The 124,101-nt window shown below is 41.3% G+C and overlaps 7 protein-coding genes and 1 long non-coding RNA gene across 14 annotated transcripts in view; 6 read left to right on the forward strand and 2 right to left on the reverse strand.

The window, feature by feature from the left end:
- Window positions 1-13,347, forward strand: part of efna3a (ephrin-A3a) — a 67,632-nt gene extending 54,285 nt beyond the window's left edge. Inside the window, exons 2-5 of the mRNA XM_079367567.1 lie at window positions 2,793-3,094; window positions 3,343-3,408; window positions 4,918-4,995; window positions 10,939-13,347. Coding sequence (XP_079223693.1) covers window positions 2,793-3,094; window positions 3,343-3,408; window positions 4,918-4,995; window positions 10,939-11,057 — 565 coding nt within the window. The 3' untranslated portion in view covers window positions 11,058-13,347. The remainder of the gene's footprint in view (window positions 1-2,792; window positions 3,095-3,342; window positions 3,409-4,917; window positions 4,996-10,938) is intronic.
- A 36,557-nt stretch (window positions 13,348-49,904) lies between these two features.
- efna1a (ephrin-A1a) lies at window positions 49,905-64,537 on the forward strand. Of its 2 annotated transcripts, none has more exons than XM_079367565.1 (5): window positions 49,905-50,288; window positions 61,288-61,583; window positions 62,534-62,599; window positions 62,703-62,798; window positions 62,929-64,537. In XM_079367565.1, the coding sequence occupies exons 1-5, from the start codon at window positions 50,191-50,193 to the stop codon at window positions 63,051-63,053; spliced, it is 681 nt and encodes a 226-aa protein (XP_079223691.1). In that variant the 5' UTR covers window positions 49,905-50,190; the 3' UTR covers window positions 63,054-64,537. The 2 variants fall into 2 exon arrangements, with proteins under 2 accessions (XP_079223691.1, XP_079223690.1); XM_079367564.1 differs by having other exon boundaries at window positions 49,909-50,288; window positions 62,926-64,537.
- A 4,009-nt stretch (window positions 64,538-68,546) lies between these two features.
- On the reverse strand, window positions 68,547-69,937 carry dpm3 (dolichyl-phosphate mannosyltransferase subunit 3, regulatory). Of its 2 annotated transcripts, none has more exons than XM_079367570.1 (2): window positions 69,831-69,937; window positions 68,547-69,613 (listed from the first exon to the last, which is right to left on the reverse strand). In XM_079367570.1, the coding sequence occupies exon 2, from the start codon at window positions 69,588-69,590 to the stop codon at window positions 69,309-69,311; it is 282 nt and encodes a 93-aa protein (XP_079223696.1). In that variant the 5' UTR covers window positions 69,591-69,613; window positions 69,831-69,937; the 3' UTR covers window positions 68,547-69,308. The 2 variants fall into 2 exon arrangements, with proteins under 2 accessions (XP_079223696.1, XP_079223697.1); XM_079367571.1 differs by lacking the exon at window positions 69,831-69,937 and adding an exon at window positions 69,705-69,822.
- Window positions 69,938-81,448: 11,511 nt separating this feature from the next.
- Window positions 81,449-94,114, reverse strand: trim46b (tripartite motif containing 46b). 4 transcript variants are annotated; one of them, XM_079367553.1, is made up of 12 exons: window positions 93,718-94,114; window positions 90,383-90,644; window positions 89,978-90,167; window positions 89,345-89,543; window positions 88,727-88,873; window positions 88,289-88,384; window positions 87,402-87,655; window positions 86,561-86,682; window positions 85,777-86,115; window positions 83,530-83,759; window positions 83,135-83,202; window positions 81,449-82,878 (listed from the first exon to the last, which is right to left on the reverse strand). In XM_079367553.1, exons 1-12 carry the CDS (start codon window positions 93,796-93,798, stop codon window positions 82,437-82,439), a joined length of 2,430 nt encoding a protein of 809 aa, XP_079223679.1. In that variant the 5' UTR covers window positions 93,799-94,114; the 3' UTR covers window positions 81,449-82,436. The 4 variants fall into 4 exon arrangements, with proteins under 4 accessions (XP_079223679.1, XP_079223678.1, XP_079223681.1 ...); XM_079367552.1 differs by having other exon boundaries at window positions 93,706-94,114; XM_079367555.1 differs by lacking the exon at window positions 93,718-94,114 and adding an exon at window positions 92,843-93,183.
- Window positions 93,311-95,647, forward strand: LOC306839086. The gene is made up of 3 exons (XR_013781152.1): window positions 93,311-93,423; window positions 94,103-94,225; window positions 95,406-95,647. It is a non-coding gene; the product is annotated as an uncharacterized lncRNA (long non-coding RNA).
- Window positions 95,648-97,947: 2,300 nt separating this feature from the next.
- Window positions 97,948-99,875, forward strand: s100a10a (S100 calcium binding protein A10a). The gene is made up of 3 exons (XM_079367568.1): window positions 97,948-98,063; window positions 99,327-99,488; window positions 99,575-99,875. The coding sequence occupies exons 2-3, from the start codon at window positions 99,348-99,350 to the stop codon at window positions 99,731-99,733; spliced, it is 300 nt and encodes a 99-aa protein (XP_079223694.1). The 5' UTR covers window positions 97,948-98,063; window positions 99,327-99,347; the 3' UTR covers window positions 99,734-99,875.
- A 3,910-nt stretch (window positions 99,876-103,785) lies between these two features.
- On the forward strand, window positions 103,786-105,598 carry LOC306839082 (ictacalcin-like). The gene is made up of 3 exons (XM_079367569.1): window positions 103,786-103,890; window positions 105,061-105,206; window positions 105,292-105,598. The coding sequence occupies exons 2-3, from the start codon at window positions 105,069-105,071 to the stop codon at window positions 105,433-105,435; spliced, it is 282 nt and encodes a 93-aa protein (XP_079223695.1). The 5' UTR covers window positions 103,786-103,890; window positions 105,061-105,068; the 3' UTR covers window positions 105,436-105,598.
- A 1,666-nt stretch (window positions 105,599-107,264) lies between these two features.
- On the forward strand, window positions 107,265-121,464 carry snx27a (sorting nexin 27a). Of its 2 annotated transcripts, none has more exons than XM_079367556.1 (13): window positions 107,265-107,737; window positions 110,230-110,455; window positions 110,599-110,791; window positions 111,168-111,232; window positions 111,798-111,902; window positions 112,024-112,102; window positions 112,344-112,507; window positions 113,777-113,866; window positions 115,369-115,518; window positions 115,703-115,831; window positions 116,105-116,164; window positions 116,318-116,366; window positions 116,782-117,285. In XM_079367556.1, the coding sequence occupies exons 1-13, from the start codon at window positions 107,448-107,450 to the stop codon at window positions 116,904-116,906; spliced, it is 1,725 nt and encodes a 574-aa protein (XP_079223682.1). In that variant the 5' UTR covers window positions 107,265-107,447; the 3' UTR covers window positions 116,907-117,285. The 2 variants fall into 2 exon arrangements, with proteins under 2 accessions (XP_079223682.1, XP_079223683.1); XM_079367557.1 differs by lacking the exon at window positions 116,782-117,285 and adding an exon at window positions 117,310-121,464 and having other exon boundaries at window positions 107,270-107,737.
- The last annotated feature ends 2,637 nt before the right edge of the window (window positions 121,465-124,101 follow it).

Below are 124,101 nucleotides of genomic sequence, written 5' to 3' on the forward strand. Positions count from 1 at the left end.
CTGCGCTCAGGCTAACGCAACAAATATAGTCGAAATACGTTTCTTTTCCAACTATTCTGATGATCTATTTATAATTGTCTATTGTTCAACCAAGAATGTCACATTTTAGCTGGTTCCAGCTCCTTTGCTTTTCTTCTTTATAGGCTTATAAATGACTGTTGATGAAGGGCCATTTGGGTTTTGGCTGATTGGTTGGTTGGATAAGAAAAGCAATATGAAGATGTGTTGAAGGGCCCTACATCTGTAGATGGTCAAAGGACTCTGAAGAATCCAGAGTAATTGATACTTATGATGATCATCTCATTGACCAGCAGTAAATATTGAAGTTATTTACCAAATAAAAATTCCAAATAACCCTTTAGAATATTTTTCTGTTGTGTAGCACTTGTAAAAATCAGTCTTTGGAGCTGTGGATTTAAAGAAGTTCCTCTCAGCTCTGTGAGATGTGAATGGTCAGTTTCCTCTCTTCTGACGTTGTGCGCACATGCTGATCATTATTAGTCTCAAAGTGTCAAACTGTCGATGTCTACTTAAGCAGCCTTGGGTTTTTTTTTTTTCTGTGTCTCCATCTGAGACACCAAGAACAGACACATCACTCATTTTTTAGCTGCACTGTGTCAGTAGAACACACGGCATCTTTCATCCAAAAATACTTACTCCAACGCACACTCTCTCTCTCCTCCCTCCTCTCGCTTCCTTACATCCAGCTCCCCTCACAAGCCCACATCCTCTCACCTATTTCTCAATGACTGCATCACTCTGCCACTTTTTGCACGCCGCTCGCGTCTGGGATTCTCCTCATCGCGTGTTTTCATATTCAGCACAGCCTCTTTCCTCCTTCTTTCATCTTAGGTCTATCTACTTACCATTCTCTCCATCCCACACCCATTGTACCCCCCCCCCCCCCCCTCCTCCTCCACCCCAAACTTCTCTCTCCTCTACCTCCTACGCCTACCTCCCCCTCCTCTCTAAATATAGTCCCTTTGAAGCAGAGCTTGTCTCTTTCTGCAACACTGCGAGACAAAAGTCTGTCATCTGGCATCTGAGTGGAGAAAGCACGGATAAGATTGATGGCCCCGAAAAGAAACACTGGTTAAGAGAACTGATATTCATCTGCCTGGGTGTGGGTGTGTAAACGAGGAGAAGGGGGTGAGAGATGAAAAGGGAGGAGGAAGGAGAGGATTCAAAAAAAGGGGGGGGGGGAGCAGGAAATGAAGATGGTGAGACCGAGAGAAAGAAAGAAAGAGAACGAGAGTAAAAGCAGAGGGAGAGAGGTGCAGTGACATGTCTCATCCACATTTTGTAATTGAATAATAATCTCTCTGGAGGCCTGACCGAGTAACGTATGCTGGCGTGTGCGTGTTTGCGTAACTGTATCTAAGGCTGTGTGTGTTTGCTTACGTGTGTGTTTGCAGAATGTATACACGGAGCGGGATGTTTAAGAGTGTGTGTAGCAGGAAGATGTTTAAGAGGAAAAAAAGAAGAAGAAGAGACGCAGAGGAAAGAGACACAGAGGTTTTCCTCTAAAACAAGAAGTGAAATAGCTCCCCCTAGTGGTGCAAAGGATACATTACACTCCCAGTGTGTTTACACGTCACTGCAGCCAAGAACAATTCCCATCTCATCAGCTCACCTGCAGGAGCCCCGCTAATCACTTCTACTTTGTCTAATTACAGATTGTGTCATTAACATAATAAGTATACTCAGTGTTACAAACAGTAAAGATCACAGCGTGGCAGCGAAATGAGAAATCACATCATTGCCCCCGTAAAGTTCTGTACGTCAACTGAAGGGTCACTGCGTCACACACACACACACACACACACACACACACACACACACAGTTTCAACCTTAAAGTGGCCTTCCTCACTCGGCCCATCATATGTACCACGTGTAGGCCGGATCCCCCCCCCCCCCCACCACCACCACCACCCCTCCTCGGCTGCAGCAATACATCGCCTCTGACAGGAACTCCTTCCGCCTCGGTGACTCGGCCCACAGCTGGCTCAGGGGGAGAGACAGGAGTGTAGATTATCATTCTCAGCAGTGTCCTCGGCTCTCGCCACGGGGCGTTTAAAGAGAAAATGTGTATTTTTTATTTTTTTTTCGATGCAGAGGAGCGAGGAAGGTGGAGTAGGTTCTCTCTTGAAGAACAGATGGTGTTAATACTTGCTTAGGGAATAGTTCATCACTGCCCGGCTGCTTTGTGGTGCATTCTTCTTTAACTATGGGGCTGAACAGGCAGGAAAGTGTTTGACAAAGCATTTGATTTGTTCATGCAGTTAAAATAATAATAACCATGTATTACTTGCTGCTCTTCTCGGTTTTATGTAAACTGAATATATTTTGGTGTCTCAATATATGTTTTTGGAGATTTCACTTCACTTTCACAATATTTAAAAACAAACGAAGCTTCATATGCAAAGACAATCTTCAAAGTGAAGTAATTAGTTTGATGCAGGCATTGAAAAAAAATCGAGTTAAGTCGAGACCAGCTGGGTAGCTCATTAAGACTGCAAACAGCTCTCTCTGAAGGTACATCATGTAGCTCCTCTAAAGCACCATGTTTATAAGTTCATCTTGTTTGTGTGTATGACAACTTTGAGGTTATGTGCAGGACTTCTTGTCGGCTGGGGGAAGTAATTTCCTGAAGCGTGGTTGCCTGGAAACGTCACGCTCCAATTGTCAGAATATTACTTTTCGACAGAAAATGAAAATCAGGGTTATTTGCAGTCCAGATAACTTATCCATCTCTGTCGGTCCTTCTCTCTCCTCATGTCCTCTCTTTCAGGTTACGGAGGGAGGGCTTCACGGTGCAGGTCAGCGTGAACGACTACCTGGACATCTACTGCCCGCATTACAACATCAGCCAGAGGGGGACGCTGGAGCGCACCATGGCCGAGCAGTACATCCTCTACATGGTCAACTACCGTGGCTACCGCACCTGCGACCCCCAACTTGGCTTCAAGCGCTGGGAGTGCAACCGGCCCCACGCGCCGCACGCTCCCATCAAGTTCTCGGAGAAGTTCCAGCGTTACAGCGCCTTCTCGCTGGGCTACGAGTTCAACGTGGGCCATGAGTACTACTATATCTGTGAGTGAGACCAGTAAACAGCCCGAGGAAGCTTCACATCCAATATTTGAATATCTTCTCCTCGGCTGCTGTCACCCACTCGTATCGACGGAGTGTGGGTGCTGCTAATAGATTCTGGAAGTTCAGTCGAGGACAGGCAGTTGCTGGGATTGCTCATTGCTGAGGGTGTTGTTGCCTGCAGAGGGCACATGGTTGACATATTGTGTGTGTGTGTGTGTGTGTGTGTGTGTGTTTGTTCTCCGTTTCAGCCACGCCAACCCACCACCACGGCCACAGCTGCCTGAGACTGCGAGTCTACGTCTGCTGCTCCACCGGTGAGACCCGACGACTATCTCCCACTCCTTTCTGCATCTTTCTGTGTCACTTCATCGCCACTTTTCCTCCTCACTCGAAATCTCTTTGTGCCGCCTCACAAACAAAGAAGCCAGAGAGACACAGACAAGAGAGGCAGAAACACGAAGGTCTGACAGTCTCCTCTCAGCAAAGAGGCGTTGTTCTTCCTGCGCGCCATCTAAGCGTGATTTTGATGATGGCGTCTTTTCCTTGGAAGCAGCTCTCTGAGAGTGATCGCTTAATGCTCTCCTCTGTCTCATCGCTGTTACAGTAATGCTCAATCTCTCTCCATGAATGACATGCTGCAAAAAAAGATACAAAAAAAGAGAGATGCTGGCGCTATCTAGCTCTCTCTCTCCCCCCCCGTCTCCTTTCTCATCCCTCTCTTCCTGGCTCTCGTGATGCCTGCTGCTCCGTGTAGTGTGTGTGTGTGTGTGTGTGTTATTTTTACCCTGCTCTCTCCCCTGCAGGCCTTTGATCAGGCAGCCCAGCACTGAAAGCCTCCCCCCCCCCATTCTCTCTCCTCTAACCTTGTCAGCACTAATACATCCCACACTCAGGCCAGTGTCAGCCCCTGTGTACACATCACCTTAACACCCCCCCCCCATCCCCCCTCCCCCCACACCCGTCCTGGTGTCACGCCTAATCTATTGATGTGTCTGCTACGCCTGCGTTTGCTTCCAGATGCAGCAGTTGGACCATGTGTGTTTGTGCACATGGTTGTCTGTCAGCTACAAATCTTTTTTCTCGCGCTTGTGTGTAAGTGGATGAATGGGCATGTGTGCATCGGTGCGTTTTGTCCGTTTACAATCCCCGACCTTTACTCAGCAAGGTCATTTTAACAGCTTGCTATCAGAGAGCCGTTGACTCCAGCCGCCTCCACGTCTTCATCTTCTCCGTGTTTGTCGCCCACCTCCACTAACAAGACCTGAAGACGAGAGAGACAGAGAGAGATGTGAATACATCGATGCAATGTGCTTAACATCTGCAAATTGATTGCTGCCAGCTTTTCTGTAAATGCTGTTGTGTACACCAGCATCAAGTAAATACACAGAAAACCACAGTGTTTTTTGCTTTGTTTTGTTTTTTTACAAAAACACTCAAAGTAACATACACACAAAGAGGTCCTCACATTTTTAAAGCTACACAACGTTTATTTGTCGATCGTTGGCAGACTGGATGTAATTCTGTGTCTAGACAAGGAAAAGGTAAAAACCTGCCTCCAAATAACTTTAATCATCAGACGAAAAATCTGAGTTTTCAATCGAGCGCCTTTTGTCCTAGACTATGTTTAGTACAAAAAAAGTGTAATAAGTGTTACTTTTAATTTGTCCAGGTCGGAAATGAAGAGTACTTCTGCTTTAACGGTTCACTGCTTTGTCATTTATCAAACTGCTGTTTCTTTATACACGTTAACGTTGGACTGCCTCGTCTTTTTTTCTGCTTTCCTTCCCCTCTGTCTCTGTGTGTTGACGTGTTGCGTCTCTCAGTTTCCCAGGCAGACGATGACTCCAGTCAGACTCCTCCCGACTACACAGTCAGACCAAACCTGAAAATACACAACATCGGTGAGTGACTCCGAGCTGCTGCTCAAAGAGAACAGAAGCCAGATGCTGGTCAATATTTGGCTGCGGCTGCAAAGTTTGATTTGTGTACCAATCATTGTGGAGAGGAATCAACCGTTTGTTAGGTTTTTTTTTCTTTAATTCTGCGGTGGCAAAGGAAAGGAAATCCCCCGGCTGAAGCTGGTTGATGAGTAAAACCTTTTTATTCTTCTTCTGAGAGTTTGGGGGAAGACCGTGAAGGCTGCAACTTTATTCAGCAACAGTGACGTACAATATTCTGACTATTTATTATAGGTTATCTAAAAACAAAGAAAGTATGGATGTAAATGGAGCCATTTAACCCAAGACCCACATATATTATGTAACAATTAAGAGAAAAATACAGTTTCATATCAAACCTGGCCTCATGTTGCCTCACATGAAAGTAACAGTGAAGTAGGCTGACAGCTCAGTCGGTCGTCTCCCCACCTGCACCCACATGTCTGATGTGTCCTTGGGCAAGACACTTAACTCTGAACTGCTCGCGCTTCTTCATCAACATATGAATGTGTCTGAATGGGATGAGTTTCTTCTGATTGTCACTTTACAGAGAGAGGAGTTACTAAGAAGGCAGATTATTTCTGTGCTCACTAACTGACAAACCCAAACCAGTGCGCCTCTATAACTGTTACATATATAAAGTGTAACTCCTGTTCGGCTTCTAATTTTACAATCTGCCTTCATTGTAAACTGTATGTAACTCCCTTCTGAAACATAATAACTGTTCTTTATCTGTGTGGCCCCTTTAACCTTAACCATGCATTATGAAGGAGAATAAATGTGTAATAAAGTGAAGAGATCATAAAGTTTTTAGAGCAGAAAATTCAGCTCTTTTTTTTAAAAAATACAATAAAAACATATCCCCCTGAAATGACACACACACACACACACACACACACACACACACACACACACACACACACACACACACACACACAGGTAAAACCTTTTTTTTCCCTGCATGCACAAACTCCCAAGGTCAGCACAGGTCTTGTGAGGAATGAAAGGTCTGTGTTTACCTAAGGAGAAAGCATGTCAGCGAGCGGCTCAATTGTGCAGCTGAGTGGTTACATAAACCCTCTATTTTCTCTCTCTTTTTCCTCTCCATCCTCATCTCAAACAAAAAGCTTCTTGCCGGGGAATCATTTAGCGTGCTTGTGTGTCTGGGAGCTGTGGGAAGCCTGTGATGAGAGGCTAAGGGAGTGTGACCTGCCTGAGATGGAAACTGAGACCAGAAGAGACCGAGCGAAAAAGAGCTCTTCAGCCATCAGCATCGAGTACCTTCAGAGATCTAGAGAGAGAGAGAGAAGGTAGAATAGAGAGAAAGAGAGGGAGGCAAGGGGAGGCTGGAAAAAGAGAGAAAGTCAGAGAAATAAAATGTGAGATAAAAGACATTAGAAGGCAGTGAAAGAGAGAAACAGCAATGGAAAGAGGGACAGATAAGGCAGAAAGAGCGAGAGAGAGTCAGAAAGTAGATAAAACCAGAGTGGGGGCAGAAAAAAAGGGGGGGGAGGCTGAGGAAGAAAGAAAAGCTCAGTGGTGGGCGAATTGCTCAGCAGTAACTCCGGCTCGAGCTTACGTACAATTTAATATAAAAAACACAAACTGGCAGGGAATCATAAAAAATCACAGCCTCAGGCGTTGTGATGCAGTTTGCTGAATACATTTGGAGAGATAACAAAATCAGGACACATCAGGATTTATGCACACACACACACACAAACCAAGCCATAGCCCTGATGGCACATCTGACCGCTGGACACCCACTCCCTGACTCACCCTCTGGACCAGACCGGCCCACAGACTGGCTCGGCATCAACACATCACTGCCTCTCGCTCCACATATGTTTGGACTTGCTGTCAACCTTGTTACATAATTATTAATTCTGCTCCTACGTCACCTTTTCCTTATTGAAGCGGCGTCTCAAGGATGGCTCTAGTGTGATAAAGAATGTAGTTTAAACCAGCTTCTGGTGAAAACAATCAGTGTACATTACACAAGTTGTAACTGCTGGTGTACTTAAGACCACCTGAACAAAGACCAATACTCTGAAGTACTGAGATCAGCTCAAGACCTGCTCAAGTCCCTCCCTGTCTGACACACTTTCAGTAAAATGTGGACCATGCAAACTACAAGACCTTCTTTCATTTATCCACGAGATGCACGTTCTGAATAGATTAGACACATGGCACCTCTGCTTATTCAACTCTTTTCAATGCATTATGAATCAATCAATTAATTGTAATGTTATAGTTCCAAATTAAGTTTAATCAGGACACTTAACAAATAGAGGAGGTCTACACCAAACTGTATACCAACACTGTTTCACCAACAGGCAAGACCACATAGAGAGTGAACTTCCTTTTAACAGACTCGAGGAGAACCAGACTCAGCGGTCCACAGCCAAGACGGGGATTGGCTGTGAAAGCAGATTAGAGAGAGAGACAGAAAGAGCAGGATGGAGACACACACACACACACACACACACACACACACACACACACACACAGGCAGGTGTACACAAAGCAACACTTTAGTGGACTATATAAAATGCGCACATGCAGAAATGTACCAGATAAATGATCAATAGCCATAATGAATTTTACATGATAAGCAAAACTGTAACTGGAAAATCAATTTGACTCTACATGACCTCTCACCTCAATGTACCTTTAAGCTAAGAATGCATTACACCCCTCAGTGTACTGTATGTTAATTCAGATATGAAGCTTACCAACAGAAACAGAGGGGGGGGGCGTTCTAAGTGAGTCTTTGGAGTCAGGTGACTTGATGGATTTGAAGCAGAATGTTTTGTTTTCTTGATAATCATATAGTTGTTGTCTTGAGTGTTTTTTCAAAATAAAATCACAAAGTATTCTTTGTACAAGATGGAGACAGGACGTAAGAGTCACAGACAAGATACCTCAAAAACAGCATGAGTACGACACCACTGACTGTAGCAAACTGGAGTTATATTCTGAGTGTGAAAACAAAAACACACGTTTCTCCTTGTGGGGAAATAAAGAATCTGAATCTGAATTGGCCCTTTTTGGTGTAAAGGATTTTCACATTTAAACCAATCCCAACTCTCCTGTGCTTGTAGCTGCTATCAATATGTAGAATAATAGCAGAGATCTGTCATGGTAGGGGATTTTATAGCAAATGGTCTCTTGCCACTGACATGCTTCAAAGATTCAGCATCAGTCTTGCAGATTATTGCTTGAATTAATCATAACTTTATAGCTTCCTGCAGCAAAACTCCTGTGCATTCCTCAATCTGTGACATACTCGCTTTAACTCTTTCCTCCTGTATGGAGTGTTTGTAGTGCAGAGATATGGGGCCAGAGGCAGAGACATAAATAAGGGGCTGGATCAGAGAAAACACAATTGAAAGGACACATCATTGGACACTGGCATCCTTGAAGTGACTCTTCTGAGTGGCTCTGTATGTGCAGAATATGGTTGTATGGCACCAAATCACCAAACCTAGCATGCTGCATTTTGATTTATCTGCAATGTAAGAGTTATTCATTCTGTTATAAGTCTTCCAATAACACACAGCGGTACAAATCTCATCCATTGTTCATCCAATGAGCAATTTGGGTCCAACCTCAGAAAGAGTGGAAACGACCTTAAATGAGCATGCACATTAATCGATCTAAAATCAGTGACCGTGGTGATGAGTTCTAAAACGAAGCCAGTAGCCTCCCAGTGCTTCAACTAACTCCAACAGGGGTTAGCTTTAGACTTAATGAAACAAGAGTTCTTGAGTGTTGCTCCCACTCAAGGTCAATGACTTCGTCAATTCACCCCCAAATATTTCTCTAATTGATTCAAGACATGACTTTACGGCATATCGCATCGACTCTCTTGGCATGCTTTGGCATTTAAGCCTCGATCCTCACGTATTAATAGGCAGAGTGTAAGCGAGTTGACTACTCCACTGACCTGCACAGATATAACCATACATGATTGGTCCGTCGCCTCATGTTCTTAACGCATCACCGCGAGCCTACCGTGGTTGCAGTATAGTTAGCTAAAGGATTTATCAGAGCCGACAAGCCTTTCCCACTCGCAGACACTCGAGCGCCGATGTTTCTTATCTCGCTGTAAATGCCCTTGGCAGTAAAGCGCGGACAGGAGAGCTGCCCTGCATGATCGTCTGTTGTTATACCCCAAACAGAGAAGACTGTACCAGATTGTGTGCTGGGAAATTGATTGCTATATCCGACAATTGCACTGTGATGTTGGCGTCCTACTGTGGACCTTTGATAACTTGTTGTGGCCCGAGGCATCAGACGTCCCCCACATTTATCTTGCAAGGGCGGCCTCCCTAAATAGCATTGGTTTTGAAGAGGTGCATATTGTGCAGCTTAGTGATTGTCAAAGCTGCCGGCACCCACAAACAGGACTGAGAAATCGTCTTCAATGAATCAGTTCATGTGTAAAAATGCATCTTCTAGCTCTTGTGAAAGTAAAGAACAGTTTACTTTTCTTCCGGTCACTGAGTTTTACTTTTGGAAACTCTGATAGACGAGCCTTGTGGTGTGAAGACCCGGCTATGACCTTTGGGTCCTACCTCAGGCTATGCTAGTTAATATGCTGCTTTTCCTGCCAGTTTTTCTCTTTGAGTTCACTCGGAGCATAAAGGTGTGAATGTCAGTGTCGTGTGACAGACAGTTCTTTAAGAACAACTCTGACGTGAACCAGCAACAAACTACAACCAGGACAAACCAGAACGGTCAGATGTTTCAGACAGCGAAAAACTCAATTCTGATAGCAGTTGTCTAGTTGTTTCTCTCTATTATCTTTTGTTACCTCCATGTTTTTGCTTGTAGCCAATTACTGCCTCTCTTGTATTGAGCAAATAACAAAGTTGTAACATCATGGTGAAACATCATTTTAAAGATATCTCCTCAGTTTGATGCATTTTACTCTGAAAACAAGTTTGAAGATTTTCTCACTTATTATCGTGTATCCTGATGACAGCACAATTAGGTCTAATGAACGGGGTCTTAGCAGGAAACAACTCTTCTGGTACTCGGGTGCCATTTATGCATCCTTTCTTCCCCTAAAATCCGTATTTTCGTTCCTTCCAGCGCCATTTTCAGCTGTTAAGCCAAATTATTTCCTAATGATACAACAAGAGTCACAACTCGAGGCTTTACACTTCTCCATCTTCCCTTCTTTTTCTTTGAAGTCTGAAATTGCAGCACTGAGTGAGATTACCTGATAGACATAATGGGTTTTCTAACATCGCAATGTCGCCAGCCCAGGATGTTCTCAAAGTTGCGATGATTGTGAAAGAAAGATGACTCTGTTTTTGTTCTTTTTTTTCCGCCTGTATTTTGGCACATAACAACCATCTTTATTGAATGGGAAACATTAAGTTGAGACGGGGCATAATGACTCCATGTAATCCACTTTTTACTGAATAATACAAAATGTGTTCTCCCAGCTTTTTTCTCTGTCTGTCCCCTCCAGCTAATGTTCTGTTGTGTCTAATCAATGGTGAGACTGTAGTAATTTGGTTTGATTGAAATCCCTCTCGGATAAAAACATCATTAGTGTGAAAAGAGGACTACATGTTGGGGGGGGGGGGGGACAGATCAGAAATAACAGTGCTTTTAATTTTCCATCCCACGGGGGGAAACGGCCATATGTAGCCGTACTGATGATAATTGCTGGTTTGTTGATAATTGCATCATGTGTATTTCTCTCTGCATATGTTAAAGCATGATTTGCATGCATCACACATTACTTTCAGATTGATGAATTAATAATGCAGTAATGGTTCATTTCCTTCTGTCTGGCACGCACGCTATCTCGCTCGCTCTTTCACGCTTACATTCCTCTTATTTCTCACTTTCCTATTTTCCCTTTTCTGCGTCTCTCTCTCCCTCCAGATGAATTTAACCCAGAAGTCCCCAAACTGGAGAAAAGTGTCAGCGGCAGCAGCCCATCACGTGACCGCCTTCTTCTCACCGTGGCGATGCTGCTTGTGTCGGCTGTGCTTTTGTCCTAGCGAACTGTCACCAGGAGTGACACTACACGCATAGCTGGGACCGCCTTGTCCAAAGGGCTTCGTATCCACCAAGTTGTTGATGTGAAAGTCTGCGGAAAACACAGATGAGGATCAAGTGAAGGTGAAATAGAACCCAAATCCAGACAACACAGAAAAAGAAAAAAAAACATACCTTAACTTTAACTTAACTTTAAAAAAAGGGAGGCCTTTTCTCTGTCATGTTCACACCTGTGTATTTTTGACACTCCATGTGTTGTTGGACCATTATCATAGGATAGTACCACAGCTCGTCATGCAGGTGTGTTTACCACAACAGCCACAACTGGCAGAACCCCAATTCAGAGTCAGACTTCTGTGCTGCTATCAAGCCTGTGGAGTTTTAGTGAGTTGGATGTAGACTACACTTCTTCATATTGTAGCATGGATATCAAATCATCTGAGGATTGAAGAAAGCTCTTTTTAGCTAACAATAACAGAAGTGGATTTTAAGGCCTTGGACCAGAAGTTTGCTGATGGATCAAACTCAACTTAGATGTAGTAAAGAGAAAGTCAGACTCTGGAACTGATCTCACCTGGAATATACAGGATATTTATGTAATCAGTGAGTGATGAGAACTGCTGCTGTCTCCCCGGACATTGAGGAATGTTTTCACGCTGGTGTGAGCGAGCTGCTCATAATAAAAGCCTGAGGTGTTTCTGAAGAAAAAGAGAGAGACTTTTTGAGGATATCCACGGGCCTTTCAAGAATCCATTTTCTCCAGACATCAAAAATACCCCCGGCTTTGTGATCGGTACAGCTGCAGAGCCTGCATTTCTTGGAGGATAGTGAGTGCCCTCTTAGAACTAGCCCTTTGTCTGCATTTCCTGCCTTCACACTTTAACAACCCAAGAAAAATACAGACCCCGGACTAGTAATTTGACGGCACTTAGACATGGTGGATGTGTGTGTTTTTTTGTTCCGATGCATTTACCTTCAGCACCAAACCTTCCTCCTTGCAGCAGTCATTCAGAACAGTACTAATTTGTAATTTTAAAAAAACAGCAGCAGCAGCAAGTTTCCTTTTAATCCCAGACAACCCTGTCAAGTCCTTTTCCACTTCAGAGGTGCCCGGCCAATCAGAGCTGATACCCATTACAGCACAGTCACCATAACCATGGAAACCACCCCATACAGTCGCCAGAGTGCGGCAGGTGCCTGAGAAGAACTTGTGCTTCAAGTCTCAAAGAAACGCTGCCGCCATTTTGTAAAAAAAAGAATAAAAAAAGAAGTAGAAGAATAAAAAAAAAGAACTAACACGTGTGAATGTGCGAATAAAGACAAGTTCACTTTTTTATATTGTTATAAAGGACAACATAGGTTGGCATTAATCAAAATTACAATGTTGTGCTTTTTTAATTTATTTACTTTTCAAATGTATTTATTTTAAAATTAAAGTTTATTATTTATCTACCTAATTTATTAGCGTGCATTTGTAGGCCTTTGCTCTATAAGCTATGTGCCATTTCTTTTTCTTTTTTAAACAGTGGAATTTATACCGCAGCTTTTTGCTCATGTAGATAAACAGGCCGATGTGAATCAGCCTGACAAAAAAATGAGAGGGGTTATTGGTTATGACTCATCCGAAGGGATGTACACTCAGTAACCCGACTCTGATGTAACAGATACTGCTAACCAGATTATGTTGCCGAGGAGCATGTAATAAACCAACGATGATGCACACAGACAGATGTGTAAACTGAGGACAGCATTCTTCTAGTGCTGCACTTACAAAAACAAAGGAGAGTGCATCGTAATGTATATTTATGATACATGCCGGTTATGGAATGTGCGTGCGTGTGCACAAATGGTACGAGTGTGAGGCTTTATCTGCCTGATTTTTGAGGTTGTGTGTGTGTGTGCGTGTGTGTGTGTGTGTGTGTGTGTGTGTGTGTGTGTGAATGAATGAGAATCGAGACGGGGGGGAAAAAAACGTGTGCAAATTTGCGTACGTAGGTATGTAGAATGTGTTTGTCCGCGCTTTTTCCGAGTATGTGGCATTTAGGAATTTCGTACCTATTAAGGAGTCGTTTGTAGGATCTGAATATGCAAATGTTGGCTGAGAGAATGTGCTCTTCTCTAATGTTAGTTTACGTTACGGGGTTTTGGGACGCGGGCGAAAAAGCATTTACCGATGTTAAAGACAACCACAAGAAAAATGTGTTTACCTTTGACGGGAATAAGAAGAAAACGATGTAAACGTATTCAAGAATGGTTAAAACAATGCCGATTAAAAATCTTTTTGCAAATTTACTTTGGTGTATTTGTTTATTATGGGTGGGAATCACGCTACCTCATGATGCTTTACGCAATACGTGGCAAACGATATCACGACTCAGCAAAAATTTATACGATGCAGGACAATCTTAATACATCATAGGGCATTAGCAGAAGAATGTTAATGATCCCTGTAAAGGTAGAGTGCAGGATTAGTGTATCTTCTGCAATTTGAGGTTGGTAGTTATCGTGCTTCATCCTTAGACGACTTTTCTCTTCTCACTTCTTGTTACTTAACGTCGAATGAGAAATGAGACCATATAGTTTTGGAGAAGATTGGAATTTTAAACCACTCGCACTACAAGATCATCTGTTCCGAGCCGCCTTGAGTGTGGAGCGGCCCTGCGATTGTCGGGAAGGAGAAATCGGACCCATTATCCAACACAGTATAAACCGGGCTTAAATGAGGGGCGTGGCTTTTAAGGAGCACTGAGTTAATGCTACTTTCACATTCATGCTAGTTTTAGAAAATTACCAAGCTTGCCTTTTAACTTCTATTCACGTGTAGCTGATCAATGACCTTAACCCCACAATGAGGAGTCAGGAGTTAGTGATGCTGGGAGTCAAATCTGTTAAGAGTGCTGTAAATTCAAACATTGATGTTTGGCACCGTTGGTTCAATAATTGTATCAAGAATCAGGACAATGATGTATTGCTGTAATGAGAAAAGACAGATTTTCTTTGGGCACAGACATGACGTGGAGCCACTGTGTGCCCTCTCTTTATCCGACTCCTTCACCTCGACTCATCCTGCACTCACTCCTGTTTGTTTTCCTTGAGCACTACTTGAACGCTCTCCCTCTTCCTCTCACACTCCACTTTTAGACGTGTTGGTTGTGAGTGGACATGTGTTGAGACAGCTCTCCCGCTGCACGTTCTCACCGCGCAAAAAACCCTTTCTCACATGGCCCATCCTCACAGCGCCTCGCTTCGATTTCGCAAACACTTCTTCTGCCATAAAACATAATGACAGCGTGGGGGAAAGTCACGTCTCCACATCTCCCACTCAATCTATCTCTCATCTTTAAAAGAAAAAAGAAGAAAAACACCTGCAAGCCATTCATGTCTCCACAAATCTGTCTCTCGCCGTCACTCCACGTCTCTTTGCTTCTGCGTTGCCCCTGTCAGATTTTTTCTGATCTTTGTTCACAGAACTGAAAGAAGCTGACAATGCAAAGGGACACGTGTTTTGAAAGCACTAATGAATTTGTCAAAGGGCACGTAGGCTTGAGCTAAGTTTTTTAAGCCTTTCAATGCAATCTAGTAATAGAAAAAAGAAGTGGCGCAAATGTTTCACTTCCAGACGTGGGTCAAAAAAAGTGTTTGTTCGTATATTCAGAGAGCTTCTACCAGGAACTTCTCAAACTTAATTAAATCAGTTTATTTGATGGACGACGTACTTGACAAAGTGTGATTCATACTTAACTGATCGTGTCTATTAATGTCACTTTCACAGCTGTTCGACCATGCAGCTCCTGATTCACTCTGACATTTCTGCATTTAGCTGACAGACTGATAATTGTTGAACATTACAGTAGTTTTGGCTCACGGTCCTGTAGCCCCTTATGGGTTTGAACTTGCACATCTCTCATTTCTTAGTGTGTTGACATCGGGAAACAGGAGAAGGTTGTAGCTTCTTCTCCAGGGCCTGAGTTGACAACTTAAACCGTCATTTTGCAGGAAATCAGCGTGCTTGGCTTCTGGCAGTGAGGCAGTCTGTGGTTCGTTATGTAAGGGAATTAAAATTCATATTTGCTCCCTAAATTCGTGTCTGGAGAAGCTTATGTTTTGCTTACGCCTAAATGAAACCTCTAATTGATCTGCTTACTTTTCAAATGAGAGGATCAGGACTGTTGCAATGGATTAAAAAGAGAAAAAAAACGTTTACCTTTCCCCTGAGCCGCTGACACAGAGCTTCGTCTCACCACCGTGAAAAAGACATCTAACATGCACTCTGTCCAGACTCTAACTGAGGAAGACATCCCATTAGCAAAAGGAGATGACCTCGTCGCCGTTTGAAGGCATATTATCGTTTTCTGAATCATTTACTGTGAGATCAGCCATCTGCAGCATGGGCAGGCCCGCGCCGTCGAGGAGAATTCCCCTGACGAGCTGCACCGTCTGGCCCAAACAATGAACCAGATGCCTCCTCCTCAGAGAACTTGTTATTGCCCGGGCCATCAATAAGACAATCACTGACACTGCAGTGCTGCCTTCAAGTGCTCTTCTGGAACTCTCGTTTCAAGGTTGGGAGTCGTAAAAATGAGTTGTGGCTCACTCAAAACCCATAGACTGAAAATGATATAAATGACTATATCCAGGTTTTTTTTTTTAAGTTTCATTTTGGAAAAAGGAAAGAAATGTAGAAGATACTTATCTCCAATTTCCCCTCATACAGTACGCACATGTTGGAGGGTGCCTTCATTGTGAATAGAAGGAGATGGGTTGAATTCTATGATTGATGACCAACAAGAGGTCCTGCTGCTCCAGGTAATGTATCATGCAATACTTTGACATAATGAATTACCACATGTGTGACATACAGACTGAACAAGGTGAGCATGAAAACAGAACCAGCTGTATTAAAAAAAGAAAAGAAAAGAAAGAAACGTTGATAACTCAAAGATCACATTTCTTTGGTCCTAAGGTTGCATCTCGATTTATTTCATGCTTTCAATTCAGAAAACTTGAAGAGCCTCTTTCTTATGTATGTCATTTAGTTCCTTCATGTTTGTGCTTCTAAAAACTGTATTCTCACTGATTGGTTGGAATCCTTTTTTTTTTTTTTGTCTGGATAATTTCCATCTTTTAACAGTAATTGAATATCATTAATAAAAGACAGAATGGTTTAAAATGCTCTTTACAGGTCTTAGGTTTGACCTTCAAGGGAAAATGACATGGAAACCTTTTCTCCCAGTTGCTAAGAAGCAGCAGGTATTATGAGAAGATTACACTTAAGTCTGTGCAACCACCTTTTTCCCCCCATAGGTGTCGCCAAAGCGTGCTCTCGCTCTGTCTGTATTTCTGGGGACTGCTGGGAGCTGCCAGTGTGTGATGCATACAGGTCATCTAAAAACCATTATGTAACAGATTTACTCAAAGCGCTGCATGTTTTCCTAAAAATCTGACGCAGGAAAACAGCGATGAGCCCTGACATGGTTTGAGTATTATGCAGTCTGTTTACTCTGAATAGATTCTTCCTATTTTTATTTCTTTATGAGGGTCTGAAATCTTTAAGCTGCTGAAATTCAATTCAAATAATCACATCTGAACTGGTGACATTTAAGTAAAAATGAATCGGTTTTAAAACTTCATCAAAATCACCATATTGGAAGATAACATATTATGCAACTTTTTGTCTGTTAAGTCGACCTACTACACTGACCGTTTCGCGCCCCCCCCCTCTGTTTTTTTTTCTGGATTAGTAAGAGCGTCATGGCAGATTAATACAAAATAAACTTAAATTCCATGAAAGTCTGTGTTTTTATGTTAACTATTGTAGTTTTATTTGGAAATTTGAATTATTGCAGTCCTAATCTGTTAATGGGGGCAGGTTTATTCATTTCTTTTATAATATTTGGGACAGACAGAATAAAATCTACCATGGCAACTGCTACTGAGCACAGGGATCATATTTAGAATACCTGTTAACCCATAGTTTAGAGGGACTTTCGTCAACACGTTTAGGGAATGAAGCGTTCTAATCCAATTCTTTTTCACCATCTCACCTCATTGATCTGGTTAAAAGTATTCTGAGCACAAACACCTGTTTTTCCAGAGCAAAGCCCTGCTTAAGGTTGATATTTATGTGGAGAGAGTACGTGAGTAGCTTTTTATAGGGATAAAACACAACTCTTTAAATATCCTCACACATCTCCAGGGGAGGATTTGTGGCTTTATCTTGAGTTAAAGTAGCAAAACTTAAAGTGTCAAATATAGCTGTTGGAATAAAAAGTACAAATATTTCATGCTTTGAAGGACAAGTCACTATTTTAATAGTCACATAAGTAAGATTAGTCTTTCTGTAAATGGAAAGAAAATTAATTTTTTCTTGTAAAGCCTATGATGTGACAATCATTAGCTTATAAAGACAAGCCTAGCTAAGCTAACGTGACAAACGCGAGGTTAGCTAGGCTTAGTTGGACGCGTCTCTCTGTGTTGGACTCTTCTGCTCGTCTTAAATTCACAACGCAACACACGTTATCTGGTTTGTTTAAACCTGTAAGGAAAACGTTGCTGAGGTCTACAAAGCACTATTCTGTTAAACAGTCATACACACAATGCTTTGATAACACTGCAACACAACCTTTTTTGTATAGATTAAACAACATTATAACTAATTATATTACTTAGTGTCATCTAAATGTGCTGTTGACAGATTATTTTACCTTGGACCAAATTATCCCTTTTAGTATTCCCTTGTCTTCAGTATTAAAATGCGTTAAATTATCTGCTGGACATACGAGTGGCAGAAGTCCACTCTGATAGTTTGAGTAAAAGAGCGTAAGGATTTCTCACATCCAGCCTGTCCTTTTGTCTGAAAGTTGCCATGTTCTCCTGGGACCTCTTCGTATCCTCCCTGGATTTTGGATTTGACTTGACACTCCTGCACTGTGAGTCAACTCTTCTCCTCTGCAGATGGAAAATGACCTAAGTGGGGCTTTGAGCAAAGATGAGGTGAGGAGACGTTTTGGGATCCAAAACGACATCATTTATTCCCTGAGGACATAAAATGCTTGCCACTGAAACGAAGATACTTGGCAGGATGGGAGAGGAGGACACGGCATATTCACGGTAACGTAAGCAAGCTCTCAAGGCAGGTAACAAGTGTAATGTGTCAGTGTTAATCACTTTATCTGTTGGTGGGGGGGGATGCAGGCATGCAGTCTCATGAATTGTCTCTTTTTGATCTGATGATTTGCGCTCTGGGTGATAACTTCAGAGCTAAAATGTTAAATCTACAAAAATGTGACAATTGAAAACTAATTTAAATCAAAATTTCAGCTGAGACAGCCCACTAATTTAAGATTGTTATAAGAAGGCATTCTGGGACATGTTGTTTCGAAAGGCAGGAAATGTGAATGTGCATCTTAATTAGAAAAGCGCTAAGCTTCCTAGAGGGCTTTACTTTGCGCACATTAATTTGGGCTCTTGCCAATCCTCTCCAAATCAGCATCTAGTGTGTTGGCAAGTGGAGGAAAGTTATCGCTGAATATCAAACGGAGCACATTTGCTGTCTGCAGCAGCCTCTAGTACCAGGAGCATGTGGCCACAATGCGTATGTGTGGAAAGTGTTTTGAATAATTAAGAGGGCAGAATTTGAACGTAACCCAAGGTCACAAGACGAGGAAGTAGATAACAGCCTGCAGAACCACCAGGATTATTTTGTTTTCAATACAAATTTGCATTTATGAGCATATCAGAGGAATCAGACGTGTAGACTTTTTTTCCTAATGTTATCTGTTTTTCTGTTTAAGCTTCTTATGAATTATAGAAAACACATTTGAACTCTGCTGAAAGCTGAACTGTTTCTCAGCAAAAACATCCCAGCTGTCTCCCATGTGAGAATGTGAGTGGATGTGAGATTTCAGATGCTTCTCGCCTGCATTCAGACATTTCGCGGCTGATTGTGGAGAAAGTTCAAGAAATCAATGAATTCGTAATGAAATGTGAAGAAGAAAAAAAATGACTCTCCAAAAGCCTCACAAATACCCACCTCGGGGTGTTGTCTTTTTAATAGCAGGTTTTTTTCTTGTTAAAAATCTGCCTCTCATCTCTTCTTCCTTCCTGTAATCTTTTGCTTTTTTACGTTTACCTGAAGTTTGCTCTGTCATTTTGTGTCTAGTCTTTCTATCATCAGGTAACATTTTCATTGACCTCCCTTAACCCTCGTCTTCACTGTCCCTTAATCACCTCAACCGTCGTCCTCTTCTCCCTCCAGATTTAACGGTAATCCTTCATTTGTGGTCGTTACATCTGTACAGCACTCAACAGCTGGGGACCTACTCAAACACATAAACACAGACTGTGCAGGGTGTGTGTGTGTGTGTGTGTGTGTGTGCGTGCCCACACTTTGGGCATCCGGTCAAAATTTAAGGCCCGGAATAGCTAATGCTTGTCTCCAAATGAGATGCTGTGACAGTGTATTTATGGCGATTGGGGATGTTTCAGACGGAGAAGTAGGATAGAGATAAAACAGTTAAAGATTTACAGAAAACTGCGACGACAGTTAATCTTTTCGGTTTGTAAACAAGTCTTATAAAGAGATCCGGTTGAAAGATGATATGTTTTATTTCCAGGAACTAGGATCTTTAGGCTTTGATCCATTTAAGTGCAAAACAGAAAGCTGATGTTACTTGAAAATACTGCAGAAGGACAAATACTGAAGCTTCTTCCTGTTAGTCATGTTATAGGATTATTTCAATGAATCTAACTTTTTTTGTCAGCATTGAAGAAATCATTCTCATAAATCATTTGAATTCACTGAACAGTCATTAGAGGAACTGAACGAGCCATTGTCCACAAAATAAATGTTCATAAACTTTCCCTACACATGTCCAAATCACAGGGCTGTACTGTTTCTCTCAAAATGTTACTGGGCTACTCTTTTTTTCGTTCTCTTGACAGTTTCTGTAAAAGCTAGCAAGCTAGCAGATTAGCAATGCCAGTTACCTCTCAGGTTGTCGATAGCAATTTTTTTTTTACCAGGAAAATGTTCTTGTTAAGATATATGATCTTTTTCAAGAGAGTCTTATCTATCCAAGGTCAAATTCAACTGAAAATCTAGCTTGCGCGTATTGATTGTGTGAGAACTGCAGAGTCATAAAGGTTATATATCAGAAATTATCAAATGTCAGAACTTTGGCTCAACAAAAGAAGTGTAAATGTCTATGTACTCCTCATTGAAAGTCCAACCTCATCCTTCTCTTTGTATGCAACTAAATATGTTTGGAAGACTTTAGCTTAAAGAACCTTCAGCAATGAATGAACTAATCAATATCCTACTGAAAGATTTATAAATGTAATGGAGTTGCTCTGTGGGATAATGTGCTTAAAAAGGTAAATGTAGCCAACTTGTTGGCCAACGGTTTATACATTTTTGGAGTGAAAAAAAAATCGAAATTTGATGTGGCACAGAAAAAAAAAACTTAAGACTTAATAGCATATGAGTCAACAATCGGTTAAATCATGTGTTAGGACCTGTAGTCTAAAAACACATTTGCATCCAGGCCCTGAAGCCATAAAGCCCAGCCGCAGGAAAAGTGAAAATTTCTGAATCCTGATTAACAGCATAATGTTTTACAAATGAAGAGATATGAATAAAAGTGAATAAGATCATGTGGCTTGAATATGTCCTTGGGGGATCTTTGGTTGAATAAAAAAACATGTCAGCAACAATTTTGCACAGTCAACGCGCTAAACTCCTCAGACTGATAACAAATCACTGCTTTGTATTTTTACATTTAAAATGTCAATTTTAGGGGTCGCCGGTGGCGCAGCGGCAGTGCGTGCGACCCCATGTATTGAGGCTCAGTCCTCACGCGCGGGCGGCCCGGGTTCGCGTCCGGCCTGTGGCCCATTTCCCGCATGTCTCTCCCCACTCTCTCTCCCTGATTTCCGACTCTATCCACTGTCCTCCCTCTATCATTAAAGGCAAAAAGGCCAAAAACAAATCTTAAAAAAAAAAAAAAGTCAATTTTATTATACAAGAAAAGTCACATTAGAAAAGTTACAGTTAAACGGGCCTGACTAAGTTCCAACTTGTTTACAGCAAATTTATGTTCTGCAACACTTAAAAACAAAGATCCCATCAGACAGAAGACACAACCCACATCAGACGTAACAGCAACACAGACAATCCAGGGGTTGAAATCAACATCATATTAGTCAAACCAGTGATATAAGTGTGTCCATTCATCAGGTGGTGTTAATCTGCCTGCTTGAAATGCCTAGCTGAGGTTGTTGTCCTCATAAAGCGTTGGACGTCATTCCAGATTTATTGTACGTATGAAAGAACGAACTCTGACCTGAGCTCTTTTGTAAGCTGGAGATTAATGCTTGCGAGAGTGATCTAGTGATGCGTTCCTGACTTGTGTTGAATCTTGGAACTAGAGCACTATGTCAGCTCTTGATTATGGTGTTACCATCTATAGACACGCCTCTGCTGCACTCTTAAAACACTCGACACTCTGCTCTTAGATTCATAACCAGAAACCCCTGTAACACTCAAATCATTTTTGTACAATAATTTTTTTACGCACGACTCTCAAGACTGACACTTTTGTTTCTCTTGAACAAATTAAAACAACAATCTCAAACCACAGTGTGCTATTATTTTTACTGCGAACCTTCTTGTCTTTGAATGTTTATTTATGCTCTGTTTTGTTTTGAATCGTATCTTGACATCATCATAAATGAGGGAAACTTCAATGATTTCCAAGGCTTATATAAAGTTTTGAAGTGCTGGAGACGACATGTTGGTATCTGAAAGTAAAGTACGGGGCCAAAATAAAAGATGAAACATTTTGCACTTCATAGCTATATTCTGTACTGGCAGGAGCATGTGTCCAATCCTCTTACTTCAAATGACTGCCTCAGATGTCAAAAGGTATCTTCACTCAGGTCCCACAGGGAATGTTTTCCTAAATGTCATATTGACAAACCCATTTTCCAAATGTCTTTCAGTTCCAGCTTTTTGGGGGGTTTTCATCCTTTGACTTAAAGTAGAACTGACATTTTGTGAGCTTAGATACACATTCAAAGAGAAGCATAAATATGGAAAGCTGTTTTATGAAAACATGAATAATATTACCAACAAAACATGTTAATGAGATGTGATTGTTTTCATTGTGTTTCCTTTGCAGGAAAAGATTTCTTATTCTGGATCATGATTTATCTTTTACGCTGTAGCTGAGTGGCCGCTCACAGCACATTAGACTCATGTGAGAGCAACATTACACCGGCGGGCTGCTGAGTGTTAACAGCCACAGTGATGGATGAGATGTTAACTCAGACTGCTGAAGCATTCAAATGAAGTGAAAGAACACGGGGACATCTCAGAGTTTGGGGAGTTTACATATTCAGTGTTATTTTCGACAAACTGCAAAGAAGAATCAACCTTTCTTTACTTGTTTAGCATTAGATCTAAATGTTGATCTCAAGGCTTGGAGTTCGCTGAGATGGCAGTGTAAATAAATGCTATTGCACATGCAGTTTGATAATGAACAATTTTATTGAACGCAGCATGGCTGGTTGGTTGGATGCCAGCAGAGGTCCAGTTTTAACAAGCAGCACCTGTGCCCAATCAAACTGCCTGTATATATATGTGACTTACAGTAAACACTGAGGGAAGCTGGGCCTGAAATAAAGAACCACGTTTACTCTAAACACTACATGTAAAACTGTGGCACATGTGGTGAACTACACATGGTACAACCCGTTCAAACTCAGTCACAGTGTAATACTGTGCCAAGAGGTTTGATATATTAATTGTACCAATAAAATCCACACGTACATTTAACAACCACTTGCTTTAAATCAGCGCCTCAATGTTAATACTGCTTCACTGTAGTTTCTTTCATTTGAAAATGTTGTTGTTTTTTAAAAAAAAAAAAAAAAGAAGAAGGAATGTGTGTTCTCACAAATGTATGGAAATGTAGATACTCAGAGAATGTGTTAATGGGAGCAATGTAAACAGAACTATGTATGGCATCAATTCATCTCAGATAATGTAAATGTCCCCTTTCTGTTCAATACTTTTGCTATCAAAATATTGTGTAAACAGCTTATAGATTAAATCTTAACCTACTGAAAATAAATGTAGTATTGTGCTGCTAACGCAAACCTGGAATCTGTAGGCCTGTTGAAGAAGCAGGGGATTTTCTGGCACAACTTTACCTACTACCAAGATGCATGGAGAGTGAAAAAGCCAAAATGCTCCAGAACAAAGATCAACAGATTTTCCAAAGACCACAGCGTGGCCTGATCGCCTGTTAACTTCAGGATGTAACTTTGTAAGCAGACCGTGCTCATCTTGCAAGAAGTGTTTATGGCTTTACAGCACAAGTTCACACTCGAGGCTTCAGCTTTAAAAAGAAGCCAGTTCGCCCGTCTCTGTACAGTTTGAAACAATTGCTGAGGCTAAGAGGAAGAGTATGAGCTCAAAAACAATAACCACACATTTATCATGGCGTTACTTCTATATATTGTTGTATAAATGACAATCTTCAGGTTATTCATTGAACTCTGGTCATCTTTGGCACATTAAGCACTTCACACACACTGAACAAGCAGCTTATCAGTAGAAATAGCAGGTCAGCCTGATGATAATCACAGCGGTAGCGATTCCAGCCTGGCTCACTGCTTTGCAGGATCACAGATCAAAGCATGGCTCTTGGTCATATGCATATCAATAAGCCCTAAAACAGGCTGTAATCTCAATGCCTCCCATTGAGATGTGTTTTCTGTTGGATATTACCTTTGTTTCTTGTTTTGTTCAAATGAGCTGATGTGAACAGCCTCTAAAGTATGATCAGGTGTTCATAAAATGAAAAATGTCTCCCATTCAACTGTGAAGTGTTACTGGGAATTAGCTTTTTTAAAAGCTGTTTCTCTTTTTTCTCTTACTTGCTTTGAAAATGACTTTACTCTTGGTCGATAACATTAACATGTTTTAACATCAAGTAACAAGTACACGATCATGATAAACATAAAAGCAGCATGTTTAAACCAAATGAACCCGATGGATGTCTTTGCTTCTATGGGAGTGTTTTCTTTCACTTTCACTCCACTGGAGATAAATTAGATTTTAGAGCAACATTTCTTTCCGATTTTTCTCTGGTTCCATCATTAACAGCTTTTAGGCTGGGAGCTCAAAAGTAATTTAAAAGATGAATTGATTTTACAACGCTAATTCACAGTTCTGGCAGTCTCTTTTTGGCATTCTCTCTAATGGATGTAACTTTTTTTTTAATCAGAACACATCTTTAGTTCACTTTGAAGGATGATAATGATTTTCAACTATTTCCTATCCCTAATATTTCTGTACGATTTAAATAAAAGAGATTGTTGACAGGGAGTTGGAGACTTCCTGGTTCATTTCCTCTTAAATGACCCACAGCAAACCTCACTTACACTCAAGGGCCCGAGTATGAGTACTGACAGACACTGATGATCTGCAGTCACGGCCACAGTTTATCCCCATACCGCTAATGCTGCTATCCTCATCTACTCCCTATTAGCAAGACTTTAAAGCAGTTTGTCTTTTAGATGAAAAAAACAACAACTTAATGTGGACAGAATGATTAAAAGGCTGTCATGTGTAATCACCTAGCCTATGTGACCTCTGCCCAGACAGGCATAATGCTAAGTCCTCTTATAGGCCATCAGGACATGTTATAAAATACTGTTGATTTCAGACTGGGGTCAAACACAAACCCATCAGAAGCACTGTACTATAAATCTGCATATAAGTTTTGAAGGGGCAAATGCACTAGATGAAAGGTTAGTGAAAGAGAATGGTGTGTATATGGGGGATCTTTAGAGTGTGTCTGCGTGTGGATACATGCTCAAGTCAGATCTAATTCAACAGGATGAAAACAAGTCAGAGCAAAGTCTCATGGTTCACCTGTCCTGGCAGCGCTGTTACACAATCCCTGCTCAGTTAAACACACATCACATTCAAGCTAAATCAATGTGACACATTTTTTCTGTAGAGCTCAGTAACCAGTTATTAACATATGAGGTTTGTTTGTGTTATATCATTCTGCACTTGGTTAGGTCCCCCAATCACAATTGATAAATTAGCTTTAGGTAATGAATCACTTTTTAAACCTCTGTTATGTTGTCATTTTCAGGTGAAATGTGATAGTTTCTCCCCACCCTTAGAGGGAGCAGATGATGCATTCAGGTACTTTTGGGTTCATTGCGTTAATGCAAACTCATACTTTGACATCTTACTGACACATAATGACTCACTCAAGTTGTTTTGACAGTTTTTTATGTGGAAATTTTCTGATGCCTCCACATTAAATTCCTTGCAACATGCATGAGAGCCAATGGTAGTTTATATTTATGATACCTATTCTTCTTTTTATTGTTATTTATTTGTTTTTTACTCCATAAACTTGATGATTAAAACAAATAATGGAAATTAAAAAACTTCTAAAAAACAGATTTGAATGACAAAATGTGAGCTTGACTTTCCACAAAGTCACTAGAACCACAAGCATCTGAAGACTACAGTTTAGCTACAAAACAACACAACAGCCAAGTTCAAGTTGCGAAAAAAAGATTTAGCAACAAAACGATATGTTGCTACTGTTGCCTGTTTCTAGTCGTTGGTCTTTAGAGTTTGGTCATGCCAAAAGTTTCTGGTATTTAAGTTAACCAGCTCGTGGTAGCTTCTGATTTAAATCAAATATCATATTAAAATGGACAAAGCCATTTTATCTATGGGTTTGTAGAGTCTAATTTTCCAAATCATTGGCATTCTGGCCTTCATGACTTTGGAAGCTGGACTATTTGTAAGAGATGTGTACTTAAAAATCGTAGTTTAGTAACAGGTACTGCAAGTTGTATTAAAAAAAACCTGTAGCATTTAAAAAGTAAAAAGAAGACAATCGTTTTGTCCCAGTTTGAGAGCAAGTTAACTTTTTCTGTAAAGTTTGGCACTTTAATATGAGGTACTATGAGGACTGACTTACTTTTGGAAGCTGCACGTCTTTTTCCCTAAATGCTCATTTAAAAATGCTAACCAGCTACAATAGAATTGATGTCTTCTGACTTGCAGGTCAACACGTCTCAGTCCTTTCAGATGGGACTTGCACTGACTCCTCTCTCCACATGCCTTTACTCTGCTGCTCTGGACAAGGCTGTGCTGCAGTGAGATCACCAATCCATTAATAACAGATCATCAGCAGTGGAGGTCTATAAAAGCTTCACAGTGCCCACTACCCCACTGGCCACCATGCACACTGCTACTAATCCATCATTAATACGACTTTTTCTCTGGAACTGTGAAATTTGCCAATAGCAACAGAGTGATTTAGAGCACCAGACTGGGCTGAGCTCCTCATATCTCCTGAGATGAACATAGCTTACTATAAATGTGCACTAATTCCCTCCTTGATACCCATTGGTTGAAATACTAAAGAGGCCACAACATCCTGCATAGCATACATATGTATCAGTAAACCATGAGGTTCAGGAGAGGCTGCAAACAGACCATCCAGCTGTTGTTCCAGTTGTATGGTGCAGGATTAATCCCTGCTCTTAAGCACAAGATCATGATTCGAAATGGCCCTGGGTCAGAGGTCAATTGTATGTGTTGTGTTTTGTGGGCTGCATAATATGCTCCCTGTATCCTGTATGCATTAGAAATAGAAAGACCTCCAGTCCAGGTTGAGGCCTGAGTATCTGCCGTCACACCGCAACTGCTGGGTTAAAAACAACTTCCAAGCAACAGAGGAATTATAAAGTTATATCACATACAAACGCACAATACACCAGATTAAGCGAATGTATGCCTTTCTCTCTTTTACAACGACAAAGAGGATTCGAGAGTGACCTAGCAGGCACTCAACAACTCAGGATAACTTGCGTAACTCACATCAGGTTGTCGGAGGACTTTACTCGCCTCATGTTCATCAATGTGTCTTCTTATGTATCAAAACATCTCAATCCATGAGGGTCAACTAATGACTCTGACCTTCACTCCACTCAAATACTCAATAATGTTGCACAATATCAACAGAACTGTAGGAAAAACATTTCCTACTTGTAGCTTTAGCAGCTGTAGGTGTAGGAAAAAATCTTATTTTTTCAAGTTTTGTTGTGCTTTTCCCTCGAGTGATAGGACAGCTGAAGAGTGACAGGAAATATAGGAGAGAGAGAGAGTTACATAAGTCAAAGTCCAGACATCGGGACTCAAACCAGCATCTGATTTCTCTGTTTACGATCTTCATGCTTTACCATGCAGGGCTGTGCTGAATTCGACCAACTGAGCTTAATCTGCACCCCATTTAATTTGACCAGCCCAGACTTCACAGTCCATTCATGGCTGCAATACAGAAAATCTCTGGAGATCAAAGGTTTGGAGTTTAGGAGTTCAGAAGCTCCAGTAATTTCTAATGTAAAAGGCTGAATTTAGTCCCAGAATATTACTTGCACTGATTTAATGACCCATTTTCTAATATAATATCCTTTGTGAACAGAGAGAAATCATGTTTTCTTTCAAAAGGATTTGAATAAAAAACTGTTGATAACTTTGTTTGCTGACCCTCTTGATATTATGATGATATGGTATCTGAAGTTATCATAATTTAGCCCTAAACAAAGCTGTCAAATCAGTGTCACACTATCCCTATCACATGAATACATTAGACTGTTTTACTATCTCTTTTGGTCGTCTATCAAGAGCTAATTTAATCTTTTACGACTACATTCAGCTTAAATTGGTATTGAACTGTCATCTAATTTTCTGTTCCTGATTTAATTCTTACGGAAGATTGTTTTGGCTTGGAGGTCAAAGTTAATTTATGACATTGGGAATATTAATTGGACGAAGCAACTTGTCTGAGGGAGTGAAGCCTTAAATTATATTCTGCTTAGTCAATGTATTAACAAAAACATACAAACTAGTGAATCAGACCAGAAACATATTACAGAAAGATGGTAATCAATGAACTGAGACGTTGTGTTCAGTAAGACATTTATCCAATGTTTTTTTTTCTTTCCAGTACAGTTTCCCTCAACTGGCCATAAAAACGACTGCAGGTTTAAACGGATTCCAATCTGGCATCAGCTTCATTTTCAGACCTGAAGGCTACATTGGCTTCTTTGAAACCACCTGTAGCCTGAGTATACTGTAGGTAAGTGGTCAAAAGACAATATGGTACTTATATGTTTGTTTGTGAGCATTCCTCAATTTGTGATAATCAAGCGGCAAGTTCCTCGAATGTCCACTTGAGGGAAGCTGCACAAGCCCCATAAGTCACATACACGCTAATGTTAAAACAGCCTTTTTGAAAAATAAATAAATATATATATAACATGTTGAAAAGAAAAAAGAAAAAAAAAGGTTTGAATAGTACACGTCTTTTATCAACACACACCATACTGGGGGTTAATGTGGCTTGATGAAAGATGTACCATATGCATATTTAAAGGGGTGACTGATACGAATGCAAGCAGGTGGATATTAGCTGTTCACATGAAGGCTTAAGGCCTGCCTCAGCTCCAAAAGGTTGAGACAGCATATGGCATCCGACATCATTAAGCTTCAAAACTCTCAACCAATAACATTACTGAGACATCCATGTTTTATACAGCCTATGATGCTAATATGCAAATGTTAAAAAGTTAACACCCTGAACTAACATCAGGATATTAGCATCGTAATTGTCACCACATTTGCATGCTGGGATTATAATCGAGCTCAACGCTTTATTGGACAGGCTCACACAGCAGCTACCACAGCTATAGGTCTTCTTCAAATCACTGTTGGTTAATGTCGCACTGTTTCTCAAAATGTAACGTTGCTCTTTTTTCAGATTTACATGCTCCTTAGGGGGATTACCATAAATTAGTGTGAATCCTTTAGCTATATGTACTGTTTATTGAATTCAACAGAATCATCATATGGGAGTACACATGATAAACAACAAACCACATATGAGCACTGATGGGCTTTTTGTCAACTCTGTCATGTCGGTCACTTTAAAGAGAAAATTGTGCAACAGACAGGGCTTGTCTCCCTCTTCACTCACACAAACAGATTTCCCTTCACAAACATGTTTCTTTTCAAAGTCTCCTACTCCCCGAGGAGGCAGCAAGTGAGCATGCATATTCATGATAGCTACATGTATTGTCATGTTACAACCAAACAGCAAATCTGTTTTCAACCCTTCATCTTCATGCCGAGATTAACTTTTTCATGGTAGCTAGGAGGCCATGCAGAAAGATAGATTTGGACTATAATTTATGCCAGCAGGAGTAAGAAACCTTTTTTAGAAGGATGACTGAGAGCCAAGCTGTTTTAGGGGGGCTAATGCAGAATTCCGAAGGGGTAGCACCTGCCTGCTCATACAGGCAAGAACACACACGTTTCTTCCCCTTGCACTCACACACAGCATGCAGGGCCAGTGGAGGTTGTTGCTGCGGTGGTGTGAGGTGCAGAGTGGGGCCCCTCTCGAGCCAAGGGTCTTTGTTCCTCTTTCATGGGCTCTGCTTCCCTCTGACGATGGGCCCATTGTCCGTGCTTCCAGTGGACCTGCAGCATTCAGGCCCGCTGATAAAGCCTCCTTTCACCAAAGCGACGGAGGGGGACAAGGAGGGAAAAGAGGGAGAAAGGCAGTGATGGAAGTGTGGAAAGGCAAAGGAGATGGGAAAGGAAAACCAGAGGGTTAAAGGCAGGAAATAAAAGGTTGTCAAGGGAAGAGAGTGTTCTGGAAGGGTGAACAAGACTGCTGAGAATATCATAAACTTGAAAAAGGTGAGGAGTAAGGAAAAGAAGAGAACAAAGGCAAAACTGGACTGCTATTTGAGTATTTCAAGGTGGATGAAATGAAATGAAAGGTTCTACTTTCTTTCTTTTTTCACTGTCTCCACATCTGCTGATCTGAGATTAGCCATCAGGCGAACAAAAGCTCTTTCCTCCGCTGTAGTTTGCAGCCTGTTAGATCACACACTGTGCAGTCAGAAACCAGCGTGTATCCAGTGTGCGTTGCATTTTTCACTGAACTTTCAGGAGGGCTTTGTGCCACCTTTAATGAGAGCCAACATCAGCGTTTGACTACAAATACTCTTGACTGCAGTTCAGGAATAAAAAAGCGCTTATGTAACGATGCAGATTTATTTATTTTGTGCTTGTAACCATGCAACGAAACCAAACATGCCTAGTTTTTTTGGGGGGGTTGTTTCAGAAAAGAAGGGAAAAGAGGAGGAAGAGAATAAAAAAAAATGACTGCTGTTGCTGTCATGCAGAGCCGGAGGGGATGCTGCGGAGAATGTCACACAGCGTTCGGTCAAAGCAGCAGGGCTTGGCCTTGAGGCAGCCTCTCCTCTTTACTCCTCTGTAGGATTAGAGGGGCGAGCAGTGAGCACTCATCATGGTCATGTGTTTTGCAAAAGCTTGCTACATTAGGAAAAAAAACCACACAAGCAGGAAGCAGGAAGAAGTGGTAAACAGTAGCAAAATGTACCTAGAAGACATGGATTTGAGCCACAGGCCAATTGAAGGACACATACTGAATGAAGCAGCTGGCCACCTCAGATGGTTAATGATCAAGTTGCCGCTCACTCTGACCCAAAAGCAGAAATAACAAACTTGATCTGAGGGGAGCAGATTTGCCTTCAGATTTAATGAGATCTTTCACTCGTCAAGATCTTTCAACAGGAAGTACATTAATCTGCCCGGAAAAGTAATCATCTAAAAATAGTTGCTCTATAAGGATGAGAATATGTTAAACCGATTCTGTGCACTATTTTTGGATAAAGCCTCATGATGTTGCGCGTTGCAGTGTAAGGTGGTCATCATAACATAATCTGTACTGAGCCTGTCCAAACTGCTTCATGTCAGAGTGCAGTAGCTTGAACTGAAGCATCACGCATCACTGCTTGTGTTGGCTGCATGAAAACTCTCCGTACGTGAAATGGAAGAGAGGAAACGTAGAAGGGATCTAATAAAGAAGCTGTTCCGTGTCAACATAAGATGAAGATGCCCTGCCAGATACTTTAAAAACATAAATCAAAGCTGGTGACTCAGTCTGACAACCCAAGCACTCTCATTTGGACTTTTTAAAAAAAAGCTTAAATGTTAACCACATCTGTGAGAGAAAACAAACAAATAGCTCTGCATATCCTCATCACAGGGTGCTCACAGCATGACTGGTGCGTGACGCCATTTAAGGTCAAATAAAAAGTAAACTTTCTGGGACGTTAAAAATATTCAGTGATGATTACAAAGCACTGGCAAAAACCTCGGAGGGCACATTTGTGTGCCAAAGCAATGAGCCATTTCAGAGGTGCAGCGTCCGTGGAGTTTGAATTGTCATCCTGTCGTTTTAATCCAGTGACTGCACCCGGAACATGTCAGTGATATCTCACAGGTGTGTGTGTGTGTGTGTGTGTTTGCGTAGAGGGTCATTCAGGAAGCCGGAATAGATTTAACAGGTGTCCGTAATAGAGCTGAGTAATTATGTAAGCAAAGAGTGCCACTAAATGTGCATTTGTATAAATCCTTACACAAATAGATATCTTCAGATTTTTTTGTTTTTGTTAAAGCACTCTGTCGCTCAGACTTGGGTAAAAATAGCTGTTTTGTGAATGGAGAGGGGTTTGCAGAGATCCATAGGTTAGGATGATAATTATAGGCGGGCTGGAGTGGGAGACAGGAAGCGCTGAAACGGAGCGGCGAGTAAAGCCACAGGGAGGATATGTTTTTAGAGGAGACGTGGATTTGTTCAGGACTTCCATCCGCACAGCAACAGGCACAGAGACAAAACAACAAGAGGAGAAAACAAGAAATGTTGAGGCAGGAGAGGAAGAAGATGGGATCGAGCGTGAGAAGGAAAAGAGAAAAGACGGAGAGAAGAATAAAGGTCCCTTCCTCCTTGGTTTTCTTAGGGCCCTGTCGGTATTACATATTCAAACGAATTTTACATTTGTGAAAGTGAAATTTTGAAAAGGATTAGCCAGAATTGCAAAGAAAAATGTTGTTCAAGCAAGGGAGGTGTAGAGAGACAGAGGAAGTTAAGGAAGGCGGAGGCTGAGGGATGGAGCAGGAGGGGTAGGTTAAGTACAAATTTGGAACCACACAAGCCGACCACACTCTGAAACACTGTAATTTGGACTCTCCCAGAATAGCCGGTAAACGAGGGAGAGAGGAGGGACAGAATAACATAAACTCTTTAACAGCACGCAACACGCACAACAACAACACACTCCCCATGACAGTAATCATATCTCTGCACACATGTATGTCATACATAGGACATTCATGCACTGTAACTTTATGTTTACATACAGCCATATGAGTAAGGGTTACATCTGTAGAAGAATAAACTGTTTGTGTGAAAAGTGAAATGTCCTTCCACTACTGCTGAAAGCAAAAGTTCGAATGGAACAACTTGATATAGACCTAATTAATTTCTTAAATTAAAATATTAATATAAGTAAACGTCTTTACAGTTCATTTAATGGCGCAGACAGAAGCCAATTAGCTTAGCTTAGCACAAGCGATCAAAAATGACAAATAAATAAAGCTTTGTGTTAGTTCATGTAGCACACAGAAGTCACACAAACCTGGCTGTAATCAGCGGACAGCCTGCTGCCTGCTACCCACAACCAATCACAACAAGGCGGGCCATTTGAAAATGACTTCATTTTAACTGATCCCTGCTTTACCTCTGATGCTCACACTTTGCTTCAATCACCCCAGCCTCCTTCTTTCCTGCCTAAACGTTTAGGATCACGCTTGAGTGGGGTTTTAGTATTCAATAACTGAAAAGTTCTTTTTTTGTGTGAAAAAATACATTTTTCAATAAATGGTTAAATCTATAATGAGACTGCTCTGAAGGACGTTTTTAAAGAGACAACTTGGTTGGAGTAGGTTTAGTCATCTTTTAATTTAGCTAGGCTAACTCTTTGTTTTTGTCCCTGCCTACCTTAGCCTTGTCTCTAAATGAAGGTAGCTTCGGCTGGTTGCAGCTGTCTATTACTGGCACATACTGTATATGTGAGTGGCATTACATTTCTCTTATAGCAGTCACTGCAGGTATGCAACAAAAGCATATTTTCCAAAATGTTGACCTAATTCTTTAATCTCTTGCTTGCATATGACAGAATCCTGCTGCCCCAGTATTTATTTGTTTAGTAATAATACCTGTGCTTTGTGCTTTGCAAAAGAAAATGATGTCACGGTTTTGATTAATTGTCATGAAGCATGAGCTCAATGCAAAACAATGTGCACAGTTACAAAACTTACTTGGTCCTTGTACTAATGAGACTTGGGAGGCGCTGTGTAAATAAACAAACTTTAGTTATTGAAGCGAGCATATCAAGCTCTTTTATCCCGGCGCCCAGCCTTTATACTTTGCTAGGATAACTTAATTGGCTGTAACTTTGTACTCAATGAGCAAACATTAGAGCGGTATTAAACATCTCGTCTAAAAAAAAAAGGCCTTTAATACTCTGTTTGTCTCGTTTTAAGAACTATCATCAAGCTAATACTTTGTTCAGATCTTACTTGTCAGCTCCACAGCAAGCCTCTGCATTGCAGCAAAAAAGCAGCTGCACAATTGATTAATGCTTCTATTATTTATTTTTTTTACTTCTTTGTCTCTGCTGTGGTCTTTGTTGTTCTTTTCTGTCACAAATATGTCTGCAACTTATCACGCCACTTCTGCACATAACTAATACTCCTTGTGCTTCTTGAAACAGCTGAAACCAATAATCTCATCAGCAGCAGAAGTGTCACGGTGATTTATGACTTTGCATTTAACTCTTCTTCACAGAGCACCGCACACAGCGAGCTCTAGATAGCCCTCTCTGCAGAGGTTATGTCCTCGTCCAGACACTTTGAGCTGCACGTCAGTTATGCAGACAATGCACAGATGTGCGGTTTCCAGCAGCAGCTGTCTATCAAACTTATAGCTTTGGATTTACATGAATTCAGCATAACTAGATACAGATGTTGGTTAAAAAAGCAGCGGGAACTGACATGCTGACTAAAACACTAACAGCCTGGATTGCAGAAAAGTATAAAGAAAGTGTCATTCATCATATAGAAATTGAAAAAAAGTTTGAAATCCGCTCTAATATGTCAAGTCTTTCCATATCTTTGTTTCATGCAGCTTTACTTCATTATCATGCAGGGAGTGAAGGTTATAATAACACGATCTGACTGGAAGATAGCTGGTTTTAATTCTAACCCTGCTGGGAACCTCTTAGTGGGGAAGAATGAAAGCTGATATAAACTGCTAACTTGAATTTCAGTTAATGCTGCTAAAGTGCCCTTGAGCAAAGTATGAAGACCAAATTGTGGTATGCAACAGGTTAATGAGGCAGCTGCTTGACGCAAAGGTTGTAAAACAGCTGCAAACTCGGCTCCCACTGATAAAGGAGTAAATCAAAAGTATAATGTTTTATGACTGCTGTGATGTTTCATACTCTGCAGTGAGGAGATTTCTATCCCACGAAGACCCTGTGAGGAGGCACATGGACACGGTTACACACAGAACACAAAAATAAGTGAATGATATGAATACAAATGAGGAGAGGGAATCACACATAGCTGCTTCAATGTAGCCATTGTTTTCTTTGAACGGCATGGTTAGCTGAAATGTTTTTGTTTTTTAAATCAACATTCCCACTTTTCTTTGAATGTTACACTCATCATAACCACAATTTTTTTTTGTGTATTCTTCAGTTTTTGCAAAAAAGTAGGACATTTCCCTGGAGCATAATAATAATGCAATTATCTACTTTTTCTAATGTCAGTTTAAGAATACAAACTGAAATTTAAACCAATTATTTATATACGTATATATGGAACAAAATCTCATGGTCCCAAGAATTATTACTTTTTTTTTCCTTCTATCTTGTGCTGAATTTCACTCATACTTCCATATCTGCCCCCCCCCCCCCCCCCCCCCCGTTTTTTAAGCGTGTGTGTTTGCTTCTCAAACCTGCAGGGTTATTTACTATCACTGCTTTGTTCTCTCCAGAGCAAACCTTTTATTTACTCTCACCTTGTCACTCTTATTGTGCTTCAACATTCAGTCACTGGTTTGGACAGAAAATAAAACACTGAACAAAGCTTGATGGGACTGCAGCCATGCCTTCAGCCCTCCTCACCATGTTCTGTTACAGCAGGTCAAGCAGAAGAAGTAGGTCAGGCGTTGATTAAATCTGGGTCACATTGGCCTATTGCTGCTGGGCTGAAGGCCAGCCACAGTGGGTATTAAGTGTACACTGCCCTCATTAACAAACAATCATTTTCACTCGAGGATTAGCACCCTACCATCCTATACTCCATGATTTAACCTTTTGACTGTCCAAACTAAGGACTCTCAGGGGTGGATAAAGATTAAGGTTCATTTCCATTCTTAAATCTAAGGTATTTGGCAGAAACTTTGAATGGGACACTAACATGCTTTTTAAGCTTCGTTTTGCAAAATGTATCCAATCCAACTTTATTTGTTAAGCACTTTAAAACAACCACAATTGACCAAAGTGCTTTATATAAGAATAAATAAAATAGGTAACCGTTCACAGGAGGTTAATAAATAAAGACAAAAAACATGAACGACATTAAAAGACACGCAAGAAAAGACATCAGATAAATAAAGTTGACATCCCACAATGTGGCCAAAGAAAAGAGATGAGTCTTGAGAAGAGATTTAAAAACAGAGAGAGAACAGGCGTGTGCGCGGAGGCAGATCATTCCAGAATTTTCCGTTGTTAGCTTAATGTTTACTGTATAGTCATGGCAGTTGCTGTAACTAAGAGAGAGCACGTATTTTCCTGGATGTCAAACTATTTATTATTTCGAAAAATTGCTGAAGGAATATATGGAATAAGTATCTGGACAGTGTGTGCCTCTGGCTCTAACCAGTTTAGCTAGCTGTTTAGTATTTCCTCTCTTTTCTCTTGTGTTGTTGTCGAGTCGCCCCACTTCATCAATCAGTTAATTCAACCACATTGTAAGCCTCCTTTCCTTCCTGTGGCTGAATATCCACTTGCTTAAACACATTTGTGATTTCTATTGGCTGGGAGTATGTGTTATTATCGCAGTGGTCTTCTTCTCTATGATTTCTAAAACAGCAGCCTGGAGAGCGAGCCACTGCTGAGATGAGTCAGCCCATCGGAGGAAACCAGTATCACCACCCGTCATGTGTCATGTATTCCCTGAACGTTCCTGTCATGACTCCCGTTTTTGAAAGACACTAAAGATAATTTGCTCAATGCAATTTCCATCCTTCATTGGATGAAAACATAACCTAAAGGTAGATCAGCAGGGCTAAACCACAAAGACAAGCCAGATATGGCTTCACTTGTTTGATTTTCATGAGAGATTTAATTTCTTACCCACAGTAAACAAGCTGCAGGGCTCACTTGACATCGCAGGGGGAAGGGGGGGGGGGACCTAGGTTGTCATGGCAAGTCATGTTGATGAGTTTGATGGTATTGTTTTGCAGTGAGCATGGGGCATCATCAGCCAAAATGTTGGCAGGAAAAAACAGCATGTTCGAGCACTTCAAAGCAGATTCTTGTGCTATGATGCTACAATTTTCAGTGGAGGGCTGTGGGCTTGGTGGTCTAGGCTTGGTCATATTAGATTATGTTATTTAGGAAACATTGTACATTAAATATGGAGTATTTATATTCTTACTTAGATAAACATCATTTCAGTTTGTCCGTGTAAATTTGACTTCCATATTTGCTGTATCTGGATGCAGCAACATTTAGACTGAATAAACAATTAACGACTACTTCCAAAGGTCATTTCATCGTTCAAGTCAGAAATAAAAAAATAGGAAAAAAAACGTTTTTGGCAAGCTATATTACATAAGAATAAATCACTCCAAAAAGCATACTGACATACAGGATATTTGAGTGGCCCTTATGCAGTTTTATGCCAAACCTCCAGGCTAAATGAGTTTGATCCAGGTTCTCCTCGACACACATTTCTCTGCTCTTTAAAAAAGAAAATAGAGCTCAGGGTTTGATGAGAGATTGTTATCTCCAAGCTTAATGTGCTCAGGTGTGTTTGTTCTGCCTTAAAAGACGCTGCAGGCCACTAACATGCCCATGCACACATGCAGAAACAGCAGATGAAATTACATGAGATGTGCACACTCGTCACACATGCCTGATCACATACACACACTTTGTCCTCATCACATGATTTATAGAGAGCCACTCTTGATTATATTAATGAATATACATCAGTTTCAAATATCACGTCAGCTGCAAACTGTTAAGCTAGATGAATTTCATAATAGTCACAAACACCAGAGCATTGTATTGGCAAATACTAGGAATGAGTTTTTCCACTGCAGATGTAGCAATGCATCACATCCTCAGGGGTTGTGTCATTTGGTCACATCCCGCTGCGTTTAAATGACAGTTACAGTCATATCCACCGCTTTTACAAAATCAAAATCGACAAATGAATTGAACGAGGTTTTGGAACATTCATTTCAATGGATTTTTACTTTTGCTTTCTCCCTGCCACCGGCATTGCAGCACTTCTGATCTGATTAGTATTTCCTCTGTAATGTCAATAAGGTTTGTTGAAGGTTTTAAATATAAATCACATCCAAAAAGGCCAGGGGGAATGTCAGCGCTAAACCAACAAGAGATTCCAGGAAATGGGGCTTTTAATTGATGCCTTATCCAAACAGAGGTAACAGAATTTTCTTCGGGCCATTGTTTAACTGAAAGCGTCCTGACCTGTTTTTTTTTTTAAAAACTGAATAATGACTCTTCGTTGGTGATCGAGAAAGTTCGGTTTGTGTTTTGTCTCCTAGCGACACCCCCATTTCTTTTTGTGGGGGATAAATCAACCCACTTTGCTCTGATCCATGACAGCATTTAAATAAGTTGGTATTTTAGTATTTTGTGGTCTCTTCTGTTGGGTAAAACACAGTGAGTGTTTTGTTTGAGTATTTCTAATGTGGTCAGTGTTCACACAAGAGACATGTAGACAAAAGAGGATGATTGGGGAAGTTTTCTTAGCGCGCAAACTACCATTGTACAACTGACAAATACAGATGGAATAGAAGATTTTTGCATTTTTTGTTTGTCATGATGAAGTACATGTCTCTGAATTTCAAGGAAGTCTTCTCTCACGTTCTCCGTCTCTTTTTTCAGTCTCCTAAAGCTCTATCTGCTTGTGTTTGTATATTTGCGTTGGGAGAAACCTGGGAAGGGCCTGTGTCTGGACAAACCAGGCAGACAGACAGGCGAACATGCCAAAATGTGACCAAGAGAGGGGAAGGCAATGTTAAAAACAAGGGAGGAAGAAAAAGACAGAGAGAAGTTGGACGATGGAGAGAGCCGAGAGAGATGGGGCCCCTGACCTGACCACATCGACACACTCGGGTCTCTCTCTCTTTGCCAGCTGTGCATTGTGGTCGTTTTTCGGAGAGGACGCACTCGCACACACGTATACTTATCTACGCATGCTGGCGATGAGGACATAGTTGGCATAGAACTATGTGTTTGAGTGTGTGTTTGGATGTGACAGCCTATCCATGCGTGCTAAAGAGAGTGTGGACGCTACCAAAAAATCCGACCGTCTGTGTTTGTTTTCCTTCCAGCCTTTGTGCCTTTGTGCTCACGTCCCTGAACCTGTAAGCACATCTGTGTGTATATGCATGTATTTACACGTCTGCTGAAGTGCGCCGGTGCTCATTTCAATCTGTTTTTCTTGCTGAGCCGCTTGAGCTGGCAGGATATCGGTGTGCAGCATGTCCCCATGTACCACTCCATCATCTGTGCCTCGTCGCTATGCCTCCACATGTCACGTCTGCGAACCATTAGTAAAATCGAGCACAAACGGAGTAATTAGGAATAAGTGCTCAAAGGTGCAACCATTGGACCCCACGACCCCCCCAGAAAAAGATCGTGTCCCACAATCCTTTGCCACATTTCAAGGTCCGCTGTTCCCACCACTGTGGAGCCTGACTGTTACCCAATGCTCACGTCTCCACAAATAGAAACGATGCTGCTAACAGGCGGTGTGGGCACCCTATGTTTTCAGAGCAGGCCCCTGCGAGTGCTGACGGGGCCTCGAAAGGGTTATTTTTACTGTGTTTGGAGTTGTGTTGGACAGGCAGGAGACAGAGGTGCAGGAAATGCAGCATGGTCGGGGAAAGTTCCCTCTTAACACAGCAGTTTGTCATTTCTGTGAATCATTCCGCGTGTGTGTCCTTGTGTTCCTGTGTATCTGTGGGTGCATATGTGTACATTTCACTGTAACCAAATGCGGGTGGCCTTTAACGGTGTGTGTATTCTGTTTAGGCAAAAAGAACTTCCCGTGTGTTTGTTTGTAACAGTGTTTAGCTGGTTTGTCTCCATTTCTAGGAAACAGGCTTTCCTTGGCAAAGCAGCCTGCCAGCAAATCTGCTGTAACCTCTGTAACCCACACCCACCACCACCACCACCATCAACCACCTCCACCTCCACCCTTCCTCACCCTCCAGGAGAGAAGTTGGGAATCAATATTCTGCGATTTGATGAGCGTGCCAGCATCCATAAACTGAGGTTTTGGGGCATGGAACATCAGTCCGATATCTGTGCACGTGAGCATCATAACAATAAAACACATGCATGCTTGCACGCACACACTGTGCACACATGTGAATGTGGATGTGGGGACTTCCCACATGAGCCCCTGACATCTTAATTCAGTGGCAAAGTGGTACATGGTGGTGGGAAAAACGGAATGGAAAAACAGTATCGCTTCAGCTGAGGTTGGTTTTTGGAGACAAACCCCTTGTTGAGTGAGCAAAGTAAAACCTGAAATATGTACTTTAATCGCTGTCCTCACTGTGCCCTCCAGCGATACGTGCTCCTGCCCGAGTCAAACAAAGGACAAAGAGGGAGGGCAGTACAAACATATTTGCATGCACTCACAGTTTACCCTTCAGCGAATGCAAATGTGTGGGAAATGGATCCAAATAATTATTGTAGGTTCAGGCTAATTCAGACAACATGCTTTGTCCCATTGATTCTAATCATTACTCATATGAATAAATCTGCTTGATATGCATTGACTGTGGATAAGCACAAATACTCATGCGTCCTCCCTTGTGTACACACAAAAGTAAACACACTGAGGCCACCATAAATTACAGTCATCCCATCTGGGAGCATTAAGAAGCTGTTAATGAATAGGGTGCAGGAGCAGCAGCCACAAGTGGTGCGAGGCAGCTGGAGGAGGGAGGCGCGGTGGTGGAGGCAAGGGGAGGAGAATTGTGGAGAGGGGAATGGGTAGCATCTGGGCAGCAGATATGTGTGTAGTCATGTAAAAGAGGTTGCGGTAACAGTGCACGTCTTGGGGGTGGGGGGGGGTGGGGGGGGGGGGGGGGTGGGGGGTGGGGGGGGGGGTGGGGGGGGGAAATCAAAAGATCTGTTTTGAAGCCTGTGCTCTCTTTGACCTGCCTGGTAGAAATTGAAAAAATACCCAATGTGGTACAAATAAAACCCATGATTCTTATTGATTATACACAAACAGAAGCCATTTTTCCCAATGTCCACTAAACTTTGAAAGTGTTATATGAATGGAATGGTGTCAACCACCTTTATTAAGTGAATAACAACATATTTGACATTATTACCGTGTATTCCCAATTACGAGCTAACACTACTCAACTACTGTATTACACAGCGTAATCATAATGTAATCAATACTAATGTAAACAATAAGATGCAGAATTTTCGTACTGTCTTTGAAGGTGTTTAATAGTCGGAACAGTGAAAGAAAGACTTAAATATATAGGTATACAGTATATATAGTGTACTTGATAGCCCATAAAAATAATACAAATAAAAATATGATCCCAAATACAAACAGCTGACAATCAAAAGACACAAATTTGGAACATAACAGACAAGCTTCTCACCCTGAGTGTTATTTCAGAGGAGAAACACTGCTGTGTTAAAACTGTGAATACTGGTTCTTTTTTCCTGTGGAAGGTCAACATGAAAGCTTACTTTTAAGCTCATTTAACATTATGTGAACAAGATCAAAAAGGCAGATAAACTCAGTAACCCTGTGTACTCATTTTCCTGCTGAATAGGCAAATAGAGAAATGGGGCTACAGGGAAAGGGGCAGCCAAATTTCAGACTAATGACTTCACCTTATCTATGGGAGGTGTCAGAGAAGGTGGGGCAACAGAAGGGCCAGTTATCTTAAGTGACCTTTTAATACCCGGCCTTAGCCCTGTTACAATAGCAACACTGGCGGGGTGTTCAAAGCAGACACATGGGGCCGTATACAGAGCAGAAGTGTGCCTCAGAAGGAGACAAAAGGTACCACCTGTATGCTAATGCTTTGAGGAGCAGAGGGATGAAGTGTGCCGCTTCTTTTAGAGAAAGCCTCAGGGCAGTAAAACACAAACAGAGGTTAAAAAATTGATTTTGGCCCCCTCCTTTTTCAGAAGTCAAAAGAGAAGAAACAAGAAAAGTCTGAAGGGTGCCTTTTATGGGGATATGGTGCTGTAAAATTGATTTTCTACTTCTTTAAGGCTGGAAAGGAGAAAGACAATGAAGAGCAATGTGGATGAGTAAGCGTAGGACGGTGCTTAGGAGAGAAGAAAAGGGCATGGACAGTAAAATTCAGTTTCAATCTTTGTGTTAAGTAATGAGAAGGAGGGAGAGTGTGCCACTTCACTTGGGAGGCAGAAGGAGAAGGGGGGTCTGAGAGGACGGATACGACCAAAGGCTGTAAATTTCAGATTCCCTTCTCTCTCTTTAAGTAATAGGAGAGCAGAAGTCGTGGAGGGTGAGTGTGCCGCCTTTTGTCAATAAGCAGAGGGATGGCAAATGGGGTAATAAAATTCATTTCCGCCCTACTTTTTGGGGGGTATTTCCTTTTAGAAATGACTGGAGTGTGCTGCGGCAGAGGGATGGCTCTTCATATGGAAAAACGGAAGCGAGGTCAGAGGCTGTAAAAGTCTTTGACTCGTCGTCGTGCCAGTTTGAATGGAGGGTGGAGTAATTGCTATTAAGTGGATTTTTTTTCTCCTTTTATAGCCTTGGACCACATATGTGTACAAGTATCTCATTCATAAACAGGATAATGTAAACACATCCCCAGCATGCACATTCGTGTCAGCTGGATTTAACGCTATCTCAGTCTCTGGAGCAGAAGCTTTTTTTTCACACTATCTTGTTTCAGCTGAGGAGCCCCAAGCCATCTATTTACCACACTGTCTCTGAGAGTATGTACATCCAGACCTCTGTAGAACATATTTTTCACACTATCGACTGCTATGTTTCAGCTGCATAGCCCCAAACTATCTTCGATTGTGTAACGCTTAATCTGTGCATGTTTTTTCCTCAGCAGTATCGGCAAAACAAGTTGCAACGAGCAGTTTACAGATTTGGGAAAGTTGAATGTATACAATTTTATATGTATCAGCCACAGCAGCTATTGAGATTAACATGCATGTGACATATTACATCTTGTTAGTGATGGTGTCACTTCCTGTAGCTGTCAAACTGACAGTAAGGATGGCACTATTCTGGGCGTGCCAGCTGCCAGTGTGTCCTGTCTCTCCCTGGAGCCTCCCTAGGGCTTCTCACAGCATAGAAGTGAAGGTCTGGGCACTTTGGACAGATCACTGCTCTTCAGGGGGGAAAACAGAGCGTGTCACTTTCATTTCAGTATATTTCAAGGGGGTAATGAGCAAGAAATGTGAACTGCTTCAGCAACCTCGGGATTGACAGCGTGAGCACATTCTGTTCTCTGGCAAATCTGGTTACGTTGGGGTCAGCTCACTGGGATCAGGTGCATCTCGCTACCCCTTGAAAAAAATGAGCTTTTCAAACTTTTTCATCACTATTACGCTTCAAAATGTCCTGTTGCCTCAGGAGATGGTTCTTATCTGGTAGACAGTGGAACAATCCGAGTAACCTTAACGTTGTTTAGTGTCAATAACAGTGTTTTAGGTTCTGCCAATTCAAGAGGTAGGTAGCCTATTAGGTATTGATGTCCACCCTTCCGTGTGAAATTGTGCAAAATCAATGACAATTGAAATTACTACACAGAAGCTAGCTTCAGTTATCCGCAGTATAAATTGAAGCGTAGGAGGTAAAGTGTATGTTACCTCACTCGCAAAATCAGACTTTCTAATAAACAAAAAATGTATAAACAACCATTCACTGTCCAAATCATGGTTTCTACTACACAAGTAAGTAAGCAAGTAAACAGCACATGACGCAAGTAGTTCATGTTCAGCTCAGGATGCAGTTGCACTTCATATGCAACAGTTCTCTTTTCATCTTCAGCATTATACTACATCTGAGGCAACACAGTCTTCCCAAAGTTAGCATACTCTTTACTGTAATTGCAGTCTGTGTTTGTTGCCACTGACATCATTCCTAACCCTAACTACTTTTCCTTGTCTTACCAATAACAGAGGTAGCACGCCCATAAACAGCTGATGAGCACAAACTTATTGTATGTCACTGAATTATTTTGACTCTTAGTAAACAGAACAGTAGACCAGAAACTGTTAATACAGTATTTGTTTGTTATGTCAAACTGACAATGAGTCCAAACCTAACAACTGAAAGAGAAGAAAAACACAAACTTGTGGGGTTTTTTTGTTTGTTTTTTTACATGAGCAGCACTGTACAGCACTGTGGTGGGATAGTTTGGAGTCAATATAAGAGCCAATGAAATCTCAGGGATTGATACTTTGTTTTAAACAGTGAAAAATGTACTTTCACATTAAAAAACAACATTCATCATCTGTACATTAAAGTAGAACAGAGTGTTTTACCTGACCCAGGCCAGGCACAATGATAGCAATCTTATCACATACAAGTTGTAAAATGTATTGATAATAACTTGTATCTAACTCACTGACAGGACTTGGGTCTATTCTTGATATCAGCTCTCTCTCTGTTTAAAATCATACTCTGGAGGTTTACTGCAGGTGTGTTTACCAAAGCAGCTTTAATGTTAGTTTCTCTTTCACTCTCATCTTGTGCTTGTTGTAATGCAGTAATTGTGCATTAGTCTTATTAAGTGTGCAGGTTTTGCCCACTCCCAGGCTGTTGTGGTGTTGTGTCAGGGAATAGCAGGGGATGGTAAACAGAGCCTCTGGGTGGTCTCCTCTTTTCTCTGGACTCTGTGGACACACTGTAAAGTCTGCTGACAGGAGAGCAGCTCTTTCTTTTCACCACAACCTGCATCTTTGCTCTCCTCTACTCCTCCTTTCTGTCCTGACGCTTGTTTGTGGCTTTCCGGAGTCTATGGAGCTGCCCTCATACATATTGAAGGGGCTTTTGAGGAATCCACCAGTGTGCAGCTTTTTCATCCAGACTCCCTATTTACATTTGAGTGTCAATCTCTCTCTGTCTCTCTTTCTCTTTCTCTCCCCTGCGTCCGTCTGTATATCTCTAAAAAAAAAAAAAGAGGCACTTTTGCATTCCTCTATTCAATTTCTGCTTTTCTCACCCACTTCGATTCTGCCCCCCTCTTCTTTCTCACACCACTTAGGTCCAATTTTTTCTCTGCCTACATTTTTTGGCTTTTATTTAGTAGATTAAAACGCTTGTGTTCATCTCTTGAAGCCTACTTTAACGTCTTTTTCCCTCTTAATCCCTCCCCTCACTCGTAATGTTTATGTCAGTATTGCTGTCTTTTAAACTCTACCTGTTATGCATCTTTAAATCATTTTCTTTCTTGAACTCTTTCTCCTCTGCTTCAAATGTCCGCCAGTTGAAAAACGGCAATAACATCTTTCCGTTTCTCCAAATCATTGCTCCTATTGCTCATCAGCTCTTCTCTAATATTTTACTCCAGCCTCTCCTCCTTCTCTTCTCTCCTCTCTCTCTCTCTCTCTCTCTCCTCTCGCTCTCTCTCTGTGTATGTGATGCCTCATCTGAACATCTTATTACATCTTGTGCCTCGCTGCTCTCCCCCTGTCCTTCTTGTTTGTTTCCTGTCTATTTCTATCTTTCTCACTCTCGGCCCCCTCATATTCATTTGGCATCCTTCTGTCCCTCCTTCCGCTTCTCCTCAAGTGCACAGCTTCGCCTCACTTTTTATTTACTCATCACCTTTTTTCAAACCTCTCTCCCTCATATCGCCTCCTTATTATTAGGCGTAGGTTTGTGTCTCACATGGAAAGGACTCTATGTTTTTGCACTTCGTAAAACTTTAAGTAGATGCTCAAAAACACCCTAACATGTTAATTAGTGCATCTATGTGTCACCTGCAATATCTCAGACTTCCCTTTCCTAGATTTTGACACTCCAAATGATGCATTACATCTCTAAAATTTCAATTAGCCCAAGGGAGGCATCCATAATTACGGGTCAGTGAATCTAACTTGTTTGCTAATTAGCCGCACAGAGGTTTCCCTGCATCATTTGTCTATGAAAATGTGTTTATTGTCGCCTTATGCCACATCCCTCCTTTGCTCTTTTTCCTCCTGCATCCTTTTTCTCTTTGCATATTGTCTTCCTTAACTGCATCCTTTTTAAGCCCTTCACTCTCATCTCACACGCCTCCTCACTTTTGCTTTCATTCTTGCTCTTATATTCTTCGTTATCTAACAATGTGTTTGCATTTTCTCCTCAATCCTCCTCCTCCTCATCCGCCTCTTCCTCAGCTGCTCTTTGTCTCTCAGTTTTGGCTTGTGTGCCGAGTTTGCAGGCGTACAGATTTGTGTGTCTCAGTGTGTTTGTGTGGGAGCTTCCCTAAACGTCTCAGCGTAGAGAGACTACCTGGCCACTCGCTGAGATGTCATCTTGATAGTGTAACGTGAACCCTGATCTGTCTGTGATCATTGGATACGGCTATGCATAATCTACCACCTCTTTGTTTACCTGGGATAATTAACCACAGCTAATTAAGAACCAGCACCTACCACTCCATCTCTCTTCTGTAACGCTACAGTTACTCCTTGATTACCTTTGCTTTGCTTTAAAATTGCTCCTCCTAATCATTAACTTTGAGTCTATTGCCTCAAGGAAGTCAAAAGAAAATCAACATTAGAGCCGGAGCAGCAAAAACAAGACCGTGAACAAACTTGCCCTTCACAGGATAACTATTAAGCAATGGATGGTTTGGCTTTTCATTAACTGAAGGATCAAACCAAGCAGCACTTTCTTTTTAAAATCACACGCCCTGAACACGTGCATAGATCTGGTAGAATTTAGCAAAGCACAAATACTGTATTAAACAAGAAATGAATAACTTCAGACCTTAAAGAAGAAAAAAATATAAGAGAGAAAGGAGGAGATCTTAACTTTAAAAAAACTGAAACAACAAAAGTCTCAATATGTGAGCTGGATTTGGGGATCCGTTTGAACCTTGAACTCAAAGAAAACAACTTTACCACATTATAGATGTTGTGAGGAAATCTCATGATTGTTGGTTCTATTTTTCATAGTGGCAATGAGGATATAAAACGACTACAATAGTTTTAAACCTAAATGTGCAGTCAGAAGAGTTGTCCAGAAGTACACATGGGGCAGGAAAGACAAGACTTAGACACTCTGCATGCTGTTCAAACATGTGCTGTTTACTTTGTGTTGAATTTAGCATTTAAAATTGTTGTATACATTTCACACTGTGTTTGTGCTCTTGTTGTGTTATTAATCTATTTGAATTTAATTTGCATGTCTGAAATACTGATATCAATCTTTACAGCGTGTGAATTTAGAAGTAGACCTGTGCATTGCTAATCACAGGAAACACTTCACTGCCATTGTTTACGGAGAAAGAGCTCCGAGGTGCAGGAACAACTCCAGCAGAGGAGCTGCATTGACTAACAATGGACGAAACAAACCAAGAAACGAGAGACTGGACAGAGCACAGCACAGTTCACACTGGCACAGTTCACTTATGTAAATAGATAGAGGGCTATTCCATGGGGATGGGTGCTTGATGACAGTCTGTCATTAAACCTCTCATTTGTATTCACGCAGAGGGGGGCAAACACTTCTACTTTAATGGGCATGCTGGATGGGATGAATTGAGAAAGTGGCAACAAGAATGATTCTCACTGCACATCTGTTAAAGGCCGCTCAGGTCACGGAAAAGCACAAACAGCAGATCCAGCAAACTTAAAATGCTCTACCTTGAGGAGGCTGTGGCTAAGTGGTAATGTTGGTCACCTCTCAACCAGAAGGTTGCTGGTTCAAATCAGAGCCACATGTCCGATGTGTGGCAAGACACTTAACCCGCTCTTGCTGCTTCATCTGTGTATGACGTAGAGTTAGTTCTTACTTTACACGTTACATTGCAGTTTGTGAAATGCAGTGTAAAAGCTCTTTGAGTAGTCACAAAAGTGTTAAGCAAGCTCAAGTCCATTTACTATCTAAAATCAAGTACTGTACTTCAACAAGCATTGCATGTCAGCTGTTCTAATGCAGGTGGAGAAATCTTTGTCAGAATATGTTTGGGATTCTGATACATGCAAAGTCAAAAGTCAGAGGTAAAAACATCCTCTGTTTTTCTGTGTTTTCTTTCAGGATCACAGAAAGTGCAACTCAATGACATCATCTAATTACTCTGGTCAGATTGGTTTGGGGGAAAAAAAATCAAATTATGGCTAGTAAAGTTCCCATGCCTACATGAAACTGTTTCCCTATCATTTTCCTATATCTTATTTTCATGCCACGGACCAGCCTCAGTACAAATTCTGTGAGGATTTGAGGGGAAAAGGGTTGTGTTTATGTGTGTACTTGCGTATAGTTTGTGTCTGTGGTGGTGCAGGCCTGCAGAGATCCATGCGTGTGAGTTTGTGTGTCCCTCTGTGTATAAATCTAGTCTGAGCTGCACTTTTGTTCCACTTCATCTCCCTATTTACTCATTCAGAGTTTCAGGACGGTATGAAATTAAAGGTCCACTCTCCTGATAGAGTTTTGACATGAATGTCTGCGGCGCTGAAAGCTTTTCGCACAACAGTTTTCGATTGCGATGCAAATGACAATTACGCCCGCAGTCCCTCTCACCCTCTTATCTTCCCACAGAGCCAGAGAAAACAATTGGACTCTAAAAAATTGATCCAGAGGGATGAGCGCTCTTCATGAATACCAAACACATCATTTCGGACGACCTGCTTGACACTGAATGGAGCACAATTACTTTCTATATGTGTCTTTCTGCATTTGCACTTTGAGATCTGAGAGTGTTAGTCAGTTTGGGCAGAATTTTAAATGCAGATTGCATCAAATGTGAACACTCACAACCACTGAGCATAGAATATTTCACCGATGATATACAGAGGAGTCCTCTTGAGTCTTTTGCTGCATAAAGTCAATAATGAAAATGAAGCTTTATACAAATGGAATAGTGTGGGTGATTATTCAAAGACGAGGACAACACAGCACAGAAGTGGAACTGGGTTAAGAGGAGAGGAAAAAATATATTATTGGCTGCTTTAATCTGCTTTGAGCACCAGATAAGTGGAGTTCATAAGAACAATTAAACATCAGGGATACAATATCTACCTGACAGTAATATTATCTCATGAAACTGTCCGGCCAACTTTGACAGCCGTAACCTTCTCAGATTTCATGAACTGCCTCACAAGACCCACAAAATCTAGATAAGACAGTTTTAAGCAAAAACATAACGTCTCAAAAGCCTCCTCTCAGGGCTGCATGGAGACTCGCATGCTGTGAAATAGGATACCTTTCAGATTAAGAGTTACATTCTGGTTACATCAGGAGTTTATCTCACTGCTACTCTTTGCATTCCTTCCCTACTTTATTAAATAAGGAACAAATCCCTGCAGATCAATCCTCCAAACTCTGTACAATTATCTGTTCAGATGTATTATCCAGAGTAGGCTTGCTTCTTTTACTAATACTTTTCATTATTCTTGTTTGCTTTGCAGTGATACCTTTGAAAGCGGTTATGCTCCTAAGCAAGCAGAGCAAATAAGGTGCCATGTCAAGCAGAAGCAGGCTCGAAAAAACCCCTCTGGCAGTATGGCTCACTAGGCTGAACAAGCCGCTCGCAGTCCAGATTATCCATGTCAATGAAACAGAAAATGAGACACAGGATTTGCAATGTATCTGACAGCATGGAGGTTACGTGCCTCTACAGTTGAAGGCACAATCTGACTGCATGCTATAATGTCTTCATACAAATTATTTACAAAGCTCTGAGACTCATCCTCACCTTTTTTCTTAAATAAATGGTAAACCTTTGGCATAGCTATTATGGCCATTAATGTCTTTGCTCATACAAGACAGTCTATGACATCTAAGACATCAGTTTAAGGAATCGTTGTGTAAAATGTTGCAAATCCAGTACTCAAAGCAAATGAGTTGCACTTCACAAAGATAAAAGGCGAGATCTGAACACATAAGTAAATGGACAACTGTACAACACTGCTACAGCCATATTCATATACAATATTCAAAAGTTTTGGCAATTTGAAATGTTTGCATGTCATTTAAACACTAAACACCAATGAGCTGTTGAATCATATCTTCTTATGCTTACATATTAATTTGTATTTCATGATAGATTTTATGAAGATATCAGACGCACATATTGGTAGTCGGCTACTCGCGGTCTGAATCAATTTTCATTGTTTTTAATTTGCAAGCAAACATTCGACAAGTTTCTGTCTATTTTCAAATACATAATTTAAATAAAAAAGAAACTAGGAAGGTATAAATAAATATTGTCGTTTCATCCAGACGTACTGTACAAACGGCCTGGAGTCGTTTGTATGTGTACAAAAACTCGTAAACACATCCAGAGGAACCTGCGGAGCTCGCGGCTCTCGGACAGCCCTCTGATTGGTCTGCTCGGGGATAGTGGGCGGTTCTTGACGCTGTGGGCGTTTCACAAAATCGGTCACCACGCTGCTCAAGCTTTCATTCACTACGGATTTGCCGAGTTAACCCGACCTAGGTTCTGTTTCAATTCCAGCTAAATCTTTTTGTTTTTGCCTGAAAGCGTTTGAAAAGATAGCGAGTTTGTTTTTGGTAAACGTCCAGTTTTACAATTCTTGGACGAGTTTTTCTCGGTGAACTGTAAGGTTTTTTTGCACAACCAGCCTACCTGAGTTGTGTGCCTCTTCTCTACGCCTCCTTTCCTCTCCACCATGGATTTGGTTTGGATTGTGGGCTTCGTTGTGAGCGTCTGCGCCTGGTTTGCTTCAGCGGAGCGGCACAGCGTCTACTGGAACAGCACCAACCCAAAGTAAATATCTCTTCAATTCCGTTTTCCTTCTCTAAATCACTGCTCTTGAACTCACAGCTTCACGCAATCTCTTTCACCTCTTTTTATTATCAAACTCAAACACCAAATCGCCTCGTATCTTAAGAAAAAGATAACTTTTAACCTAATTATCAGCGCAGAATGGGGTCATTAGATCTGTCTTCAAATGCTTTAATGCAGTTGCATCTCATGCATATTCAGCAAGCTTGATGTGATGAATTTGTGATGGAGACCCGCTGCTGTTGTCATGATAATACAAGACAGTTGGGAGTCTTTTTCTCTCCCTCCCCCTCCCTCTTTTTCTGGACTCAAACCTGTTATTATGATTCTGTTTACCTGTGCCACTTAGTTCAACCAGTTCACATTCAATCTGTTTTGCAATCTGGAGAGGCTAAGGGATTACCTACATCAGGTTGTGTCATTTATTTACATTGTGAGAATGGATAGCTCTCCATTTAAACAGTATTTTTTATTTTTTTTGGCAAGTGAGCTCCTATTTGTATGCAGAAGTTTGACGGGGAGATAGATATAAAGGTTGCTTTTATGAGTGGATCTCAGCAAATACTTATTTGGAGTCTTTCTGCACTTTCATGTATTCTCTGCATTTTCCAAGTTTGCAGGAATGCTTTAAAAACAAAGCAGTAATTCAGTTTAATTACTCTGATAAAAGTCAATGTTTCTTTGTGTCTTCACGTTGCTTTTGCATTTTTATTCATGAGCTGAAACAATATTTTTCTTGGCAAAGGTTACATCTTTTGGGGTTGGTTTGTACAGGTCTGACTCACAGTGCAAAGTGTTGAAATATCTGTTGCAATATCCTCCCATCTGACACAGAGTCCTAACCTCTGCATGGATAGGGAGGTTTGCTGTGTCTCCTAAATCAAGAGATATCGCAGTGGGGTTTAGGTGGATGTCAGGGAGACATTGGGGTGTTCATATTTCACGTTGTAAGACGAGTAATAATGGTGTATGACAGAGACAGAGGAGGTAACTTGAGGCCTGCCCAGTAGGTCACGCTGTGGGAGAGAGATGGATTGCTCAGGGAGGAGAAATTGGAGCTCAAATTGTTGGGGTTATGGGGCCAGTCGGAATAAGTGGGGGTCAATTAGAATTACGGTTGATGATGGCTGGGGTGAAATGGCTCTGGATACAAAGAGCAGTTAGGTTTACACTCAACAAACAGACTTCTACATGCATATAAACACACCTACTCTCGCATCCAGACGGGCAAGCACAAACAGAGACTCCTGGCTGACATTCAATCAATCTCAAAGCTGGGACAATCAATCACCAACAGGCGGTGTCAAAATCAATCAGTGCAGGACTCGCACTCTCTGTGTCTGTGGCTTGCAAATACACAGATAAACACAATATTCTCCCTCAAGTTTACTAAAGTTGTTACGACATCCATAATGGTATCAGTACCACTAATGGGATGATCCTCTCAAGCACCTATAAGATACCATTACCAATTTGTTTAATATTAATTGATCGGGGCTTTTTAGTCAAAACTAGTAAAAAAGTAAGAAATGTTTATATTCCTTCTGAAACCAGAGGTGTGTTTGGCTGCAAACCAACAGAATTTAAATCAAGTTTTTGCAACGTCTAACCTTAATAACATTATGATATTGACAACTATGTCAACTAGTATAAAACATATCCATGCAACAATATGATAACATAACCCAAATCCCCATAAATAAACAAGGATTAGGATTAACTGTTTGGTTCAAAATAAGGAATCTCCTGCTCAAAAAGGTATTTAGGCTGAGACATTATCCCATAATAATGTGGGACATATTATCCCATTATCAGACCAGTATCTGCATCAGCCTCGGTTTGTGCATGACAAGATGCCATAATAAATTGGCCCCTCAAGATAAAACAAAAAATGTTGGTCAAAGTGTCGTAAATCAACGCTTTATCACAAATAACACCTTTATGTTTTAATCACAGTAGAGTCAAATAGATATTTAGTCATTTCTAACTATTGAAGTCTGTGATGCAAAAAGAAATCTGGTTTTGGAGCATTTTTAAAGCTTCAAGCCACACTGGAGCTTTGGTATTGTTAGATAGGCAGTAATTATAGCACCAAAGCTTTTCCCTGAAGACCGCGGCACATAAGCATGTAGCTGTTTCCCTGCTGTAGAACCACACTGATCTGTCCTGTGTATATATACTGGTAATCCATGCTTTTGCACTTGCTATTTTTTCCCGGATGACGGGGCTAAATCTCTCCCTTTGGCTATTCTTAATCCTGTATTCGCAGAAAAAAGCCCTGACTTTCTGCTTTCATTTTGGTACTTTTCATCATTCCACAGCAATCCGTTCTCCCCTTTGACCCATTACTCGCTACAGTGAGTGTTGACGTCTGTCCTCTCTCTCGTGAGACGTGTTTTTTCCTTCTTCTTCTTTTTTTTTTTTTTCTTTTACAGCCTGGGTTTATTCTTCCATCCCTGTTGGTTAGAAAGCTGTGCTTAATAAAATTGATTTCAGATTGATCACTTATGTCCATGGGATACAGACTCATTTCCTTGTTCCCTTCGCATGTTTGTCGAGGGATTTAACAACACACTCGTACACACATGTGCTCATACATATACATGCACAGTGGCCTTGCTTTCCACTAATTTGTGCATGCGTGTGTGAGCTCGCCTTGGGGCCTGGCTGCTGACTTCCAAGGTCGTTTCTGCCTCGACTTTAACGACTACTTTCCTTCAGCAGGAGAAAAATATCCCCCTGACACAGTGTTTTTTCAGCACTTTCTGACCTTTTACTTGTCAGGGTGTTTGTTACCTTTTGTGTCTGATTAGCAACAGCTTAATCACCAGGACGGTGTGATTCCCAGAAAGGGGCTCACCAGTGTTTCCCGGTCAGCTCAGGTTCCGTCGTGCCAGCATGTTTATGTGTCTTTTGTACAACATCACCAGATTTGAGTGACTCACACTCTTGTACACAGTAACCCAGTCATCCACACACACACACACACACACACACACACACACACGCGTGCCACACACTTGTGATTGATGTTAACATCGTCTCAGGAGCCCCCTGGATTCTACCACACCCAACCAGAGGCAACAATCTGCTCATTCACTTCTTCTTCCTTACTTTCTCTTTTTTCCCTGCTGACAGAGCATAGACCACCACCTCAACCACCCACTCCTCCTCCTCCTCCTCCTCCTCCTCTTCTCTTTGTACCTGTCTCCACCACCTCCCTCCCCCTCTTTTTGGCCAGGTTCCCTTTTCACTCGGGTTCTGTGGTCTCCGGTTCTGTGAGCAACTTAACTGTTTCATGGCCTGCCTGCTTAAAATCTGGTTCAATCTGTGCCGTTTATTTGAACGTAATCATCACCACCACCTTGTTTGTTATGGTTACACATTCTTAACTAATCTGCACAAACTCTTTCAAAGTCTTTGTTCTTCCACGTGTTTCGTATGTGCGCCTTCGTTCGTAAAATGAGGAAACTGTACCTCCTCCTCTTTAACCATACAGATTCATTGACCCACACTTGAGTATTGACCACACAGGGAGTACTCATCTGATGGTTGAAAATATGTTCACCATGTAATTGAAGAAAATGACTGACAAGAAGGGTTAAAATATGAATGCACTGTACCTGAAAAGGTTGTTACTTGTGCACTGGCTGACATAGACTGATATCACATTTTAGACGACCTTGAAGGTCTTTACAGAAACTGCTTAACAGCTTCAATGCGCCAATAAAGTAGGTCTTTAAGTCTCACCCGCATAAAGGATCAATTGTGTTATTAATCCATACAATATGCTCAATGCAGATGACTGTAATGCTATCAGTACGGATCAACCCTACAGTAGCTGGCACTGTGGGTTTCATTCACTTAAAGGAATCTGCTGTAAGTGTTGTGTTAGTGGAAATGAGGGAGTTATGTGAGGTATGTTTCGCCCATATGAAAGATTTCTGTGCTCTTTAACTCAATGTGGGTGTTTTGTTTTGCATCCCATACAAATTGGGGGAATGGTCTTCACGGTGAGCCACAGAAAGAGGAAAGTAACTGGTGTGACTGATTGGGGGGGTCAGAGTTCAGGATGTGATGAAGTGGCACAACCTCTATCAATCTGTCAGTCATCCTGTCATGGCGGTGGTCCCTGAATACTGCCCGCCACTCAGTCCAGCCCCTCTTCTTCACACAGCCGCTGTTCAGCCTCTGGGAAACTCTCATTTTTCCCCCCCCACTTTCTGTCTTTTCTTAGTTCTTCGCTTCTTCTCCAGCTTTTATCTCAACTTTACAAGCTGTCCCTTTTCAGTCTTTTATTTCCTAAACTCCAATTCTGGCTCTTTGGGAGATTGGTGTGGGGGGGGGGGGCATGGTAAGAGGTGTGGAATTTTTTTTTATCGTTCTTGGCACCCATAGCAATCCGTCACAAGGCACTTTGCCCTTTCCTTCACGCTTTTTCTTCCCTGTCAGCTCTCGCCCTTTAAGCTTCCTTCTTCTACCTCGCCTATGAAAAGCCACTCATGTCTTCCCAGCAAACCGGTTTCTTTATTTCCCCTTCCTCCTTGTTTTTTTCCCTGTCTCTCCATATACGCTTAAACTTTCTTGAAGTGGAAGAGCCAGTCTAACAATTCAAACCATGAAAGGACAGCTTTTTTTAAAGGAAGAAAAACAGAGCTTTAAGTGTAGGAGGTGGGTTTGTTTGCCTTCTGTGCGTGTACGCGTGTACGCGTTCAGGAGATAGAAGATAAGATTGAATGACCACATCAGCCCGGATGATCAGGTGACCACAATAGATGATAAGGATTCCTTATATTTCCACGTAATCTTAACTCAAGCTACTTTCCTGGAAAAAACATCCAGGTTTCCCACTTCACTTCCTAATCCAGTCTGCTCTCTAAACCCTCAAACCTTTGTCGTCATTCTCTTCAGTAAACTCTAACTCCATCTTTCCCCCTCACATTCTGTCCCCTCCTGTTAATCTGGCTTTGTAATCTGTCTGCTGAATTTAATCAAGAGAAAAACAGTCTGTGGGACTGTTAAGGGTAGTCGGCTCAATAATCATCTCAGTGTGTTGATGCTTCTGATCCCTTCATAATCATCTGTAAGACGACTTTACCCCTGGGACCATATTAGGAGTGTTTCACTCCAACAGCTGATTTTCTTCTTGGTCGATATTCCCACTTGTTGTTTTCAGCATCAGATACAAGATGCCTTGTTTTATTGACTACAACCGACAGACACAGAATGAGGCCAAAGGTTTTCGCTTCCTCACGGGCACGTTGTTAGTGTTACTGAAGTCTGCATGCTGTCTGCTGTGTGTTTCCCTGTGAAGTGTAGCACTTCCTGGCTACGTCTTTTCCCGGGAAAACAGCGTATCCTGTCTGCACAATAAACAATACGGTTCTCACACAGCAGCACACGCAAGACTGTAAAGGAGTTGATTGTGTTTCCCTGGCTTGTGTGTGTTTAAACTGTGAGAATAAGTAGATTAGAAGTGATTAATAGCGCTTAATTGTTTTTCTGACTGTTGAACCTTGAGGATGATTTGGGGTCCACCCCCCCCCCCCCCCCCCCCCCGCCTGTCAAAAATCTCTAGCCTCTGTCTCTATCTGTGATTCTCCTCTGATCAGTGTTACCTCGGTCAACCTTGCAAATGTCGCCCCTCCCCGTGCCCATCCTTTCGCCTCTTCCTTATCTTTGCGGCAGACTTCCTCTGCTTCTGCCCAGTCTTATCCCTTTTCTCTCTGCGGCTCTTTACAATTGTTTAATCCTACACAAAAATCTGAGGAGGGGGGGAAAAACTCTTAGCACAGATTTATTGCTATATTATGATTAGGATTGCAATTTTCTCTCATGTAATGACAGATTCTGATTGTATGGCTTGTTTGTCAAGCCTTGGCAACATGGTGTATGTCTGAATGAGGAAGATAAACGAGAAAAAAATTCAGACATTATCTCTGAAAATGGAAAGTTGTGTCTTGGTTAAAAAAACAAACAAAAAAAAACAAAGGTTATTGTGTAACTTTGGATTTTTTTTTTTTTTTTTTGTCAAGCATGTTGCCTGACTGAAAACCCCCTAGAGGGGTGATGTATCAATTAAAACTGAAAACCTGTAAACAGATAAAACTACTTCTACCACAAATTAATAATTTGGCCCTATACTCACCGATTGTAAATTCCCCATGAAATTCATTAGGCTGTGTTTGCAGATACAAAACCCCTGTGAATAAAGTCACAGTTTTACCTTCCAGAAATCAATCCACCAAAATCGATGTCTTAGTACGTGTATTTGCCTTCTGAGAAATGTGATGTCTGTGTTGACCTTTCTGTTCTGGCCCTTATAAGATACAAATGGCTCTGGGGACAGCATGAGACAGTGCCAAAGAGCATATGTATTCATCTAAGCCTTCTCAGAGCCAATTATTTCTCGGCTGGACTTAAAGCTTTGTCGATTTGTTCGGTTTGCAAAGAAGTCAGACCAGTTCAGACAGGAACGTCGGCAGAATGACCAATGATCTGCACAGACAAAAGCTGAGTGACAGACGAAAGAAAACTGATGGAGAAGGATGACAAAAAGTCACACGGTGCCAAAGAATGAAGGGCTGAGAGATGATGTTAAAAAAAGGGGAAGGGCTAAAAGAGTTGGACCATATTTGTTTCTATGACAACCCATGCTGCATTGTGCTTGGCTCTGAAAATGGTGGGTCTAAAAAAGTTGCATTCCTAGAATACCACCAGGACAGGTTATGATTGGTCCGACTTGCCTGCGGTGGGTTGGAGGAGGGGCAGAATTGACATGAGGATCTGGTTTGCTTATTGAGCGCTGAAAGACGGACAGGGAGTGGGTGGGGACGGCCGACATTGATGGATGAAAAGATAGATGAATGAAACAACAAGACTTGAGCAATAATGTTAAACAGCCTTCTTCCAGGAACATGGCTTGACTTCTCAGGTAACTCTAATCGACATATCATCAAAGATATAGCTCTATTGTGTACAGTTTTCTATCATGATTCTGTGTACACCTCCCACTCCTGAGTCTACAACCACCATACATCCACTTCTGCACACACGTCACTTAGTGTGTCTCTTTTTGAACTCCAAAACACCATCGGACCTTCTCTGCTGTGAACAATAGAGATAGCTCCACCCTGCCTTTCTCACCCCTTACTCTGTCCCCAGCCTTCATCCCCTCACTCGGGGCCTCGCTGTCCACTCTAAGCCCCTGTATTAAGCAGGGTCTGGTGCTGGTGAATGGACCACAGCTCAGTCTCTGCTCCACCCAATAATCCGGGGCTTGGACGAGCCGATTAGGTGGTCCCCGCATTCCCGCTTGCTCATCTATGACCTCTGCCTGTCACCTTTTTGGGTGACATTAATTGAGTGTGTAAAACCTGGTAAGAAAATGATTGTGTTTGTGTGGTAAGGGGGCTTCAGGTTAAGTAGAAAAGATGTGCTGCTCATAAATGTGTCCTCTGATGCCTTTTAAGAACCTTAAATAACATTTGAATCGATCTTTAAAGAGGCCAATTCCGGTCATTGCACTTAAGATGCCTGACTTTTAAAGTATAAAACTCTCCAGTGCTGACTTGGCGATTGTCCGACCTTTGATCCACATAGCGGCCCCCCTTTACCCTCAGAGGTCCAGCATTCCAAAGGGCGATAGAGAGCAGAGATGAGAGGCTGATGGATGGATGAAAGGAGGGGGTAGAGGTGGAGAAGAAAGCAAAATGCTGGCCGGAGAGATTAAAGAAGAGAGATTAGACTCCCTGCTCCTGAAGAGGCTCCAATAAATTAGGAATTCCTTCCCAGGATAGGAGGAGGAAGAGTTGCCAGGAACAGTATGCAGTCTATATTTCAGCAGATTGTGTGCTTGCATATACACTTTTGTTTCCCCACGTGATGTTTTTTTCACTGCTATCATCGGTATGGCATTTTTTTATCCACCTTATCATGACAGAAAGGCACTCCCGGATTCCTCCGACTTCTACAGACGCAACACACGTTACCAATCCCAGAGACAGACGCACATGCACACGAGTCCTTACTGCATATCTGCCATAGCTCCACAAATCATCCTTAAGTAGCGAATACAACCACTCCCCAATGCTGTGTCTTCTGCCGACTCTCGGAGCGTCACTGTCATTGAAAGAGAGAATACCAGGATAAACAATGGGAATAAATCACGACAGAGAGAGGCAAACAGTCTGGAGGAGGAAAATAACAAGGGACACACACTGTGGGGGACAGAAAGAGAGAGAGTTTATTCTGCTAAAGTGAAGGTGGCATGATTTGACTTTGTTAGCTAAACCTTTTCACACAAAAGCCCCGGCTCGCTTTGAAGTGTGTTACAATCAGTCAGTTAAGCAGATGATGTGGAACGTTTCAATGGCCGAGGCGTTAGAGGGGAACAAAAGGCAGCGGGATAATTAAAACTATTTGACATTAATAAAAGGGAGCTAGTCGGCCTCCCTCGGTGCGTATTCAGTCGCTGCTGTCTCTGCTAAGTGAGCGATTTTATCACAGTTTGAATGGAGACACTGTATGGAACTGTGTGGTTGATATAGCAACTGTAGCACTCGCATACTCTTACTGAGGAAAAAAAAAAACTTCAAAAGCCATTTTCAACTCGAGCCCTTTAACCTCCCCCGGCCCAATCCTATTCATGCCCTAAAAGTCCCCTAAACTATCCACCTAAAGGGGCTGGGAAGTGGGGACCAGGAGGGCATAATTACCCCCCTCCAGGGCAACTTTAATGCCCTTTTTTGTGTTTTAATTGCACCCCCCTTCGACCCTCTTTTGATGAACACATTGGGAACATACCACAACCGGTTGTGGGTGTGTGGAGAGTTTGTTTGTGTGCGTTTGCTCTGTTTGCAGGAGGGGGTGATAACTCTGTCAGGGCAAAAAGCAGACAACAGTGTTTGTTCAATAGTGCTATCGATTCGCCTGGAATTGAAAGTGGCAGGGGGAAAAACACTTTAGCGGCCAATCTGGTAAACAGAGCGTGGCAGGCAAACTGCAGATAAGCACTAAGCTGTCTGGACCGTGGCAAAATGATGATTGTTGCTCCCCCCCCTCTTAAAGTTAACTAGTGGGAGCACACAATTATTAGCACATTTTAGCTGGAGGTTTCATCAGTACCCTAAAATGGAACTTTTTTTTTTTGTAGCAGCCCCTGTGTTGCTGTTGTAATGTTGACTAATCTGCTCATCAGTATTGAGGAAATGCATTCAGGCAGAACGGGGGGGGGAAAAAGGGAAGGGGGGAGGGAACTAAAGGGGGGGAGGCAAGAGTCAGGGCTCTGCGTTTGGAGCCAAAGCGTCTGTCCTTTTTTAACCAGGGGGAACCAGGGAGACCCCTGCCAACAAACAACAACAGCACCTAACGAGTGACAGGGGCCAGCGCACTTTGATCGCCAGTCACACATATGGACCTTGTCACACTAAAACAAACACCCCAAATGCTGCTTGTAACTTTTAAGGGGGTTTTATGAGAAAACGACAGAGTTCCTAAAGGAAAATCTGCTTCAAAAAGGGTTAAGAGGGGAGTTTCTGTCCCCGCCAAAGGTGTCCGGTTAGCACCCTGCAGGCTTTTGAGAACTCATAACTCTTAGATCAGTAGATCTGATTAAATAGCGGTCGGTAATTCAACTCACACTGGCCGCCTGCCTCTTTGTGGCTTGGTGAACCATCCGTGTATTCATTGCAAAAGCAACAAAACCCTATATTGGACACACATTCTCCATGTGTGTTGTGAAAACATTTAAGTCTGTCAAATTTCACCCATTCTCGGAGAACCCATAGTGATCCAAAACAGTAGGAGACTGTAAACTGATAGGCATCGCTTCAGGAGGTGTGTGTGCGAGCGTTCTGTGGGCGCAAACAGAAGGTAGCTACTGCTCTAAGTTGTTGATAGATGGGAATTACTGGGACGTGTGTGTGAGTTTGTGTGTGTTGCTTTGCGGCTGGCTAGCGCTCCAGGCCGGTGATAGATGGCTGTGGCTGAGAAGAGAGCATTAGCTGTGGCCACCCCTGGAGCAGCGGCTCAGTCAGGGGGAAGGGGACAAAGCTGAAATACCTTTAGTGACAGTTCACCGGAGATAAACTCATAATATCTGAGGAAAAAAAGTCCTGGAGGTTGGAGGAATCACGGACAGTCTGGATCGGACCAATTTAAGCAGCATCAGAATGAACTAAACAGTTTTTTTTTAACGCTCTTTGACCCAGGTTCAAGAGAAGCCGGAGGAAGTTTAGTTTACTTAAAGAGCATCGTAAAAAGGGTGGAGAGGGCGGAGGAGTGAAGGGAGGGATGGAGGGGAGGCAGACAGCCTGACTGTCTCTCTGTCTGTTTGTAATGAGAGGGAGTGTGGTGGGAGACGGTTACAGACCATCACCAGACTCCTGTTGGATGTGTCGGCCCGTCTCTTGCACCGTAATGAAAGGGTTAAAACATATTTTTACACATGTCCTCGTCCTAAAGTGTTTCCCTGCTTATGTCAAGGTTATTTTGTCATCATGCTCCTCCGTATCTGTGCAAGTTTGTGTAGCCCCGCAGATGTCAATACTCATCTCCCATCTTGCCGGCTAACTGACTGCTAATGTTTCTCCGTAAACATCATTCAGCTTCATCGAGACGGGATCAATGTGCGCTCATGCTAACCTGCAACACTGCAGCAGCTAAACTCGCTTCACATTCATCCATATTTATGCACATATTCTCTGCAGATCATTCTTTCCTTATTGCGTTTTTTCCTCTTCATTCCACCTCAACACACACAAATGGATCCTCACTCGCATGCTTTCTCCCCCTAGTGCTCGCTATCACTCATCCCTATGCCTCTCAGTTTTTCCTTTGATTTCCCTCTTGTATACCAGCATGAAGCCGATCAATACATAATCAAGGGGTTTGAAGCTTATATTTATTACCGCTCCCGTGCTATAAGCACGGTTATCAGTCTCCTGCCACTGGGGTAACCTCCTCCGTCTTCTCCCTGCAGGTTTCTATGGGACGACTACACCGTGGAGGTAAAGCTCAATGATTACCTGGACATCGTCTGCCCCCATTACCCTCAGGGTGAGGTGCCGCAGGTGGACGCCGAGCGCTACGTGCTCTACATGGTGGAGCGAGAGGACTTTGAAACTTGCAAGCCCCAGTCGTACGACCAAATGCGCTGGGAGTGCGGCCATCCGTTCGCTCCTCACGCACCGGAGAAGTTCTCGGAAAAGTTTCAGCGGTTTACTCCATTTACTCTGGGGAAGGAGTTTCGCCAAGGAGAAAGCTATTATTATATCTGTAAGTTCTCTTCAATATCAGTCACATATCTTCTAGTAGTCCCATCCTTTTTCACCCATGTTAAGTCCTCATCGCTAACATCAGCATGCTTGGGAACCACATTGGTTGATCAACCATTTATTTTCTCTTCCTTACTCATTAGATAGGGAGCTAAGTAAACACTCTTTGACATTAACTGGGTTATTGTCAAACATTTGGACAGCACTGCACTCATTTATGAGAGTTTAGTCGGTCATCTCAGGCATGATCACTGTCAACAGGCTATCGTTTTTTCAGAATCCTTTACGAATGTTGGAATGCTAACATTTCCTAATTAAACTAAACACAAGCAGACAGTTTATTTACCTAAAGGATGACACAAGACTAAGTGATCACTAAATTAGTTTCAGATGATCTGGAATGGGTCCCTATCAAATGAATGTGAATCAATTTAATGGCGGTAAAAAATGTCCTTGAATATTCTTATCACAACACATGGCAAGCATGAATAGCCATTTAACCTTTTTTTTTATTTCTATGCTGGGCTCAAGAATAGCAAAACATCTCCATCTATTAAAAAGTAACAATCCTGCTGTCTTGCTGTATAACTGTAATATGTAATATGCTGGAGCTTTGTGGGCGACTCTGAATCTTAACAAGGACATTTAGTAGGGTGTTGGCTCATTATGGCAAGATTATGTAGTATTAACCCTGCTAAGATGTAGCTGCAAAGAGCAGGCAGAGATGTCACACTGACCATGGCTGTAATTAGATAAACGGCAGGACAAGACACACTTTGCCTGCTCACAGATGGCCTCCTAAAGCTTTGTCCCTGCATCAGACTCTATGCCAAGTTTGTGTGTGTATGTGCATGGGCGCATGCGTGGAGGTGAATTAAGGGGACGGAGGGGGATAAGTGCATTAGTTGGGATGTTAACGACTGTGTTGTTTCTTTCTTTTCCCCCTGTCAGCTAAACCTTTGCACCACCATGGCCAGGAATGCCTCAGGCTCAGGGTGGATGTCGTAGCTGCTGATGGTGAGTTTAAATGGCTGTAAGAAGAACAGAAAAATCACCTCAGGTAGTTGTTTTTTTGCAGATAAAGAGTAATTGATGGAGGGTTTTTTTTCTTGTCTTTCAGGCTCTCAGGAGGCCAGAGTGGCTAAAGGAGGCACAGGTGTGACTGGAGTTGGAGCTGGGGGTGGGGTTCACAACCCATCCAACAGACTGCCTGCAGGTATGTTGACCAACCCTGTGTCCCTTCTAATTATCCCTGACCTTTAAAACAACCCAAGTACATCAAGGATTATGTGGGGGTGTAAATATATGGTACTAATGTGACTTCTTTCTCTCGTCTCTTTAAGCAGATGACCCAGTTGTGATCCTGCCGGACGTTGCGAAGAGCGTACGGACGAACTCTGCAGTGGTGGCTACGTCTCTCTCAATCCTTTCACTGCTGGTCCCTTTTTCATTACTACTATTGTTGCACTGAGAGGACAAGAAAGGACTGCAGTTGGCAGACGTTCTTACATTTTCAGGGACTACAATGAAGACAGTCCGTGGGGATGAAACCACTGACTCAAAAAAGACAGCTTTCAGTGCCCAGTGCAGGCCACAGGGAGAGACTTTTGAAGCTTGTAAAGTACAGCTGGACTCTATTGCACTAAACGTGCGAAGCAACTCCTGAGCATTTGAGACAAAGTGTGCGTGCTTTGTCATATTTTTCTAAAGGTGATGGTAGTTTTTGCCTGAAAAAGACCCATTTCTTAGGGCTTTCTCCAAAAGAAATGAACCTGTTCGGATGATGAGGCTTGAAGAAACCATGAAGATGTCGAGGAAGAACCTCAAATGGCTGAAGAACAATCAAAAGGAACTCTGTTTGACTTGTATAGATATTGAGAAAATGTTCACGTACCCTTCGAGCCAAAGATCAGTCATCTCTCCAACTTGTACACTATTCCACCCTTGAGTATTGTGTACTATTTGTTGTATTATTCTTGTAATGGTATTGAGTGGCATTGACGTCCCAAGTGATTACTTTCTCTAAATGTAGCATTGACAGACGCACGGGGCTGTTCTCATCACAACCATTCCTTTGCAAACTCGACCATGTGCATACTGTAGCACTAAACCTGCACAGTACAGACACCATCAGACACACACTGACGTCAGATGACATAAAAAAAAAACACACCACATTGAACTGTGTTATGTGTACATTCTGTGAAGATAATTTATGACATTTGCAGCTGAGAACTTTTACTGTATATTCCATAAAAGAAAGGTTTACTGTTGGTAACAGGGAGAGCTTTTTTTTTCTCTCTCTCCTGGTAGAGTTAGTACTTGTGTGAAAGGAGAGAATGTGTGAAAGCAAGGAAGTGATTGATTGAAAGAGTGATGAGACGAAATGTTTTTCTGCCAAAAGCAAACACTGAGATGTTGTGTGTTCCTGCAGAGAGGCTGGCCTCCTCTGTTTGTTGCATCTTGCCCCTGTACTGGTTTGACTGTCTGATATGAAGAGCTGATTTCAAATCTTTACTTCTACAGGACCCTACCCTGTGTTTCATGGTGCTCCCCACTATGTGTTTCAAACTCAATTCAAGACTATTCTCTTAAAAACCATCACCTTTAGTAATCGCCTATGTAGACTTTCACAATCGTTTTCACTCTTTTTGAAAAAGTGTTTCAGCCTTTTCTCCGTCAGACAGGACACAGCATCAAACTGAGTTGCCAAGCACATCTTCACCGGACAGGCTGGCTTGATCAACGGATCACAACATTGTATTGACTACCGTTGAAGTCAGACTTTTTTTAATCTGAATTCTTGTTACCTGATTTTGTACATGTGTAAGTAAGAGAAGTGTATAATATGTATATGTATATATATACATAAGATTATATAAAATACTTTGTTTGATAAATATGCTTAATGTGAACATTTCATGTGAAATAAAAAATATTTTTTGGAAACCAGAACCGTTTTCTTTTCTAATTATTGAGAAAAAAAAAAGACACATAAGAAAAGAAGGGCCACTTCAATTTTTAGCTCTGAGGTTACCTTTAAAACTAAACTAAAAACTAAATGCACAGGTGTGATCCCTCTTCTGTCCTTATCTTCTGCTGAGCCTCCACCTTTAGCTACAACCCCCATTCCAAACACACACACACACACTCAGGTCCATTTCTCTTCAACCAAAACACTGTACTCGTCTGCAGGTTGCATGACAAGCAATTGTTCTCATCTCTCCTTCCCAGGGGAGCTTTATGGCCGTGACAGTTAAAACAGCTGTAGCACCAAGAACTGGTGCCACTGCCTCACAACTCCCCAATGTTTTCAAAGGGCTGTAAATTAAGACTGTCGGTCAGGCCCCTTAACCGCTCGACCCCTGGAAGAGGCTCCACTGTGTAGTGGGTCGTCAAGACGAGACAATTCTTTTATTTACACGTCGTTCAGTATTCCAGCTTTAAGTAAATTTACCTTCAACAGGTGTGAAAACTTTAACGCTGTAGTAAATGTAAAGGGTGTTCACGAGTTAACCAGAACAAACATGAAGTACAAACAACAATAACATCCTGAGGACAATGTTTTTCAAGGCACTTTATTATACACTTTTAGAGCAAAAATTCACAGATCAGGAACAAGCGGTATAGACGTAATGGTTGAACATGTTTGGATATATGGAATTTGAAATAAAGAAATGGACCAGGTTTTGACAGGGGGGAAATGCGTTTTACTAGTTTTGAATTTTAACACAAAACACAAAGCTGACAAATGATCTACATATAAAAATACTTGCCAATAAACCTTTTTCTTCTGTCTTCCAACAAATAAATAACTGTGGAAATCCCCAGACATTTTATCTAGTGTAATCAGTCTTTTTTTTTTTTTTAATGGTGCAGAATTATGTTTATTAAGGTGTTTTAAATGGCAATCAAACCTGCTTAAAAACATGTTTTATTCCTTGGTCTTGAGGGGATCTTAGAATACCAATGTAAGCATACAAGCCAATTAATTAAAGAAGGATTCACAGAGCTGAAAGCAAGGCAATAGCCCCTTAGAAATGTCACCGATTCCTGAAGGGAAAATTGCAACACAGCAGGCATAAATGGGGCTTCAATTCTCAAATGTTAAATTTAAGGTATCAATCAATTTATCTGTCCTAAGTGTGCATGTTATTTACATTCCTGCAGATGTGAATGGATCCTACAAGAAAAAAAAAATCCCTATTCAGTGTAGATTTGGCATGGCCAGCTGGTCTATCTCTGAGTCAGGCCTCACTATCAGCAGGACTCGGTCCCTGTCTGCCTGCTAGCGTATGTTACTACTCAGAGGAGCCAGGGCTATCTGGCTTACAGGTTCTCTGGGAGGTTACCTAATGTTATTGTTGCTTTTTTTAGCATTTATAAGCTTCAGAGCTAAAAGACTATTGGGTCCCTGGGTCCTGTTAATATCAAAGCAGATGTTCGTAAGTCAAAGAACAATAGGCTCAACCATGAGGGATTTTTAAGCCTCATTCAAACTATTTTTTATGCACTGTTGCTGCACTAAATGTTTGGATTACATGTTTTAATACATGTTTCGAAGCGAGTCCCATTTTAGTGTCTGTAAAAGCTTTAGGTGACAGCAAGGTCAGACTTGGCAGATGGGAAGGAAACTCCTTGGTTATGCTGAATGAGTCTGAGATTGTTGGCCAATTGGCACATTTTGGTCCTCTGCCATTGCAGGACGGTCGGGGTGTGGTCTCCTCTTTCCCGGCCGTCTCTACTGCCAGGGTCATCGGTCTTGTTCCAGCTCATGCTTTGGTTTTCTGTCTGTGTCACTTAGTCACTTTCCTTTTTTTAATTCATTCTCACTGACACTCTTCTCCTGTTCCACCCTTTATATCACTCTTTGTATCTATCTCCTGTTGTGATTCATCCTCATGTCACCCTCTCATCCTGTGATTACCCTAGTTCACTCTTTTTTTCTGTTTCTGTATCAAATATGTTAAATCTGCATCGCCTTCAGCTCTCCGCCTCGACTGCCAACTCCAACTTTTACTCTTTGTCCGTCTCTGGATGGTTTTGAGGTTTTGCTGTGAAATGTGTGGGTGGGGGAAAAAACTCTTTTCAGTGCAGCAAAATGATAACCTTTCATTTCTCAGTCTGACGAGACGGATCCGCTCCGAGCAGTGTCAGTGAATGTCTCAAGAAAGTTTTTATGGTGTCTCAAGGTCTCAGTGGGGCCACATTGAGGAAAAAATCCCACGTCCTGCTCATCTTATTGCATCTATCCTCATTACAGTTTCATCCTGTTAGTGGACACAAACGCTCCACATTTAGCTGCCACCTATCATTTTGCCACTTTGACACAAAAGTTGTGGTCAACTTTCTTTAGTTATTGAAGACAGAAATTAAGAGAAAGTTATAAATCAGTCACATTTAAAGTCATGAATGAGGAAAACTTGCACGATGATGAAAGCAATACCTTTTTTTAAATTACTGCTGGGAGATTATATACAGTAGTTGGCATCTTAACAAATGTACATAATTTGTAATTTTTTGAATGGAGAATGAATGAATATTTCACATAGCCTACTGTTTCATAAAAGCAGCATAATATCTATTGGCATAATGTGAAAATGACTGACCCTTAATTGTGGTTTTACATTATGTCAGGTAATTTTAGGTCCAGTTTAGACCAAAGTGACAAGCTACTTTTAATGATAAAATGTAAGATTAATAATGACATCAGAGAGTGTGTGCAGGTTGGATTCCCACAGCTCATAATAGCCAGGAAAAGAAAATTAAAGTTTCTCATATCCAAAGGTTGTGTTCAGAGTAATAGTAGGGGACATAGGATTACCATGCAATTTAAAAGTAACTGTACTTTCTCAAGTGTCTCCTCCTTTGTGAATAAGGCCACACACTCACCAAGATCCAGCAGTGGTGCTGCCAGTGGTAACACTTGCCACATATAGAGGAATTTAAAAGGGAGAAGAAGCTCAAGTCATTCAGGTCATTTGTGAAGGGATTATTTTTTTTTTTTACGTCTGTCTGTGCATCAGATTAGACTTGCATGCAGTCATGTAAATAAAGAATAGGGCTAAGTCTGGGAAGAAGCTTATGCACTACATGTTAGAAAAGAGGAATTAAAATGGAAAAGTCGCAACGATGCTTACACTGTGCATACGTATAGACAGTAAATGGCAGAGAAAATGTCTATTGAATCTTACTGATGTGTTTTGTCTGGTAGCCTGCAGAAAATAAATTCTGCACAGATGGACGCCTTCAAAGTAAGATTTGAAAAGAACAAAGACAAGGAAAAGTGATTAACTAGTTCACATGTGGCTACGAGTAAGAGCACAACTGCCTATCAAGCAAAGGCTTTGGTCTAATTGCCAAAGTAAGAGAGTTTCTGGTAAATAGCAGGTTGCCTTTTATCCAGTCTGCTCTTGCAACAGCTTGCAGACATTCGTGGAGGGAGGGAGGGGGTGTTGCGAGGCAAGATGGGGCAGCAGCCAAACAGCACAACAGGCAAAGAGCTTGCACACAGGGAAGTGTTGACTCTTTTGCATTTGTTCAAAAGTTATGGGAGCTTTTGAAACCCCGTAATGATGCCTTCAGCCTGGCTATGCTTTGTTTATGCACAGCAGGGATTCACGGAAAATGAGCGCAGGCAGCCTTTTAAGAGTTGCAGAGAGAAGAAAAATTGCCAACATCAGATTACTTTAGAACTGCATCCTTAGCTTACACTGTCTGATTGGAACAAACATCTGTGGGCGAAGGAAAGAAAATGCTTCACAGCACTTTGCATTTCATTAACTGCAAAATGGGACAAAATAGAATTGCCCCTTGCACAGAGGGGGGCATTGAGAAGTTCATAATAAGCCCTTGGGCAAGGAATGTGTCATACATGCAAGAATTCCCCACAATACTTGCACAGTGTCAGGTCCTGTGTGAGCCCCTGACCCACAGAAACACACAGATTTGTAGACAGAAAACCTGAAGAAAATATACTCAAATTTAATAGTCCTAGCAATAGCCACAGGGCACAAATTAAATTGGCCAATGGAATGTACAATTCTTTACAGATTTAATCTAGTCCATCTATTCTGACAAGCAACAATCTCCAGACACACAATACAAAGTCTACAGTGTGTAGTTTTACTTTTAAGCTGACACATACTGAAAGCATTTGCGTATTCATGAAGCTGAAACAGTCTTAAGATTCGTCCAGTTTGATCTTTTGGCAACCAGATAAAGATGGTAATTTAACATGTAAGTGTTTCAACGTGTTTAAAGGATCCATGTGTTTGTCTGTTATCATCTTTTACTTAGTTGAATGTGTACATCATGCGAGTAAAACCACCTGCAACTGTTTTGATGTCATTCAGTAACTACAGTATATAAGAGGTGTTTAAATGGTGAGAATGCCCTCAATCGTGATTACATTTTGAATGAAAAATGATGCGTTGTCATTTGTGTAACTAATAAAATCCTCCCATGAGGCTATTACTTTCTGAATCCCTGAAGCATAGCCGATCGATATCTAATCTGAAAGACCAGAAATTAAATGACTTTTGTGAAGATGACAGATGTTCATATCATGTCTGATCAGAGTTCAGTCTCACCCAAACACATTTTACAAAAAGAGAGACCATTTTGAGTAACTCAAACATTGCAACTTCAGACCACTGGTTGTGATTAAATGGTGTGTGTATTCATTTTCAGTTTCTTATAGTTCCTAAATCGTCCTTTTGAAGTTCTACATCTTCAAGCCTTTTTTTCTCAAGTCCTCTTTGGCTTCCTTTATTTGCCCCTGCAGCTCTTTCGCTGCCTCGTCACAGTCATTGAAGGTGGCCACCCTGTATCCCACCGTGGCCAAGGAGTAGCAGCCAAACGAAACCAGCAGATACAGAGGCATCGGCCAGGCAGCCTCCCTGTAAGTCTGCGGCAGACTCAGGTCCAACAGGTCGAAAGAGACCAGAGCCCACACTGCGACCACCAGCGACACACCGAAGAGCCACTCCACGAGTTTAGTCATCATGAGACGAGCAGCCGGGACACAACCTGGAAGAGACACGACCTGTTAAAAGCCATTCATTGCCTTAGCATTAGCATTCAAGAGTAGCATGTTGCTAACTTCCAGGCTACCACGAACGAAGAAAACAAACAGCAGGTAGAAAGGCACGAGTATTACAACGTCTTCAATCAAACATAAAGAAAGATGGACTGAAAAGCGTTTCGTTTGAATAATAAGTTAAAGAAGATGAACCTGTTTGTTTACCTCTTCTCTAACGCCACCTCAGCGCAGCGCAGATCTATGACGTAGAAAGCCATAAAGCCTTATGGGAAACGTAGTTGCTGTTGCTACAAGCGCTATCAATGGGGAATCTTTTTTGGGGGGGTCGAAAGAATAAACACTTTAACCAAATGTTTTGTTTTAAATACATCTGTTTTTTATTTATTCATAAACATTTTATGATATTTCTCATTGATGTGCATGCATTGCTTTTAAAACTTGATTTTATTCAATCCTTACTGTTTGTGAGTTTTAAGTTAGTTTTGGTTTGTTTGTGTAATTGATTTCATGGTCGGATAAAAGTTAAGCCTACACATAGCTCATCCTTTTACAATACACATGCACCATAAAATCATGTGATTACTTTCATATACACATCTGAAGGTGGGTAGGTTAGTTCATAAACCTCATACTAGTGCATAAAGGGGTTTATGTTTACACATAGCCAAGATTGGAATGCACTACCTAATTGCTATTTTTCTATATGTCAGTGAGTGGGACACAGCGAGTAAAAGAGGAGTGACAGAGGGATAGCTAGACAATAAATTAGCACATTCCTCCAGTTTATAACTCTAAGTAAATCTCAATGCTGTCACTGTCGGTGATTTCCATTTAAACACTGCCCTAGACTGTGTCTGACATATTATCAACGCCAGTACCCTGTCAGCTCTGAGAGAGAAAACAATTTGTTTCAGTGAGTCTTTAATGAGGCCTCCAGTCAGGCTTTTAGCACACATTAGACCTCTAACGCTTTCTCTGTGTCATCCTCTTAATTTAGAAAAGCCATTTTGAAAAGTAGATAACCATTAGCAAGAGCTGAAAGCTATCTATAAATACTAATGTCATTCCAAAGCAAAGAATTCAACAACAATTTCATTAGGGGCCGCCGGGAGTATACTGGTGTTTGATCTCAGTGTGTCTTTAGGTGCTAAGGGGAATGTCTGCTCATTCTTGGCGGTGAACTGTCCAGGTGCAGAGGGCACAGATGTCTCCAGGGTGAAATCGGGAGGGGTGAGAGACATAAACATCATTCACTTAGCTGGGGAGAGGGACACACCAAAGAGCCACCAAGAAGTAAACATCATTCTTTGGGGGAAAATGGAGGGTTATTCTTAGGACATTGATGTTTATGTTTGTCTCCACCAGTGTTAATACTATAAGTGATGATTTCAATGCTTGGGGCACAGACTGTTTCTTTTGTTTAGAGAGACTATTATACCAAAAATTGGAAGACAGTCAAATTCTATGTGTTTATGTTTTTATATTCTCTTCTTTCTTTAAAGTGTTAGATATTTAATATATGCAATAATATAATGTCTGTCCACATTTATAATATCCGTTTATCCTTAAGGACAGGCAGCACAAGGAGTCATACTAATGGCTACTTTCACTGTTGATTAATATGCAATCTAGGCAATGCTTTATTAAACTTTTAATAATTAAATCTGCACAATCTCAGAAAATAATGAAACTGTCCCCAGCAGAGGGAATATCTTTTTATTCACAAAAGCAATTAAACCCAAAGAGATTAAATGTTCAACAATATAGACTAGAGAAAGAAGTCTTTAAGAAACACGAAGAAAAGAAAACTGGGATTCATTCATTTTGTTAGGCTAGTGCTGGCATATCCGTGGGCCTATTTATCAACACATCGACAAAATATGTAAGTATTGACGCAGAAGGGACGCAAGTGATGATGACCTGTATCCTCTCTTCCTGTGCAGGTGATTGGTTGTTTCTATGCAGTTAGGTTGAACCACACTCTAGTTTGTAGTCCAGTTGTAGGTTAGTCAGGCTCAAATCTAACTAGTGAAATACAATCAATCAATGACTATCAGTTTTTTATAAACCAAGTTACTTTGTAAGCATTAATAACATAGGGAGCATGAATAACGTTGGCCAACTCTTAATTCATAATTAAATAACGAGGCTAACGCAGTGGACACAGACGTTTTCCACGGATGGTGAAAAAAGGACCTCCTGAACAAACCGCATTAATACTGTAAGGTACCTGGTAGTTTGATCCTTCTGTCTTGTGTTGTTTTCTGAGAGCTAACATTAGCTAAATTGGAAGGAGGCTACTTCTAGCTGCAGTTGTGAGTCGCTGTTTCCATAGTAACGTCAGATGAACTTTTGCAGACTACTGTCGGTTACAGTCACTGCTCCTGTTTGCTCTTGTGTTGACCTTTTGGATTTTAATTGGTAGTGTGCTTAATGTATTGCCAACTTTTCTAATGTATTTGATTTTCCCTTTCAGAACATGCATAATTAATTGTGTACTGCATTGTTTATTTAGAAGCAGGAGTGTCAATGTTATACCTGGGATAAGTGTACTGTATCTCATTTGTCTTTAGAAGAAGTCCAATTTGCGATTGCTTGTGAAGTCTCAGCACCTAAGCCCTCATAGCTCTTCCTGGAATAAATAATTCCCTTGTGTCATTACTGTTCAACTATCACTGGGACTTTGTCGATTCCCACCCTGACAAATAACTGTAGCCTTTGTGCTCTAAACAAAAGTAAACTGATACTGTAAAAGGTGAAGACACAAACATGATAAATATGACACAAATAAACATATCTTGCTGTTTAAAAAGCTGCATTATGATAGGTATCAAACTGTGTCAGGTTACTCCTTTGCATTGATACAGTAAACTAGGATTACCCATGAACATGCAGCATCATTGCATACATCATAGTGTGAGCTGTCTCCTGTCTGTGTTGCATCGGTATGAGCAGCAGTGTGAGCGTGTGTGACACTCAGTGGGAACAGTCGTGCTGGCTTTTCTCAGTGTATCGCCCTGCCAGCTCCTGTTCCGTTCCAGTACTCAGGAAACCTGTGCTCTAGCCGAGAAGGCCTGGCAGACACAACACAACAGCCTGTAAGCGGGAGGGGTAGTGAAACAAGAGAGGACAGAGAGAGATGCTAGAGATTGAGAGAGATGTAGGAGACTTGCAAAGTGGGATTCTAAAACAGAGACGAGGTCATAACGAACTAGAATATAAGAAAGGGATTGATGCAGTTTCAGCAGTTACTTTCGATAAAGGACTAAAAAGAGAGGGAGGGAGGTAAGGTATAGGGGGTGGAAAGCTGAGAGGGACACGAAAGGGTGATGAAGAATGTGGACAAAAGAAGAGAGGGTACAGAGAAAGGGAGGAGGGGAAACAACAGACAAGGGGAGAGGAGAGATTTAGACGGGGGGTGAAATCAGGGGATATGCAGGTGCAGCCTGAACAACCAATGACCTTAACGGTGCATTAAATCCAGCTGTTTCTTATCCAGACTTTTCTACAATCCCCCTAACACCTTGGACTGTGCAGCAGACTGCATGCAGCACCTTGGTTCCCACAAGGAAAAGTGAGTCTTGCTGTGTAGGCAGAAGGAATAATAATAAAAGTGCATGCAGAGGCAGAGAGATGGAAGACGAGATAGTTGATCCCAAAGAGCAGGAATAAGAGTGACTCTGTACAGAGAGCAAAGATAAGAGGCAGAGATACAACAGGAAAGTGGTAATGGAGAGCTGTGTTGACTCTATCTCTCCAGCTTTGTTAATATTAGCAGAATGAAAGGTCCAGATAAGGATGTGTGCCAGTAAAAAGCTATATGGGGATCAAGATTTGGCAAGATAATAATTGTGTAATATCTCAAGTGTGTTAGGCAAGAGCTGGAGCGAAAACCAAACAGCAGGAGAGAGAGAGAGAGAGAGCGAGCATGCACTGTCGAAAGGCTGTTTAAAATAACAATAGACTTGGACTCGAAAACAGGAACCCTCTGTTTCCTGAGCTGGAGACCGTAGTCGTGTGTAATGTTGCCATTAGATGTGTGTGTAGATGTTTTCTCAGTAAAGGAACAAGTGACTAAAACTCCAAGTGTCCAGGTCATACATGCTTTACTGTTGGTGAAAGAGTGGGAAGGAACTGATACGTATCCTGAGCTGGGAGAGGTTAACCAAGTAAATCCAGCGGAAATTTTTCAAACTGAAGTCCTGGAAAGAATCAAATTGAATCAATTGAACCTGGCAGCTAAATACCAGACCAATCAAAAAAAGAAAAACTATGACGAGTGGTTCAGGGATGAGACAAACGCTGAAATTCCTTGTTCTTGTCAAAATCTGTTAAATCTCAACATTCAGGACCAAAATTAGGCATTATTTTTTAAACAGAATAGTTAATTTCTTACCCAAACTTTTTTTAATTTGTAGTCAACAGCTTCGGCAATAACTTCGAAAAGATATTCAAAAAAATTTGATAAACGTTATCATAGTTCTAATAGAAGCTGTATATTAGCGATGATTAAATGCGTCCATTCGGCATGACTACAAATGCGAGATGTCTGGCATATCTGCTTTTGTCACATCACAACACGAATATTGAATTATCTTTCTGTTCTCAAGTCATGAAGTACTGATCTATCAAGACCAACACAAGTGTTTTCCCACTAAATGACAGTCTCGAGAACAAGTGCTTCTCAATAGTCTACTTATTGTCATTGTTTAAATGGCAGCTGCTTCTTAATAACATACTTTTTTTTTGGGGGGGGGGGGGGGGGGGGACTATATTTACTGAAGCAGAAAGTTTAGATTTTTTTTCTCTCCCTTTTTTGAGGGGTTTGCCCTTTGTTGATTTTTTGCCTTTATTGGACAGGAAAGCTAAAGAGAGATGGAAAACATTGGGAAGAGATAGACATGCAGCAAAAAGGAGAGGTTGGATTTGAACCCACAGTCCTGGCGAAAAGGACTATAGCCTGTATACATGGTGCGTGCAACATAACTGATTGGCTATCCGGCACCCCATATGGGTTCACTTTTAAAGTGTGAGAGATTCCTCATACAGGTTGTGGCTAAATCTGTTGGAGTGGAGAACCAATTGAGAGACAAGTCATCAACATCCTGAATTTAAAGAGGAGGCTGCTGAAAGTTTAGAAGTTGATAAACAGAGCGCTCACAACGACCTTTAGACAAGACCCTACATGGACACGGAGAGAGTGGATAAAATTGCCAGTATAATCGTTGTGAGACCCCTGTGCTACTTAGGACCTACTTAATGAAGTTTGTGCAGCTCCAAGGTCAGCGTGTGGTCAAGTGTGACGGGTCTGAACCGTGTGTGAGAAGCACTTGTGTTGCCCTGCGTAAAGACACACCTGTTTCAGCTGCTGCTGTGAAGGCCTCCGAGGAGAAGAAAGACCCCTACCCTCTTCATCCCCTCCTTCTCTTCCTCTCCACGCTCTTACTGCTGTCCTAATGAATCTCATCACACAGCCTGTGTTTGTCCCACTAGTGCTTTGTTTGTTGACCTTTAGAAGACGTCATCACTTATTATCTTCATGGGTTTTGTAATTCTGCCCTATAACGCAACCCCCCTCTACCACATCCACGGCCCACGCCAAGTGTGTGTGTGTGTGTGTGTGTCTGATGCAATGCTTCTTGTCAGTGTAACAGCCATTAACAATGAGCAACGGGCATAAGCTTGATGATGTCTCCCTCCTCCCCATCTCCTCGAGAACACAATGTCCTTTAGCATTAGCATTATTGACAGTGGAACTAATTGGCACATGGTTATGAAAGTTCCCCCCTGGGCAATTTTAAATTGGACTGCACCATTTCCTCCAACATCTGATTGGCGAGAGAGTCTGCACACAGGACCTGGGGAGGTATTGATTATAAATGTATTAATGTGGGTCAGTGCTGTGTACTCGGCTAGGGGCGGATGATGTAGGGCTGCATGTCTAGACTGGAACATACTGACCACTTCTTAAGTTCACTTAATGGATTGTAATTGGGGGAAGATGGGGGACATTGTCCAGTTGTTTTCACCACTCACTACATAGTTTTCCTTTTATAGATCTGTTGTTGAAACAGCAACAGAAACAGGCTGAGTTCAGACTGATTGCTAGGGAAGCATTCCATCTGCAGGAAACATATCTGTTGCCAATACCAAATTGATTTCGGGGTAGACTCTGTGAACCCTATTGTCTCATTTCACTGATCTAATAAAGGGGCATTAGGGCAACAGGACATGGCCTACTTGCCAATCCGATACATAAACTTATTGTAGTTCAGATTTAACCTCATTAACTTTGGTTTGCTTGCATTCAAAATCTTGCCAAAGGTCTCCCATTTTGTTGACGATGTTCTTTTTTACTTCAACAAAAATGATGTCCAACATTCAGGGCTCGAGCATTCACGTGTTCAGTCAAACATATGCACATCAATATGCTGGTGATTGACGCTGCATACTAATTAAAGTGCATGTTTGCATCAGAAAAGGACTCACAGATATCAATCATTGCTCTTTATGTTTCAAAACAATCAATACTCGGTAGTGAAGGTACTTAATATTTAAAAATTAGATTCAGAACTGAGATCTCACATGCCATTTGTTGACACCAGTGTGACTTTATTTTGAAAATGCAATGGGTCAAGGATTCGAGGATTATGGATTTGTGATGGGCAGTGGGTAATACCCTGAAAGCTGATTGTGGCTGTCTCAGACCGCCGTAGCTGTCTGTCATTGCCCTTAAATGAAGTTGATTAGGGGAAACTGCTGCTCTGCGGGCCCGTCTCTCTGGACACTAGCCATATTGTCTTCCCCCAACACATGCACACAAACACACCACGCTCGATCAACCTGAAGACTGAGACTGCTCGACCTCTCAGAAATCTGACCCCTGAGGCTCCTTGCTGTTCCCCCAGGCACCTGCCAACCTTTAGCCCTTCACTGGGTGAGCATCTGGAAGGTGAAGAGGGACAGACAGGGAGGCCAGGGTGGGCTGTTGTCGAGTATTGACGTGGTAACAGATCGCTCCACAGAGTTGTCAGACTTCAGAGAGATGGATAGACTGTTTTTCTTTTTTCGCAGATCAAATAGCAACTCCCCCCTCCCCCGCTTCACGTTCTGTGTATGTCTGTGGATATCTGTTGTTACATGTCTGTCTGTTTCTTTCCTGATTTCTGTCTTTCACTCGACTTGTCTTTTATTTCCCTCTTGAACACACGGATCGTGCAGGCTATGATGTATGCACAGCTGGTCTCAACAGAGCCGTCCAGGAAACCTGTGGTTTACAGATCCCCTGTTGACACACTGATTTGACTCGCCTTTCACTTTTCTAACCTGGAATTTTAACTGTGCGTGGGGCTATTGAGGTCCAGCTCAGCATGTTTGACCACGGTGGGAAACCACTCAAAATATGCTGCGTCCTGACTGACACACAGACTGAATGAATATGTCACATCATGTGAAAGGCTAAATCAAAAAGCATGGTTTCTAATCCCATGTGCAATGGTCCCACACCTGCTCACACCATTTGTTACAGGGAATTTAGTATCATTAGTCTCACTAAAATGCTATACCACGCCTCGGTTTTATGGAAACAATAATATCTTTGCTGTTAGGTTATAGACAGACTGTAAAGACATATCTGAAGTAATGCCAGACTTAAAGTTACACTTCAGGGCCAAAAGCTATGTTATATCGTTTGGTCCACTTCACACTTGCGATTTTAAAGACAGGGTTTTATTGATTCCAAGCAGTGAACTGTTACTTTGGCTGAATGACATTGTTTCTATAGAAAAGGATCTGAACATTATTGGTTTCAGAATGTAGTTACACCTGCAATAAGACATGTTTAAGCCACTTTGGGGCAGCAGACATAAGTTGTATATAGACATATCGTTTATCTTAACAGTTGGTTAAAAGGGCAAACTGATGCTTGTTTACACATTCTGCTGCAATAACAGCACATTATCATTCATTTGGAGTTATGTTTTTGGCTTCAGGATGAATTTGGGTCCACTCTTCACACTCTTTCTTCGGCTCTGCTTTGCTACGCTAGCTTCTCCACAGGGATATATCAACCAACTGCTAATGCTTCATTACCCAGCTGGCCAATGACATTGTTGACATGGAAATGTTGCTGCATGAATGTTGTGACATAAGAAGACCTAAATTAAATGTCACAATAACTGCTATGCCAAGGTCAATTTAAGATAGAATACGTACTAAAGCTGACTCTTATAATTAGTTGGTTCCAAAGTCCTCAAATGTTGTATAGCCAACAGTAATTTAACATAGATAGAAGAGTGAGTCCAGGGACATTTTGACCAAAACACAACATCTGCTGAATAGGTTATAGGTTATTATTTTAATGTCGAAAGAACAAAACATTCTTTCTCTTTGGAAGTACATATTTTTAAGATTTAAAGTCGAGGTATTTTGTGTATGGATTCCAGCACCGCCGCCCAACGTATTCATGTCAGTTAAAGTCATAGTTAATTTCATTTAATTTTCGCCTGCTAAAAATTTCTGGTTATTGTCAAGCTTTCATTAGGCACCTTTGAAGTCAACTGGATGTTAATATCAAACCGTGCACATTCAAATCAATCAAATCAAATAAACTTTATTTATCCGTTAGGAACTTCGTTGCAGAGAAAGCGCCAACATTGTGAGAGTTCCACATGTTTCCAACATAGACATCCAGTATCAGCTGGGTTATGTTTAGCTAGTCTCTGCCAGTCAGCTGGTTGGTGCTGAGCAGAATGATGTATTGCAGTTTTTCCTCGAAAAACCTCTGTGGTGGTTACACAATCAATGAAGACACCAAGACATTGTGTCAAAACTGTTCAGTTGTCTCACGTTGCTTGAAGTCAAAACTCCTTAACTGTGAATAAAGTAGCAGAATCAGAGAATCATAAAAATTAAAAAAATTAAAAAAACAATTGATGAACCGCTTGTACATTGTCCTTTCATACAGTTACAACATTGGGCACTTGGCTGCAGGCGGTAGAAGAACATTTGCTACAGTGGCCTCAATCTACTCAATGTACTGTTCTCTGTGAATTGGAGTAAGTAAACCTTTTTCAAAGAACTGCTCATGTAATTTTAGATTTGGTGTCAAGGGACACCAAACATTGGTGCTCTGTATTTATTTTGATTATGACATAATGCTCTTGCATCATAAAACCGAAAAAACAAAAGTACAGTACACAAATCCATGAGAGTAGGACATGCCACTGGGGTGTAAATATAACACGAATTAGCCCTGTGTCGTCTTTCACAAAAGCAGTGCACTGAGTTACAGTATGTGGCCATATGGACTCAGTCTAGCATTACTGTCACCCCTCATTTATTATAGTGAGGCAAGATGGCTCTACTATGCCCCTCAAATCCTCTTAGCTAACATTTAGCTGATTGATTTTTCCCCCCCTTCTTCCTCTTTTGAGATTATCAATGGGATAAAAGCAGGAAGTTTTATATTATTAATGCCATTCAGTCTCATGGGTGGATGGATGGATGCCAACGAGAAACATAACATAACATAACAGCAGCAGTGGCCATGTTGTGTAATATGAAGGCGACATTAAAAGCAGAGCAAACAGAATACTGGAAACAAATGATGTGAATGTGTGAAATAACCTATTACACATGGAGACGGGCAGCGTCATCATTAAAACCAGAGTCTTCACCTGTTGTGATTGTAATATGAAAGTTATGAAGATTAATAATTCATGTACTTATACAATCAAATTAGATCCCATAGCAATAAAGTGAAGGTGACTGGGATCTCAGCACAAACACATTACTTTCTTTCTTTCAACTTCTTTCCATTTAATTTCCACCGCAGGCCTCCATCCCAGAGATCCAACATAATGGTTTTGACTCAGCACAATAGTATTCAGCAGGTTCCCTATAAACAACGTATTCAACTCCAGGCTATAGAAACCACAAATCAGGTTCCACCAAACAAATCAGGTCTTTTGAACATGTGGTTTAGCTTTATGTTGTTGGAGACGATCGGGTTAGTGGATTCCTGCAGACTTCGTGCTATAGCGGTCTCCAGATGGTACCACACGCTGTCTCTCACAGATTGCATTTAGCTCTGAGATCCTTCATAAATTGTGATGATACCCTCCCCCCATCCCTTCTGAACTATACTAAATGATGATCATGGAGATTATGTATTGGTTAATTCCTGCCAGGTCTTTAGAAGAATGCCCATGCTGTGTGCTTAATACTCAGCGGAGGGATTATGCAGACCCCTGCATGTGGTGTTGTGGCTGCATACCTCCAGTCAGACTAAACCCAATCTGTTACAGATTTGGACTAAAGAAGAGAGGTGCAGCGAACACAAGGGGGTTGGGTAGGGCTGTGCGGTATGGCGCTGTGTTCATGCTTTACAGTAAATTCCACTTCTTCTATGTCATGAGGGATTAGAGTTAAACCTCCCTTTCGAGGCCGTATTTTATCTATATGTATAAGGACATATAAAAAGAATCTTGGCTGGTTTCAAGGCTGTGTGCTTTAATTTTTTTTTTTCCTCAATACTCCTTTTTTTATTTTTCCTTTGTGGTCGAAACAAACCCAATCCCCCAACAGTTTCTCCTTGAATGTGGGTCCAATTAAACACACGTGTGGACTTTCATATTAGAGCTCATAAAAGGTAGAACTCCAGCTATTTACATTACATTTACATAGGGAATGCTGAGTACCTTCACATGTGAGGTGTTAATATCTCTATCAGAAGCAGATGGTCATCACTATTCATTATTCTCACTCCAGGCGTTTCAGTGATAAAGTATCACTTAGTCGGGCTGGATTTCTGATACGTGTAAAATTGTATTAATCTATTATTTCCTGCAGAAAAGGGCAAGAATATGTAGTTGTCTGTCTGTTTTCGATTTAATATAGTGATTAGCCAATAGATGGCGCTCTTTGCCCTCTTACTTTGTTAAGTTAATGAAATCAGAGACCTCAGGAGTATAGGGGACATACATGGTGTCTTTTTCTGTGTGAAGCTTTCACTTCTGGATACATAATAAAGTTGGATTTGCCAGTTCCAATACACTTCACATGTGAAACATATAAGAAACCATTTGGCAGTAAACACTTTTCTGTGGAGATCAAACCTTGATGTGAATTGTCTAGTTTCACTTTATAATGGATGTCTAGATCAGGCAACACATGTTAAAGTGTGTCTGCTGTCAGTAGTTATTGATGGCTATCAGTGACCTCAGAGCAGCAATATGTTTAAAGAAAAAGATCTCTGTGAGAATACAGAAGACTGAAACTGTACGGTAAACTGGGAACCTATTCACAGACAAGCTATACTTTAAAGATCCATAAAAGAAGACTATTGTCACAGCTATCAGCAACAAACATTCAGTGATGCGTACATGGTTAAAGGAAAAAGATCCCCATCAGAGATTAATGGTTTTGTTAACTTGGAACCTAATAACAAAACACAGGCAGGTAATATATACTTTATAGATCAAATAAAGTCAAATATCCATCAAAGCCAATCTGTAGTTGTAAAACCAGACTTGGAAATGAAGCAAATTTTTCCGTTTTCCAATTTTTAACAGCTCACTTCAAAATCTGTGCCTGCCAACATCCCATAATGGAGGACTATTTGTGTGGAAAATGGGTCCAACTATTCATCACATAAAAATTCTGACCATTATAATAACTGCAGCGTGTATAAGAGCCGGGAGGTGCTCTGCAACTACTGTGTACTGCTGCCCCCTATTGATGAAACAGCAGTATTGACTCGTCCTCTCAGTGAGGAGAGTTGAAACAAACAGGCAGAAGCACAATTCAAACAGAAACAAGGACAAAATGAAACAGAAGGTGTTTATTGTAATTTAAACAATTTGCATTTATTCAGCTCATTTCCTAAATCCACTTTTCTTTTGCAAACATTCTGCCAGCAGGTGAAGTTTACATGAATCTAATCTGCTAATCGTTTCATTACAAGCATTGCTCATTAACTTACAATCAAGCGAGGTTAAAAAAAAGAAAAACTACTGTTTGCGAGAGGAAACAACCTTTTACTGACAGCCAACGAGTCAATGCTGTTATCAGTCAAACCACACACGTACTCATGCACGGAGGAAAGTAAACACACACACTCAAACCCACACGCAGCCAGCAGACTCATGTATTTGAAATACAAAGTAGCACAAACAGAACCGCCGAAACTAGTGATTAGCTGTGCAGCAGAGGTATAATTGGAGCCTGTAATTACAGTATTGCCTCATTGTTCCTCTCTACCTCTAATTTACCGCATTTACATCCCAGAAAAACAATAACTTTGGTCGGAATGGTAATGCATTAATCACAGAAATGTGTTCACCAACAGCAAAGGAATCTGTGTTCACTTATAGAGAGATTTAAATAGTCGAGGCCTCTTTTTTTTTTTTTCTCACATAATTTTCACATTTTTTAAACTTAAAGCTTTAACATTAAGGACATGAAAGGATGGAAAGCTTCTACATGAAAGACAACATTGTCTGGTGCTGAATCTACATTAGCTTTATAAATGTAAGCAATTTAGCCTGGCTATAAGTGCAAGCGTCAAAGGTACAATAACATATAAAGTGCTGGATATACCAGGCACAAAGCAATAGTTCTGGCCAAACTGCATATAACAAAAATATAAAAAAACTTAATTACATTGCATATTTGTTGCTATAGAAACATTTTCTTATACAAAGAAAATGAAATAGAAAACAAAATCGCTGAGATATCTAACTTTTCGCTCTAGCTGAGTAAATACATCACAATTACCAATTACATTCCAAATTACCGTATGAACTCCAATCAGTTGTTATTTGAATTAGAGACGCGTGGTTGGATGGTTACCCTCCTTACCGGGGTTTGATCTGCGTTGCGATTGGCTACCAGCTCTTGTAGCTGTAGCGCCCCTCCACCAATGAAACAGAAAGCCGGACACACAGGGCCAGAGCAATCCACGTGACCTTCCCACAAAGGTCGCAAAGAGTGGGCGTCGTAAAAAGTGACCCGACCCTTCTCAAAGTCAAGGCACACGCCCAGCCGGGGCGGCAGTGGGTAGGTGACGCCCGTAGGCGAGGAGGGACCATTACTGATGGGGTCTCTGGCACCGTTGCCGTGGTTATTGTTGTGGTGGTAGCTGTGCTGGGGCAGGTAGATCTTCCCCATCCCCATAGTGAGGAAGCAGAATGGTGGAGCAGAGTCCAGAGCGTCTTCTGCTCCACTGTCGTGTCCGCTGTCTGGATCATAGCTAGCGAGGGAGGACAGAAAAAAAGAACATGAATACAATCATCTCCTATCTTAGCTTATATAAATATTCTGAACCTTCAGTCAAGTAAAGCCACGTTGTGAAATGAAAGCGTGAGACAACTTATAGACACCTGATTTGTGACCAGCTCCAACGCAACACTGCTTTTTTATAAAATATAAGCAGCCACACGCTAGTAACATACAGTACTGCTGTTTCTTTTATTTTTCCACCAGTTGTTCATTCTTCAGTTACTCACCGTGGACTTGCCATGTCTTGTGGTAGGTGAAACCACTCCTGCAGTTTAGATTCCAAACCAACTCCAACCTTTAAAACACAAAAAGAGCACATCATTTGAAATAAAGAAAATCGTTGAATGCATCTAGCCTGCTTGTTTACGTTTTCCTGTTTTACTTATTTGGAGTGAAGCAAAGACATGAGCATTAGTCTATGGGATGGTCCAGTCTGTTTTTTGTTTACAAGTCAAGTGATAATAAATAATGATGACAGAAGTCTTACATCTGTAATAACTAATTAAGTCCAACAATATAGATCAATAGATATCGACAGTAATTTAAAAATGTTATAGCTGGAAATCATACTGCAGGCACCAACAGAATGTATCAGTCAAAAATATACTAAAAATGTTCTGACCTTCACTAGGTAAGAGCCTGGCTCCACCGAGCATGCCCAGTAGTGCCTTCCTTGTGTTATAGCCACATCACCTACAAGGAGGTCTGAGGTTAGGTGGCATGAAGTGAGGGCGTGGTCAGCGGCCTGCAGCAAAGACAGACCAGGCACGCTTCGAGCACAGCGCTGCTCTTTACTGACCACCAGCCGGTCTGCATGGAGACCCCAGCGAGAGTCCAGGTAGAAGTTTAACACTGTGAGGAGAGGAGAAGAAAAGAACACAGCAGAGGAAGGGGGAAGGAGAAGAAGCAGATGTAAAGGGGGACAAAGACACAGGCGCATTCAAAGAAGATATATAAGGGTTTTCAGAACCGAGAGGAGAAGTTTGGGAGGCAGCAGTTTTACAGTCAGAAAGCTTCAGGGACAAGAGAATGAGGAGAATACAAATAGAGAGGAGAGACTAGGGAGAACAGAGAGCTGGCATGCACTTCCTCCCACCAGCACTGGCATAAAATAAGGGACACCGATCTATAAACTGATGACTCAGGGATAAAAATACAGAAGGTATCTGTGTCTGTAGGGAATGGAGATTTTTTTTCTCCAAAGGAAGCATTTTACAAGGAGAACATACGTAAGAGCAGGGGGGGGAAAAAAGCCTACATGGACACAAGGAATCCACCAATCACTGAACTGGAACATTTAAAGCCCTGGATCTGAGTCCGATCCATGTTGTTAAGCCTCACGTCTTAACAAATGCAAACCTCATCAGCAGATCTCGTTAAAGAGTGGGAGGCAGAGGGGTCATGGGTGTCTAGATGTGAGGTGGAAAGAACAGAGGATGCATGGGATGACCACAAAGAAAAAGAGAAGAGATTATTATGTACTATGGAGGCACAGAGAGGTGGTTAAGAGTTATGAATGCACTTCTTACGTTCTGTAGGAGGCATGGAGGTTGGCAGCGTTGAAGTAGCGCAGAAGAGGATGACAAGTACAAAGCTGTGAAATGGGAATAAAAGATGAGAAAAAGATGCAGAATTAAAGGGGAAGGATGTGAGTGTGAGTTAAAAGTGGAAGAAAAGATGAAATAATTTAGAAAAAAAGAAGATGGGTATGGGAAGAAAGGAACAAAGAGTGAATTATTAAGTGCTTACAATGGCAACCGTCCTAATGCTTGAATGGTGTCTCATTAAAAAAAGGTGTGAGGAGATGAATGGTCAGCAGTGTGCTGTGTGGCTGTTGAGAGATTTTGATTCAGTTGCTGTCACCTGATAACACTGATATTAGTGGCTATTAATCATTAAGAAAGGTTGAACAATTTTAAGAGGACAATACCAGAAGACTTTTCTTGCAGCTCGAGGACAAACCTGTAAGATTTTCTATTGCAGCACAGAAAATGTTTGTACCACTTTCCCGCATGTAAAGTCTGATTTGGTCACCCGTTCTTGCAGTTACACAAGACAGAAACCAAAGTTCGACTGACAGCTTGGAATAAACAAAGTAACATGTCAGGGTACAGTTTACACAATGACAAACTCCTTCAATTACCATTGTTTGAGATTCACCACTTAAGTATTAGCATTTCATTGTAGGAATCGAAACCAAAAGTGTGTTTTTATTCAAATAAAGTAAATCATGACACATCTCATGTCAAACGTTGCTCTCAAACACTGATCATGCTCTTCTCATTCGGACACTCTGTAATATTGGGTTGAACTCCTTTGCATGATGCATTCAGGTGTCTCGAAGCTGTAAATATCAACTCAGAGTTTTTGTGATGAACAAAATGTGTTCCACAAGGATCAGTTCTGGGCCTTCGTATTATTTACGTTGTTTAACAACGTTTCTTTTTTAAGTAATTGTTGATGTTGATTCATGCTTGGACAATGGACATCACAGTGTGAGAATATTCTGGCATTTGGCTCGATGAATCACTGCATATTGCATTTCTTAATGAAAAAAATATTTACAATTAACAAAAATAAATCCAGACATCATTTTACAACACACTGTAAAGATGGACACACATATTTCATTTGGACAAATAGGGCAAATCACCTCAGTGTGCCTTTTGATTTGTTTTATCCGTGCGTTTTTCTGTACAATGAGGATGACTCCTTTTTAGGCTTAAATTAAGGTTTGAATGATGTTTGAATAATATTTGGAAAAGATTGCATTGAGCTGTGAGTGGACTCAACACATAGTTGTTGTCCCTGTAGCAAAGTCAAGGTCTCTACTTATTAATCAGAACTATCTAACACCTTTGTGTCTCACCTGGTGCAGGTGGGGTGTGCAGGTACACCTCCTCACTATACTCCCCGTAGCCTGCCTTGTTGCAGCCTCTGACCCGCAGCACATAGACGCTGTCCATCTCCAGCCTATCAATCACAGCGCTGCTCCCAGTCACTTCATCCATGCGCTGCCAGCCCCAACGGGCAGCCGACAATCCTCCTCTAATCCCGCCTCGAGACGCTCCTCCTGGTACCACACCGCGACGGCGGTACTCGACGGAGAAGTGCCAGGCAGGGGCGGATTCTGGAGGCAGTCGCCAGCACAGGAAGAGCTGGTCGTAGGCAAGGGTACGCTGGGTATCAATCACTGGAGCCTGGGGAGCTGTTATTGGTTTGTAAGTATTAGGCAACTCTAGAAGTTAAACACAACTTTACTGCCACTACTTTCCTTCACTAAAGTTCAATGTAGCTTTATTTATTTTCATCATATATACAGTCTTTAAAAAAGGTAGCTATAAGAGCAGATTAAGCAGGTTGTGTTAAACTCATGGCCTGTGACTGACAAGCTGCTGTGTTTGCAGCCTGTTTAATTAGATAGAGGCAGCAATGAATCTGTCCTCTTGTTCAGATGTTAGGTGTTGTTAGGTGTTGCCCCAAAAACACAACATGGTAACGGCTGTCATGATTGTCTGACGATCTACAGTAATAAGCTGGATGAGATCATCATCAAAAAGCTCTTATCTTCTTATCCCTTTACTTCTTTTTTTTTTTTTTTTTTTAATGAGGTTTCGTCGCCCCCTACCCATCCCACCATTTTCCTTTCTCACCCTGGATGAAGTTCAACTCTGTCAGAAGTTTGAGTTCTTTGGAGACGTCCAGCTGGAAATGTCTGAAGGAGGGATCAGCAGCCAGCGTGAAATGCTGCAGATTCTCGATCGCTTTGCTCAACCTGGTGCAGAGAAGAAAAGGGAGGGCAGTGTTAGAGGAGTGAGGGAGGACCAGTGTTTTCTTTATACTCCCACTGAGAGAGACTGATGGAGGGAGAGCAATAAGATATGTTTTAGGAGATAAGGCTGCTGTCATGCTGTATTTTTCTTACTGCAGTTTTCAAACAAAAACATGCAATTCTTGGATTCCTGGGGAACTATTTCCAGCTATTAATTATTTAAAAACTCTTGCACAAGTGTGTATATATAGGAGCAGGACGATGTACTGCTCTCCTAATGAAGGAGTATGTTGCCAAGTGTAAGGCTGAAGCTCATTGATGTGTTTTGAAAGGTTTTTGGACAGTAGGGAAGTAGCCCTGTGTGGCAGCTGTGGCTCTGATGCTGGGAAGTTACGTTTTTTTGTTTTTTATTTTGCTTTTTTGCCTTTATAGGACAGGACAACTGAAGAGAGGAAATATGGGGAGAGATGGGGCGGTGACAACACAGTAAACTTTAAAGGGACGACTATTTAGAAAAAGCATCTTTCAGTCAGATTCACCTGGTCAGAGTAATTCAAGTTTTCACTTATTAGTAGATCTTGATCTTTTGGTGACTTAGTTTTCTATTTAGTTTGTGTGAGAACAATCTCTAGTCCAATAATAGACAAGGAAACATGAATAGAATATAAAGTCTGTTCCATAAAGACAAAGAGCGATGCCAGAGACAAAAACAAATGTGAAACCTGTTATGAGTCTGGCGAGCAGCCTGTACAAAACATGGCTGATCTGTTTCCTTCAGTAGCTCCTGGGTAAACGCCATGAGCCCGGCGTGTTCCATCAAGCCCCGCCGTTCTGCCACTTGAGCAGCTAACGCCTCGCCTCGTTTCTGCCTTGTTCCCTCCAGAGCCTGGGTAAGCGAAGCGTGGCGTTCAGCCAACGCAGCCGTCAGATCCCTGATGCTCTGAGCCAGCTGCTCTCTGGCTGATACGCTGTTTACCTGGTGGGGAAAAAGCAGACAGGTGTTAGTATTTCGGCTCTCCCAGCTGTTCTAGCTGACAGCAACTCAAATTCAAACAGAGACTGTTGGAATACAATGTAAAAGGTGAAAACTATAAAGATGAAAAACAAAAAATAAATTCCAAACAAGACTGCAAAGAACATTTTGATAAATCACGTCTGTCAGATCTTTTATTTTATTTTCTTAAAATAATCTTAAAGGTGCAATATGTAACTCTGACACCTAGCGTTTAAAAAGGGTACTGCAGTGCAAATTTAAAACATTGAAGGAAGCAGGTTATCACGCTGTTTTTATAAATCCTTGACTGTTGACAAATCCTAGCTGTTGATATTCCTGCTGAAGGGATGAACCACAATCTACTGGCAGTGATTTAAGCTACAACAACAGTTTACTGGGTAATAAATAAGGATTTCATTAGTGGTGCTACTCATCAGATCTAACGAGGGATGTTTAGTGTTTTCATCCATCAATTCCACGTTTGAGCAAAGAGAAGCTGGCTGTCTTTAAAGGATGCTCAAACAAATCAACCAGGGTAGGCAGAGGAGGGAGACGCAGTCCTTTGTGTTCATTCCATATTGAGCAACATTTTGTCGGCTTGAAAGTATTAATCACCTCAGTCTGTGTGATGGAACTCTCCAGCTGGGTAATCTGACCCAGAACTGTGTCCTGGTTGGACAGAATGTAGTTCATCTCTTTTGTAATCTTCTCCTGACAAACACAAAACAAATACACAACATTGAAACAGAATAACACAATCAGACAGATTATCTGTTTATACACAGCCTCTTACAATCTCCTCTTCATTGTTTGTCTCTGATGTATTAGAAGATACTTTACAATTACTTTTTGAATGTTACAGCATCTTTCAGTAGAAATAAAAACAACAGTCAGTCAATAATTTAACCTTAACTGGTTGACTCAATATAACAGCGATGTATGACATTTGAATGGTGAGCATAAACCAGGATATCACCTTCAAATTTATGCAAAAGAAAACCTTTTGTAGGACATTTGCACCATGTCAGGGCCATGTCAGAATCAGAGTGGTACCTTCAGGGCCTGGTACGCCTGGGCCACAGGGAGGATTTTGTGTCCGGTGTGGATGCGGCGCAGTTTGCAGAGAGGGCAGAGCAGGCGCTGACACGACCGACAGTAGAACTGTAGTTTCTCTTGGTCGTGCTCTGGACAAGTCAAAACCTGAAGACAACAAAAAAAAAAAAATAGATCTTAAAGGTAGTTCCAAATGTGTTCCTGAAAATATAACTTTTTTGTTTAACATTGAAACAGATTACGAAGTGAAAAGGTAAAAAAAGTGCTCAATTGTCTTAAACAAATGTTATATGTGATGACTTATTAAGAAATAGAAAATTCACAGGTTTTTTTTTTCCACAATAAAACAACCTGATCAACATTTTATCATCTGCCTTTATCTGATCTATAAAGCATTGGTTTTAGGTTCTTAAAATGTTTTTCAACACGAATTAAGCCGAATTCTCCATAAAAAGGTTACCTCATTCTGTCGTTACACAGGATAAAAAAATGTTGCTTCAAATAATTGGTCTCAATTCAACTATTTATTCTTATAACATTTTTTATAAGAGGTTTAAAAATGAAGTAAGACCTTGTATTTTAAAATGTATAATAATAATTAGTGTCCTCCTGTCTCACCTTGGGTCTGAAGTTGAGTGTGGGCAGGATATGTTCATGTTGTGCTCTCGGCGTGCCCCATGGATGATACAGCTTGAAACACTCGTTACAGAAATTGGACCTGCAGTCGCCGCAGCCTTTAGTGGCTTCGAGAGCCTGAGGAGGCTTACAGAATTGGCACATGACCGCCACACTGCCCAGGCTCACCGTGTGTCTGTACCTGGAGCGCGGGGGGGGGAGCAAGGAGAGGGGGAGCAGAAAAACTGATGAAGCCTAAAGCTTTTAGTATGGCACATTCTGTTATGATTAAATAACCAAGAGAGATCTTCGAACTAAAACTAAGGACCGCTTTAAGAACGGAGACTCAGTGAATTTGTGATAAAGTGGCCCAAAAACTGCTACACAAAGGAGGCACACAGTCAGCCATGACAGCTACAGTTGCAGTGCACGCTCTGCAGGATTCTTCCACAGCTCAGCTGCTGCTGAATAATTACAGTCAGAACTGGACGTGTTCCCACACCTTCTGTTTTTCAGGCCATCCGAGCACTTGAGGGCAGTATCAATGGGCGTAATTTAATTTGCACCTACCTTTGCACATTTTATGTTATTTGTTGAAGCGTTTGTGCATGTGTGAGTGTATTGTGCCTACAGTACCTCTCGACTATCCTCTCTAAGGTGAGGTTGCGCAGACAGTCAGTGAGGCCCTTCTCTCCCAGCTCCACATCTCTGCCGCAAGGGCCACAGGGGAACAGCATCACCAGGGGTGGGCCCTCCTTGCGGCGTCGTCCTGGATACGACCCATATCCAGGAGACCGGGGCATGGATGGGGAAGGTGGGTGGGGACCTTAGACCATGAAGAGAAGCCAGGGATGAGTGGAGGGAGAGAGACATTAACAGAAGAGGATCTATTTTCCTCATGACAAAGAATTCAGATCTAGATTTTCTCCAAAAAGGGCTCTAAATACTTTTTTAGAATGGATGATATGTCTGCACAAGAAAATGGAAGATCCCTTTCTCTACCCCAAACAAATCCAATATTGATGAAGGCGTATGTCCTACCTGCCCGCAGCACGCGGTCAATAGGTCTCTGCTCATGTTTAGGCGTAGGCCTGCGTGCCTGACGGGGTGAGCGCATGTTGGGTGTGGAGGCCGGGGAGTTTGGCTCAGGGGGGAGGTCTGGAGGAGGGTAGCCGTTTGCCACTAAGACCTCCGAGGCACACATGAGGCAGACACTGTGCTGGCATGGCAGGACTACAGGCTGTTTGACGATGTCCTTGCACACAGAACAGTGCAGCTCCCGCTCCAGGCTCTTCATGTTGGACTGTCGTAGACAAAGAGGTGAGAGGTTAGGATCAGCAACGGGTGACGAACATGAGGGAGGAAGACAGTTTTGAGTTGATACCAAAACAGCACTTTTCAGTCCCTTTGTATGAATGTTTTAGTGATGACACTATACATTGTTTCTTTTCCCAAAACAAATTTCAATCCCTAAACTTGACTGTCAGCCAATAAGAAGCAGCCCTGTGCTAGAAGTGTGATTCAAAAATGAAAAACATTGAAACTAGCTTTGACTAATTTGACACACTGTTGTTTGTTGTTGTAACATTAAAATTGACCTAAACTCTAGTTATTATTTGTTTGTAGAGGCTTAAATGTTATTATGTCTGATCGGTCTATTGACAAGCATGTACGCTGATACCAGACAAAGCATCTATAGCCCAATAAAAGGTTGGAACAAATACTTACTAAATTTCGTACTAAATGTACACAAACTTAAAGGTGCACTAATCATTAAATTGGAAAGTTGGAGGAGTCAAACAATTCTATGCTATATTTTCTAAACTGTACACAAATACAAATTTTATTCAAAAGAAAAAAATGGGTCCCTGGAACTTCCATCCTCCACTTCTTGCATAGCACTTTATCTTTAAACTGTTTCCAAATTTTCCTCTGAGGAAAGTTTGTGAAGAGAGTTATGAACAAATACCACAGAATCTGTAAATTTCTCAAACTTTCACATTTCACCAAAACCCCAAAGTGCACCTTTAAGAACTCAAAGAAACATATATTTGAGAATCCTCATATTATCTAATAAAGGGAAAAGATAAATTCACAAATGTCATATTAGGCAAAACCTTAGCTCACAGTTTGATTCAAAGCAAAATGTTTCTGAACTATTAACTTCAACAAGTTTATGAATGTGACCAGACATCCCAGACAGCATTTTTTTTTCTCGACTCAGCAGTTTTTGACACTCAACAGTATGGACACATTAAAAAAAACACATTTAAAGCATTAGGCTTCAGGCATTTAGAGAGATGACGTTGATGGGAGCAGCTGTGCCGGACATGAGACATAGGCCATCATTCTTGTTAAATATGGATATAGACCAAGCATTAATTATTCAACCCCTGCACTGAGTGCCTCCCTCATGGTGCAGCCTCATGTGAACATGAGCTTTTAACCACTTTGCAACACCTTCAGATGCTCCAGGATGTCTGTTTGATTATTTTTTACATTAACACTCAAAATCAGAAGTTTCACACACACATTTGTTTCTTTGTATTTAAGTACACGCGTATACCTCTATGCTACCCTCAGACTGCATGAGTAGAGATTTAAAGCTGCACCTCTGGAGCAGACAGCGTGTCACAGTCCGGCTCAAGGACGTGGATTTGACAGTAAAGGACACACCGGCTGTTGCAGATACCTGTGACTTCACAGCTACAGTCAGTCTGCCCTGCTTCATAAATTATGACATTCTCTATGGAACCTGTTTCTCTCTCCTTTCACACACAGTGTGACTGTAGCACATTCCTCAGATTGGCTGGTCAGATTGTCTGTGATTTCTTTTGCTATGGATGCCCTTGACGACACAATCCTTGACCTAAATGTATTCGAACAGTAGTCCTACGTCCACATCACTGACACTAAGAGTCAACTTCAAAACCAGGATGAGGCGAACTGACGGACTGTGCTGCATCTGGGCTTTTGGGATTTTTTGTCACTGTGATGGCACGAGGTGCAGCAACAGGGCCGGTCATCACAGCACGCCAGACGGCATCTACATCCCTGATTCTAGATGTGGAACCAGGTGATCATATACACAGAATTACTCTGTTCCTACCTGATGATTGATTGGAGGCCTAATTCTCATAATTCTCATGTTATACAGCTGGGTGACACATCTTGAAAAGAGAGAGAATGAGGTTGCTTCCAGAAAAATGAACTGGACCCGGAGTTAGGCATTAAATGGAATAATTGGATTATTAATATAACCTACTTTCTCCCTCAGTCCCCCTCTCTGTGTCATTCCCCAATGTCAACTCCGGCCTGCCTTTCTCTCCTCCTGTAGCAATGTAGCCTATTGAAATCTCAGGCTTACAGCAGGCAACGTTCACAACGACAAGTAGTAGCCCTATTGTATCCATCTGTTATGGATGATGCGCACTGATAATGCTGAGCCCGGCGTGGTGAAGGCACAAAACAAGTGATGCGACAGCGCATCCTTACCTTCACCTGGAATCTAGGCGCCATGGCAGCAGACTACGTGTACATTTCCTGCATCAAGAGGCTCTTGAGGAGAGGGGAGGGGTATGAGGCATTTTTTCCAACGCGAGCAATGAGTCCCTCGCGCCGGTATGCTGTGCGTGGAGGAAAAGGGTTGCGGTGGCTGAGTAACAAGGAAGATGCTAATCCCTGAATGCAGGTGTATAGATTCTACAAAGTGTGCACGAGCCAATCCGCCGTGTTTTTTTTTTTTTTGTAACCCTCTCCGCAAATATATATTTAACCCTGCAACGACCGATGCTACAAGCAGCAGTATCCACACACAGCACACACACACGCACACACTCTTCTTTCCTCACTCTGCAGCAGCCCTCCTGCATCCCGTCTCCATGGAAACCACCATCCAAAAAGAAACGAACCATTTTAGCCTACTCACACGTTCATTTTGTCATTTGAAAATGTTAGTTACACCGTCGTATCTTAATAAAGAAAGAGCGCGTTTTCTTCTAACTGGAGAGGAGTAGTGAGAGCTGTTGCACCGAGCCATTTTCGCACCTCCAGCAGCATCCAGGGAACACAATGAAACCGGGGCAAGGCTATTTCATTTTCAAGAACAGGCATTGGGAAAATCAAATCTTATTCGTTGCAAATTTCATTCAAATGTGGCACCCTTGAATATGGCTGCAGAGAAAATACGAGGCCCTTAAAAGGCGACAGAGCTGATGGAGAGTAGCCACCGTTATGTGTCTGCAAGATAGCTGCAGACTGAAGTCCTTATTTCTATACAAGGAATTATTCGGCGACATTTACTATGGCTACATCCAGCAACAGACAAGAACACAGATAAATAAAAAATACTAAATGCTACTCACACTGATACGAACCAATGCTTCCATCGTCGTTGTGGCTGTTTTCAGATCCATCTCTGCCATTTTAAGAAAATAGCTTCCTCCTGTTTTCATCATCTGGTTACAAACCGCGGAGAATTTAGGTCACACGCCATCTGGTACATATTATAAAATAAAATAAAAATGTCCAGTTCATATATTCTTTTACCGGTTCACCGTTTGGAAACGCTTGATTTGGATTATTTTTTCTAAAAGACGTCGAATCTTGACATTATTAAGCAGAAAGCGAAACGGAGAGGGCTGCAAGCAAACATAGCCGTAAAAAAAAAGGAAAAAAAGACGGCTCTATTTCTAATTTTGTTGTCAATGTATATCAAGGCTGAATCCTAACAGATGCCTGTGGCTTTTATTCCTCACACAGACATCCCACCCCCCACCCTTTTCACCCCGCACCGGATGCTTTCAAATGATGTGGCACGCAGCAGGGCTGAAGCCTTATTCACAGTCTGTGGTTGAAGCTTGTCAAAGGAGAAAGGGCAAACAGGTGAATTCTCAAGGTGCCGGTGAAGAGGTTGGCAGGGTCTTAAGTCCAACAAAATAGACCCCCGAATTAGCCTAGTTCTGTGGTGAAATGTCAGAATTATAAATGACATATCAATTATAACATAATGAATACAAGGATTTTAAAACGTACACAGACAGGATCCAGTAAAGCCAGTGATGACACCTTTACTGATTTTGCAATTTGATATGGTTTGTTCCACGGGCGGCCTCAAGACGCAGGGGCCCTTTGTGGGGCAGGGGCCAACATAGCCTTCCTCCTGCAGTCCCTGTTTCACTTTCAATCTGAAAGTTCAGGAAGAGTAGTGGGGAGAAGATGCGGAATTGCCTATACTGAGACACTTTGTGTCATATAAAATAGATGATAGACTGTAACTGTTGTAATTAACTAAATAGATTTTGAGCATTACCACTTATAGCCACAAGATGGTGCCATAAAGTGTATTCAGGTCTGTGTCCAATCCTTTGCAAATTTACAATGGTGGTAATAAAGTACATTAATTAAAGTTTTGTTCTTAAGTGCAATTTGTTGTGTTTGAACCAAAACACAATAATATGTTATAATTATATAAAATGTTCTCTTTTTATGGAAATGATCATGTCGATCCTTATAACACATATTCTCAATATTATCAATATCATCCATTTCTCACTCAGTTAGTTTATGAGGCTGGAAGTAAAAGATGGATAATTTAACATAAGTACAAACACATTTCATTAATGATACTTTCTTTCTTGAACTGAATAAAAAAGTAGCCCCATTGTGTCACTCAAAATATGTCCACAAGGGGGCTGATAATTCTTTTAGTAAAGCACACTTAGTCTGGATGAGGGAGTGGGACAACTGCTCACCAGAGATGCCTTCAATATTTTAATACAAAAAAGCCAAAAACAAATAAGCTCCCTTTCTTTAAAGCACTGAGACATCTGCCATATAGGGGGGTCCAGCAGACAAAATCTGAGAACCAATATACAGTATAGATAGACTATTTGTGACTTCTAAATGATAATATTTTATATATAAATACCAGTGCAGGCTTCAACTCACTCATTCTATGAAATTAAACAAACTTTCTTTCAGGATAACGAGACAGGTACACTTGAATTTTCCGACATGTTTCCTTCCATTTCTTTTTGTTTTCACCTCTTCTCCCCCACAACAGTTAAAGATTGTTTCTCTGGAGTGCTTGTCAGTCAGCTTCTTACCCTTCTGGACGTCCTCCTCGACCATGTGGAAGGTTCGAGGGTCGTACTTGCCAGCACAGGATGCTCTTGAAGCCCTTGATGGTCTGTCTCCTCACAGTGTTGGAATGTTGGACTCATAAAAAGGGCTCAATATGACCAGCAGCCAGCCATAGAATTCGAAACCAGATGCACACAATAACCACGCATTTCTCTTCTCCATCAGCTGAACACTAATTTATTTATTAATAATTACTAACTCTATTTCCCTTCTACTTTTCTTTTTATTATTATTATTATTATTATTAAATGTTGTATTTGTACAGCAGCAGCTCAGACACAGTGTGCTTTAGTTATTTTAATCAGTAGATGATGTGCAGTGGTTTGTCTCTTTTGCAGAACAGAGGCAGAGCTCTATTTCAGCTATGGAGAGCTTTAAGTGAAGGATTCTCTGATGGAGATCATTCTTACTGGAGCTGGCTGCAGTTTGTTGACAAAACAATCCAACATCAGTGTTGTTCAGGGGGGGAAAAAGACTTCTGTTTATACTGAGAGGATCAGCTGCTCTACATTTAGACTCCCCCATGCCCCTTTCAACTCTTAGATAACTTCAGAAGAGAAGCGTGTTCTACATCATCTATTACATGTAGATATATAAAGGGAGAAAAAACTGCAAGCTAAATCACAGCTTTTTTCCAGTCATTGGTTTATGCTCTCACAATAGGAATGTTCATTGAACAGAGTGTACTGTCTACCTTGGCAAAGGTATGACACAAAAAAAGAGAAAGCCTGGAATGTTCAGACTGTCAAACAATCTGTTATAAAGGTGCTTTTATGGAGGACACTGAAATTCAAAATAATGGAGAAAAAACATGCTTTTTTACTTCAGAGTTCAAAAAATCTTAGGATAATTGTTCTTATCACTTGAAGGGCCAGTCTGCCTTCACTAGAAGACACAAAGTTTGAAGTCAAACATACAGCATCTTTACTTGTGCAACTAGAGTTTGCAGTTCATCTGAAGCCTAATTGGTCATGGTCTTTCTAAAGTTCTCACACAAAACGATTATTGAGCTAAATTGCAAAAGTACTGTTCCATTCGCATACATTCACTCACCATGGATGCAGCAGGAGCTGCATGGAGCGTGACTCCACCACTGAGAAAAGGTCAGGTCAACTTTAAACTGCCCCAACTTTAAAAAATGCTTCACTCTGAATTTATAAGTGGAAGTAAAGTAGTGTAGCATGGAATACTCAAACAATTCATCGAAGTTTGTCTGAAGTCAAAAACTTGAGTAGTATAAACGCTTTGAATTAGCTGCAGACATGAAAGTAGCTGTGGCCGTGAATAATAAATAAGCAGTGTATTGTTTTTACAATAATGGAGCGGCAGCAGCTCAGTCTGTAGGGATTCAGGTTGGGAACTGATTTAAGTCCCGGTCCAGGCCAAAAGGTCGTCAATTGTTCTGGTTGTTGGAGAGGTTCCAGGTAACTTCCCAAGTACTGCCGAGGTTCCCTTGAGCAAGTCACCAAACCCTTAACAGCTCTAGTGCTCTCCTGTAACAGCGGACCGACTCTGACATCTCTCCATTAATGCATGTCCATAGATCGTGTTTGTGCGGCAGGCCTATATGAGTGAGATTTATTTCTCTCAATAAAAGAGTGTAAAACAGAATCTCCCCTTAGGGAATAACAAAGTATGTGAAATTAAATTAAAATAAAATAAATAAATGGGTCTTGTATCGCATTACCACTTTCGTCCACGAGATGGTGCCAAAAAGCTGCGGTCATGCATCTGTTCAATAAAGTGGAAATAGACGGTTCAATGGAGCACAGTTTGTACAAATAAAAGAACAAAAAACGTCGATTGACACGTGCATCATTATTACAGACTGGTCTTTAAACAGCTGCTGACTGTTAGCCTTTTTCGGTTAGCATTTATTTTACATAGAACAGGATTTATATTTAAAAATCACGAACTAAAGGCCAGGGGTTTGATAAATTTCTCACAGAAATAGATCAAGTCCGTTTAATATTTCACAATCCTTTTTAAGATTGAAACAACTGTCATCCTGTAAAAAATATTTGATGCTGTTAAACTGAATTTACAGATAAAGTATGAACAAGTAAAACATGTTTTTGACTCTCGAATGAAAACAAACAAAAAACATACCTCCAAATTATTCTGTGGCACTGAAGAAGTGAACAATGATGTTTTGAGTAGGTTAACTCTTATCCAATCACTGTGGCATTGTCCTGTTTAGAAAAACGTTCGTGTAATGTGTGATCAATATTTGCTGACATGGCTTTGCTACTTATCACTTTGTCAACATTTCTGTGACTCCATCATGTTTTAAAGTCAGTAGCCCAACAGGCATTTTTTGTTTAGTTTTGGGGTTTTGAGACCTCCTTATAGTGATCTAGTTTAATCAATAACGTTACAGTAATCTGTTTGGTAAAAGCTTTTAAACATCATATTTGAATGTATAAGCATGTTGATGGCGCCTCCTATCAGCGTGTGTTTGACTCACAGCAGACAGCAGCAGCAGGGAGGGGCTGGACTATAAAAATCTGTCTCACTTATTCCCAAACTCTGAACATTCTTGTCCTTCCTGTGCCAACACTCGTCCCAGCTCTGCACGGTAAGAATAACGCTACTACTCTGCTATGGCTCCACTATATAAACTATGTAACGCCTGTGGGCACAGCATAGGCATAGGGTGTGGTAAGATTACTGGATTCATTATTCTTCATCTGACAATGAAAGACTTGGTGGTAAACCCGATTTTTTTTTTTTTTTTTAGATCCTTATGTGTGGCAGTTTAGAAGAGTGTGAACCAGAACTTTACTTATTTTGGAGATATCTTGGTTTTAAGCACCACTCATATCGCACGTTTTAACAGATTTATCTTCCTTGTAATCTAATTTTAACAGTTGCCTTTCAGTGTTACCAGGTATAGAAATTTAAAAAGGGCGTGGTTAGACTTTCGCGTATGGAGTCTGCTGCTATAAGGCTCTGTCTCATTTATCGCATTGTATTTCAACATGTTGGATCCCATGGAACTTATTTTCCCTTATTAGCTGATGTTTTCCATTCCCTCTTTCACTCCAAAAAATACACAAACCCTGTTCTCCCTCCCACTTCTCATTTTTCTTAACTGCTGTAATCCTACACTAACAGCGTTGACACATTTTTTCAGAATAATTTCAGTTTTGTTTCTATCAGTAAGCTGTAATATGTGCAGTGGTTACTTTAGCTTTTTAAAACTATGCCTCTAACTTCTCATGAGCATTACTCATGGGTGGGCAGGGGGCTGGAACACAGAGCAAAGTTTAGCTTCTCCTTTCATTGGGCTGGATCACATCCTCCCACTGTTAATGATATCATCTCATTTGCTGAACAGAGGCAGACCTTCTATTTCAGCTAGTACTTTAAGTGCAGGATCCTCTGATGGAGCTAAATCTCACTGGAGCCGGCTCCAGTTTGGTGAAAAGTTTGAATTGATTGTAAATAAATCAATAAAACACTAGTCTCCTGTGTGATGTTCAGCTACTTCTGCTTCAAACTTTCTCTAGCCCCCTTAAATTCTTCAAAAATGTCATCAATGGAGCACGTTCTCATAAGAAAGTCTTCTGATAAAAGTATAGCTTTTCTACCATAACTTACGACACAGATAAAAGGTAGTCAAACACCAGCAGTTACCGTCATAAAGGCTCACATTAGCACATTGAAGGTGATTTAAAATGAAATCTGTTAAGTGCTTCCAAGTCTCTCTGAGTTCTCACTATTTATGGACTATTCAGTTGTCAGTCTTTCGGGAAAGTGGCAAAATGGTTGGATTTTAGTATTTTTCCTCTCTATTTTTGTATAAGTTACAAATGAATGTTTTTTTCTTTACTTTTAGACCAAACACGCCTAAGCAACCATGCCTTCAGAGCTAGAGTCAGCCATGGAGTCACTGATCAAGGTGTTCCACAAATACGCCTCTAAGGAAGGTCGGAGCGGCACACTGAGCCGGCGAGAGCTCAGAGAGCTGATGGAGGCTGAGCTGTCAACCTTTCTTCTGGTGAGAAACAGTACATTTACAACCATAGTTCACAGTTTGTTTTGCTGAGGCCTTACTCACGCCTCTTTTGTTTTTTTAAACCACAGTCTCAGAAGGACCCTGCTGCTGTGGACAAAATCATGAAGGACCTTGACACCAACGGAGATGGTCAGGTGGACTTTGAAGAATTTGTTTCTCTGGTTGTTGGACTGTCCATTGCATGTGAGCAGTGCTACAAGATGCACATGAAGAAGACAAAAAAGTGAAAGACAACCACGGGAGACTGAAAAGAAGAGCCATAAAGCATTTCATTTTTGTAAAAAAATAAAATAAAATCTTTACCCATTAAATTGACTGTAGAATTTAAAAACTGCTGTCTATTGGTTATTATAAGTCTATGATCAATTGTGTTTGCTTCCAGTTTATCAGACTCTCTCTTTCGATTGAATATTGAATCACAGTTTTTCACAGGCAGTTTTATGTTTCCCGCCTTAAAATCACAGCTCTTTTCCTGTCAGTGGTTTTTGCTAATACACACACAGGTAGTTTGTTCCAGACACCTCAGAGTACTCACTTCCTTGGCAGTTGTAGCAGCAACATCAGGTGTTATGTTGTAATTCCACTTGGGTATGAAAGGTCAGACAAACCTCTCCCTGTCCGTTAGGTAAGGCTTGGCTTATCACTACTCTGAGGAATCAGCAGAATGTCCCAGCCACAAACACACCTCCTTGAAGTCGATGTTGCAACTCAGCTCATGAATTTACTTTAATAAAAATCAAAGTTGTAACTTTTCTTGGATGTGTGATTAGATAAATCAGGAGAGATTGGCATAGTGACAAATATACAGGGCCTGAGTTAGCGGACACAGAGGATCAGTACAAAATGTTTTTTCATTAAATTCTTCTCATTGTGTTTGATTTCTGGTGAAAGCTGAACAACACCAGAGACGAGCAGGGAAGGTCTTATTCTATGACATGTAGTCTTCTATACAGAACTGCTCCGCTGACTGTGTTAGTACTGACAACTCAATCAAAAATGTTTTTCATATATGTTGTTCACAATTTTTTAACCCGGTTGCAGTCAAGTCCCAAATATCACAGTAAAATAACTTTCACTTCCTGAGGAAAGCCTGCCTTACAGGCTAAACTCTGGGCTACAAAAATCTCATGACGAGCCTCTTCAACCCTGCACTCCTCTTTGGGCAGGGCCTGGCTCTGCGGCCTACAATGTTCATGGTTACTGAGCAAACACTCAAGTTGCTAGGGTATGACACATAGTTGTGTGTGTGTGTGTGTGTGTGTGTGTGTGTGTGTGTGTGTGTGTGTGTGTGTGTGTGTGTGTGTAGCTAGAGTTCATAATCAGCCCTCCGTTTACACAAGAGCCACTCCCATGTGATCCAAAGCTGAGAGCAGAGAATTCCTACTTTGCAGGCTGTTTTTTTTTTCTCAACACACTTTTTGTCCTGCAGTTGTGTTTTTTTCTGTTAAAAGAAGCTGTTACTGGTTTGTAGATATAGAAATAATTCATGTTTATCATGTGGTTTAAAACAAGACCTCCATTGTTTGTGATAAGATGAATACTTTAATCTAAGATGAAGCAAGAGATCAGATGTGTGAGGTCAATGAACAGGCCAAGGCTTGTTCCCTCAGTAAGGAGACTTTGTCATACTGACGTTTCAGTCTTTGTCACAGCTTTTATCATATGTTGAAGATGTCTCACTGGCACAGTGAAGGTGTGTATCTGTGTAACTTTGGAGACTAGTAAACAATCACTCATAGAAGCCACACCTTTTGTCAACCCTATACCATCAAACATCTGGCTTAAAGGCTTTTTCCTAGACCTATTCTCATCTTCATAGATAGATTGTTGCTTCTTAAAAACAATGTGCTCTCTGTGTTTTTGTTGCCTTTTTAAAGCCAACATTTTGCTTTAGCTCTGATAGCTAAAGAACAGATGTGTATCCACCATGCAACAGTAGAAAAAAACAACCAAACAGATCTTTAGACAGGTAACTTTTTTTCTCTGTATCCCACCCTGACTTGGCCCCATCGAAGAATGTAAACAAGGTTAAAGCTACCTACAAAGCTGTAGTTCCCCTTATAGAATAAACAGGCATGTCAGGACGGGAAAAGCATAGAAATGAATACTAAAATGAAGACAGCACAGACGCATGTAGTTTAGTGTCTGTGTTCTGTATATGATGGTTCACTGTCAACATGTCATGGTTTGCATGGTGAGTAAATAAGGAGAGTAGCTTCCTACAACTACAGTTCTGGTAGCCTACAATTAAAAAGTGACTCATGATGCCAAATATCTCAGGGTGGGTGGTGATGGGCACTGAGGTTGTCCAAATTAGATTTGCATATTAACTAAAATAATGATAACACATCCACTTCATAGTTTATACGAAGGTCGTTTGGGAAGGAGTGCATGTAAGCCTATTCTGTATTCCATGCCTATTTTGTTTTTTTCATGAAGACAATTGTATTAAGTTTTTAAGACTCTGTTGAAGAAACATTTATTTTTGGTATTCTTTTGTTTGACCACTAGATGACAGGAGAGTACAACTTACGTTATAATATTGGTCAGAAATATTTGATTTTCAGACTGCCCCAGCTTTTTGCAAATAGTTTCAAATCTGAAAAACAGCTGGAAGTGATAGAAAATATTGTTTCCATGGTTACACCCTAATTTATTTTAAAATTGTGAGGAAGTATGAAAGTTTGACTAATGTTTTCCACACAGGGACGGACAATCCAATGGTCACAAAAATGTATTTATACAAACGATGTTGCAGAAATCAAGATTGTTTGTCATTTCACAGTGCCTCGACTTTAAATCTATGATCCAAACTTAACTGAGCTCTGTCTGAAGTTGTTAATTAGAGAGTGAAACAATCGCAGCAGACCACAAAGGAGAGGAAGGAAAAGACCTTTGATTTTTTTTAACTCAAAGTCCAACACCAGACCACACTCGCACACACACGCACGCACACGCGCACACACACACACACACACACACACACACACACGCACACACACACACACACACACACACACACACACACACACACACACACAAAATGTTGCCCTAGTGCTAATTTTTTTTGTCCCTGATTTCTGGTCTTTGCAGAGTGACTCATGATTGCTTCAGGGACGTGACTCTTAGTCACAGCCTCCACCACAAAACTGCAAGGAAGAGAGGACCCACTCAGGACCATAACAGTCACTACTCAGTGAGTCACTGCACCCGAGGTTTTCATTTCATGTGCATCCTAGACAATTAAAAACAAGTAGACAAAGTGAATTATATTCGCACACAACACCATAAAAGTGCCTCCTTGATACGTACACATTTTATTTTGAACAAGCATTACTGTACATTGCTTCGCTTCTGGGGTTTTCCAAGCAGTGAGATTTATAAAGAGGGCATTGAAACAAAGCACACCCTCAGCACATCAATATTGCTATTCAGACTTTTAAAGAATGAGAAAAATGATCAAAATGTGATCGGGACGTGTTTTTATGCAATGCATGGTAAGCCTTCAAACTCAAACCAACAGCAGGGAAAAGTAACATGATTCACATTAACAGGATTCTTTTTTTCTATGAGGGAGTTAGCAGTTCTGAAACAGCTTCAGCATTTCCTCTTTTTGTCCCCCTCGAGTTTATTGATTTTTTTTCTGTCTTGGCTTAATAAATTGTTGCTTTTATATTAAAGGATAAAAAAGGATCAGCTGTATGAGGCTGCATCGTTAAAAAAAAAAAGGGGTTCAGTGCACACACTCTCTCTCTCCCCTCATTCATTTGTCGAACATGATCTTTAACTTTCAGTATGCCAGAGGATGCAAATACTCCTCTGTAAAAGATCAACCTTTTTATTATGAACATAGTCATAAAGGTACGGTACACTTTTAAAAAAGCTTCAAAGTCTACTGTAGGATAGAACTGTGAGTTCTGTTGTCTTCATTCTTTAGAGAAATAAATGCAGGTTATAGGCAGGCACTTAAGTCATCATTATGGGGGAATAATGCGTTAAATTATATGTGTTCACTTCGAAATTCCTCCCCTGAAGGCAAACACACATTATATCTATTAGACTCTAAATGTTAAAGATATAAAGCATACAAGTGTACACAAAAGGCTCTTAACAACGACAGCATGAATAATCATCAGCTGTTGGTTGTTGACTTTCTCAGCCACAGCACATAAACCCAGTGTTTCTTAGAGAATAACTTGGGGAATGAACAGTGTCATTGGGGAGCAGTAGGAGTGGTTGGAGATGAAAGGAGCATTATGGAGGGAGGGATGAAGGGTGCGGTGATGTATAAAGCATCCTAAGCATCCATGTCTGCATCAGTACGGCTTCCTCCAAGACCCACTTTCACTTTCTCACCTCCGTGAATCTCTGTGCGTCAGCTTTGGTGAGTAGAAACTTTTAAAAAAGAAAGCTTGCTGCATGTTTCTTAATTTCAGCCAAAAAAAAGTGCTGATACGTTAATAACTTTTCATAAATTCAAAGTGGTTTAAAATACAACTGCAGATTTGCCAGCTCTGTGTGCATTTAGTTTTTTTAAGCCAGCAATGACTTCTCTTCCTCTGTAGTGCAACAAGCATTGCTTGATCATTTTTCTCGGTTGCAAATTAGTTGGCACACTTAAGTCGGGAAAGTTTTTTTTAATGATAAACGAAGCTAGCATTGAGCTTCCATCCTTACGTTTTATTCCAACCCAATAAAAACATCAGAACTCTAAAACCGTGTGTTGAATTTGGTGTTCCTCTTCAATTTTCCTCTGCTATGACAGTATTATGCCACAGTATCCTCAGATTAGCACACACTCAAGACAAAGTTGTAACATCTGAGTCAGAATACAACAGGAACGGAGAATAGAACAGACTCTTGGGTTCATGGTGTCAGTGGAAAAAAATAAAACCCTTTTCAAACATACAGAATTTAGAGCACAGATTAGACTTGTGGGACTGAGTTACCTAGAGAACTGTAACTGTTTCCATAACACTGTACTGACGCTGCATCGGAGACCGGTGACGGGTCCCGGTGGAAACCAGGGGTTTATTTTTATCCCCAGTTCTGTGGAAAAAGCAAACAAAAACACCCTCAGAGTGGAAACTATTAAAGTTTGCCATTAATGTTGCTTAAGGACTCTTTAAGGATCTTTAATCATTTATGTTTTGCCACTATATGTGTGTTTAAATGTCTTTATTTTTTACATGATGAATGAAGCAGCCACCTAATATTTGGAAATAAAATAACTCGTACTTTAACAGAATAGATCTGTTTAATCCTACTCTCCACTATTTCCTCTCCTTTCCCTGCAGCCACTTCCTCATGCTGTTGATTTCATTGCATTCCTCAGTTAACTTTCCAAAATTCAGCCAACACTGCCACATGATCTGTAAAAGTGTGTATCAGTGACAGGATGAGCTGAAGTAGAATTTAAAACAAGCATCATCCTTCAGCAGCTTCTGCAGCTTTTGAGCTGAGGATATAAAAAGAAATGTCAAGGTCAGTCTGGACTGAATATGTGCTTTTATAATGAGTCACTTTCGAACAATTTTCCTTTCTGTCCTCTCAGATATCATCATGTCTGAAATCCAGACGGCCATGGCCCTCCTCATCAGCAATTTTGAAAAATACGCTGGCAAAGAGGGGGATAAACACAAACTGAGCAAGGCAGAGCTGAAAGAGCTGCTTCAGAATGAACTAGGTGAAATGTTGGGGGTGAGTGACCTGTGATCATTCTCAATTTATACCTGCAGAAAAACAATGGATTAGTTATGTATACTAACTCTCTTCTTACCTGCAGAAAGCCACTGATAAAACAGCAGTGGACCGCATCTTTAATGAACTGGACTCGAACAAGGACAACAGTGTGGACTTTGAAGAGTTTGGCAAAATGATCTGCTGCCTCACTGTGATGTGCCACGACTACTTCATCTGCAAAAAATAGGGATCCAAGCGCCACCTTGGGGCCGTCATAGAGAGCTGCCTTCCTATTAACACAAATGTTCTGAGGAAGGAAGAAGAACATTAGCTATTAATATAAATACCACAAATTCACAGAAATGCTTGTCGTTATGATATATGACAAAATAAACTTTTTTTGACTTGTTCACTTTGTGTGTCTCTGAAAAGTTGGAGAGTTGTGACTAAATTGAATGGTTGGACAGACATTACAGCTCATTAAACTCATAATACCTTTCAACAATGGGCTAAGAGTTGGCATTATGCTTTAAGGCATTAAATCTTACAGCTGCATTAACTTCAGGAACAGCATAACCACAGGTTAACAGGACAGACGTCACACTTGTTTCCCACTTGTTTAAACTAATATTTCTGTTAAGAGTGCATGTTGCATTCCCTACCTATATCTCAATAAGCCAACCTGCTCTGGTGTGACCAGTGGCTTGAGATTCATTAAAAAAAATGCTAATTTTAATAAACTTTTAAAGAAAATTGTGCCGTACAAGTTATATGAAAGAGTCTGTTTGTGTTCTTTATTTGCTCTTTCTTCACTCGCATATTTTAGGAAATAATTCTGTAATTATAGTGTCTGTCTTAAGCTTGAACTAGCCCTGCTTTAAATTAGGTTTTAAGTTAGCATACTGTTGGGCTGTACATCGTACGTACCCCACATACAGAGTGTCAGTGGCCCCAGGTTGATCTCCAGCTTGCTGCATGCACCTCTACCTTCACACCAGTCATTTCCATCTGTCCCTTCTAATAAAGACAGATGCCTACAACAACAACAAAAAGTAAGCTTGCTTTATCTTTATCTAAATGTTGGAAATATAACATTTCCTTTTTTAATTTGGAAGAGAGTTTCCATTTTTTAATTTTGTGTAGAGTAAATGATGGTTCTTGCAGCTTCCTTTGTAATTGTATATTGATACAGACTTCCATTTCTTTCTTTCTTTCTTTATACTGCCTTTTCCTTCTCTGTTATCTGTTCCTTCTCAGCAGTTTATAACTGCATATCTGTGTTTGGATGGATATAGCGAGATAAGATTAAAATGGTTTGTGTTTGGAGTCCATTTTAAAATGTGTCAAAGGACTGTGATAGAGGGAGACTCTAAACAAATACTGGTAAAGCTTGCTTTGAAATATTCCAAATAGTTTGATAACTCTGTAACACTGGCTGATGAATTTTTGATAAGCATATGCACACTTGCTGCCAGGGCCCTATGTAAAAACAAAAATAATTTAAGATTGAGAAAGCTAAAATATATATAATATTCTTGAAGGCTCCTTCCAGCCTTTGGCCATTAGAATCGTCCTAACATTTCTACACTGTCAACGACAAACAATAGGCTATATATAATAATGAATTAAGCCTACAAACAGTCTATGTTACAAAGCATTACTCTATAAAATAAAGTATAATTAACAGCCTATGTGAAATCATTAAAGAGTTTAGAAAAGAGAATTATACTTTAAAAAGTCAAACTCGTGAGAGAAATAAAACTAATAGGTTTTAAATACACTTTGTATTTCTTGAAAAATTGCAATATATCCTTTGTGTATGTATATCAAATTACACTATATATGCATATTAAATCCTTGTCAACATATTCTCTATAGTTTTTTAATATCATGGCTTTATGTTGAACATGTTTACAAGTTAAAAACAGAAAGTTGCTTATGAATTATAGAATTTCCCTGATAAGAAAGAGAATTAACAACATTTTTTTTACTCATAATAATGGTAATATAGAGAGAAAGATACAGAAATAAAAGGATGAAAGGGAGTACACATACCAGAGTGTTTCGGTGACGCCTCCGGGAGGTCACGTTGTGAGGCCGTGTCTCGTGACGCCACCGAGGGGAAGGGGGGGACGGGTGAGCAACAACAGAGTCGGTGCTGTGGAGCTAACGTTTACCGAGGGACAGAGCTCGAGTGTTGTTTTGAATTTGCTAGAAGAAAACCGACTGGAAGTGGGGGGCCAGGGCCTGTGGAAAAAGATGGCGGATGTAGACGAAGACGAAACTCGGACCACTCTACCGTCGGCGTCCCGTAACGGTCCCGTGGTCGGTTCGTCCGCGGCTCTGGTAACGTCGGGTCCGCGGACGGTGAGGATCGTGAAGTCGGAGTCCGGCTACGGGTTCAATGTTCGCGGTCAAGTCAGCGAAGGAGGACAGCTTCGGAGCATCAACGGAGAACTGTACGCTCCTCTGCAGCATGTCAGCGCTGTTTTGCCCGGTGGTGCGGCAGACCGAGCCGGGATAGCGAAGGGCGACCGGATCCTGGAGGTGTAAGTCGGCTGCTTGTCTTTTCAGTTAAGCCAGGTAGTTAGCACGTAAAGCTAGCTGCCCGGTTCAGCCCGTTTTGAATGCTTATAAAGCATGTATTACCATTAGCTACTCTCAGGGTAAACGCTACGTCACCTGCCATGCAATGAAATCAAAAGTGTCCTTTTAATTAGCATTAAAAAGTACATTTGTTCAGTTTAAGAGACATTATTATGACCCAACAAGTCATGTGCTAATGTTGCTAAATCAGGCTAACTCTCGTGAGTTAACTAGAAGGCTAACCAGCTTACATAAGTTGGACACTACAGCCTGTGCATGTTGATTAGCTTTAGCTCGCTTAAGTCGTCTTGCTCAGTTAAGCTGAATACTTTAACATGGTTTTGTGAGTATGGTATTCAATTGCATAATAGTAGTTGCTTGTTATGACCCTGCTCAAAGACAGTGGATGGCACTGTTGTTACTGATTCAACATCATATGGCGTTAGGATGTTCCTCAGTGATCATTGTACAGCAAACTATTTGCATGACATTTACATTTTGGAATAAGATTATATTGGTCGTCCTTTTGTCAACAGCTTTTGACACATCCTGTAAAACTGTCAATTCTAGAAGCAGCTACTTAAGTCTCTTTTGCAGGTGGATCTTTATTAGGGTCATCATCATCCATTGGTAAACTGTCCATGATATGAGCTCCATATTTGTCATTCCTGGCAGTAATAAATGGTAACAGCTGATGAATGAATAAATTGAAAGTTATTTGTAAGTCACACTCAAAGCCTATTAATTGTTGTGGCTTGGTGTAATCTGTGTCACACGGATTTGAGCTGTTCATTTCTTGTCTAAACTCAGTTGAAGGTTAAACTTGGAAGAAGAGAGAAGGGAAAGTACAAAAACAAGGAACAAGTTTGCTGAGGCATCAAAAAGGTGTCAGCCAACCTGTGTTTACTCCACTGTTGCATTTCTCTCCGACTTCAGTCATATGACGGGGGCCTGTGCTTATCATGTGACTTATTAACCAGCTTGACCATATCGCAATAACTCAATAGAAAACTCCATATCAAAGTATGTTTGTTATACGTCAGCATTTTACTTCAAAAGTTTTATAAGCAAGGAAAGGCACTATTCCAGCTTTAGTAGTGATATCCAGCGATTCAACAGCGTAGTGTTTGGTTTACAACATCAGATTTCTCAAGGTCAGCTTTAGAAAGAAACTGAATGACAAAATAAACCTGCCGTCAAGAGGTGTTTTATGCTACTCCTTAGTGTCAAACTATTGCCCAATACAATATTTTAATCTTTCAGGCAGTGGAAAAAACCCATGAATGTATCATGTTGGCCAAGAAAATCTTCTGCAGACTAATACTGTATTAGTTTGTTTATTTTACCATTTGCCAGGCGTCACATTTGGCTCTGTTTACTTGTTACAAGAGGTTGTTTTTTTTCAATTTGGGATCTTGATATAAATATGTCAGATATTTAATTCAAGTATTAATCATATAAATGGCTCACATCCAAAAGATGCTGTCCTGCTTATTCGCATTCATTGTTGAATGCCAAGTGAGATGTGTCTCTGGCAGGCATTGTTTTGTTTCGGTTTAGTCTAATAAGACTTTGATGGGATCAGATTAGCATGAGACCAAAAGTTCTTCCTCTGTCCTCCTTACCTTTTTTAAGAACTTTGTTTTCCACTACTGTCTCCTCCATAGGACTTATTTGTGCTTTAATTGAACCATTACACAACACAGATTTAAATCACATATGGATACATGGCATGTGGTGAACAGACCTACCGGTACGCTAACACTCTTGCTGGCTCGTTCCTTCTTCTACGTCCATCCCGCTGTTTCACATAGGAAGATTAACAGAGACACCTGATGCCCGTGCCATCTGCCCTCAGCAAAGCCAAGCGGGGAGGTGTCTCATGCCCACAAAGTAACGGGAGACTTCAGCGCACAGTTGCTTTAACTCAGCACCCCTTAAATTATGTGTATCAATGGGGGATCAACACACAGTGACGGAAACAGGAACAGGATGCCTAACTGTATTGCTCATTTATGTCGTTTACTAGACATGATCTTTCTTTACTTAATACCATTTCTTTTTCCTCATTAAAATGATTGCTGAGTGGGGAAGAGCTGTGTGGGGAAAAAGCACCAGGATTGGATTGATATGGAGAGAGGCTGAGAAGTTGAAGTTCTTAAAATTTGCGTCGGGAGAGAAATATTTGTGTCACTGCGTCCCTGATTATAATCTCAACTCGAGATGCAATTTTTTTTCAAACTGCGTCACTAAAGTATTCTTGACTAATATTACTCACAGCAGCTCAGTATCCTGCTCTGATCAGGGCTGAAACCGTTTCCTTTGTTTGAGGAATTCAAAATGTTGTCATTTGATCATGTGCTAAAAAAGGTTTGTTTTCTCTCTGCTGACTTCTTTTTATCTCTCCTTTCTTTTCCTTCCACCTTTTTTTTTTCTTGTTCTCGTCCTCCTCCAGTAACGGGGTCAGTGTGGAAGGTGCTACGCATAAGCAGGTGGTGGACCTGATCCGTGCCGGGGAGAAGGAGCTCGTCTTGGCTGTGCTGTCTGTTCCAGCTCTAGAGGTTGACGGATTGGAAGGCGGGGAGGATGTCCAACCAAACTACGACTACAGTGACAAGCAGGCAGTACCCATTTCCATCCCCACATACAAACACGTAGAGCAGCACTCCGAGAGGTTTGTGGTGAGTGCTAAGATGAAACCTTTAACTTCTCTTCTCCAACAAGAAAATGGTGAACTTAAAAAAAAATGTAATTCTGTGATCGTAACCCCTGTGCTACCTCTCCTCAGTGCTCTTAGTCTGCTCTCTTTGTCTTGTTGCCGTAGGTGTACAATGTGTACATGTCGGGCAGACAGCTGTGCTCAAAGCGCTACAGAGAGTTCTCAATCCTTCAGCAGAATCTAAAGAGGGAATTTTCAAACTTCAACTTCCCTAAACTTCCCGGAAAATGGCCCTTCTCCCTGTCCGAACAACAGCTGGATGCTCGTCGTAGAGGGTTGGAGGAATATTTGGAGCGAGGTAAGCTGATTTTGAGAAGTCAGTTCTGTTTAGATTTTTTGGATTGGTCAAAGACAAAAGGCTTTGTGAGAACTAATCTGCTAAAAAAAAAAACAGTTTCCAAGGCTGACCTTCAAGCATGACATATTTTGACAAATCAAAACCCTTCAAGGCGGACTAAATGAAGAATGAATTCAATGCATATGGAGGTTATGATGTTGAAACCAAACCAGGCATTACCTTTATAAAAATATTTAGCATACAGTAAAACACTGAATTTGAACACAGACTTCAGGCAATATGACCCGAGGCTGTCCTTGTGTTTATTTAATGATCAACGACAGCCACCACTCCCCTCTCTATCTCTGCATCTGTCTTTGTTCTGTGTTGTCTCTAGTCTGCTCTGTGCGGGTGATCGGGGAGAGTGACATCATGCAGGAGTTCCTCTCTGAATCGGACGAGGTATGCAGCTCCTTTATTATTCTGATAGGCACAGAATCAGTTGTAGTGTTGAGTATTGGAGGGATTATTTATCTGACGGTTTGCGTCTGATTTGGAGCGTAGTCTGTCTGATTTGGTGTAATCAAAGTCGTGTGATGAAATGATGAACAAATCCATTTTACTTCCTCTACTGTAAACAGAGTCAGCTATTGGCTCCAAACAAGCATTAGCAGTTATAGCAGCTGAATTTAAAAACTTGATTGAGTCATCATGACTCCTGGTATGAAGTTTAAACATGGAGAGCCAAAACAATTAAACACTAATTGCCTTTCTAGTGTTCTGAGGAATAACACTAGCTGAGACAAATACTACAGAAATAATCCAGTACTTGAGAAGGATTAAGACTTGTAACAGAGAAAAGTTTCTCGTTTGTTACGTAGTGTTTTGTTTATTTTAATCCAGAAGTACTTTCCAGTCATTCAGAGCAAACGCGTACATACACGCCGTCACACACACCCTTGTTGATCCACACATAAGTAAATGTGGCCTAACAGCTGTTCTCTTCATGTGTTGTTTGGCTGTGCAGAACTACAACGGAGTGACCGATGTAGAACTGCGGATAGCCCTGCCGGACAAGACCACCATCTCTGTCAGAGTCCGCAAGAACGGCACCACAGACCAGGTGTACCAGGTAGGAACACGTTGTCGCAACTCTGCCGTAAAGCGACACAAAGTGCTGAAAACTCAAACATGTTATTCTGAGGGTGCAGAATTTACAAACATGACTTGACTCTGTTTTGCTCGTCCTGCAGGCGTTAGTGTTGAAGGTTGGAATGGACAGTATTATGGCGAGCTACTTTGCCCTTTTTGAAGTCATCAACCACTCCTTCGGTAAGGACCGACTTTTATGTGTTTAATGTTTAGCCTGAAAAGCCCCTGAGCAGTTTCACAGACACTCATGTGGTACATTTAAAAAAAAACATCCTATGACCACCCGTCTGATTAAATCTGTTGAGTGAATATCGTTGAACCCCAGGGCATTTTATTTGGTACATGTGGGCTTTTTTTTAATGATGAAACAGACACTTACCCTTCTTTTCATCCCTCGCTCTCTTTCTATAATTTTTTTCAGTACGGAAGCTGGCACCAAACGAGTTTCCCCACAAGCTTTATGTGCAGAATTACACGTCGGCAGTGCCGGGGACTTGCTTGGCGCTCCGCAAATGGTTGTTCAGCTTCCAGGAGGAGGAGTTGCTAAGAGACAACCCGCTGGCACTGCACTACTGCTTTCACCAGGTAATAACAATAATTGAATCCCACTTGCCATGAACTTATAAGAACTCAGCAGAAAATTTCATCTTTTTTTTTTTCTTCCAGACTTTATCTTATCCTGTATTAAAACAGTTCAGACTTGTCGGAGATGTCAGCACTTTTTGGCATGGATAATTTCAGCCATAATCAAGGACATTTACTGTTTTACTTTCCCCTTACTGCTCATACTCGTCTCAGATCCAGAACACAACTTGAGTGAAAGTGTGTCCCATTAAGGCCCGCACCAAAACAAAGATTTGTGGAATGAGCTCTCCTTAGGCCTCTCCTTACCTAGAATCAGTGTTGGTGGTCTGATGGTGTCTCTTGCTAGTGCATGATATCACCACTGGCTGTTTTCAGATGGAGGAAAGACAGAACTGCTTCAAGAATAGCTGAAAAAAAAGAGACATGCACAGGAGTTCTACTGACTTGACTTCAAGCCATACATCTGCACGAGCCTCATTTGTGGTCTGTTGATGGAATTTTTGTCTGTGTTTGTTTTATTAAAAACTGTATCAAATCAGTGACTATCACTACTACGTCATATACAAGACAACACAAATTATATCAATCTACAAAAAACAAACCTGTAATTAAAAAGTTCTGAGAGTCCTTGCAGTCTCATCTAAACGTGTTCACTAACTTGCAGACTTTAGAACTCTAAAGGCGGACGCATTGCAACTGGGTGCAGGTTCTCTTTGCCAATCTGAACAGGCTTTTACCTGCAACTGTAATCTATCTCGAGTCACATCCTAACCAAAATAACACGCTTTAATGAATCAGGAAGTTCTACATATAACACTCTGAATGAAAAACAAACAACTCTAGTGCTTTTAAATGTCACAGCTCAAACTCTAGAATCAGGTAACCACGGAAACATGACATTCTACAAGCCTGGGCCATTATCCCGCAAAGTTTAAAGCATGAACTGGAAAAATAAATCCTCCATTTAAAAAATGCTTTCGATCATGCTGCATATTTTTTTTAAATTCTTTGTTGGTTCATCACTTCAACGGACAGTTTTACATGGTCAAAATTGTATCAGATGAATGTGGAGTGTGTAAATATTGGTTATAGATTTAGAATTTTAAAGAGAAATGATTGCTGTTTTAGGTTGTAGTTGGAAGCTGAAGGTTTGGTGTCTGATTATGTTTTTAATGGATGATCCTTTTTGTTCTTTGACCTCAAATAATAAATGGTGTTTTATCTCTACTTGTCCCCTCCCCCCACACACGCCGCCCCTTGTCCATCCAGGCATTGGAAGATGTGAAGAAGGGATTCATAAAAACGGAGGACAAATCCTACCAGCTGCAGAAGCTGGCAGAGCAGCGCAAGATGGCCACGGTCAGTCCCACAGACCAGTCTTTGTCCACAGAGGGGGTTTGGGTGACTACACTGTTTGCCTGCTGACCAGAGCCGTCACCAAAATGTTACCAAACACAAACAGACAAAAAAGTCAGAAAACCTTTCACACTGCAAAAAAGTCAACCGTCTATGGTGTAGACCACAGAGGCATGGTTTCACTCCAAACACAGCCATTGAGTTTCTATTGATGTTTGTAGAACATTAAGTGAAAGCGGCATGTGTGCCACTTTCATTGAGTTACTATTTCACTACTATTTAGCTCCGCAGCACATTTCCAAGATTTAAAGAAAGGGAAACCTCGGCTCATTTAGCATAAAGCAACACTTGTTTACTTAAACAGGATTGATCATGTTGCTTTAAATATTTGTTTTTTGAAATTTTCATGGCAAACTTTACACTTAGTTAACTTCATTATAACCAGAGACTCAGACAAACCAGGGGGAGGATCTGTCCATCCCCGACTAGTGCATCTTCAACCTTCAATCTGTCAGTCAGACGGTGCTCTAAGAAAGTACGGGACTGTGAGTTTCTTCCATATTCCAATGATAAAGAATGTAAGGAGGGATTCATTAACACAGCCTTTTAATATAAAATAACTTGGACCAAATTGGAACCTCTTGTACATATACGCATACAAAGATTCTGCTAAAACCTAAATATGTTTTGTTTAATGAGGTGGTCTGACTTACGCGTCTCCTTTAAGGGACAAATGTTCAGGCTCTCTTCTGAAAACAGACGGTGATTTACCATCTGTTTGTATTTGGCTGTCATGATGCAGAATTCCACACAAGTTATACTGATGCATAAGGGAAGAGGTCTTAAATACAAAAATACAAAATAAAAAAACATCTAGTAAGCGTAGATGGATTCACTGGTTCTTTTATGGGGTGGAAACATGATGGAATGTAGCTTCATTGTTTGTCGTGTTTATGGTATTTTTACAACACTACTCCACTGTGATTGGACGGCTTGGCAAAATGTGACTGTGAGGAGCACAGCAATTATTGAAAAGTTTCGCATTTCTTTCTTAAATTACAAGGACCTGGAAAAAATGCTCAACATGCCGAGAGCAGAGCAGTTGTCACGCTGTTTGACATCACAGTGTTAGGAAGTGTTGTTCTTATTGCAAAGAAGAAGAAAAAAAGGGCTGCACATGAACGATTCAACCTTGTCACTGCAGGAGTCACATGTTCGTATATACAAACGATGTGGTTTATTCTTTATCCCTCACATTTAACTAGAGAACCAGATTTGGATGAATACACCACAGGAAATAGTCTTGAAAAAGAGTCTTCTCTAAGACTGTCTAACTCTGTTTTTGCTGCAAATATTTTAAATAATGTGCCTTTATTTGTATCATAACGAAGTCATGACTCACTGCCTGAACTGTTGCTTTATTGAACTGAAGCACAAGATGAGCTAATCTTGTTTCGACTGATAACACGTGTTGCTTGATGTTTGTTTTCCTTCCTGTCTGTTAGTACCTGAGTCTGTTGCGGACATGTGAGGGCTACAACGAGGTGGCGTTTCCACACTGCTCCTGTGACTCCAGGAGGAAGGGACACGTTATCACAGCCATCAGCATCCATCACTTCAAGCTGCACGCATGTACTGAGGACGGCACGCTCGAGGTGACTGTCTGTCTGCTTCACTTTAACACGACGTGCCAACACGCAGAACAGGACAGCTTGAAACTTTTTGAGGCCGTGTGTTTGTTTGTAGCACTTAAAAAAGAAAAAAAGAGGATAGTTTGACTTTATTAAAAGCAATGTGGTCTCCCTGCAGTGTGCATTAAACCATCGTTGTCTCCTTCAGAACCAGGTGATCTCTTTCGAGTGGGGGGAGATGCAGCGCTGGGACACGGACGAGGAGGGCATGGCTTTCTGTTTCGAGTATGCCAGAGGAGAGAAGAAACCTCGCTGGGTGAAGATCTTCACTCCATACGTGAGTGACCACACAGCGACACAGCTGATTTCTCCTTTTATTCGTTTAAGCTAAATTAACTCTAATAGTGTTTGATGCTCAGATTTACAAAGAAGCAGATTTTAAGTCTAAATGAACCATTTAACTCACCTCAACATGCTTTACTTCTCACGCTATCAAAGCAGTTCTACAGGAGGCAAATCCAAACAGAACTTATCACAGTGACTTTGTAATCGTGCTGATTCTGTTGAATCGAAGGCTGAATAACATTCCTCTTTGTCGTTTCCCTCCTAGTTTAACTACATGCACGAGTGCTTTGAGCGGGTCTTTTGTGAGCTGAAGTGGAGGAAACAGGTAAGGACCACTCCTTTCCTCTTTCATTCTGGGAAGAACATGATGCAAGTTGGGAGTACAAAACAATCAGCCACCTCCTTTTTCTTTTTTCAACCCGTTATGTAACCTTTTCAGTTCGTATCATTATTGCTCATTGATGTTATTATCTGTCAGGTTGAGGAAGAGGCGTCTGACAAAGACAACAAAAATTGCAGCAACAATGGTAAGCTCTAATCCTTTTTTTCTGTCCTAAATACAAGAGCTGGCAGGGTTTTTATCACAGTAGAGCAAGCGCTGAAGAGTGGGAGCCTTGATTTCATCGAGAGGAAGTCATAAAGAAATATGTATTCCGATGAGGTACTGAGTGCTGATGTGAATGACAGAACCTATCAAGCAGCATGAATTATGCAAATTCCCTAACTGACGGAAACTGAAAGGGTAAAGTCAGGGAGAGGATTTTTAAGTATGCCCACTTCTTTCATATCTCTAAATTAAAGGCTGAAATAAATGTGAGCATTTTACGCATTCATAACTTTAGTTCAGTGTCATTAAATTAGATCCCACACTAACATTGATGCATTCAGATGCGCTTGTATTGTTTTATTATCTTTTTACTGCTGCTCCGATTTTTTTTTAAGGAACTGAACAGAGTCGAGGGGAGAAGCTGTGTTTTATAGACAGTTCACCGGAGCTCCTTAGCGTACTGAACAACTCAGAGGAGAGTAAGTTCTTCTCGAGTGCTGTGAAGACAGTAAAAGTATGAAGTGTAGAAGCATGGATTAGACACATGACTTGCTATCAGAGCCATCTCCTGAAGGATGTTGACACTGTTCACCTCCATGTGAGGCAACACGAGACCAACTGTACAAGTATGTGGATGAGCAACTGCTGTCATGAGGACGATTGAGCACCTTTGGGTGTTACAGGAACAGATGAGGAACAGCCGAGGGGAAGCTGAGAGGGTTAAGAACACCTCGATAAAAAGTACGAAGGGATTTAGAGTTACTAACTGGAGGGCAGTTCAGGGACGGTTTATAGTGACTGTGTTGCTCAGATACTGAATGGTCTGTGTTTTGTTGAGGCAGCATTCACATAAGTCACATGACATGCAGGAGAAAAATCCTGTCTTTCAGACTTGTCCCGTGACCTGTCTTTCTGTGTTGCAGAGTATCTGCCCCCTCTGGAGACGCAGCAGAAGGGATGGCGCCACCTAGGAGGAGAGATCGCAACTTCCTAAAAAAAAAAGCATTTCTTACCACTCAAACTAGAACTGGTCCACTTGCATTATCACATCCACCCCCAGAGAGCGCCCATCGACAAACACAGAAAACTGAGTGACGGACTGAGGCGATGCACGCCTCAGAAACAAACTGGAAGTGACGACCTAAACAAACCCCAGGGACACACAGCAAGAAGAGCAACGAAGGAAAACAAACAAAAGCCAACTTCCATGTCATTTTCTAGATCTCCATAGCGTCTGTTGTTTTTCGCCCTGTGATGTTGGGGAGGAGGGAGGGGGGCAGGACACGAGCAAAGTCTCGCCCACTGGTTGAGATGTAACTCACGCACACACGATGTGTGAGCGGGCAGGGGTCAACATCGCACTGGGGCAGCGTTTGCGCCGCAAAGGGAGCATCTCGATGAAGAGGAGCTGCAATGCGGGATCGCATTGTAACGGCCAGTTTTCCCAACACGATCGGCCCGGTCCAAAGCCCTCTGTGTGACCCTCGTCTGCTGAACTGAGTAGAGATGAAACAAGAATGGAGGGTTACTGAAAAATACGCATTTCCCTTCTTTAACATTAGTGATGAAGGAAGAAAGCAGAATCATGCTTTACGCTGAAGCTGACATTTACACTCACAAATTATTGTTTAGAAATATCTGTTTGGCAGAACAGAAAAACAGGAAGTACAAATGTGTAACTTACTGAAAAGTGAAGTGTGGGAGGGGGGGGGTTCATAACATTATTACTTCTGATAAAAAATAGATTCAGAATAAGCTATGAAAAGGGGTTTCTTGATCTAACACAGTGAAACACTTACTGAATTGCATCAAAGCACCTCTAAGCAATCTCCATTTTTCACCTTGTCTTCTGGTCCAACCCACGCAGCTTCACGACGACGTCTTTTGGCAGTCTGCCATTCATGTCAGTACGTGTATTTATCCCCCTCGCAAGTGTTTTATTGTGGTGATTTTGCAGAGTTTGAAGTCAGGGCTTCCTCAGGCTCAACGCTGCGCAGAGGTTGATAAGGTTGATGGGCCAAAACGTTGATGATTTTTAAAATGGCACACAAGGAAAATATGTCCAACAGATTGAGGACATGAGGAACAGGAGAGAGGGACGGCTTCGCTGCAGTCTCTTGATCAGACAGCAGAGGGCAGCAGAGGGTCGGACAGATTTGATCGTTAGCTCAAGAGCAGGACAGAAATCCTCTCAGAGCTTCTTAAAGAGTGATCCCCGGGGCTCTGTAACTCACCCAAAAGTATCACTCCTCTGCAGGTTGTGCTGTAACCACTTTGTGAGGACAGATGGTCTGTGTGTGTGTGTGTGTGTTGCACAGAGAGTAGGTGATGCATAAAGTTTTGTGACTGCAACCTTCAGCATACATAGCAATGCAGGCAGCTGTCTTTGTGTCATTGCGACTTTAAAACTACGTTTAAGCTGTGTGTCAGAACGTGATCATTTGGCAGATTGATCATTTGTAGATTTTATGTTTTTCACCCAGTTTTCTTTCTGCAGAGTGAAAAACAGTTTTCTCACTTTAAGTGCAAAGGAAGCATGTTGACATGCTGAATTGAAAAAAAAAAAAAAAAAAAACCTTCTGAATTGAGACGTTGTGCGCATGTGTGTTGTGACTACTGAGCTCAGTAGAGTTGTGTTTATCCTACTAAGGGCTACAACTTGGCAGGTTCATTACTGACTCATTCTTGTTTCACTCGCCTTCTGGCATCGACCCAAAACCTGAAACAGAGAGTGAATGTTTATTTTATTTGACTGACTTTGAGAGCACAAGTTCAAGCTACACATTGTTAAAGGATTTGTTTCCCCTGGAGTTCAGCTTAGCCATCGGGTTCAATGAAATATTTAATTCATGCCTAGTTTTAGTCATAATTAGCTTTTTTCTTTTTTTTACCTGGAGCAGTTGTGTGTGGGTCTGTGTCCGTGTGTGTGTGTGTGTGTGTCCGTGTGTGTATGTCTGTCCTCTGTGTTTATCATTGACATTGCTGATAAGCTCTCAGGCTGCGATTGGTCGTGTCTGATGAGCTGTCATTGTGAGAGCCGGCAAATGAAGATGATGTTTTGAGTCGGTACCACAGCGAAGAAGCCAGACAGATGGAGACAAATGGGAGTCGTCTTCTATTGTCTAGTAAACAAGAATAGCCTCTCTCACACACACACACACACACACATCTGTCTCCCTGCCACTCTGTGATATGGCTTGACAAGATCATTAAATGAAAGATCAAATCATGTTGTCATTGCCTGTGTGCACCGGGTTAAATCACACAACAGCATATAGCGAGACGTGCTCCACAGTAGCAGCATGTTGTGTGTCTTGTAAACACACCACAGATTGCTGGATTGAGACGCACACTGCAGCGTGCTGATTGCTGGACGGTTATTTTGACAGCTGAAGTAATAGCCAATTCAAAGATGGATGACATTAGAATTGGAGCCATTCAACCGTGATGTTATTTCTTCGGATGCTGAGGAAGGCACAGAAAGAGGTCGTGTGTTTGTCTGTGTGTGCCGGCTTCTCTGTCCTCTGCTCTTACTTTCTCCAGGTTGGTCTCCCATCATCACGGGAGGGATGTGGTTGCCGTGGCAGCACCACGTTGGCTCGACATGCTCAGAGCAGCCTCTGTTCCTTTTATTCCTGTCAGCAAACTGACTCACCCCTCCCAATAATGTATTCAAAGCAGTGTGTTTTTTTTTTTTTTTTTACTGTTTGATGTTTGTTCTCTGTCCCTGTGGCCCATGCTGCTGTGAATAGGCTTATAGAAAGCTGCTTTCTTTTTCATTCTACATATTTTTGTGTCTTGGTTCGTATTGTTGGCGCCAGTTGCCAATCGTGCACTCGTCACAGGCACAGGCAGGTGTGCTCAGGCTGTCGGTTGTCGCCCGTTTTTGACCGTCGCCGAGATAAATGTCATGGTAACAGTGTCGGGATGAGAGAGGAGAGATGACAGGAATGTTTAAGCACGTTTATGTACGGTTGGCCAGTGTTTGTTGTGTTACGCTGTGCTGTGGGCCATCTGTGTTTATTGTTTGAGATGCTGGACAGTCTTGGCTTGTAAGTGAATGATTATGTTAAAAAAAAAAAAAAAAAGGATTGAATTTCACACATGACTTAACACGTGAGAAGAATGTCAGAGAGTGCAGCACACACAAACTTATGTGTGGACTGAACGTAACGCTCGGAAAAGTTGTGTTCATCACAACTACCACTAAAATGCTTGTCTGATTCAAGCTGTTGCTATAGCAACATACATTTTCTGAGTCTCGTGCCAAATTGGCACTGATTTTCCCTGACATCGTTCAGTGGCAGATGTCGTCAAAGACCTTCTGAATTCGACAGCATTTCCAGCTCAGGATCCGGTGTTGGGAGCAGCATTGTGAGGCGGCTCAGTCAGTCTCTCCTTTGACTCTGTTGGTTTTTGTCTGAGCCGTTATGTTTGTCTCATCATCTGCACTTAAAGTGTGGAGTCGATGTTCGATGATCCCGAGAACAAGAGTCCGTCTGGGAGGGCATTAGTTGCTGGCTGTCCCATTTCAGCGGCCTCTGACTAACATGAGGGTTGGATGTAAGCGTTTGTTTGAAAAAGTGTTAGCCTTTGTGTCATTAACTTCTGTTCATTGCGTAGAAACACAGGGCTTTGTTTCCATGGCAATTAGGCAGTGACATTAATTAAGTACGCCTTGTTTATCTGTCTTCAGCTTAACCTGTAAATAGTTGTTTTAAAAAGAAAAGAAAAAAGAGTATCTCTTGGACAAAATGCACTCTTATTCCTCCAACTCAAAACTTTTATTTATTTAAACAGAAATTATAAAGCTTGGGGAAATGATAGTGTACACCGCTGGAGCCACCTACGATCATTGATTCTGTGCAGAGGATTAGCAAACTAAACTATAAAACAAGCTGTTCAAAGATGTTCAGTGACACCTGATTCAGAGCTAGGCTACAAAACGGAGAGTTTTATATCTAAAAACACATGAAGGTTTACTAACCGATATAAAACAGACAAAAAGTTTGAACATGTTGTGTAGAGTAATAAATTGTAACAATATTTTAAATAAAGTTATATATTGGGAAAGAAAAGCTGTTGGTCTTTATTTACTCTCTTCAGGATATAAAATGAACCTCTGACTCTTTATCATTACTGTATATTGGCAGCAGTCTCCAGGAGGCTTTTTAACAGCTGTTAAATGATAAAGCACTGAGGTTGTATTTATCAATGTATGGATTCTCCTTCTTTCCACAGGGACCTGGCCAATGTCAAAGACTGTCCTCCTATAAAGACCTAAAGAGAGAGGCCAAGCAGTGCTCACCAGGGACTCATTCTCTTCATGAGGGGGAAAAGTACAGTCGTGCACTAAAAGCTTTAAATGTGAAGGAATCATACAGCAGTGCACAGTAAATACCTTTTATTAAGCGTTTCTTTCAGGGCTGCAAAGCAAGGTGGGGATGGAGCCTCGTTCCAGCTTTCATTCAGTCTGAAGTTACCGTACCTCCGAACGCCTCGCACTCGGGAGACAAAAGCTCTGTAAATTGTGCATGTGTGGGAGGTATTTATGCAAATAGAGTTCTTATCCAATCGCTTTTGGAGAATGTTAAGTTCAGCACAAGGAGCTGAATCAGTTCGACAGCATTGTTTTGTTTTTCTCCGCTCTGAGGGTGTGCTGCATGAGAAGTGAAGGAGGGCTGATCGTGACAAGGAACAGATGTGACAGTTTGCTGGCAGGAAATATTTCAGGCTCCTTTTATTGCCATTTCTGTCTGTTTAGAGAGGTTTTAGATGAATAGAGAAGAACAATGTCACTGCTTCTTGGATCTAATGCATTGATAAAACATACGGCTTTTCATCAGCAGATATCAGTTTGTTTGTTTTTTTTTAAACCACATTTCCTGCTTGAAAACTGCTCGAAGTCTGCAGGATAGTGTGAAGTGCATTACAGTTCCTAACAGCTCCCATGGCGGGGATCAGGGTGGTTAATAAAAGGTCCACACAGGCACATCACTCTGGAGCAGGAACAAAGACATTTTGATGGCCACATTCTGCACAGATCATAAGGAGCAGTTGTAGTTCCCTCCGTAGGAAGATTGTGGTAAACGGAGGTGAGGCATTACTCAAACCAAAAACACAGGGCCCCTTAATGCACCCAGTGGAACCCAGCCCATAAAATGCTGTGTGCTCTGGCAGTGCTGAGGTGAAAATACTCATCTCATTAGAGCTGTCTCACGTGGGCTCTGTATGCTGACTGCAGGCTTCACCACTTTTTTCTTCTGTCCGACTCAGAACTCAAACTATATCCTCTGTAAATACCAATTATCTATCAGGTGTGACTGTTGACTTAGTTTCAATTCCTTTAAATCCTTGTTTAGGCTATTTAAGCTCTTACTAAGCCTCATATATAATCGTCATATTTATTCAATCACTATCTGTAGCTAATAATAGCAACTTTACCTGTAACTAAGCAACAAAACTCACTGCACTGCTACCTCTAACCAAAAGAAGTATCACTGGATTCATTGGTAACCTCAAATGAAACTTGTTAAGCACAGTACAGAGTTGAGGAGTGAGAAGTGACACTGTTTTGCTGTCAGGTTGGAATAATGTCCTCAGACACACAAAGTGGCTGTTTACCCAGCCAATACACCCAAGGGACAATGTGTAGCGTCCACTTTATGTCCAGTATGTGGAGTTCGGTCCTCAGTGAAAACAGTGTGGGAGTCTCTCCAGCATGTCATTCTTACTCACACACTGAAGCAGCTCTGGTGGTCTTAAGCTGTTGGATTTATTCCTTGTCGGTCTTTTGTTGTGCGTTTAGCCAGCGTGCCAAGCAGATTGCTTTGTTGTTTCTGTTCCTCGTCTGCCTCTCAGAATAGACGGACGGATGTGGAATCTCAAATAAGGTTGTATAACAAAAGACTTGTTTTAATTATGGAATTCAGAATTCAAGGACAAAATACTTTCAATTCTCCTGACACCTTTAATGCATGGAAGTTTGTTTTCGCTCTGAGTTGCTCTCGATTGCAACATCCTTCAGACAGGAGCAACTAAACACCTTTTGTGTTTGTTATTAATTAAAGAAGAGAATTTAAATGTGTGGACTTCTGAATCAAGCCAATTTCTGCAGTTTAGAGTATTTAATTTTGTCTCTTTTTTTCTGCTTTTAGTCACAGATTTTTAACATACCGTAAATTCCGGACTATAAGCCGCTACTTTTTTCTCACACTTCGAGCACTGCGGCTTCTACTCCGGTGCGGCTAATGCATGGATTTTTTATGGGGGACAATGAGCTTCTGCCGCAAAAACATTTGACTTCGTCACGTCGGATCTTAATATCAGTCATTTTGCGCTTCATGCACGCACCCTCATCATGGAAAACACACGGAGAAATACATATGATGCAGCTTTCAAGCTAAAGGCGATCGACCTGGCTGTCAAAGAAGCTAACAGAGCTGCTGCACGTTAAGATGACACTGACAGCGACAACAGAGACTGAGGAAGTGAGTAATGAAGTCATTCTGAGGCAGTGAATGGATGGACTTTTTCCTGTGAAATATATTACGGTCATCTTTTTCATCAGCCGTGTTACAGACACCGTCGGCTAGGCTTCGTATTGTAACGGTTCATGTTGTAAAGTCAGTAGTTGATAACGTGTTCATAATTCCGATTATGTGGAGAGTCAGTGAATGCACCAGCGAGAACGTGTTGAGTGGCTGTATGAGAGA

This window comes from Symphodus melops, assembly GCF_947650265.1.
Source record: "Symphodus melops genome assembly, chromosome: 18".
Taxonomy (NCBI): domain Eukaryota; kingdom Metazoa; phylum Chordata; class Actinopteri; order Labriformes; family Labridae; genus Symphodus; species Symphodus melops.

Excerpts from the sequence above, each read along its gene's own strand:
- trim46b (XM_079367552.1), bottom strand. The coding sequence starts at position 93,798 with ATGATGAAAACAGGAGGAAGCTATTTTCTTAAAATGGCAGAGATGGAT. Across the intron at positions 90,645-93,705 it reads AAGCATTGGTTCGTATCAGT|TCCAACATGAAGAGCCTGGA; the intron begins GTGAGTAGCATT and ends TGTCTACGACAG. Across the intron at positions 86,116-86,560 it reads AGAGTTGAACTTCATCCAGG|CTCCCCAGGCTCCAGTGATT; the intron begins GTGAGAAAGGAA and ends AACCAATAACAG.
- dpm3 (XM_079367570.1), bottom strand. The coding sequence starts at position 69,590 with ATGATGACTAAACTCGTGGAGTGGCTCTTCGGTGTGTCGCTGGTGGTC.
- LOC306839082 (XM_079367569.1), top strand. The coding sequence starts at position 105,069 with ATGTCTGAAATCCAGACGGCCATGGCCCTCCTCATCAGCAATTTTGAA. Across the intron at positions 105,207-105,291 it reads AACTAGGTGAAATGTTGGGG|AAAGCCACTGATAAAACAGC; the intron begins GTGAGTGACCTG and ends TCTTACCTGCAG.
- snx27a (XM_079367556.1), top strand. The coding sequence starts at position 107,448 with ATGGCGGATGTAGACGAAGACGAAACTCGGACCACTCTACCGTCGGCG. Across the intron at positions 111,903-112,023 it reads CCACAGACCAGGTGTACCAG|GCGTTAGTGTTGAAGGTTGG; the intron begins GTAGGAACACGT and ends CTCGTCCTGCAG. Across the intron at positions 116,367-116,781 it reads CAAAAATTGCAGCAACAATG|GAACTGAACAGAGTCGAGGG; the intron begins GTAAGCTCTAAT and ends TTTTTTTTTAAG.
- s100a10a (XM_079367568.1), top strand. The coding sequence starts at position 99,348 with ATGCCTTCAGAGCTAGAGTCAGCCATGGAGTCACTGATCAAGGTGTTC. Across the intron at positions 99,489-99,574 it reads AGCTGTCAACCTTTCTTCTG|TCTCAGAAGGACCCTGCTGC; the intron begins GTGAGAAACAGT and ends TTTAAACCACAG.
- efna1a (XM_079367564.1), top strand. The coding sequence starts at position 50,191 with ATGGATTTGGTTTGGATTGTGGGCTTCGTTGTGAGCGTCTGCGCCTGG. Across the intron at positions 61,584-62,533 it reads AGAAAGCTATTATTATATCT|CTAAACCTTTGCACCACCAT; the intron begins GTAAGTTCTCTT and ends TCCCCCTGTCAG. Across the intron at positions 62,799-62,925 it reads ATCCAACAGACTGCCTGCAG|CAGATGACCCAGTTGTGATC; the intron begins GTATGTTGACCA and ends CGTCTCTTTAAG.